The sequence below is a fragment of the Echiichthys vipera genome, assembly GCF_963691815.1.
Source record: "Echiichthys vipera genome assembly, chromosome: 16".
Classification (NCBI taxonomy): Eukaryota; Metazoa; Chordata; class Actinopteri; order Perciformes; family Trachinidae; genus Echiichthys; species Echiichthys vipera.
In genome coordinates this window covers 22,585,734-22,707,629 of record NC_139841.1, presented here as the reverse complement: position 1 = coordinate 22,707,629, position 121,896 = coordinate 22,585,734, and the positions used below count along the sequence as shown (strand labels likewise).

Below are 121,896 nucleotides of genomic sequence, written 5' to 3'. Positions count from 1 at the left end.
ATATCTGTACATCTCAGTTGTTAGTCTCATAGGTGAAAAACTGTATTGTTAAATTGCTTTCTCTTACAAACAAAGGAACTAAAAAATCCCCAAAAAATATTTCTTATGATCAAGTTCACCCAAATTAAAGCACCTCTGCTGTATTTTCTCTCTTTCACCCAGCTGCAAGCTGACAAAGACCAATCCAGATTAATATCTTAGGGTAGCCTGTGATGGATATTGTTCTCTTTATTAATATAAATAACACACATTCATACCCTCACTGTCACGAGCTTTCTTTCTCACGCACATGGTTACTTAGTTTAACCCTAAACACACACACACACACACACACACACACACACACACACACACACACACACACACACACACACACACACACACACACACACACACACACACAATCAATCCTCCCTCTCTCTCTCTCTCCCTCTCTCCCTCTCTCTCCCTCCATCAGTCCCATTGCCGTGCAGCCACCACTCAGTGCCGGGCTGAAGCTGAAGGAGCGCTGTGGGCTCCACAGTTCAGGATCTCTGGAGCCGGGGAAAACTGCTCAGCATTGTCCGCTCAGGTTGACAACTGCAGCAGCAGCAGCAGCAGCACCACCACCGCCTCTACAGCCTGCGCGCATGGAGATACCACCAACCCCGACACCATGCACCTCTAAAAGCTCCAGCAGCACCGTCTTTTGTCTCGTCTGAGAGAGGAAAGTCTGCAAGATCACTTTCCCTTGCTCCGCTGAGGTGGACTGAGCGTTTTAAAGGATCTTTTTTTCCTCCTCTTCTTTTTCAGCCAAACCGTTTCTCCTTTTTTTCCCCTTCCGCCTCTCGCAGTCTAGCATTTTTTTTTTCCACTTTTCTTTTTTCCCAGGACAAAAGGCGCTGCTGTTTCCACGAGTCTACCTGCTCGTCCAGCACCCATGAATTCAGATAAAAATGTGTACCTCGGCAGAGACAAAGGCATCATGCGGAAGAGAGCCTTGCTGCTTCGGAAAGGTTGCAGCTTCGAGATTACCAGGTAGGTCCTGTTGGGGTTTTTTTTTATTTTTGAAGGGGGACGCTTTTTGTGTGGGACAAGAGGGCGATCAAAAACGACCAGACCACCCCACAGAAACTGCAATCTCCCACATAGAAGTGGCACACAATGGGTGTCTTTCACCTTGGTGGTTTGGGGATTGAGCCGGGATCTGCCGTGTGTATGTGCGCGCATAGATGAGGAGCCCCCCAAAACCTAGAATGTAAATAGTGTAGCCAAGTCATAGAACCGCCTCTGTGGCTAAAATCACATCTTAATGTCTTTCGTCCATCTCATTTTTTCCCTCTCATCACCGTGCGCTCACGTTTCCTGTCATACTGGTTGGGAGCGTTACGCACGGATACATTTTGTCCGCACCTGACTCTGCAATGTTGACAAAGCTGCTTAGTGGCAGGACGCCGCCAATCTTCTTTTCATAGGCAAAATCTGGTTTTGAACGGGCAGTGCAGTGCCTCGATGCTGTCCAATCATGCAGCATAGAGGGCTGAGGATATGCCGGTTTTAATTCCAACCACAGGAGATGATTTGGAGGACCGGGTCACCTGCTGTATAGTCTTATGAGGCACATCTGCACACCTGAGTTCACACACATCCTGAGGTGAGAAACAGAGGAAGGCAGGGGGTCTCACTGATAGATGGACCACATAATGTGCAGCTGATGTGACTTCTCAGCGTGGCACGGCTGGTTTTTGGCAAACCTCCTGGAGTCTGAGATATGTGGCCTTCTGTGCTCCAGCAGGATGACACCGGTTGTGTGTTCCCGAGCTCTTTGGATATCCTAACCTGCCCTTGCTCCCTCTCTTAAGTCATTTGTCAGTTTGTGTTGTGCTTTGGACCAGAAGATAGCAGTTATTTTTTTTAAAAAGGCTCTCACTTTTTATGATGTCACACCAGTTCCTTCCTCTTTGTGTTTGCACTCACAGACAGTACTCACTGTGCACAAGTCTTCCTAGCTGGGGATTGTTTATCAAGTACTTGTGATAGCAAGTGTGTTTAGAGCTTAACGATAGAGCTTAGAGGTATTTCATTTTCAACAGGCGATTATTTTCATTGTCGACTACACCGCCAGTGACTGTCCCAGTTAAACATTTGGTCTGTAAAACAAGTATAAACACATGCACTTAACATGTTCTTTGTAGTTTTTGAATGTTATACGTACATTGTAAATATTTGTGACAGTTTTAAGGTAAAACTTAACACGAGGTCAGACCATTTTAACTGTGTGTGTGTGTGTGTGTGTGTGTGTGTGTGTGTGTGTGTGTGTGTGTGTGTGTGTGTGTGTGTGTGTGTGTGTGTGTGTGTGTGTGTGTGTGTGTGTGTGTGTGTGTGTGTGTGTGTGTGTGTGTGTGTGTGTGTGTGTGTGTGTGTGTGTGTGTGTGTGTGTGTGTGTGTGTGTGTGTGTGTGTGTTGTCAATGATAATCAAAATAGTTGATAACATTATCTTGATTACATTGTCTATAGATTATTGTTCTGGTCACATCACAGCCCTTACTTCCACCTCCACTCTCATTTCCTGCTATTTCAGACCTGTGGAGGTGTACATGAATTGCAAATTTACCCATGAGTCTCGCTTCATTGCCCGTTATAGCTGATAACTCTCTGTATGTATGTGTGTGATGGTGAGACTTGCTCTGTCGGAGATCTTTCAAAAAAGAGACATGCACTGTATTCTGGGTGCATGTGGGGGTGGGATTTGGCCAGCTTTGTGCCAAGCATTTACTTTCAAATTACACATCTCTTCTAATTAGCTTGATTTATCCTGTGTTGTGAAGGGGGGCTTGTTCCTTGTCTGTATGCTGTGGACCCAGAGCCACAGTGGAAGTCTTCCTGGCAGACTGTCTCTAAGACACTAGCAGTTTAACAGCCAATCAATCAGAGCCGAGCCTGAAGTGCTACTGCATGGGGAAATAGATTCTCCGCTATACTGAGGGGATATGGAAGACACTCAAGTAAAGGGCTGCTGAGAACTCTGTGTATAATCCATTGTGCTGCAGAGATGCATGACCAAGCAGACCCAATACATTTAGACAGTAGACACAGTGTGTTAGAAACGCGCTTTCACATGCTCACACACACACGCACACACACACACACACACACACACACACACACACACACACACACACACACACACACACACACACACACACACACACACACACACACACACACACACACACACACACACACACACACATTGACTGAAGTGTTTGCCTGCGGACGTATGTCATGAGGATTTTTTATCCAGACGTTGATCTGCCCTTTTTTTTCCTCCTCCAGGCTACAGACACGAATCGGTGTGAGACAATAGTTTTCTCAGATCCTTTACATGAGTAAAAGTACCAATACAACAATGTGAAAATGTCAAAAGTATTTTGTGGTAGTGTCTAAAGTAGTTCCCAACCTAGGGGTCGGCCCCTCCAAAGGGACACAATCAATTAAATACTGGATGATTTGACCTCTCTGGGCCTCAATTATTTCACTGAACTGTTCCTAGGGGAAGTGTCTCTTTGATTTAACAATACGCCCCAACTTTTCTTAAGAGGTCACAAGCCAAAAAGGTCAGGAACCACTGCTTCTGAAAGTGTTCATCTGAAAACGGACTACTTAATACAGCTGTCAGATGAATGTAGTGGATTCAAAAGTACAATCCTTCCTTCTGAAATGTGGTGGTGTGTGTATGCATCACATTATGTAACGGATCCAAATACCAGATTATGTTAAATCTTAGCGAGTAATTAATAGTGTTAATTTCTTGTGATCTGTGCTAATCTCCACGCATTAATCTGCTTTGGGATAAACAACACGTCACATCACATTATTATTTCTGACTGCGTTTTGGACACGGCTTCGTAGTGACTAAGCCTTATCTAACCAAGTCAGTGGACTGCCAGTTGGCAGATTTTCTCAGTGACAGCAGGTAGCTGCAATGTTGCAGGTGAAAGCAGAGAAGCTGAATGGACTACTGGAAGCAATTGTTTGGTCATTTTTCTCTGCTATGCTGGTTGCAGATGGTTAATGTATCTGGGTATGTGCAGTTGGTTACATGGACTTAACGGGGTGCTCCACTGATTTTACACATCAAAGTCTGTTCGCAGGAGTCCTGCTGCATACTGTATGTGGAAATAGTTGTGTAATGACTTTTATGGCTCCAGAGGGAGCTGCACGATATATCCTAAATCACATCAGGAGTGTGGAGTTAAGACTTCCAGTATTTCCATAGGGCTGTGGTATCACAACTATAATATATATAGAAAGAAAATCCAGCTACAGTGCCGTTAAAGTCATTCCCCAGCTGCAATGACGGCGCAGAGAGCATATGCAGAAGAACCGGATCAGATCAGAGCATGCAGGGCTTTTTCAGGAGGGAGGGCTAAAGAAACAGGCGCTAAAATGTAAGCGATCAGTCAGAGGGTGAATACAGGTAGATGGACATCTTCAGAAAGTATGACACAAAATATATAATGTAAAAAATATAACATTTTCTAGTAAAAAACCCAAATAAAAGTATGACCCTGAAAAATATGGGACCTTGTCACGTGTGTGCATAAAACCAGCGCACATAACTTTGGAACCGTTCTTTGCCCTTGAGTCCACAGCTTGGCAGGAGAGTCTGCAAGTCCTCCAGGAAAAACAAAGGCTTACCTATTTTTAGTGTCTTTCTTTCATTCATTTTCATTACAATAGTAGCACATCAACTCCGCCTGGCTGTCACTGTGCTCTCAGCTCTGGTCTGTCTCAAACCTCTTCCAGGCAACCTTGGCTAACTGTGTGTGAATGAGATTAGGCTACACGGTGACACTTGAAGGAGCCAAGAAATCACTGGCTCGGCTCTGACCACGAACTGGCAGAACGCACATAACTCAAGGAGACGATGCCAGAGACACAAAGGGAAAGACAGTGAACGGGCAGTAAATCATGCCACAAACCTCCAAACATACGAAACACTGACCGCCGGAGGAAGACGTTATCGGATGAAGCCAGTATCAAAAATCAGAAAAGTCAGTGTTTTCTAATGAGTTCAATGGCAACATCAGCAAATACTGATGCGGTGGAAACTAACCTCATTGCGTAGAGTCTTTGCTTGCCAATCCATAACAGAACATTTGTAGTTCATTTAAGGAAAGGCATGCGTTGGCAGGGAACAGAGAAGCCCATTTATCATCGGGCTAACACAGGGCAATGTGTGATTAGAACATGTTACTATAGTTTAATTTTGTAACGCAGACCTAACAAATACACTGAGATAAGGAGCTTGTTCACTGTGTACGCAGGAGAGATTAGGTGTGACGGCCTGTGAAGTGTGTGCTGTTCATTAATCAATCCAGCCCCTCCTTGTTTTTACCGTCCATGCACGCCTCCATTAACAAAAAGCCTCTCATAAAGCAGCGATAACTTCACCCTGCAACTGCAGCCGCATTAACGGACCAAAAATAGATCCCCGGTGGGCTGCAGCCGCCGAAACTTTGACAGACTCTTTCACTCATCCTCCTCTTTCTTTGAGTGTCTCACTTCAGAGGTCATGTGAGTGCATTTGCTTTGAAATGCTTATCAGTCTCTTCATTTACCTCCTCTCAACGCCAGAACTCAAAATGTTTTGTTACTACAGTTGCTAGGGGATTTGCCGTAGCTTGACGTCTTGTCAGATTGGCACAAGACTGGAGCCAGATGTGAAGTGCTGCATTCAGGTGCTTTGTAAAGAAATGGGCGAAGGAGGGGAAAAAAAGAGAAGGAAATATGTATTAGGGTTTGCCCTCTTGCAGTTTCCTGAAGCTTTTACACTTGGCTTCAAAGCAGCATGGGAATGAAGAACATGTGTTTTGAATGTCCGACATGTTTTCTATGTTTTTAGATCTAAGAATGTACTAATATGAGCTAGACCATATTGACATGCTCTCTTTACACACAGAGGGAGTGTTTGTGGTAGGCTGGGCTGCTGGGGTCTCCCTCTGCATTACAGTCTGTCATAAAGCACCCAACGGGGAGGTGAATTGATGGACTTTGTGACATTTTTGCTGACTCCTATGCTTTGCCTACTGTGAAGCCATTTAGCTCTCACACACACTCTAAACGCAGATAACACACACTGATTTTTACCCTCATAGTTTGCATGCGTATTTGCATTAGACAAGAGATTAAAGAAGCAGTGTAGACGGTTTAATTTGACGTCTGAAAGCTAATAGTGATATACGATTATCTTTTAATATTAGCAGGTCAACATCATGTATCTGTGCCTTCAAAAACCCTTTCAAATCACATTAATGATGTGACAACTCTGGTTTTTGTTTCATTTAATATTACTTTTTGGCACTTAAGGTAGACAGTAAAAGAACAGATAGGGGATGACGTGCAGCAGAAGGCCATGGGTCAGATTTGAACCCTGGGCCGCTGCTGTATGGTTTGGTTAGGTGTAGGCACAAAAAGTACTTGTTTAGGTTTAGGGAGAGACTGGGCTTGGTTAAAAGAAACCAATGTTGACTGTCAGCAGGAAATGGTAAACAAACAGCGGCTAAATGGAAAAATATGTCGGTTTTTGGGGACATTGCTGATGCTGTTGTTTCTATTCTACCCATCCACCCTGGACTCTAGTGACGTCTTTAAATTACTTGTTTTGTCGAACAAACACTCCCAAATCCAAAAATATTAACTTAAAAATCACAGAGGTGTAAGAAAAGCAGGAAATACCATTTTTGACTAAATGGAACCTGTATATTCTTGTCATTTTTGCCTTAAAAATGACTTCATTGTGTAGGATTTAGTGGCATCTAGCACTTACGTTGCAGTTTGCAACTGACTGAAACTTCTCCCGTGAGCCAAGTGTGTCGGAGAACTACAGTAGCTGATGTTAACACACGAATGGACCTATATAGAGCCACTATTTGGTTTGTCCATTTTTTGGGCTTCTGCAGAAACATGGAGGTGCAACATGGACTCCATAGATGACCCACTCCATCTGTATATATACATTTCTCATTTTAAGGTAACCAAATTCTTATTTTCACATGATTATACACAAAAGAAAACAAAGTTATTAATAGCTTGACCGCCAATGGTTGGGTTGGAGATTCGGGTGTGTTATGCTAGTGGTGGCTAACGTGGCCTCGAGCTGCTAGCCTCAAGCACAGATGAGGAGCAGGCCACAGAGGTCTGGTTAACTCAAACTTTTAGTCTTCATCCCCAGCTGATGCTGATATCCCTTTATCAGATTTCCCACAGCTCTCTCTGGAGCCACAGAAAGATTTATACAGCGTATTTTCACATATGCAGCAGATAGTATTCCCCCAGACCTATAAACTGACTTTGATGTAAACGTTTCAGCTCTTAAAAAAAATAAGATGTTGCTTCCAGGAGTTATTTTTGCATGTACAGTGTACAGTGTGGAGCAATATTGTATCAACTTGTCTGATTTCCATAGAAGGTTGTAGTCTGGGAAATTGAGTGTCTTTCTGCTCTGTTCAGCCGTACAGTCAGACCCTCAGTGAGGTCTGATAAACACTGGACTGTAATCACTCCCATATGTGGCTGCATAGCTCAGCACAACCCGGCGCAGTTCAGCCATGCGCACAAGGCAGCACACCGGGGCTCATTTAGACAGAAAAATAGATTCAAATTACTGGAAGAAAAAAAAAAATACACAAAAAAAGGAAAGAAAAATCCCTCGCTTGATTACAGCCCCATGTAAACTTCTACTCTTCAACTGGAACATCTGCTTCCATTTAGGGCTTTAAGACGCATACCTACACATTAAAATGCACTGTGCGCTGCTCCGGGAAAGGTTGGCGGCTGGAAAAACATTTCCCATTATAGTTGGCTGGAGTAAGCCCAGCGTTGAGCGAGTTGTACTTAAAGCAAGGTAATGGAGGAGAAGCGGCCAGCGAGAGCACAAGCCACAAGCCACTTGTATATGAGAGCCATATTCTGGGCTCAAAGTTGTTTAAACATCTTTTTTTTCTTCTTTACCACGGTCACTGTTAAGGATGCCGCAAAATGAGAGTGGAGGTGTGTTGAGGTATGAAAGATCAAAGGAAGACTGCAGGCCGCTTCACACCAGCCCACTGCCCCTGTCATAACCCTAAAAAAGAGCGATCCGGGAGAGACGAAGGAGGAAGTGCAGCCTGTGAAGGGTTACTGTTGTACATTTTTACCCTGCGGTTTTTAAGGGAGGCGAGCCAAAACCTCCCTTTGGTTAGAGAGCGAGCAACAGAAAGAAAGGGGGAGAGAATGAAAGAGATGGAAGTGCAGATTGGAAGTATGTGTCTATTTTCAGCAGAGGTTGTAAAGATGTGGCTCAAATGAAGTCGTGGAAGTGTGGACATTCTTTACACACACGACACACGGGGACTTCCCCCAACTGTACGCCTCTTTGTAATAGTATAGGGATTATATTGCACGTCCCTCTTTCTTCTGAGCCACTCTGAAATAAGAAAGTCCGAGCTGACTTTTCCATCTGAGCTTTTACGTTGTTGTTTTTTTTTCTTAAACTCAAAAACCAGTGTGATGTTAAAGGCACAGGTGCACGTTTGTGTGAAATGTATGATCATGCATAAATAAATGCATCTTCCAATGAATAGTAAGTGACAGGCCTCCCTTAACCCTCAACTGCACTCTGTTCCAGCAAGGCAAAGGTCTTTAGGACCCTCACACCCTCGCATTTATAGGTAATTTAAGTCAAACTGTAATATCTCATGATGTGATTAATCAAACAGGGAGATGAAGTGGGTATAATGTTGATTTGGGGACGGGATCAATATAACTTAGAGAAACAAGCATAATGACAACGCTGACATGCCGATGTTTAGCAGTTATGATTGAATTGAAAGCTTTATTCGTCACCTGTTAATCATGTTCAAAATCATAGTTGGCAACAAACAGCTGAGTGGAATGTCAGCAGTTTTGCAGGAATTTGGTCATAAACCTAAACTATTTACATAATTTTGTAATGTGGCTGGTGCTGGATGAGAGTTTAAGGATCAACAAAGGCACTACAACTCATCCTCTGGGGACCATGAACGTCTGAACAAAAATGTGTTGAGATATTTCAGCCGGGACCACTTGACATTGCCATCCCCCGAGCTGCTATGCTGCTAAAACGTACTAGCATAGACTTATTGTAGCTGTGATTTTCAAGTTCAAGGTCTCAATGAGGGAGATGCATAATAAAAATGATAAAATGTAAAATGATTTTACAGAGGCAGTTATGTAGGTTTCACCGGTCTAGAGCCAACCAACAATAACCACACCTACATGATCCTTAAAGAACAAAATATATATCAAGCCAAGAATGATTCATATTTGCCATTTAATATAATAAGCAGCTTTTTGTGAAGGTTTGAAGTAAGGAACAGGAAAGAATAACATGGAGCCATAGTACATTATATTTCATCTGCAAAGGAAAACAATGTAAATGACATTTCTGTTTCACCATCAATAGAAAATAAAAGACTGATGTTTTTTAATATACTGAATGTTTTCAAAATGACATATGTTACTTATTTCCCCCCCCAAAAAAACTGAAATGTATGCAGGAGGAAGGGATTTAAACTATAGGTATGTGATTTAAATTATAAATAATATATATTGTTTGGATAAACTCACAAGTCATACACAATGCATGCATTGTTTTCCTCATTTAATTGTGATAAAAATGTTTCACCACAAGAGGGCAGACTCTCCCTGTAAAAGCAGTGATGTTACTCTCTGTGCTGGAGGGTCAGTGGTTGTAAAGATGTCATTTGAGCAAAAGCATTCACACTTTAGATCTTTGTGATTGAGGTTTGTGATTCCGCACAACTCTGAGAAAATGAAGCTGAAGAGCTGCAGAGAAAAAAAGAGTCAAATTGTGAGTTGTTTGTAAGCAGTGGAAACCTTCATACTTTTCCACCAGGAGGAGTGAGTGCGTTAGGAAGCAGTGACATTTATGTGGAGAGCAGGTGGACTCAAGTAGCTTCAGATGAGGGTTTGATTCAGACAGAGACAACAAAGACACTGTGTTCATTTGCGTTCTCTTACAATGGAAATTGTTGTTATTGCCAACAATACTAATGCATTTTACCCCTTAATTTATTCAGGACAAAAGTTCATTGTCACTGTCCAGAAAACTGCACAAAATCACTCTCTCTCTCTCACACACACACACACACACACACACACACACAACCGCACACACACACACACAACCGCACACACACACACACACACACACACACACACACACACACGTAGCCAAAGGCCGAAGGGCATAGTGGTGTCCCGAGGCGTTCTGATCGTTACAGACAAAAGGTTAATTCACCTGATCGCATTTAATGAGAGTGCCATCATCAATCGCCGCAGCCTGACGCGGTGACATTTCCCAGAAGCCACATGGTGACCCGCTGGCATTTGGGACGCACTGGAAACAAAGAGGCCAAGGTCTGAATCCAAATCATCTCCACGTGTACGTATGAATGTGTCCGTGCATGTGCTCATGTGTGTAAATGACTGCCATTAGAGAATGTGTGTCAAAGGAGCACTGCTCCCTGAAATGTACATCCAGAGGTTTAAAGCATAAGAGTACCCAGATCCTTTACTTAAGTAAAGGTGATGTAAAAATACGTTATTATAGGCCTGCGACTGCCACTTATTTTCATTCATTTATTCAGATTTGTTCTTTTTTTTTCATGCGACCAACAGTCCACGACTTAAATATATTCAGTTAACTTGTATATGATTAAGAAAAGCATCAAATCCTCACATTTGAGAAGATGATTTTTTAACATTTTTGCTTGATAAGTAACAAAAGTGATTAATCCGTTGCTCGATTGATCAACTAATCATTGCAGCACTACTCCATTGCAACTCCTCCATCTAGACTCCAGCTTAAGTCACAATTTAGAAGTATTAACAGCACAATACTTCTACTACAAGGTGAAGTTTTAAATACTTTATACAGCTGGAATGGAAGATGATACCCGCCAAATAAAAAACATAATACATACTTACAGACAATTTATTAAAAAAAAGAAAAAAGTCAGTTCAAAATAAAGAAAGAATTAATGCAAAATAGATACCTTTAAAAATGAATGAAAAATAAATAGGAAAGGGGGATTGAAACAAAACAAACTAATTATGGATGCTTATAGTTACTTTTTTTATTTTTTTTGCACATTTACTGACCCATATATTTAATATTTGAGGCATGCATTTAGTTTTGTTCTCATTTTGGATTTTGGCAGGTTCGGTCCTCCATAATCAGGCAGTCCAGCCCAGTGCCCAATCTATAAACTTAAGGGGTTGTGAGAAGATAAATGAGGGTTGGAGAGAGGGAAAAGAAAGTTGGGCTACGCACATTCGCAGACTTTTATGGGGGTTTCTTTGTTGTGAAAAAAGTGGATGATTTGGCCTTCAAATAAAAAATAAAACCATCTGAAGAAAGTTTAAAAGGCAAATCCATTTTTGGTGAAACTAACAGCTCACGTATGAAGAAGTTGCAGCTGTTTTAATCTTTAACAATGCATTCTATTTTATAATCTCATTAAACACAAAGTCTTAATCTGAAAAGTAGCTAACTACCATGTACATGCAGTAGAATCAAACCTTTCCCTCTGAAATGTAGTGGAATAGAGTACGTCTGTCTACCGCTGCCTAGAACTCCACGGTCGGAGCTGAACGTCTCCTTGAACTCACTGTTTTGCTGCTTCTTCTGTTCCAGTGTGTGGTGCAGGTTGAATCATGTCATAATCAAATGAAGCCATTTACTACTTCCCCCTCCTGGTTACATATTATCCTGTGACCATCACCAATGAAGGGTAACATCATGGCGGGTCTATTGATTTGCATGTTGTATCTGGATGTGTGTTGAGGCTTGTAGCAGCGTGTCATACACTTTGCATTACTTTATCTGTGTTTTTACTCGTTTTCATACATTTGTTTAATATAATAATTCCCGATGGATTCAGTGGAATTCCGTGTCAGTAGCTGCACATCTAATCACATTGTACACTCTCTCACACACACACACACACAGTAACAGAAGCTTTGTTTATCCTACGCGTGGGAAAGGTGCCCTGGTCAGACATGGCTTACTTGGTGAGACTAAAGGGCCGGAGTGGCAGCTGTCCAGAGAGGAGGCGGTGTAGCTCCGATGGATTAGCACACTATTGAGTCCAGAGCTCCTGATCTGCATCGCACAGCTTCACAGGCTTCAACTCTTGAGGCTAACGTGCCAGTGCTTGTGCACACACACAAACACACACAGACACTTGCATTTGTGTATCTGCAACCCTACAACCCTTTCTGGCATGGACGCATGGATTGAACCCACGCACTATAATGCTTACACCTACATTTATAACCTTAGCTTTGAAGTTGCATTCGTCTGGGGAATGCAAAGCCTGGGATAGTCCATCACTGCTGGGTCCCACACACACACACACACACGCACATACACATGATTGAGGGTTACAGTTTATATTTCATTTTCTATCATATGCTGAAGCACTCAGTTGGGGTGCAGATTTCTTTTGAAACTAAATTCCTCTTATAGAGGGAGGTTGTGGTGGTGGACAGGTCCCACAACTCAGGTCTTTCAACTGGGGGACCAGTGTTTGTGTCCTGGCAGTGTTTAGGTCCCAGGAGTACTAAGCCAAACCATTTTCTCTGAGCCTAACCAAGTCATTTTGTTGCCTAACCATCACCTTTTGTTTCTTAAACTTAATCGTTGGGGTCCATTTCTGGTCGCCGTTTCACAGCGCTACATAGAATGTCACATTTCATAGGATATCATACGAACCTGTTGCTGAGAATAAGTGCCCCAGAAAGTTTTGAGAGCCAAAAACTTAATTTCCCACAATTGGGTGGACTTTTCTGCACCAATTATTGTGAAAATGGGAAAACACAGATGACAATTTAAAATCTAAAAATAATAATATGACTCAAAGCAACCTGTTATATCGTGAGGTTGTTCTCGAAATCTCAGAACAGTGACACTAATACTAGAAGTCTGCCTTTTAGTTATTATTCTTGCTCTGATTAGTGGATGTAGTAGAGTTTTTGACGTTTTTATTTCCTCTATCAAATTGAGCCTCAACATCGCTTCTTCAAACTGTTGCTGCCCTTACTTTCCATGACGCATTGTTATTTCTATGGCATTGTGGGTTAGAGGTTGTTCTAGCAGTTCTTCAAAATAAAAGCCCTCTGCTACTTTTATGTTTTATTTGGGAGGTACAAACGCACATGCTCTTTATATTGAATGGGCACATACGTATCCCCAGCTTTCCCCCCAGGATCTGCAATCATGAGTATATCCAAAGCACAAGGCTCACTTATTCAGCTAATGGAAAGTTGCTTTTGAGGGTGTGTGAACCCTTTAGGTTGATGTTAACAGCACTCAATGTCATATAGACATAATGCAAAGTATGGTAACACCTACTTTAGTGTGAGTGCAAATGGCACGCTCTTTAAAGCGAAAGGCGACTTCCTGTTTGGAGCATTTAGTCATGAATATTGCTGAAACAATGGTTCCAGCTTCAACAGAATAAAGATGTTCCTCTTTTTGTAACGATAAATCAGAATGTTTGTTTCTTGACCGCCAATTGTCAGATAGCTGCGCACAATTTTAACGTAACTGAGACCCACTCTTAAAAACCTCACTCCATAGTGCTAGTGGCTGGCTATATATTCCACAGGGTCCATTTATATGTTAAAACAGCTTTGATAGGCTTTTGTGGGATTATTGAGCTTTACACCTTCCACAGTCTACTTTATTGTTTTCCTATTCTTACCAGTATGCCAGTCTTCAGTGTCCAATTCTCAGTCTGGTAATGCCAACTGTATCTTACCTCTCATGCTTTGAACCGTTAATCAGATAAAACAAGCTATTTCAAGATTTTACCTTGACCTCTCGGAAATAGTGATGGCCGGATATAGAAACATTTTTTTTCAAGCAAACATGCCAAAAATTCACTCCACTTTCTCATATTATATTTTATTATTATTAGCCTTCAATGGTAGCAAAAATCAAATACCTTTGTGCTTCAGAGTGTTTGTGGAATTCAAAAAAAGCTATTTTAAGACCATGGGCGTCAGAGTAACGCTGGTGACAAGTATTTACTGACCTTTTAAGGACGATTAATCAAAGAAAATCAGGTTCATCAATAGTTACTGTAGTTTCAGCCTTATACATGATATAACTTAACAGTCAATGTGCCTTAGATCAGTGGAGATAAAGGATAAAAACACAAATACATCTTGCCTTGTTTTCTACTGTGAGGAGGCAGTGGATTATATTCATCACCTGGAGCAGACCGCTGCCACATTATATCTCTCTCATGGCAGCTTTGTTATGCAGTCAGGATGATACTATAGCTCCTGGGCCACATTAACAGACTGCTCTTTGAACAGGAAGTCTTCCCCTTCTGACTTCCCTTGTTACAGACCGGCTTCACAGGCGACCGTTAAATACCAGACGCCCTTCTGCAAAGGCCATGTGGGCAGCGTGTGTGTCAAAGTTGGACAGTAGGGTTGCGTTTATGCAACATGTATGAATGTCTTTGTATGGGCATGTGTGATCGTCCCCGGGGCTCTAATTAGAGGCGGGGGTGTTCAGGTGTCTCAGGATGATTGTTTGTAACTCGATCCTGACGTGAGAAAACGAGGGCTTTATTTACAGAGGTGTCTTTTGAAAAGTATTTCTTCTTCGTCTTCAGGCTGCTGCGAGTTTCAGCTGCATTTCAACATAAGCTATTCTTAAAAGCATTCACATTCACAGAGAGCAAATCCAATGTGTGTTGGTAGCCTTTAGGTGTTTTCCTGTGGCGTGTCGTGCCACAGAGGGGGGTTTCTACTGATTAAAAATTGATGAGCAGCTGAGTGCTGTGTAGCCTGAGCTGAGCATTCCTGCACTCTTTCATGGTGTGTGTGTGTGTGTGTGTGTGTGTGTGTGTGTGTGTGTGTGTGTGTGTGTGTGTGTGTGTGTGTGTGTGTGTGTGTGTGTGTGTGTGTGTGTGTGTGTGTGTGTGTGTGTGTGTGTGTGTGTGTGTGTGTGTGTGTGTGTGTGTGTGTGTGTGTGTGTGTGTGTGTGTGTGTGTGTGTGTGTGTGTGTGTGTGTGTGTGGCGCGCGGCGCGCTGTGGCTGGGCCATTGTGGAGGTATCAGATTTACCTAAGCTCACATTTCACCTGCTATTCTGTGTGTGTGTGCAGAGAAATTAAAAAAAATAAAGGCTGTTTTGACATGTTGTTGCCACATTCCTGTTTTATTTCTGTCCTCCCTCTCACACGTTCAATATTTTCTTTACTCATGTCTTCCATCCTTTTATTCCACTGACAAGTGACAAGTATTTTGCTCAGCCTGTAGCATTACTCTGAGTGTTAAAAATCGTACCCCTAATGCTCTCTTTGGGGACGCTGAGCTTAGCAAAACACACTTAGCCTACCATTGTTTCCTAAAACAGCTGTAAATGACAGTTTGTAATAACAATGTATCAAATGGCAAGGTGAGAATAATGTGACAGTGTGAAAGAATGCACTTGTAATAGCAAACCTACAGAGAGACTTAACAGAGCCTTATAGCGGTTTTCAGCTCATTGTTTAGCCGTCCGTCAGCTTTTCTGCTTCGGTTCTGTCTCAGCACTCTCATAGTGTCACCTTCTGCCAAAAAAACCTCACAACCGAGTGTACTGTATCTGCTCAGCACCAAACAGCAGACAGACACTGTAGGGACTAACTGGTGAACACAGAGGAGCAATTAGCAGCTAAAGAGCCAGATAGGATCCCTCAGGACTTGGTAGAGACCAAGAAAGATATATATATAGCAGAAGAGTTTACAATGGACAAATTATGTAACAGAGACCCTGTTTCTAAATAACCTTAAATCTAGTTTGGTCTGTCTATACTGCAATTCCATTCAATGATACCAACATATCCGTTCTAAACTAACATCAGCTGATATGTTAGTCTAGCTCCGGTTTATGGCAAATTATTGAGTTTTAAGGCGGCCAAAAGAAAAGAAAAGACAACATTTAAAGTAAAGTTTGTTCATTTATTATTTTTACACGTAGGAGTATTTAGGTTTGTTGAGCTCCAGACAACAGGAAGTCAGGCCGATGACAATAAAACACAAGAGTGGATGTTTGTTGTGGCACGCCATCACTAAGTTCCTCAAAACGCGTCAGTGCAATAGACGCCAGTCTCGCATGTCTCCAGGACCGACCACATTGAGTGTTAAATGGGGGGAGGCAGAAAAGAGCATTTTGAAGAGGTAAAAAGAGAGGCAAGAAGTGAGGAGAGGGAGAGAAGGGAGGCTGAATGAATGAATGACTGACCTCATCATTGCCAGGACCGACTGTTGACTGGGATTATGGGCAGACCCAGAGAGCACATTAGAGTGATCGATTTGGGCGGATCTGAGAAACACAAAGATCGCAGGTTGCCAAGTTGTGACTGGAACTGGAACCAAAATCAGTTTATTACCAACTTGTTAACATTTACAACTGCCAACTTGACGGATTAAAACCTTTTTTTTTTATTAATGACACACTGACATTTATAACTTTAGACTCATTAGGAAGTGTGATCCATGATTTATTGATGAATTACCAACATTTGTAACTGCATAAACACTCATTAGGGCCTGCCACAAAGAAGATTGTTCACAACCTGGCAACCCAAATGTGCTTCTTAATGACTTTTAACTGCTCTATTTGCTCACAATAAATAAAACCATTAGTTACAACGTATGCTTTATAAATTGTGACTTTTTAGCAAGTAGTACCACAAAAATATTGATTATTTTATGCTTTATCATAAATAAATGGACATTGTAGGGTGCAAAGCTGCTACATTCCCCGCCTTTGTTTGCTCCTAATTGACCAGGAAACCGATTTGAGATGCGTGTTTTGAATTCCCTTCACATTTTCTCCGGGTGCTCACACCGGATGATGCGATGCGAACCTGCTGCAGCCTCAGCTGCATACTGACTTTGCGCTCCGGGATATTGCAGCCTAAATGTAGAGAAGCTTCACGTAATTGACGGTGATGTAACAGCAACTCAAAGAAGGAAGGGGGGAAAACCCCGATAAGAATAATCTGCTCTGAATGGAGCCCTTTGCTCTGCAGAGCCTCCAGCAATAAACTGTGGTGGATTGAAATGCACCACTGATATGAGAGAGAGGGGAGGGGGGGGGGGGGGGGGGCAGAGGGACAGAGACAGAAACAGAGAAAGAGAGAGAGAAAGAGAGAGAGAGAGAGAGAGAGAGAGAGAGAGAACACAGTAAACACAGCTCCTGTGGCAGAGCCGTTCCGCTTCATCATCATGCTGTGACCAGTTGCGCACAGAGACCGAGAGCCAAAAAGAGTCAGACCACCAGCCGGGTTTTGATCAGCTGTTGTCGGAGTTTGCCCCGCAGTGATGTTCCTGTGCTCTTAACGAGAGGAGAGACACACACGGAGAGGGAGAGAGAGAAAGAGAGACGCCGGTTTGTTGTTGTTGTTGCTGCCTTGTCCGCTGGACTGACATCGCATGGGGACATGAACAGTGTGGATCCAGCCTCTAACAAACTGTTGACTTTCACTCAGCGGTAAAAAAAAACAAAAACATATATTCTACTCTTAGCTGTGTTTCTGCATGCCACCTCTCATCTGTTGCATGCATAGCTCACTGTCGTCGCTCTGTCATAATCCTGCAGCACTGCCTTATTGTATTATGCAGCCCGAGCAAATGAGACAAAGCTGAAGCCACCTGCTCCGGTGTGCGAACCTGTATGTCGGTGCGTAAAGTGCGCTCTTGGATCGGCTAATGATGGTTACAAGAATCGACTGTTCTGGGTCGAGTTTTGGTTTTAGTTTAGTGATGTATGAAGCCAATCATTTATTGATCTTTTTTTCCGTTTACCCTGGGATGGCTGGCAAACTGAGAGCCACGGAATCCACAAGTCTTCAGTCTGGAAGTATTGACGCTCCTCAGCAGACTCTTTGAGCCACAGCAGCTTGAACCACAGCGCAGCTTTATGTGCAGCTTTGTCCCCAGTTTTATGAATTATAAACTGAGTCAGTTGATTTGTGCTAATATTATGTTGCTTATTAATGAATTAATATGCCCCCACCCATTTTTAGAGTAGATATTTCAGTACGTGCATGGAAAACTATGAATTATGCATTACATGCTTTTCAGTTCAAGGTAGGGTGGAGGTGTATGCAGCCAGCGACAGAATAATGTATGGCAGGCACCTGGCTTAAAGTGTGCAGCTGAGTTCAGACATCCTCCAAGGTTACTCCTATAGTAGCTCATTTCCAGCCTCTTAGAGTGATCGGAAAATGATATGCTCCAGCTATTTACCAGCGAGAGACTGGGGCTCTAGTGACACTTGGAACAGAGAGAGATCATATAGTCAACATAAAGCTATCATGGCACTGACGCCTCCTGTTCATGCTGCACCAATTGTGCGGAGAGGGAGAAGAAAAGAGCCACAGATGTCCTGAAATTTCCATGCAATGCTCAAATCACTTCCTATTATATCTTCATATCACATTGCTGTTTAGGCATGAATTGGCTTTTTCGTCTCTTTTCCGCGTGAGAATCCTCTGCATCTTTGTCAAGCTCGTCCTTATATTTCTAGTTTCTAGACGTCACTTTAGCAAAAATGGCTTTGTGACTTGGTTTACTACGAATAATAAAGGCACAAAGAGTTTGATTGGTTAGTATTCATTTGCATTTGTAACTTTGTTTTTAGATGAATTAACAATCAACCCTTGGTGCATGGATTAGATTCATTTGAATTAGATGGAAATGGTTTAAATCCCAAAATGATTTACCACATTGCACCTTATTGTTATTGCACATGGAAGAAAACAGACTACACACCAGTTCTATTATTCAACGTTTTATCCTCACATTTCTGCAGTGATCCCAAGGAAATGCAGTAGAAAACTGAATTGAATTATTTACATTGTCACATGTATCTGCCAGATGTGGGTGCATGAATGAGATGGAAAAGCTCCTGAATGTTTGATACATTCTGAATGTTGGACCGTTTTTACTCATTTCATTGCCACAAAAGTCTTTGGTATTATTTCTGCGCCTGTTGGTCTTTTGGTGTATTTGGCTTTTCTTTCCAACACAATCTCCAACAGAGCCACTTTATGGATGGATTTAAGAGTTCAAAAAGTCCATACCGTTTTTAAAATAACTGATAAAAGGATTGGCTTTTTTCCTTCTTTTTTGCTCGACCAGCAGCAGAAGGTTTAGTATGATGGACGGCAGTGTGATTTAAACTTCACATTTCACTGTACTGTACGGCGCTTTCGGTGGCGACTGTCCATTGTCTTGTGAAAGAAACCACAATTTGTGCCCTTTCCCGTACTCCATTACTGAGGGCAGCAGCTGAGTAATGAATATCCATTTTACCTCCTTTCTTTTTCAGAGGTATTTATCTTTGGTCCAAGCTTCCAACGTCATTTTTACTTGGCTAACAGCCATTAAGCTGCTGGAAAGTGACTGAACCGTTGTGGTGCAGAGTTCAACTTATGATGTCTAAACATATGGGCAGCCGTGAATTCAGGATAATGGTTTCAACTGTGTTATATCTCAAATGCATGTTAAGCAGCACGTCAGGAGTGTAAGGGAAAAGGACAGGCCTATAATCAATCACTCTTTTATATCACAAGACCAAGAGTCCATGCTGGCGGCTTGTACTTACAATAAGGCACAATTTGAACTCAATGCTAATGCCAGTATGCTAACATGCTCACAATGACAATACTAACGGGCCGCAATCATAAACCAACCCAAATAATGTATTTGCATAAATGAAAGGTTACCAGGGATCTACATTTTTTTATTACAATTTATCAAATGGGTACCATGGATTTCTGTATCAAATTTTATGGCAATCCATTTAACAGTGGTTGAGATATTTCAGTTTGGACTAAAGCGTTGGGCCGACCAGCCAAGCCTAGTGCGCCCACATAGTGGCCAAACGTGTAATTACAACTTCTGGGTTTGTCATGTGATGAAGTTGGGTCCCAAAATACATTTTCTCATAGACTTACACTGTGAAAGAGAGGTCTGTAAATCAGCAGATCTTTTTTTTTTTTTTTGGAATACATCAACTTCCCAGTACGAACACTTAAATAACCCTCATTTGGTCCAAAACTTTACAAACATTTAATAGCCGAGTCCTGGTATTTTCCTTCCTCCGTTCATATGAAGGAGCCCAAGACCGAGTGGTTGGGAGGCAGGGTTAAAGGAGGTGCACCTGCTCTATTGCCCCCACAGATACGGACGATCAGGGTAATTTTATACACCGAAGTCCAACTTTTTTGGGCTTTAATAGGAAGGAGTGGGAATCCGCCCCCAATGCTATATCCACTATCCAGTTCTCTTTAAACATCTGTGAGACTGACTGGCATCACCATCCTAGATAAAACGGTCATCAAACATGCTCTTAAGCTGTATTATTTTAGGGGAAAGTGAATAAAAACATTCATCCTGGACCAAACTTAATCGTGATTTGAAGTGATAACATGATCGGGACAAATTTTAATCTTTGCTATACTCGATAGAGCATTCACTGTAGGGGATCTTTTTTTGTTGTTGCATTATTCCCTCAAACATGCTGTGCTTGAAATCGTTATATTTTCTATCCAGTGTATTCCACTTTCAGAGCTCTGTTGACACGTACATGTTCCTCATCACACCTAAGGCACTTTACTTCCTCAGCTCGTTCCACCTCTTTAATAGGTGTCAGCACAGCTTTTTGGTCTGATAGAAACCACCTTGTGCACTAGCAGCTTTTAGTCCATGGGTTGCACCGCCTACATGTGTTAAAATAACCCTTTTTTAAAGCAAAAATTGGAAGCATTTCCCCAAGTACACAAGGAAGCATTCTCAATCTGGCACTTTTCCCTTTGGGCATTACACAGCCAAGCATTGTGGTTTTAAAAAGGTATCTTTGTGTGAAAGTGACTGCTTTGATGCATTTATTTACTCAAGCCAAACCAACTAACCGAGGTTAGGAAGCAAAACATCTCTTTTGAACCACAGCCACTAGAGACATGTTGATTGTACATGCAATTACAAAACAAAAAAACCCTGAATATCTGATGGCATCTGTCATTGTGCTTTTCAATTCAACACATAGAAATAGAATCAGTAGAAGCGGTACTCCCATTCAAATGAACACACTAACTTCCATACAGACTGAATCAATTCGACGACACACTATCAACAATCACGTCTGGCAGTTGATGTACACTGCAGACTTATGTAAAATCAGACAACTTGTTGAATTCTGTTGCTACCCGTAACTGTAATGTTTGAAGATATATAGTTAAACACAGCTGTCCGAACTATCAGATGTCATGCTGAGCTTATTTTATGCGCTGTGTTGCTTTGCGTCTTTGATGCGACATGTAAACTAGGTCTCCAACATAATTTGTGTGAAAGTGTTGGTTTTAATAAGATATGAAAGCATCAAACATGCATTTTAGAATGAAAGAGATGAGAGTAGATCCAGTTGTTCCCTGCCCCCTTTTGCTCAGCACTGTTTGATTGTATGTAAGGGACTCAGGGGTTTTCGGCCTAGAAGTTATTGTAAGCAGACATCGTGATTGGGTCTGTAGCCACTGAGGTGAGGTTCCCAGTTACGACTAAAAGAGCAGTGGAGTTATAATTTTATGAAGCATAGAGAGCTGAATTGAGACAAATTTAACAACTTGATGCTTCATCCACCCACATTGCTTTCGCCAGATGAGTGACAACTTTGTGCCGCTAAGCCAAGTTTTCTGTAACCAGTGTAGCATAACAGCATGGTGGAATCAGAGGCTGTATAAAAAATGGACGTAGCATACATGTCGGGGGTCCATTCTCTCAACTTTATCCAATTGTCCTCGCCTACGGGAGTCGCCATCTTGTCAGACCTTGACTCTGCCTCATTTTCTTACCAAAAAAGGACACTGATTTGACGTTGGAGGGATGGAGATATGTCCATCTCGCTGGCGTATACCTCCGAGACAAAGTGAAGGCCAGCGGCTAGCTGTCACTCAAGAGGTCGCGCCCCCTCATACACTTTAACCTCCAATAATATAAAAACTAGCCTGATACCAAAAAATTCAACCCCCTCTGCCGTGTCATGGAGATATGACCTAAACATACAGACTAAAGTGTTTTTCTGTACCAGGCCATAAAAAAGTTTAAGGCTATGAAAACGGCCTGTTTAACATGGGGGTCGATGAGAAATTGCTCTATTATGCAAACTGCGTGGACCCTAGTGGACACTCGGAGAACTGCAGTTTTTGGCTTTTCCGCACTGGATCAACCAGGGAGTCGCTGTGGTGGAGGCTTGAGTGGAATTAGCAAGCTAGCTGACTAACCTGCCGTCCGCTAGTTAGCTACCATCCACCATGCTTTCATGATACACTGGTTCCAGAAAATGAGCCAAACAGCATCTGGGTCTAATGGTCCCTCTGCCTCGCTCTCTGTCGCTCTCTTGAGCTATCTCCACTCTCCTCCCGGCAATCTAGCTGGGACACACTTTATGGCCCCCATTGATGTGTGTTGTCACCATATTAGTAACAACAATCTCCATTTTCTTTTGTACTCGTCAAATGATCACAGAAATCCTTTAAATGTCCTTTCTACTCATTCAATTTGAACGGTTCAGTCCTAACATAAAGTGATATTCCATATATACCTTCAGACATCACAAGAAGCCTGTATAGAGGTTCACTTGGAGAGGGAGGGGTTTTCATTAGGAAGGTGGGTGGGCTGGTATCGTTTAATCTTCCCACCACCAAGGTACAATTCTTTTCATGACCCCCACTCTGCAAAAGGTGAGAAGAAAAATTGGGAGCACATTAAGGTAAAAGCTGTGATGGAGCACGTGTTGTGGCGCTCCAGCAGACCCCTCGCTCCCCCGAATCACCAGTATGTAGAGGAAGAGAGTGAGTAAGGAAACAGTGATGGATACATCCTGTAGCGCGGATGCACTTTAAAATGCGTCCTTTTAGCTCGAGTGTGCATTATGTATTAACAGCCCCACTCTGCAGAGAGAGAAACCTGACCAGAGACGGAAGAGTTAGGGGGAGATATAAGAGGAGTGGGGGATGTGGTCCAGGGAGACAGATGAAGCAGAAAGCTTGCAGGTCACATCACCACTCAGACGATCATGAAGAAATATATAAACACAAGGCATGCAGAATGCCTCCCACCATGTGCACACACGGTAGGAGGTGCAATCAGTTTTTTGAGGTGAAGCATGGCTAGAGCTCAGGTGGTATAATGAGTACAGACAATCTTTTTAGATGGAGGTTAATGCATTTTAGGGTGGCAGCGAAATAAAATATACATATAGCAAGAAGAAATAGTCCTTCCCAAATTGATAGATTGTTGTGTGTTGTGGTGTATGCATATGTAGTTTATGCATGCACGTTTTTAGGACAAACTCTTAGCTGTGCTGGCTTTTGGTCTGGAGGCAGAATATAGACGTTTGTCTCATGGTGCGTGAAGACGTTGCATATTTGATTTCCATGTTCATGATCAATTTAGTATTGCACTAATGGTTCAAACAATAAGAACTTAAATGTAAAGGTTCCATATTATGCTCAGGTTCATACTGGTAATTTAGTTTTCTACTAAAATATGTTTACATGTTTATGTTAAAAAAAACTATTCTATTTTTTCTCATACTGTCTGTTCTGTCTGAATATACCTGTAACCACACTCTGTTAGAAACGCTCCATTTTAGCACCTGTCTCTTAAAGCAGCAGTGCTTCGAGCTTACTACTAATGTAGCATGCTAACATGGGCACAGTGGGTATTTTAATATGTTGATATTAGCAGGTATATAGACTACAGTGTTCCTCATCTTAATTTAGCATGCTAGCATGCTAACATTTACTAAATTTCACAGTGAGGCTGATGGCGTGGGGTCACGGTCTTCCTTAAATTTACTACAGAACGTCTCAGGTATAGTGGCTTTCATGCGGTCGCATACTTCGAAGTAATCCGAAAACTCCCATATTACAGTAAAATACATTTGTATATCTGATGTTTGTGTGCGTTACTTTTTGTATTCAATGTATTAGCGATTGTATCTGTGTGCGCATGTGGCTACTGGACCAGCAGTCATCTCTCGTAGCCAGTCTCCATCTATCACTGGGGCTTAATTCAATCAGGACCAACGGCTCAATCAGAACTGGGGTTGGCTGCCGCTCCCAGGCCAGTCACCATGCCACCAGCAGCCCAACCATACCGACAAAGACTCAGACAGGAGGAAGGGAAAGAAAGAAACAGGGGAGAGAGGGAAAGAAGTAAAGAATGTAGGGTGAACAAAGAATCCACTAACAAGAAGACATAGTGATATTTAGATAAAAAAGCAGATACTGCAATTGCTACAGTTTATGTATGTTTGTGTTGTGTGATGGAGGACCAACAGGCCCTGTGTCTGACCATGTATTTGTGTTGCAGCTCTGCCTCGGAGGACTTGGGCTGCAGGCGTGGAGACTTCAGCAGGAAACACTATGGTTCGGTGGAGCTGGTGAGTCCCAATAACAATGCCCTCATCTGTTTGTTGCTTTCTTTGTGTCTCAACGTCAGTCTCCTCATCCTCTTTCCCCTCGTCCTCCTCGTTGATTCTTCTCCTCACGATTATCTCCCCTCCCTTCCTGCCTCTCTTTCTCTGTCTCTCTCTCTCTTTTCTCTCTCTCTCTCTCTGTTATTGCCTTCCCTTATTTTCTGTTGGCATGGAGGGACAGAAGGGAACTGATGAGTCATGATGTACTGGGTGTGGTCCAGCGATGTGCTTTGCCAGCGTGGATCACAATGGGTGCTCCACTCACAGTGATGCAGGACTCTGCTGCCTGCTCAGCCTCCAAAGTTAATTTGTTTGTTTTGATGCTGTTGTTATAAAGCTGCAGCACAGTGTGTGTGTCTTTGTGGTTGATTACCAAGCTGTTGAGTCATTGTTGTTTTGGGGGAGTGTGTGTGTGTGTGAGTCTAGTCTGTGCATCCCGATAGCCCAGAGGGACAGGAAGTCCTAGGGTTTCACACTGCAATCGTACTTCCTACCAGAGACATATTGTGGGTTTGTCCATGAGTGCCGCGCTCCACGTGTGCGACAGATTAGTGTTGAGGAGAAACCACATGCTGCCAATCAGCACTAGCAGACTGACACTGCACACGATGCTGCTGTGTGTGGGACTGCGTATGTGAGAAAAGAGAAAGAGAGAGAGCCGTATCCAAACACTATGTTGAGTGTGAGCCAGGATGAGTTCACTGATAGCCTCTGTACTCATCAAAGTGTGCCCCTCACACATTAGTGAGTGACACCTGTTCCTCTTCCTCCACACATGTGCTGTGTGACTTCTTCATCTGTGTCACCTCAGCTCCATTTAGAATAGGGATGTCAGTATTAACAATTGTGAATCAGGATAGATACATATTTTAGTGTCCAGAAGGAGTCTGTTTTTAAGATGTGACTCTTCCTAAGTGATAACAGGCTGTATGGTATGGTATGTTTTAGAGATGCACCGATCTGATACCCGGATCGGATATTGGCTCCGATATTGACTGAATGAGCTGGATGAATGAGGCCGATCCAGCATTCCGATCCAGTAATTTCTTTATTTATTACAATTATAGCGATCTAGTCACTTCAGTTCTATGTTTGCAACACTGGTTAAGGTTTTCTATTACATTTTGAAATATCTGTTTGCAGCGCACTTTACATGGAAGTATTATTTATTTATTTTTGCAGCTAATGTACATTTTGTTATTTGTTAATAAATAATATCAAGTACATTTATATCTGTGTTAATGTGTTACCTTTTTTTTAACAAGGCTAAATGTTTATGTCAAGCCTGATGCCTTCACTCACATCGAAAGGTATACGCTTGATTCATTCAGCAGTAGTATCGGATCGGTATCGGGTATCGGGTATCGGGTATCGGCCGATATGCTCAGCCCAGGTATTGGTATCATATTGGATCGGAAAAAACTGGATCGGTGCATCTTTATGTTTGACAGAAGAGTAAGTGGATAACAGAAAATGAATAGCAAGGCTTGATAGACCCAGGTTGATCTTCAGAAATAACTTCAGAGATGATTAGCACATGACGCCAAGCTTAGCTTGGTTTTAAAAGTTAGCTTTGGTCCTTGTCCTGCAGTGAAATTAAAGGGATACTTTACCGATGTTAGTCCAGGTCTGTGTCATGGCAATGTTGGCATTGTGTTCAGAGGAACGGTGTTTGGCCTGTCTCTCAGTGGTGGAAGTTCCTGAGCAGCGTAGGTATGCCGAAATCTGCAGAATGACGCGGAACACAGACCTTGATTTCGATGGGTAAAACATCTCTTTATGTCCCTTTTTTTCTGATGGAATGAGAAATATAAGTGTGTGTGTGTGTGTGTGTGTGTGTGTGTGTGTGTGTGTGTGTGTGTGTGTGTGTGTGTGTGTGTGTGTGTGTGTGTGTGTGTGTGTGTGTGTGTGTGTGTGTGTGTGTGTGTGTGTGTGTGTGTGTGTGTGTGTGTGTGTGTGTGTGTGTGTGTGTGTGTGTGTGTGTGTGTGTGTGTGTGTGTGTGTGTGTGTGTGTGTGTGTGTGTGTGTGTGTGTGTGTGTGTGTGTGTGTGTGTGAGAACATACAAGGGGGAAGTGTGTTTGTCAGCTCTGGCTCTCACACTGTTTAAGGCTGTGTGTCTCCAGGGGAGGTTTGTGCAAAGGTCGGGAAAGAATCCGTGGAAATTCAGGTGCTGACGCCTTTTTGCCAACAAACGGCTCCTTGTGTTGAGTATTAAATCTGTGTCCTCACATCTGTGTGTCCAATGTGAAGTGGGCAACATATAAGCAACTGACATTTCCATAAAAATCATAAAGGTAATAAAATCAGCAAAGTGCGATCATTTAAATCTGCGTTTCTGATATCGTATAAGTGCTCGCAGGGTTAAGCTTTACTGTAATGTACAGTAGTCTTCATTGTCTTTAAAGTGGAATTAATAAGGTATTTTTGTTTTAATTACATATTTTGAGAGAGGACCTAATCCATACCTCTCTTCTCAGCCTAATTCACTTACCTTTACTGTTACTGAATGCTACACTTAGAGTACCTGTTAGCAAAAGTTCTATTTTCAATGAAAGCATCTCCCTTTCGATGTTCAGATGACACCTTAAACCAGCGCCATGGGCAGGATTTTAAAACTCTATTCCCCAACACAACCCTCCAAAGAAAAGTTTGACTACCTACTGCAAAAAGTAAATACATTTGGTTAAATGAATTAAAGTGGTTTGGTTAAATGTTTGAAAGCCTTCTCCACACTACCCAGATCTAATCCTGGTGGAGAAATATTAAGTCACATAATCATATTTTAACGGAATACTTTCTGTTTAGAGAATTTGACAAATGGAAAGATTGTTTTTAAAATTCACCATTCAATAATAATAGCAAAAATAAACTTTACTGATTGCACTTTACAATGAGAACAGATCAAAATTAAAGCACAGATGTTAAAATGAATGAAGTACATGGTGGTAAGTGCATTTGAGAAGAAACCTAAAAGAAGACACTGCCTCAGACAGCGCTACTTCCTCGGGCGTACATAACTTATAATTTATGTAAAACAAAAAAGAATATGCAATAAATATATGTTAAATATTGCATAATACATTAACTAAGTTACATTAAACATCCTAGTGTTTATCTACTTGTGTCTCCTGTTGACTGTAGATCACCTTCATGCAAGTTTGATCTAAAAATTAGTGTTACATCCCAAATTTGTCTCCACATGTTGCATGAACAATATAAGTTATATTTTTAAAGGCCAACAAACTATTTTGGTAACGTTAACAATATCCGTTAAGGTAAAAGTGCCTTTTCTTGCCTTACGGTAAAGTAAAGTTCCAGCACCTGCAGTATAAACCTCATTATTCCTTCTACAACTCACTCCACCATGTGTTGTCTTTTCGAGACACGACACTGACTCAAGTGTATTCCAGTGCTTTGTAGAACATGTTTTCAGATGTCTCAACACAAGTGGGAGACAGTTTTCAAAGCAGGGTCCCCCCTAATAAGAGAGACCAGCGTAAGCAGAGCCATGACTCTCCCTGTGTGTTTGTTTTATTTTCGGCATCTCTGTAGCAGCGGTCGCGGTTGACAATAAGAGCAGGTAGCCTGCCTCCACAGACACCGTCGTGGCGGTATGATTCACTCTGGTCCACACACACACACACACACACACACACACACACACACACACACACACACACACACACACACACACACACACACACACAGGATACATTTCAGCATTCCTATGAAGAGTTTGAGGGAGAAATTTGGTTCCAAGTGTGTTTAATGAATCGATTCTCTGATTCTAATTGGTCTTCACGTGAATGATCCGATATCAATTCATAAAAAGAAAAATCAATCTTTTGCCGGTATCATATGAAACAAGAAGACCTAAGGAATCCATTGGTACCATGTCATGGTAGCTCGTCAGGGAGGGGGCTAAATAACGCTCCAAAGTTAGACTAAATGTTTCAGAGGGAAAAACCGCCGTGGCCATTTTCAAAAGGGGCCCCTTGACTTCTGACCTCAAGATATCTGAATGTAAATGTCAGTTGTCACAAATGCAAAGTACAGCTGACACTGATGGGAATGCCATTAGTTTAGCCTAAACCAAAGTATAAGACGGACAGAGATTTTGACTTGATGAGGCTAGGGGGTTGATGTTTTTACAATTAGGTGCCATGTGTGTTTAGTACACAGTGTGTGCTAAATTTCATGGCAATCCATTGAATAGTTGTCAACATATTTCAGGCTGGAACAAAGTGGTGGAGTGACCGACCGAACGACAGACTGACTGCCAGCTTTAGAGCTCTTAGCAATGGATAAAATACATCCTGATCCAGAGACATGGAGGTAATACACTGCACTCGTCAGGAGCTCAGTGCGTGGTGGAATATTCATGTACCTACTGGTTCGCTACACAAGAAGATATTGAAACATAGGAGTTTGTTGGCTTAGTTATCCTGAATCAGGATATAACAAGTGCGGAGAATCAGTGGTGTCTGTGTGTGTGTGTGCACAATGATTGCCCATGGCAAATGCATTCTCACTTACTATAAATACTGTGTTTGGTTAAGGTGTAGTACGGCGCCTGTGTAGAGCGTGCAGGAGGCAGGCGTCTTCGTGTTAAACACCTTTCTTTACCCTGGGATGTTTGTTGTCCTCCGGTATGCCCACTTGCTCGCTGTGAATTCATTGGATAATAACCTGCTCTATTAACACATGGGCTCAAGTCGGACATTGCACAGGCGTTGTACTCAGGAGCTGGCAGGGTAAAGTCCGTTTGATGTCTCATCCAAATGATTTGGACGTTTGTGTTCTCACATACGGCCTTCCCAGGTAAAGACCAGGCAAGTTCAGAGTTGCAGTGCATGTGTAAAACGGACTTACGGTTCCAGTGTGCAGACACACACACACACACACACACACACCCACCCACCCACACACACACACTCTTCAAACAGTCATCCACACAAATGAGCAAACAACTACTCCATGATGGCATCTACGTTCATGGATGGAGACAAACACGGCGTACACAAAGGAAACTCCCACCCGTGTCTTGTCACTTCATTCACTGACAGCTCAAAGGTTCACTTTTAAAAGCTTAATTGTGCGTTGCGTGTTTAAGCTCAAACACTTTCTATCCTGACACAACAGCTTGGATAGCGTGGCGGTGTTTTTTTTTTCCACTGGTAAATTAAATTGTCTTCATTTGAGTCCCACAGACGAAGGCGGCGAGGGAAAGGCGAGAGGTGGGCGCTAACTGTCTCAGAATCTGTGTGTGTGTGTGTGCGTGTGCGTGTGTGTGTGTGTGTGTGTGTGTGTGTGTGTGTGTGTGTGTGTGTGTGTGTGTGTGTGTGTGTGTGTGTGTGTGTGTGTGTGTGTGTGTGTGTGTGTGTGTGTGTGTGTGTGTGTGTGTGTGTGTGTGTGTGTGTGTGTGTGTGTGTGTCACAAAGGGTTAGCTGTCAGTCTTACAGTGACTCTACCTAGTGAGGTGACGGCTCCACTCCCACCTGCCTACCAGTGTTACTGTCACTGCCTCCGAGGCTTTTGACTGCACTGTCACACTGAATTTGGGGTTTTTCTATGTGTGACTGCGTCAAACTCTGCTTACGGAGGAGGTCATGGTGGATGGTTGGGTCAAACACACTGCCGACTTTCACCCAGGAGATCACAGCTTGTGTCCCATGTGAAATAGAAACTTGTGTAGTTGAGATGAGGCGGTGGGTGCCCAACCACTGTATGCATGGTATGTATGGTCCCTAGTTCTTACTTTATTTTGTCACATAGACATTAAGGAGCTCAAAATTAATGTCCAGATGTGTGGACAAAATTCTGAACAAGAAAACACACTCTTCATGAGTGATAACTAGAGCCACGGAGGTTTACTCTTTACCTTGGTAGTAACCGTGGATGGTGCTCACTAGGAACACACACTTGCAAACTTAAGTGCAAAAGCTGCAGAGAATGAATGTTGTTGTTCTGTTTATAGTCTGTGAAGCTGATGATCACAGGGTTTCTGAGGGTTTTCTCGTATTGGTATCTATATTTGAAAGTAGTGAAGTCTTTTAATGAAGCTGCAGGGGCCTGTTGCAACTTATATCTGGAACCAGTGGTTGTCTTGGTTTGTTTTCTTCTATTTTTCCTTTTTATGACACTTTCTATCTCTGTTAGAAATTGTCCTGTTGTCAGCTACCCTTGCAAACTCTATCCAAGTTTCTAAATATAAAGTGATGCATGTAAGATTCTTTCAAAATAATTTGCATCCTTGAATATAATTGTAGTTTTAAAGTCATGCATTATCTCCACCCTTTGGTCTACACCATTAGGTCCAACTTGAAAAAAACTTTGTGGCTGCTTATCCAAACATCCAAAGATGGAGCTCTCTCTGTTTCTCCCTCTTGTCTCTCCATCTGTCCCTCCTCTTCCCATTTTCTCCGAAACATAACGTATAGTCTATTAAAGCAGCTGATGCATGGTGCTCTGTGATCCCAGGCTTCACTGCAGCATCTGCCTGCTCTTGAGGGCCCTTAAAGCTGCTGCACCTCACTAGCGTGACTCCTGGGGTGGGTGGGTGGCCCAGTGCCTTCAGTCCTAGTCATCAGATTAGATCGCGAGTGTTGTTGTCGTCTGAACAGGTAGATTATTGATGCGGTGCTTGTGTCAGCGTTAATGCTAAATAGCTGCAGTCATTTGCCACTAAAGACGTTTGTCTTTGATTTACAATTTTCACTGCTTATTTTCTCCTTCACAGGTAGTTGGTTGTTATTTCATGTCTATAGCAACATCATGCATTATACATTATTATTAGCATTGCAAGCGTCGAATTCACTAGAGGGCTTTTCCCATGCATTAAGTGCTATGATGACTTTATCTGAGCTCCTAGAAGTAACATGAAAACATTGATCCTAATGGTTATATTGTATGTTACTAGACTGAATTCATTCTCAAAAAGATAAGTCTTTTCATATTCTATATCTGTCTCAATAAAAAAAAAAAAAGACTCAAACCAACAATAACATGATAGAGCTAACAAAAATGGTCTGAGATAGCTTCTGTGCCAAACAGACTGTTGTCAGACTTCTGTGGAACAGATGAATCAGGCTTTGACTACACAGTTAATAATTGTTAGTCGGCTCAGTTCATTGTCCACTCAATCACGTCACAACTGTGTTGACACTTGAACAGTCATTTTGGGACGGATAGACGGAAGAATGGGAGAAAAATAAAGGCCGATAGCATTTTGTATTTATCCACCGCACCCAGTGATTTCAGATTGCCACATTTCACTTCCTTCTCTCGTGTTTTTACTCGCTCTGAGTCATTGGATGGCCACTGAGATGGTTACGTCCACAGCTATCATACTCTGCTTTCTTTCATTGCTCTCTTTAATGATTACTCTCCACCCTCTTATGTATGACCTTAAACAGCTACACAAAGACACACATACATTCACTTTCTGTCTGGCTTCACTGTGTCCTTACAGGCGCTAAGTGAAGCCCCGCCCTCCTTAGTTACCAACGCTTCCCAACGTTTACCACTCTGAATTCACTTTTCATTCATTCATTTTGAAAACATTCAGTCTTCATTTTCATATCGATGGAAGTCCACTAGTATCAATTTAGGCTCATTTTAGAGCTGAGGGGAGAACATTTCTCTTAGCTCCTCTTATCAGTAAAGTTGCTGTCAGCTTCCTAGCTTATTTTAAAAGACAGAGTGAAGAACAGAGATCACGCGAGCGAGCGGAGGCACAGTGCACAGCTGTGAAAGAGACAAGTAAAAGGTTATTTTCTGATTGTTTCATGGTGGTTATGTTCTAAAGCCCAAGTAAAGACCCACCATGCACTCAACAGATGATTTACCGTGGGGACCAACACTCTTAGTTTTTATTTTTATTATTATTTTCTTTTCTTTTATTGTTCTTTATTTCATTCATTACACCCAACATGCAGCAGGAAATGTCGCAGTGAGACAAAATGTTCGGATAAAACAGGTAGACACACTGAACCGCAGGCTGCAGAGTGTGTTTACCTGCAACCACCAGCAGCCCTTGGGCCTGACCAATCAACTTGCTCTTTCATACGTCAGCGGACTAATTTGCCTAATCTTCAAGGGTCTTGAGACTGCGGAGGAAAAGCAGATAACAGTGGGACGAATTAACCTTTTAGCTCCTTGAAAAGTTCTTCCCGGGATTAAAAGTCCCGGGAACTTTGGGTGGAAACGCAGCTCAACCCATTCCTTACATTTTGCTCTTGTTTTTTTGAATAGGTTAAAAAAAACAGAAAAAACAAAATTCCAAATGCTTGACAGGACTGCCGATGCCACGTTAGTCGTCTAGTCGTCAAGGAAGTAAAGCAGGAAAAAAGATCAGAAAACGCTTTCTAGATTTCTCTGGATACTTTCTTTATTCATTCCCTCTCATTTTCTGCCTCCTCTCTTCTTCTTCTTCTTCTTTTCTACCTCTATTCACCCCCCCCCCCTAATTTTCTCTCAACCCTCCCTTACATCTTCTCTCTGACTGTGCACCTGCCTCCCTGCATCCTCCCCCCTGCTTACTACTTCCCTTCTCTCCTCATCCTCTGCTCACTTCCTCTCCCCCTCAGCTGTCTACGCCTCTGTGTTTCCTGCCTTCCTGGAGGATTGTGTGAGTGTGCATGAACAGGCTCGCTGATGAGATCAATTATCTATCAGCAGTCACAAAAGTATTGATTTAATAGCCCCACACACACTCATACACACACACACATTGTGTCTCTTTCTGTGCTGCAGTGCTCCTTTGTCCCGTGGGCCTTGGGGAAATCAAAAGGCTCCCAGAGTACGCCGTGAGCTCGCTTCTGTTTGTGAAATGTTCAAGTCAGGCTCTAAAATGAGAGCTGTTTAAGTGTGTGTATAAGAGAGAGAGGGTCTGTGTGTGTGTCGATGTGTGTGTGTGTGTGTGTGTGTGTGTGTGCATGCATCTCTTCTGCGTCTATAAAGCTGGAAAGCCTCGTCCCTCTCCCATGGGATTACGCATCATGGAGACTTCTATTATTCTTTAATCATTTGGCTTTTTGTTGTCATTACACATCGTTCTTTTCCTCTCTTCCCCGGCGACCTCATCCTTCATCCTGTCCCCCTCTCTCTCTATATGTTTGATGCTGTCGTTCTCTTTTTTCTCTCTGCCCTACCCCTCTACAGTTGCTCCCTGGCAGTGCAGAGGTGTTTTATGGGTTGTTTGCTAAAGCGTAGGAGCATAACGGGCTGCCCCTTTGTCCCTGTTTCCTCTTCCCTGCCACCCCTCAGCCCACGGGGGAGAAACGCGGGAGTGCAGCTTTTTCTTTCTTTGCCACTCTTCTGTTGCATGATTTAAAAGCAGTGGCTGTGTGATGCATGCATGTGTTGTGTGCAAGCCTAGACACACACACACACACACACACATACAGACTCCCGAGAGCACTTAACGGCTCCTTTCTCCTGCTATTTTTCATTCTTTCATCCAAAATCAGCAAGAAAGCCTATTCACACACAGCAGCACAAACACTTACCTAAACCAACATTTAATACAGAATGTCACATATTATTTCCTGTTTGACACACACACACACACACACACACACACACACACACACACACACACACACACACACACACATACACTATGAAGGCGGTGTATTGCTCTGTCTGTATGCTGTATTGGTTTCCCCTCTATTATCCTGCGATTGGATTGCAGGAGGCGAAAGAAATTGAGGGAGATAGAGGCCTGTATAGCTTCGCCATTTACTTTCCATTTTTCCGCAGATCTTAACGGAAAGCTCTTTTACTCACACATTAACACTGCCACGATTCTCCGCACCAGGAAGGAAATTCAGAAATGTGTTTGTTTTCAGGCTTATTAATAAGCATATGAAAGGAGAGAAGGCAGTATTTCCTGTAGCCTCTTTGAAGACACAGCCAGTTATTACACAGAAACCTCTGTCGTTTATCAGAGCTTCACACCTGCAGTAAAAATGCTCGGGAGGATTGTATTATATCAGGATAAACCATGGGGAGAAATGCAGCCAGTGCTTTACTTGTGTGGGTGGGTCAAATCAATGGCATATTTATAGGAATGTTTTTAAGATATAAAAAAACACCTTTTAACGCTTTTCGATAGATGACATTTTGCTATAAATCAGAATTTTTGCAAGTTACACAGTATAATCATATCATCTAATAAGATTTCCCTGAGAGACGATTAATAATTGTAATGCGTTGAAACGATTAGTCGATTAATAATTAAGTCAATCGATTTATCAATGTGGCAACTATTTTAACAACCAATGAATTGTGCCAACTATTCGCTGGTTCGGGCTTTTTACTTGTGAAGATTTGCTGCATTTCTTTGTCTTATGTGATAGCAAAATAAATATATTTAGGTTTTGAACTGTTGGTCGTATAAAACAAGCCATTCGTTAAGCAAACTGTGACTTCCATTATTCACTACACTCACAGTAGACCAACCGATAAGTGGAGTTAAGAACTGGCAGATGAACTGATAATGGAAATAATCGTTATTTGCAGCGTTACCTTGTTTAGTAAGATAAAACAATATATTTTATATTTTTTTTGAGTTGGCCGTTCACAAGTGAAACATTGAAGTTTAAATATCTAAGTTAATGAATTACTCGCAGAAAGCCTGGGAGACGAGGAAGAAAGGCAGTTTGCTTTATTCACTGCATTTATTCCCTTTCTGCTCATAAATATGTGTTATTTGAAAGTAGTATAAAGTCTTGTGGGCAAGGCAAGGCAACTTTATTTGTATAGCACTTTTCATACACAAGGCAGACTCAAAGTGCTTCACAGCACAACATGTCATGAATTCAAATGCATCACAGAAAGACAAAGAGAATAAAAACACAGACAATAATAAAAACAGTGTGGACGTTAAAAGTGCAAGGATTGAGCAGAAAGCTAAAGTGAACATAAAAGTTTTCAGTCTAGTTTTAAAAGTGGTCAGAGTGGGTGAAAGTCTCACATCTTCAGGAAGTTGATTCCAGCTGTTTGTTGCATAATGACTGAAACAAGCAAGCATGAACAATAAAGTCAGCCTGACAGTTATTAATGATTTTTTTCAGAATGTAAAGCTCTTGCCTTTCAGCTTCACAGGAATGTTTTAAATGGACCCTCTCTCCCTCCTTTTCTCTCTCTCTCTCTCTCTCTTTCCACGATAAGTGCTGAGTCTCATCACTTCCCCTCGTTATTGTACCGTCTGACATGATCTGAAGAGCCGCTGCTTAGTGTTGTACAGGTTGTCTCAGCCAATCGCAATATGGTTTTAGACCCTTAGAGCAGGAAGACTTCACTTTTAACAAGTTTCATCTAAGAGTACGTTTACGTGCGCATTAGTGTCCCGGTTTTGATCACGTTCATGAGAAACCTGCTTATTTATATCCCTGCCTGCATGATCATAAGAGGATCCAGTTTTTTGATCGTCTGCCTGCAGGTGTGCCTTTGATTCCCGAACATCTTAGCCAGTCATTCCTGTGCCGACCGAGTTGATAATGAACACAGTCTGTACGGCACGTAGCTTCCCCATCTCATCGCTGGATATCAAACAATATAATAATAATAATTGTTGCTGTTTTCAGCCTCTTACATATAAAGATATCCTGCTTTTGAAAAGTTGGTTGAACAAAAGAAACATGATGATGGACCCACTGTGGGACTGAACTAACTGCAGCTTTCTATTTTTTTAGACTAAACTATTAATCAGGGCAACAGTCTGCAGATCAATCGATAATATTCCTAAGTTGCAGGCAGCCCTAGTTGTATTGTGTCTGTGTGTACTTCTTAGAGGTCAGTTACACTAAGAGGTACATTTAGCAGCTTTCCATGTGCAGTCCTTCTATCTGAGGAACTTCCTTTTCATCCTCCTCTTTCTTGAATCCTCCAGACCATTTCAGGCCATCTTGGCATTCCCCAGTGTGTCCAGAGATACACAGCCAACTGTTTTTTAATACATTTTCGTGTCAGCCAGGCAGAGACCTCTATCGGCGAGGGGAGAAAAAAATAGAGCCCGGCAGTCAAGGCGGTCAAAGAGCAGAGGGCAAAGATGCAGAGAAGAGAGACAGGAGGAGAAACTCTGTGGTCCGTTGCCTGGCAACAAAACATCGTTCAGTGTGATGGTGTTGGGGGGGTGGGTGGGGGGGGGGGGTGTATAAAAAGGAAACAGGACGTAATGGGGAATTGATCGAATGGGGTTTATTTCCTTTACAGCGACATGTTTTCACTGACTGAATGAAATATGTTAAATATAGTTTACTAAAATGTTGAATATGTTTAGGATTGTAGTGGCAGTGCACTACAATATGATTAAATGGTCTATTTTTTATTTAAGTGGTCTATTTTCTTTTTAATACATATATTTATATAATAAAAACAATATATTACAACAATATTATTATTATATGTAGGACTATATATCATTTTTATATATTTAATATATGTCTAGTAATTTTTAGTAGGTTAAGGAAGTGCATTCACATTAACACAAAGCTTATCTCAATTCTTTTAATCTAATTTATTTGTATTTTATATTATTTATATATATATATATAATATGTATTTATTTATAATATTTATAGTTTCGAAAATCCACTGTTAAAGACATTTTAAAGTTCAATAAATGCATGTTACCGAAGTCAATGTGTTAAATAATCGTGATGTCAGTACTGACCAAAAATATTGTGATTATGATTTTTGCCAGAATCAAACAGCCTTACTCCCTGCAGGAACACCCAGTGTGCGAACAGTATTTCCTGCAATGAGGAGCCATTTCTTTAAGTTGTACGTACTTACAGAGGACACATTCTGTTCTCTCTGTTCCACTATCATTAACTGTCCAGTTCACTCTCATAATGTCTGCCCTAGTAGAGAGAGGTGAGTCAGCAGGAGAGATAATTGGAGCCATAAGTAGAGGGGGGCAGATGCGAGAAAGAGAAGAAAAGAACCCGCGTAAAAAACTGTTTTTCAGGGAGTTGAAGGAATAATTTCAAAGACTTGAATAAGGATTGATGGTTGAATAAGTTTGGATACGGTGGTAACCTAAACAGGAAGAGACTGCTGAGGACAGTAGTGTGTGTAGGACTCACAATGCAGTTGTCACATGGAGGTGATGTGTCCACCATGGTTCTTCTTTTTCGTGTGTGATGATAGGCAGCTCCGATGTATTTATGACCTGCTTATTATTACTGTCTGCCGCAACTCATGGTTTGTCACAGGTCTAATTTTAACCATGTCTCCCTCTCTCTCTCTCTCTCTGTCTCCCTCTCAGCTAATTTCCAGTGACGCAGATGGGGCCATACAGAGGGCAGGACGCTTCAGGGTGGAGAATGGCTCGTCAGATGAGGTCTATACAGTATAATACACTTTTGTGCACACACTTCCCACCCTTCCACTCATCTCTGCTTATCAAACACACACGAGAGTTAGGTGACTTGTTACTCTCGGCAAGGATGATTCTAGTTCCTGTGTTGGGAAGTTGTTCTTCCAACTTTGGTGTGTTTACGAGCTTTAAGTTGTAATGTGGAAACAACATGTACACTAGGAGGAAGACGCGTTGCATTTTATTGCTCAGAGCAATTAAACAACACGTTGATAGGTGTATCCAGTATTTACCTAACTTGTTATCACGGTTAATGCTAATAAATAACTTTTCTAACTACTCTTAATCACTCTAGGTGGGCAGCAGCTTGAAGTTACAACCTAATACCATATTACTAATGATATGTGAGCAAAAATGAATATGCACAATGTGAATTAATAAAAAGTTTCTTACCATCAACCCAGTGTTAACTTTCGTCCGGCACATTTCTGTACAATATGATATCAACTTGGCAAGTCGTGCTCCAAAATTTTCAAAGTTGTTGTCCAGACTTCATTCACAGCAATTTTGGGAACTAGTTGGGAACTAATTTTTTCAGATTCCGACACCACATGAGTGCAGTAACATTGAGGTAACATTCATGTGTACTATCACTGACTGAAAGACACTTAACTAGTATTTTATATTGGTAAATGCACCAATATAGGTGTCTGCCCCAGTGCTTGTATTAGAAGAATTAACCTTTTTTGGAATAATGCTGGGAACTCATCTTGTCCCAGATGCCTCTGTGTACAAAAAGTCTTTCCACCACCCACCTTCTTCTCCAGCCAGATTCCTGTCTCCCCTTGCTTAAAGTCATATCACCAGATTAGAGAAGAATTTATTTTCATGGGTCTTCTGCTTAACAACCTCAGTGTGTCTTACACAGTGCTCTTTCAAAGGTTCCAGCATCTTTGTAGCTGCATTTTTTGGAAACTGACAGTGCAACAGTGTATGTCCATTGTTGTCTCCTGTCCTAATGCGATTCACTGCCTTGCTTTTGCCTCACATCGTAGTATGGATTATTTCCATCATGATAAAACAATAACTGCAAAAGAGCTACTGTAGCCGACTGTGCCCAGGCTCCGGCTGTATCTGATTTCCTGACCTGAGTATTTTAATCATTACTGCTGCATTGTGCATCCAGGGGGATGACTGCTGTGACTCAAGCTGTGATTATAATGTGGTTTTTTTTGTGTGTGTGTGTGTTACAACAGACTTTGGACTACACACCAGGAACCTGGAGGAGAACTGATGTCCATCTGGAGAATCCAGAGTACCACACCAGATGGTTCTTTAAATACTTCCTGGGAAAAGGTCAGTGTTTCTCTGCTGTGTGTTGTGTTTTTTTGTTGTAACACACTTTCACACATGGAGTAAGTGTAAGATAGAGAGAAATGCATTGGGTGGGGGTAAGCCTATGAACTGCAGAAATAAAACATCCTCTGAATTTCTTCCCCGGTGGTCCACAGGACGTTTCTTATCTTATGAAGTCAGCCTTGTCCTCACGCTGCACCGCTCTTCATTCAAGGCCAAAACGTGTTAGCATCCAGCCATATCCCCACTGAGAGTCTCAACCACACTCTAATCCCATTCACTGTCTAGAGAAGAAGCCCATAGAGAGCATACAGTCTCACCACCACCAGACAGTGCTTGCCACCAACAGATAACGCAATTAAGATCGAAGCGCTGGCTTCTGAAATGAAGCCAGGCTTGCAGGAGCCATTCACAAGAGTGGCCTCTGATTGTTAAAAATGAAAGAAATAGTCACCTGCTCCCTCACCTTTCTGACCCTCACCATCACTAACAACTTGCCTGTTCTCGGTCTCGTTGTGTATGCGGCACAGGAACTTGTGCAACAAAAGATCATTTTTCGTGTTTCATCCCCGTGACTCGAATCCGGAGGAATGCCTTCATCTTAAAAGGTTGAGATAAAAGACAGAGCACGAGATGGATGGGGATAATTGTGTAATGGAAAGTTGAGCAGCAAGCAAATGCTTTTTCTCCTCTATAGCCACGGTCTAATCATGGTACGGGCATGGGCACTTTTAAAATGAGCCATGTCTCCAGAAGGTTGGCTCGACCCGTTTGGACTGCAGCCGAGCCATCTGTTTCTCACAGCCTGAGCAGATCTGCCTGCGTCGTACAACACAACACAGTATGAACTCTAAGCCAATTATTCTAACACGAGCACTTCCTGTCTAATGAAGCATCCAACACACGTAGTTTCAATTTCTTGATGATTAGGTGAAGAATTGCAAAACAGTGTGACCTTATTTGTTTTGTTGTCTTGCATTAGGTTTGAAGACATTTCCTGATTAATGCAGTGCTCTTTCTTTTCACACAAAGCCAAGCTCAAGCTGTCTTAACTAATAAGTATACATTTTGCAACCTAACCTTGCAAAAAGTCGTTGCTCACCTGAAGCAAAAAAACATGATTGTTGGAGAATAAAGAGAGCTAAAAGCCAAATAGGGAAATCAAATAAAATTGTGGAATAAAGAAAACATTAGAGGAGGACAAAGAAGAGGACTACAATGCAGGCAGAGATCCTGCAGCTAATTGGGTTTAGAGGTCTGCTCTGCATTGTTTCTGGAGATGTTACCTTGTCAACCGAAGAAGCAGAGGCATGAATGCGTGCCTCTGTGGAGATCTTTGTCTGCACCCATGTCACACACAGAGATAACTGGCGATGGGCGGCGTGGGGGTTGGAGGGGGATGAATACGCAGGGAGGAGGATCCAAACGCAGATAAAGATGGGCCGAGACAGCCAGGGGATAATAGGGAGTGTTGAATACCTAAATGTTTTGGTGATAGAGGGAACGAGAAAAAATATTCTACCAAAACAAATTGAACTAAAACATCAGTTTTCCAGTCACTCTTTGTGTCTGTATATACACTCTTATACACCACTTTATTAGGCATATCTGGTGCTTAATAAAGTGTCAGTGTGGTCTTCTGCTGCTGTTACCTATCTGTTAGAAAGTAGGTTGTGTTGTGCGTTCACAGATGCTCTCCTGCATTCCTCTGTTGGAGCCAGTGGATCTTTGTTACTGTTGCCTTTCTATCAGCTTGAACCAGTCCGGCCATTCTCATCTGACTATTTGCATCAACAAGGCATTTGCGCCCTCAGAACTGCCACTTTATATTATATATTATAATAAAATATTATATTTTCTCTTTTTCTGACCATTCTCTGTAAACCCTAGAGATGGTTGTGCGTGAAAATCCCAGTAGATCAGCAGCTTCTGAAATACTCACACCAGCCCGTCTGGCACCAACAACTATGCCACCTTCAAAGTCACTTAAATCACCTTTTTTCCCGTTCTGATGCTCGGTTTGAAGTGCAGCAGATCGTCTTGACCATGTCTACATGCCTAAATGCATGTGGTTGCTGCCATGTGATTGGCTGCTTAGAAATTTGCGTTAACGAGCAGGTGGACAGGTGCACCTAATAAAGTGGCCGGTGAGTGTATAACTGTATCTGTATATTGTCTCCCTCAGTCCACCAGAACTACGTGGGCACAGATGCAGAGAAGAATCCCTTCTACCTGTCAGTCGTCCTCTCAGACCAGAACAACCAGCGGGTTCCTCAGTACAGAGCCATCCTCTGGAGAAAGACGGTGAGTTACCATCTGCACACCTCACAGCAGCAGTAACAGGTACTCATATCCTTGACATAAATCCCAATGCAACAATCTAAAAATACTCCAATACAAGTAATAGTCCTGAGTTTTTGACATCTAGTAGCGATGTGAAACAAGTTTTTTTTTATGAGCGGGTCCCTGTTTTGTTTATCGTGCACACATGCAAAAAGGCAGGTTAGAAGAAGACTGCTAGCCAGTAAATAATTATTATAAAATAAATGATCAATGTATGAGTTTAGCATTTTTTTTGTCAAGTTTAAATCTTTGTCAATCCACTATGCAGTAAGGCTAAGCATACTCGCAGGGAAAACTCCAGATATATCCAGTAACGTTAGCTCACGAGTGTGTGTGGCCATGACGTTGTACATTTTGGGTGTAAACTATGAAACCACACATCCTCCACAATGGTGAAAGACTGCTCATCTAATGCAATGAGGTCCATCATGTTGTTAGTAATCCCTTGAGCATTAGGAGAATGTTCTCCTTCTTAGATACAGCGGTTATGAGGGGTTTTTGCTGGTGGCGGTTTATGTCGCGGATCTTTCGACATGGTGTAACACTCTCAGACGGCCAACATTTTCTTTTGTCTGTGCAAAACACGCATGCACGCGACAACCTTTGACCTCTTATGTCATATGTCATGCCAGCATCGTGTCGTCAGTGGTTTCTTCTATGATGGCAGACAGTTAGACACCAACCGCAAAAACAACAACAACACATCGACCACTGCCATCGGTGAATGCCTTAATTGCAGATATGCTGAATGCAGTCGATACAGATGTTCTGCATCCTTAGTTTGTTTTCAAGAAAGCTCCACAGAGCACCTTTTAAATACAAGTTCAGTACTCATTTTACCTAATCTAAATGAAACCATCAGATAAATGAATTGGGGAAATCTCTCAGATAAATGTAGCAGAGTGGCTGTGATAGCACTGTGGTCACTTTAACTCTGTGTTTTCATCCAGTGTGGCACTGTTGCACTTTGTTGATTGATGATTGATGATTGTTAATTGTTGTCCCGTGTCACTCATGTTGTTGTGTATTCCATCTCTTTTAATTATTAGCTCTTTGTCATCGCGTGTGTCATTATTAATGTTTTTGCTGCTGACTGTGCTGCAAATTGCCCTCTAGGGACAATAAAGATCTCTTAACTCTGGACTTGACTTGAGTAGGAAGTACAATATTTCCCTCTGAAATGGGGTGGAGTAGAATTATAATGTAGCATAAACATGGAAATACTCTAGCAAAGTACCTTATTACTGCACTTTATGTAATTAGTTGCTTTCTAGCACCCATTGCCTCACAGGAGCTACTTCAAACAGAAGGGAAGGTCCTGAAACTGTTGAAGAATACACTTTTCATTTTCTAAGTGAGTGCACAGTTGTAGGCGGTCCTTTTTCTGTGTATGTAGATATGCGACGACTCAAAACAGCATCCTAAGGGACCACGCTACTCCCCTTTTGAGTCACAGTGTGTGTAGGTGTGTGTGTGTGTGTGAGAGATACATGTTGATTATTGTGTGTTTGTGGTGGGGTGACTCAGCTTCATGACCAAGATAGCTTGGATTTAATTTTGGCCTCCAGCCTCATCTGGAACCTGATTAGGGCGGTGCACCTGATCACATCGATTTGTCTTGTTTCTGTCAGACTCTAACTGGTACAGGAGGATGTTGTTGTTGAACAGAACAGCTTTGTTTTGGCTTGAACTGCTCTGGTATAATGTGGTCCTCTGCAATTATTCTATGACTGATTGAAGAAGATGCTGTGCACTTCTTTAGGGGGTAATGTTGAGTTTGCAGGATGTTCTATTATAAATGTGCAACAGGTGAGAGCATGTGACTCCTCAGATAAAAGAGTTTGTAATCTCCGAGCCGTGTCTTTTATGTTCTTTCAGGGCACCCTGAAAATCAGCCTCCCCTACAGCCCGACCAAAACACTATCAGTCAAGTCCATCCTAAGGTGAGAAGTGGAGCCTGGAGCGCTACAAGCACAATCCATTCACTCTGAGAATTAATATTGTTGGTTATCTCATGCTGTATACCACCATACCTGTGTATAGCCGGAACAATTGCTGCAACTCTTTAATAGGCAGCAAGATATATAATAATATTTGCTCGGTGAAGCTGTGTATTGAGGCGGGACCCCTGATAACTGCATACCCTTCTTATAATAATTATCACTTTTAACATGGTAATTAATAATCCATAACTTCCTCTTTTTTTTAACTGGGCACCATGGCACACAGCAGTTTGTCACTAATGTTTGTAATATTGTACATTTACAGGATTACACCACCAAAGGTTGTGCATATGCAATTGTGGGGTAGGAAGTATATGAAGAGCTCTTTTCCAAAATGAGATAAAAGCCAAATTTAAAAAATGAGTTTGAGCCACTTTGCTGTATACAGAACCTGTTCACTGTTTCATCAATGTTTCATGCCAAATTGCTATATTTCCTTGTTTAAAATGGTCTACAAGATGCAGTTCCTTTCCAAACCGCGACAAGCGCCAAACCTATTTTTAGCCTAAATGCGATACGTCCTCTCGACCACTCAGAATTCAGTGAACGTTCTATGCGATCCAACATGGCGGCGCTCTGAAGCGGGCAGGTTTTTTGTTTTGTCAGGGCCAGTTTGTAATTTCCAACTACTACTGTAATGGTAGGACTGTAGCTGTAAGAACTGATATCTGGTTAGCAGATGTCTCAAACGGCATACATGCGCATGCCACCGCCGGTGCCAGCATCCTCAAACCTGTCAATGACATCATCAGGCAGACTATGATAACCTTTATTCATGAATAATAAACAGAATCAATGACAGCTCCATATGGATAACAACTCCCTATTATCTCACGCGCATGACTATCTCATGACCACGCATTAACTATCTCGTGACCACGCATTAACTATCTCGTTGCCAGGCATTAACTATCTTGTGACCAATCATTAACTATCTCGTGGCTACGCATTAACTATCTCGTGGCCACGCATTAACTATCTCGTGGCCACGCATTAACTATCTTGTGACCACGCATTAACTATCTCGTGACCACGCATTAACTATCTCTTGAGCACGCATTAACTATCTCGTGGCCACGCATTAACTATCTCGTGGCCACGCATTAACTATCTCGTGGCCACGCATTAACTATCTCGTGACCACGCATTAACTATCTCGTGGCCACGCATTAACTATCTTGTGGTCACGCATTTAATGTCTCGAGACCACGCACTAACTATCTGGCATTCTTTTTTTTTCCCAATGTCACCAGGGGGGCTCCGTATACTCACATTTGAGGAGCTGGGGCGGGTTAATGTTTATTCCCCTAATGTTACTTTTTACCCCACAATCATATAAATATAGGCCCAACTACCCAATCTGGCAACACATATATTCCACTGAAGTTTCCAGTTCCTGATTTCGTGAGTGACAGGTAACAGGATACAACAAGATGCATGAAACAGAAGATGGAGATTATAAAATCCTCAGACTCGGCGCCGTCATCACTCAATCTCTGAATGAGGATAAATGGTACAAGCAGGATGAGAAATCCCCTGTATCAGGTCTCGCTCATTTTTCTCCGTAGCCCTTTGGGCTATTTGTCTTCCATCGATCCTAAATACCCCTTTCTCTGTTTTTTCATTACTACTTCCTCCGCTCCTCCCTTTCATCCTCCTCGTCCTCCCTTTTCCCTTACTCCCAGTGCAATGAACATGGACAGGTTTGAGAAAGGCCCCAGGGAGATCCTCAACCCGGAGATTCAGAAGGTAAGATTCAGGGGAGCGGCCAGCTCTTAATGAAATGAAACACTGATCCATTTCATGCCAGGCCTGATCAGCAGCCTCTAAATTGTATAATATCCCCAGGCTGGTCAGTGTCAATAACATATATATTTTCTTTCCTCAGGATCTGCTGGTGTTGGAGGAACAGGAGGTATGGCATTATACAGTACAGCTAAGCTGCATTGATTGGTTTTGGTTTTATGAAAGTACTTATTTTATGCCCTTTTGTTTGGTTGCCTTTTGTTCAGCTCACCTTCACATACAACATACCATAACAGATACCCACTTCTTTGATTCTGTATTGATTCTTATCTGGTAAAAGTCACTGTCATACTGTTAAAAACCATCTTAGATGTTGTCTTAAGCATGCAGAAAAAAAATATTTAATATATCTCCAACTACAGTTGTATTTTATCCATTTTCATATTCTCCTTATGAAATGAATGTTATTAATACTGTCTTCATGTTAGGTAAATTTTTTCAAAACTTAGCACTTCTTAATACCTTTGTGTATCTTTTGCACCATATATCTTACAATAGCAGCAATGCATGTCAATAGAAAATAATATGAAATGAACGCATTTTAATGATTTCATCATTTTAACCCGACTATAATTTTCTAGGGCTCTGTCAACTTTAAATTTGGCGTCCTGTTTGCCAAAGACGGACAGCTCACAGATGATGAGATGTTTAGCAATGGTAAATCCCTCAGACTTTTTTTCAGTGTCCAAACCTACTAAAGGAATAGACATTTTGGGAAACACGATTTTTTTTTTGCCACGAATTAGATGAGATGATTGATACCATTTTCATATCTGAAACTGGAGACAGCAGTTTGTTAGTTTAGCATCAAGCAACTAATCTGGTTCTCAAAGTAACAAAATCTGCCAACCAGCACCTTTAAAACTCACTAATTAACATCTCGTATGTTTACTGCGCACAGCCAAGAAATAGTCCACCAGTAACCAGCCAACTTGCTGTTATTACACATTTTTTATATAGATTGAACAAGCAATATATATAATGTGTTAATTAGTGATCTTAAGAGCTTTTGCCTTTACTTTCCGGCAGAGCTGAATCAGCTGTTTTCCCTTTGAATTACTGAGCGGCTGCTGGTGTTAGCTTCATATTCATCTTCTCATCTAACTCACGGCAAGAAAGCAAATAAGTTTCCCAAAATGTCCAACTATCCCTGTGTCAAAAACACGACGCTCTGCAATAGAAGATATCCGCTCAGCCAAAAGTCCTGTGTTTGTTTCAGAGATGGGGAGTGAGAGCTTTGACAAGTTTCTCAATCTGCTGGGTGATTCCATTACGCTGCAGGGATGGGCAGGTTACCGCGGAGGGTTAGACACCAAGAGTAAGACATCCGCTGAATGTCATTATATTAACATACATTTAAAGTGGGATACATGTCCTCTGAACAGGTCAATGATCTTTGTCTTCTGTTTCCGTCTCCTTTCGCCCGCAGATGACACTACAGGAATTAAGTCCATCTATACAGTGTATCAGGGCCATGAACTCATGTTCCATGTGTCCACCATGTTACCCTACTCTAAAGAGAACAAACAGCAGGTGGGTGTCTGCATGGGTCTTTTGTCCTGTTATATACTTTTTTATTTTTAGCCACACTACAGGAGTCACAGTGTCGGTCCACCACTGTTGCCCAGAAGGAAATATGTCAGCTGCGTTGACACGAAATCAGGTTCAGACGTTCATGATCCCCAGAGGATGAATGCATGTGTGATTCACTAACTTTTCCTCTAGCGCCTCAATGAAGTTTGTGGTTTTGGGTAAAAGTCTCAACAACTATCAGATGTAATTCCATGAAGTTAGAATGAGATGTTTGTGTTCCTCTGAGGATTGAGCTTAAAATCATAATTTGTCCAGTACTTTGGTTTCTGATTAAATAGAGAGGCGAGTATAGTCTCTCCCCTTCCGCTGGACCCCATGGGACCTTACTTTGGAAAAGATATGTATGGGAGTGAACAGGGAGACAAAAATCGTCTTTGGATTACGAATTGTGCCGTGAATTATACATAAGATGTTTGTCCATTTCAAAGCTAATTTTGCATGTCAAGAAAGTCGTGCTGACTTTCCTTTAGCTCGAAGCACCGTCGCGCCTGTGTACAGCTCATTGACTGTATTCTATGGTACAGCTTCACTGACGTGGCCACAGACTTTTCTTTAATGTTGGATCCAAAAAAGAAGACAACGTAGAAGAAGAACTGATGGATATTTTTCTCTCACTCTGCTCTTGTTTTCCTGTCACCTTCTTTTTCTTTCCCCCCTTTTCTGTATCCCTTTGGTTGCGCTTACACGGGTATCAGAGAAATCGCAAAAACTCCAACTGCACAACGGTCATAGTTCTTCATCTGTCTGTCATTTAGCAGAGAAAAGACCCTACTTTAACCGTGCGCTGAAAGGTAGCCAGTACAATGGCAGCCAACTTGTCTGTGCTCTCTATTGAAAGAAAAGGACATTGAATTACCTTGTTGTTGAATTGTGCTAAACAAAGAAACTTGCCTTGCCTTTACTGCACAGCTCCACTCTGTAATTCTGAGTATGATTTAAAAAAGGCTGCTGCTTAGCAGATCAGACACATAATTGGATTTCTCCCTAAGATAAAAAAGACATTCTGTCTCAGTCACAAGGAACAATCTGTGCTCATAGTGCATGTGCGTGTGTGTGGGTGCTGATCTGTTGCTTGTGTCTCATCTACCTGAGAGACAAAAACTGTTATGAAACTGTATTTCACACCTGAGCACAGAGTCGCTCTTCTGTGAAAAATCAGTTCAGCTTAATTGGTGAAGTTGTAGTGTTAAAAAAACACAGAAAAAACACAAAAATGCCTCCTTTTTCGTGATCTCCAGAACTAAACAAGAAACATCAGGGTTTTTCTTACCTTTTCTTCAGTATCAAAGTAATTCAGTGATAGTGGTCTGTACATTTGACAAAATGAATGCATCAGGTGCACAGAACCAGGAGTCCAAAAGAATGCTAATTTTGCATTGTGTCTGCTGGATGTGTACGCAAATGGACAGTTGTGTGCTAACGTGTTCATTGTAACAACTTTTCTAAGGTTATTTTATATAAATTATGTGTGTAAAGCTTGATTCTCTGTCCCTAAGTGACCATAAAATCAATTAATCCAGCTTTAAAGACAATTCCTGTCTCACATGAATCTACTGAAGTTAAGTTGCTAGATTTTTTAGTTCTTAGTTTGTTTTTTTTTCCCTCATCTTGTGTCCCTTATGTCTGTTTTTTTCTGGCAGGTGGAGAGAAAGAGACACATTGGAAATGACATTGTTACCATAGTATTCCAGGAAGGGGATGACGCATCGTCGTCCTTCAAACCGTCTATGATCCGATCGCACTTCACTCGTATCCTTCACGCGGACAATGAATGCCAGAGAGATGAATTGGTAATCAGTGACATGTCCAGGAGAGCTTCTGCTATTCAACAGATATCACATCAGTCCCGTAACACTCAAGATATAAGGAATGCTATTGTGTCTCCTAAGCAATCAGTGTTTCCTTGACTTCACTGCCAGATATTTTTGCATTAGTTAGGTATAATAGCCAGAATGACAGTTACAGGTGAGTGTTTTAGTGGTTTGCGGTGTTCCAATCCAGACTGTGTTACTCCTGCTTTTAAATTCCTCCAATTCGTATTGCTAGGTGCTCTTGTGTGTTTCTGTGGTTAAAATGAGTAGTTGACTTTACTGTGTGTCGTTCTATACATCCATATTAAATGTGAGAGAGATGTTACATATCTGCTCTTTGCCACAGGTTGAAGATATTCTCAGAGGAGAGTGTCCCATTGTTTGGACCCCCTCTCCCATCTCCGCCTGTATTTACTGATCATCAAGAATTCAGGGACTTTTTATTAGTCAAATGTAAGAAAATAAAACTAAGAGTTAGTTGTATAAAGTGCATCAGTATATGCCCAATAAATGCATCATCCTTATGTCCTGTTTTATCTATCTGATCGTGCTTCTTTCATCTCCTGCAGTAATCAATGGAGAGAAAGCCACACTGGAGACGCCAACGTTTGCCCAGAAGCGCCAGCGGACCCTCGACATGTTGATCCGCTCGCTCTACCAAGACCTCATGCCTGACCTGCACAAGGTACAGCTGCACTGCACCGCTAGTGTCTTGTTTATCCTTGGATGGACGTACATTTTTGTCCATCCAAGTAGTCTCCTCTGTCTCCTCCTTGTCACTTCACTGGCAGTGACTGAAGCCACTGCTGAGTTGTGCTCTGCTGTGTTCCACTGCAGCCCTCGGTGTGTCTCTGCGTACTGCACCACACCGACTGGATACTACTGCAATGCTGACTTTCTCAGCAGGGCTCTCCCTCTCCTCACATCACTTTTGTTCTTATTTCACTTGTTTTTTTCTTCTACCCTCCTCTCACTGTTGCTCCTAACACGACTTAGTACTCACTGCGTCTCACTGCTGCTGTTCTCACCATCTGCCAGGGTCAGTCTCTAAGACCCCTTTCTGCTTTTCTTTTCCCCCTGTGTGTGTGTGTGTGTGTGTGTGTGTGTGTGTGTGTGTGTGTGTGTGTGTGTGTGTGTGTGTGTGTGTGTGTGTGTGTGTGTGTGTGTGTGTGCGTGTGTGCGTGTGCGTGTGCGTGTGCGTGTGCGCGTGTGCGTGTGCGTGTGTGTATGTGTGTGTGTGTGTGTGTGTGTGTGTGTGTGTTGGTCCACATTTAGGTTCCTTTTTCTCCCCAGAACATGTTAAACCGGCGGTCCTTCAGCGACGTGCTGCCCGAGTCTCCAAAGTCGGCACGCAAGAAGGAGGAGGCACGGCAGGCTGAATTTGTCAGAATAGGGCAGGTAAGGAAGTAAAATACAAACACACACACACGGTATTAAAGTATTAGGTAGAAACACCCGCTTGTACACACACATGGAAACCAGGAGGCACACCCAGACAGATAGGCACACACAAAGACAAATGTAAGGACGGATGAAGACAAACTTTATTAATCCCTGAGGGTGAATTCTCTGTTATTTTTAAACATTACACACATAGGCTTAAAATACACACACACAAGAACAAACAGGAGCTGTAATACACATGCTTTCATGGTGAGGTGTCCGCTATGCCCATGAGGTGAATTGGCACCTCTCCAGCTAGATGTCCACACTCCGTTATTGGTCGGTACGGGGACTTAAACCGGCAACCAGCAGTCCCTACAGACTGAGCTACTGCTGCTGATTATTGGTATCATTGAGAATAATATCAGCAACAAACATTTAGCTATTATGTGTAATTTTGATGTTTATTTACCTCAACTACAAAAGGTAACATGCATTTATTCGAAGCAGGCTTGTATTAGAGGAAGCCATTTATTTCTGATCGCCTCTGTTTGATAATTATAATTGGTCATATTTTAGGATGAAGCTTCCTTTTGATTTGCTCCCATGTTTCCCTTTCAAAGTTACTGCATTACGCTGTTACAAACTCAATACTTTCTGTGCGCATTTGGTATTAAAACGACTTTAGAATACGTCAGAAAAACAAGGGGTTGAAAATATCCTGATTAAATTTGATTTATTAAATTGAAGTGCTGGAAATATACATTATGCGTAGTTGGCATGCACATAATATGACAGCCACTGGGAGTTTCTTCGTCCTTCTTTGTTCCCCAGCCTCTTTTGTGTCGACCACACCTCCAGCTATTATTCAAAACCCAGCCTTTATTCAAGGAAATACGATATGTTTTTATTTTTTGCAGTTTGTCATCATTAGATTTAGGGTAGGGTCAGTGTTGGGGGACAAAATCTTCATTGGGCATTCTTAAGTTCATGTAATGCTTTATCAGTCTAAGATAGATCAAATGGATTACAATCTCTTTTTGTTTTTAACCCTTATAGACAATTATCTACCAGCACCAGTGCATATTTCAATTTTGACACAATGATGAGACAAACAGAGAAACTTCGGTGGTAACAGAAGCCACACACATCTTTAAAAACCTAGCCTCTCTCATTTGTGAGGAAGATCTGTGACTCTCTTCTACAATAAAGCCGTTTAAGAGCTGTAATTCCAGACAGACAGCAGAGTGAACTGGACACCTACTTTCAGGAGGGTCAGGGTGAAATTATATACTGTAGGAACAAGTCTCTGAGCTACAGTTCTGCAGTCATTAAGGGGCTGATGTAATCATCATTACACCTCTGCTCTGGGTGCTGATGTAACTATAATAATAGAGGAGTAGAGTCTGAAAAACATAAAAAAGAACAGACAAGTGTGTAAAGAACTGTCCATGGTGCTGAACCTAGCTGACCTGTGGCTTCACGGAGATCGTTTGTGTCCGTTCTTTTTGTGGGATATTAGATAACTGAAGCCTGTTGTGCTAAAAACCCAAGAAGGTCGGGTTTTTAGGTTTCAATCTACATTGAAAACAAACACTTAGGAGGAATTTTCCATCGCAGCCAAACACTGAGTGCTTAGACGCAATTAGATTAGCAAAGTCTGTACCCTTTGTGAATTAGTTCATTAAGATACATGTTTATGCTTCCAAAGCAATCCTGTCTCTCTTGTTTCCTTTGTTTGTTATCTTCATTTGCTTGTTTCTCTTGGCGTTACTGTTTGTGTTTTCTACCTTGTTTCTCTCGCCCCTGTCGCTCTCTGCTCACAAACACAAAGCCGGGGCATCGACACATTGTGCTGTAAAGCGTGAAAACAAGGGAAGGTAGACGTGTCGCGTCATTGATTATGCCGTTTTGTAGAGACAAGGCGTTTGTCCTCAACTAAACTGACGCTCTCAATGTGTTATGCACATTATACACAATGATTTCATGTTGTCACGTATTCCTGATAGGTCAGACCATGTCATTTCATATGGATATTTTCTCACTGATGGCAAAGCACACTGCACGGCCAAGGCATTGTTCTGTTGGTCGGTATGGATTTCATTATCTCCAGATTGCCTCTTTATGCAGATATGGAAATAGAGATGCTTGACTGTGGAGCTTGAATTGGGAATTGCCAGGCTGATTAGATTGTTATATTCTCTTTTAAATTACAAGCAGCTACACCTTTTATTTAATGTATTATGACCCTTTTTTTTTTTTTTTTTTTTACTTTTGCTCGGATCCTTTCCACCTCTGTGAGCTGTTGTCACAATTCTCAGTGGCTAAATACACATGGAAAAAAGGAACAAACAATGGCAGGCATATGCATGATTCACATGCAGCACACACATCTTTGTCCCATGCAGGCTCCTTGATTTGACCAGTCCTTCTTGTGACCAGTTACATTAGGTTTTGGTTTAAAATGCGTGCAACCTAAAACCAGATTAAGTACACCTACTCAATCATTTTACAACAGCTTTGAGGTACTACTTCATTTTAGGCTATTATATACTTCTACTTCACTACGTTTGTGTCAGATTCAAATGTTACATTCAAAAAACATATGAGAAGCGTGTAAAATACACTGCATTGATGAAGATTAAATCAGTGCTTCCTATTGTGTGTAGTTGGGGCTCCTTGTTTCGTTTTAGAGGCCCATGAGTTGTCAGCAGTGATTTCTCCTCTAAACCTCTCAGATGGTTTCATTTAAATAACTCTTAAGGCCCAAAGTGATAAACTCATCCAATATTTCATCACAGTTATGTAGCAGAATTTAGTTTTTTCTTCTTTCCTACCTCGTCGATCATCTCAGGACCCCTCAGATTTATCATTTATCATCCATCTCAACTAGCAACACCAGTCAAATGCTGCTTAACCGTTGTTGCATCAGCGGTAACACTAATAATACTATATGTAATGAAAAGAACATTTTGCTGATATTTGCTGTAATTTCAACTGAAGAACCAATTGTACTGAATTTGGAATGCTTTTACTTTTTGTACGGGAGAGTTTTATGTGTGGGATCAATTAACTTTATCTTTTCTTATCTTAGTGGTGTGTCCTTCCAGCAGTGCAAGCCCAAGCTTTGCATACTGAACTGACCAATGTCTCTATTGTTGTGTCATATCTAATGCCAATTAATCTTTTAGGCACTCAAGTTGAAGACCATAGTGAGAGGAGATGCTCCAACTAGCCTTGTTACCACCGGCCTGTGCAGAAAAGAGGTGAGAGCACGTCTTTGAGACAAGTTACCGCATAAGATCTTCATCTCATTCAATCCAAAAACTCTATTTCCCTTTTAAACAATTGAAAAATATCTGATTCTTTATCTGGAATTCCAATCTGCGTGTCTCTGTGTACATCTACATGTATATTTTTTTTACGTACATGTATGCCGCAGCCATGGGAGTCCCAGTCCTTCTGCAGCACTTTTCCCTACGAGATCGTGTGCGCTGACTCCTGGGGTCAGTCTCTGCTGGCTGCCACCGAAGCGTCCGGGGTCATGCTTCTGGATGGTGAGGTCATCCCTAATCGATATATCTCCCTATGTCCTCTAAAATAAAGCCACCCATCCATATCCATTCAATACTGCGCTCAGCAGAATGCCAAGGCCAACAGCTAACATGATGATGATAATGATGTTGTCCACGTTTCAGGCCCTGATCCAGTTTTGTCCAATGCTGGTGAGTGACACGCAACCTAGTCGACCTGTTTCTTGCTCAGAGGATTTTTATTTTTTTCTTTTGTTTTATACAGATATTCTCACCTCAGTTATGACATACTGGTCAGACTTTACCAGTCTTTTTATTGTGATGTATTCCTCGTGTTTCAGAGACGCAGGCTGTGCCCCCGGTGCAGGTGTTTGACAAAACCATGGTGGTGAAGCAGGTGCACGTTCTCGAGCCTCAGGACCTGCTCATCACCAGGGCTGACAAAGGTACACCCCCCCCCCCGCAGCACATCAGAGTCTGCTTCCCCCTGGAAGCATCTTTTGTCATCCCCTCATTCATTCGTCACTGCAGCAGTATTTTTAGTTCATCCTTTTTTGTCATTATTCCCATTCCTCTCCCTTACTCCATCTCCATCATCTCTCTCTGTGTTGTCGAGTACATACTTACCCTTTCCACCTCCGTTGCCACAGTGAACACATTGATCTCTGGCTGTGATCTAAGGAAAGCTGACCTATAGAGAACCAATCCCCGTCGAGGTTGTGTGTGCATGTATATAAGAGTGTGTGTCTGTTTGTCCTGCAGGATTGACTGTGAGAGAGGAGGGGGCTGTAAAGGACTACAAGATACACAGAAAGACAGAAAAAATTAAACCTACAGACCTACAAGCATATAAAAACACAAATAGTATATATAAGAAGTCTCTGTGTACTAGCAAACAGCTGTAGGATTCCTCTAATGTTTACTTTAACCAGAGGAGCATGTCATTAATTACCTTGCCGATGATTAGCTAACCCTAATATTGACAAATAGGGTTGACTCGGTTTTGATAGTGATTATGTGATGGCAGCGCAAACATTTGTCACGACGGTGCGTGGGCTTTGATTAAGCTTCTGAGAGAGCACGAGTCTTAAGAAGCCTCCGAGTAATCCTCCTGCAGTACAACACCATTGTCTGGCCGTGGGAGGATGCTAAAAGAGAGATGGCAAATTAAGAGTAACCTTCATGTGAAACAGAAGTGGCTTTTGTTTTGTTTCCAGGGAAGGACGCTAGGCTCTATGTGTACAGACTCAGCTTGCTCAAGAGAGGCCTGGAGGAGAAGCAGCTCGTCAGAAGCAAGTGTGACAGCCGGGAAAACAAACTGGAGAAAACTAAAGGTACGTCACCGTATAAGACGCGCGCGAATAAACATACTGTACACTACAAAATGGGAAAAATATACTGTAATCCAGAAAAATACAAACGGATTCTTAAACATTTTCTGCTTTGCTGCAGTTATTTTTCCTGCTCACACTGGCCATTAAGAGATCCCCTCCTAATCCACTGAGACATGTCAGCCTAAAGCAAGATAATGTGACCTTTTATGAATGTCCTTTTGGCACTGCAAACAGACAACCTTTGACCCGCTGCTGGTACCATGCCAGCTGTCTGCGCTGGATGCATTGATCCGTGGGTTGATGCCAGGGAACACCACCTAAAGCACAGCACATGTCCAATGTACTGTCTATCGCTCTATCTCTAACCCCCACACCCTCCCCCTCCTCCTCTTTGTCCCAGGCTGTCATTTGTACTGCATCAACACCCACCACGGCTCAGAGCTGAGGATAGTAGCAGCCATCAGGAACAAACTCCTCCTCATCACCAGGAAACATCCACGTTTTGAAGGCTTCAGCGCCGTCGCCCCTGGAGCAGACTCACCAGTGGAGGAGTTTCAGTACATACGGGTACAACAAACGCTACATGACTGAATAAGAATAGAAAATATATAGAAAAGGAGTCTAGTTGAAGTAGAGTGAATGAATAAAAGGGATGAACGGATGTTAATTTCCTTTTTTTAAAGATTTTTTCTCATAAAATAAAGAAGATATTGGATTTCCCAAATGTTTCTTTCTTCACATAGTTATATAACTTAAAGCTGGGGTTTTCTGAGGCGAGAGAACTGCAGATGTTCTGAAAACAACTGGAAGTTAGTAACTTGTTTTTGGCCCGCTTTCCAACCCATTCAACAACTGGAGCTGTCGCAGAGGCTGTGACGCACATGATGGCAATTAAATAAACTAGCCTAATTGCCCCAATTTGTGTCAAACGTTTTACTGCATTCAGAGTCAAGATAATGTCATGTCAAGTCTGCGTGCAAAGACGTGAAAAACATAATTTTACATTCAGTGGGACATAAACTTTCTGAGGATATCATTATCTCCAATGTCCATAGCAAAAAAAGTCCAATAAACCAGCTTAGAAATCAGAAAAATTATGCTCCTTATAAGCCCAAACTTGGCTTAGAATCATGACATTTTAATGTTTTCTATCATATCAAAGTCATCCAGTGAGAGATGTTTGTACATCCATGCAAACATGCAAAAAGGAACTTGTGTCAACTTGCCAAAAAAGAGCATTATTCTCTACCAAATACATGTAAGACAAAGAAAATAACAGTGTATTTATAAGAGAGAAAAAGAGACAAAACAGAGCATTACTAAAACATACTTGCATAAATAAAACCCCTGTCCTAAAGCTTCAAATTATTATGAACAGACAAATTTCTGTCAAAGTATTAAAATAAATCGTGGTTGTCGTGTACCATCCGCCCTCTAGGAGATCTGCCTGTGTGACCCGCCGGTGGTGATGGCGCTGGTGGACGGGCCGACGGGAGAAAACGACAATATGATCTGTGTGGCCTATAAACATCAGTTTGACCTGATCAATGAGAGCACTGGCGATGCCTACAGGCTACATCATGTAGACGCCAACAGGGTGAGGCGCATGTGCACGTACACTACATACACACACTAATGGTTTTCTGAACTGGGACCTTCACTTGGCCCAGTCAGTCTCTGTATTTACCTGCTGATTAACAGGCTGCTTTGATGAATCACCATGTTGTCATTCACAGCCACCAGCTGGGCGCTGAATGAGTAGGCTGGAGGATGAACAGCTGTTATAATAAACCGTTTTATTCTGCTTTAACTGTTTCTCCTTTGAAAGACTAAACAAAATCACTAACAAACGAATAGAAATATGTATTTTATATTACCTGAATGATTACCCAGTCCCTTGAGGGTATGTGATCTAGCATTATTTGTCAAAAAGAGTCTCTCATTCAGTACCTGACCTTTGGATCTTGTTGAAATGATTCCACTAAACTGACTCGTCTCTGCCTCCAGGTAAATTTTGTAGCAGCCATTGATGTGTATGAAGACGGGGAGGCGGGTCTGCTGCTGTGTTACAACTGTGAGTCTTCCTTTGAATTCTGAATATTTCAGGTGTTGTTTGATTGAGGTTTATGTTGTCAAAGCTGGGGCACCTCTGCACCTTTAAAGTAAAACAAATGGCTCCAGAATATTAGGACTTTATTCAGAGATGGATTTTGAAAATGCAGCCACCTACTTTAGCTTTTGCTTGCTTTTTTTAATATCAGGATATCAGAACAAATAGCTTTCATATTTCTAAGAAACAAACACTAAACCGACTAAACTAAATCATTTAATTTGATTAATTTAAAGTTGAACCTGCTCCCTGTGTGTCTCTGACAGATATTTGCTCCTATAAGAAAGTTTGTCCGTTTAACGGCTCCACACCGATGATCCAGTCCAACACCTCCGATTTCCACTTCAGCTGGAACCAGATGCCCAATGCCATTGGTAGGTTACCACGGCAACAATGCTAGGGCCCCACCCAGCCCATGCTGCTGGACTGGCCGGAGCTTGCCTTCGCCGTGGAAACACCATATGTAGCCACGAGCATCCAATTGGCCAGAATGATTGTTAATATGTTTCTGGTGATGAAAGGCAAACACAATTGGTTCTAAACCTGTAACCCTGACCCAGTTGATAACAACATGCTGCTGCCCTCCTTTCTCTCTCTCTCTCACACACACACACACACACACACACACACACACACACACTGAAACAACCAATAATAAAACAAGACAAGTTTAAAACAAATTTACTGAAATATATTGGATATCAATATTTTTATTTTAAACATGGACTTAATGAATATGTGTAAAGTGAGCGGTGAATCATCACCCAAATCCGTAGCTCCTCCTCTCAGCTCTACTTTCTCAAACTAGTGAGTGTGACACACTTCACGGCCCCATTGACGTGTGTTGTCACCGTAGCAACTATCAACAATCGCCATTTTCTCTTGAACTAGTCAAATGACCATGGCAAGCAATTCAGTGTCTGTTCTACTCTTTCTATTTCCACCTCTTTTAACTCTGGTCCTCCTGTCAAGTTATCGCCGGTTTGTTTGATTGTTTGTTTGTTTGTTTGTTTGTTTGTTTGTTTGTTGGGGTTTTAAAGAATCTTATTTTACTTATTAACTAGCGTCCAGAGCCCCTAAGAGAAATGCTCAGCCTGATTCTCATCTATCATGTTTCTGCATATATCATCAGCTAATGATGTCTTCTTAAAACGCCATTCTGAGTGAAACTATTAAATGTCTGGTAATATTGTGGGGCAGTTGAGCAGATTTATTCTCCCTGATGCCCCCTGTTGATCATTTGGTGCTGGTTTTATCATGTACTCATGTTGTCGTTGCAGTTTGTGCTTTTCCCTACATCCTGGCGTTCACGACGGACTCCATTGAGATCCGACTGGTGGTCAATGGCAACCTTGTGTATACAGCGGTGGTCCCAGAGCTACAGTTGGCTGCTTCACGGGTCAGTTTGATTGACAGCTAATACAATATCATGCTTTTGTCAACAATGTACACTTCCACTTTGTAAAGCATTTGTTTTATTTATATTTCATTGTTTTAAACATGCAAGGTTGGTTATAAGGTTGTAGAAATGCATTATGGGTGCTTTGTGTTATCATAGCAAGAGCCCTGTTAGTTCGGGAGTGTTTTGAGTGTCAGAAGGCCTCGATCTGCGTTTTAGAAGTCTCAGCTCCCTCACTTCAGTCAATCTTTATTACCCTGGTGGGATGGGTAGGCTGACAATCTGCATGGTTACAAATCAATAACAAACTCATAATTCATACATATAGATCATTTTAAAAAGACCACAATGCACCTGGCATAAAACAAATACTATTTCCTTCTCTATCCTCATTCGATTTCATTGTTTTTTCCATGTTTCACCTTCTAACTCTATCCTTTCTGTCCCTTTTTCCTCTTACTTTTTCCCGCCGTATCCGTATTGACCTTATTTTCTCCCTTCGTCCTTCTGTTTTTTTTTACCCACAGTCGGACATCTATTTCGTTTCGTCTGCTCCGGTGAGCTCAGCCTCCAACTGCAGTTCGAGAGACACCAGTTCCCAGAGTTCCCCGCAGACGCCCACCGGCTACGAGATGCCCGTGTTCCCTTCGCCGCTCGGAGATGGTAAGCCCCGCACAGCGAGAAAAAAAAGCACCAGAGGATGTTGATAGTAGTAGCTACGGTATTGGAGGTTTTTAAATGTCAACGTTGCCTGCAGACCTGTTTGACTTTGGATGCTGCCGTGTTAGCCTGAAGCTCGAGATCCATTTACATAAACTTGTCTCAGCAGAATGGTTCATTGAAGCCGCTATCTTGCTCCTCCAGAGTTCTTACTTTCTCGCAGTTGAATCATGTGTCATTTTCTAGGGCAAGATTCTTAATAGCATTCATTTCCCCATTATTACCTCATCCTCTCTCGCTGTACTATACTGACATAATTTAGTGTTATGACACAATGTCCTGATTGCTGGTGCTACTCAGTGACACAGGGAACTATCCAGATCTTCACAGTCTCCTTTCCATAGCTTCTTCTTTTTACTGTAACTTATACAACCCTGCTGAGAGTTTTAAATATTTTAGCCCATAACCTACAAAACTGGTTAATTTTACATTACAGATGCCCGTTTTCCACAGATTTAAGATAAATCTCCAGCATTGCAGAATTTGCTTCCATTTATTTCAGTACAATATGAAAATTACCTTGCCGCTACTTTAAAGCCCCCTGGTTTCTAAGTATGTTTATAGGTATTTCCCTATAACACTAAATGTTCAGTGATAATCAAGCAAGAATCAAAGTTATAAAAGCATCCATCCTCATGTGAAAACACCCGCGGAAAGTTTGTGTTGATGCAGAGTAAGAAGCCGATTGATAAAGTGTTTTTTTTTTTTAGGCTTTCGAACACAAGAAAGGTAATTAATTACAGTGAAGAGTTCATGCCTTTGTTTTATTGTCACTGTTTCATTCCTGGATAATTTTTGAAAGCTTAACCTGCTGGTGGGTTGAAGGACCCTCTGACATCCAAGAGTTTATTGCTCATAAGCAGGACAATGTGAAATTTCTCTTGCACATTGAAAGAATAAGGCTGGTGTTCCAGAAATCCCATTAAAAGACCAAAACCAAGAAGTTTTCTAAGTCTCATCTTTGAATACGTTCCAACTTATACTCTCTGTGACATTAAGCCCCAACCTCATTTGTACCAAAGAATGAGACGCACATATAGTTTGATTTTTTTTTTTCCTGAAACAGCTGGACACGATCGTTTTTACTGAAGATTTTCTCAAATAGTAATAAATAGTGCATTTATTGGGGACTATTATATGATACATAGTTTGTGCTTTAGTGAGCATTTACAGCAGCAGAGTTGGGGGATTGGCTGAAAATAAACCTTAGTCATCTTCATGGTCATTTGTGTGTTTGTAATAGTTTGGACAACAATAGAGCTTTATGGCACAGAGAAATAAACTATATCAGGGTTTGGTTATACAGGGAATACATCAATTTATTGTGGGTTTTGGTCTTTTCATTGGATTTTTTAATAGAATAGAATAAAAATATAGAATATAACCATAGTTATTCTTTAAAGGATCAACAACTTTGAGATTTTGGAGCATCCACAAACACACCAATTTCCAAAACATCCATATAACCTAACTCTAATGTAATGATAACATGACATTGAAAAAAATCAAGGCAACACAATGTCTACTCTGATCGGTTCTCTTGCAAATTGATTTTTTAGTACAATAGAGCTAAATGTATGGAGAGACCTATGTTTGCAAGTTTAATTAAGACGAGGGGTTTAATCTAGAAATGAATGATATGGAACATAGCAGGCAGACATGGAAATGTCATTTGTAATTAAAGGGCTGAAGAGCATCGCTGTGATCCTTTCAATACTTACAAACCACAAATTACAAAAACGGGAACGGACTAATCACCCACATACCTCCCACCATCACAACCATTCAAGGCTCACAGTAAGTGTCCTCATAGGCAGAGAATGCTTTCAAGGAAGAGGATCAATACGAGCCCCTCCCTCGCACTTTCACTCCCTTCCTCCATCTTTTATTGTGTATTTGACCATTCAGAGCCTCCCCTCCCCCCACGTCTGACCTCTTCCAGATTGATACAACTGTCTCAAGATGGGGCATTTGTGTGTAAGGACATGCATTACCATTTTTTTGTATAATGACACACTGGTTTGTCATTCAGCATAAGCACCACAGACGATGGTAGATCATGGCAATGTCAACTTCTCATTAGACGTTGGCTGCTAAAAGGGACGCAGAGTCATCCTCAGATGCATCCATGTAGTTGTGATGGGTGCAGGGAAGGACGAGGCTTGAGGAAACAATTATTAAAATGTCCTGTTTGTGTGCAAAATCAAGGCAGTCCGTCTCTGCTTTCCTGATGGGAGAGGGTATTTACAGGTCCCAATTAGGTTTGATTGTCGCTGCTGCTTTATGCTTTTAGGCTGGTTCAGGTAATCATTTCTCTCAAATCGATTCCTTTCTTGTTCTTGTTGGTCATGCATATGATTGTGCATCGCTGGGAGTCGAGCATCTAAAATAGAACCTACTGTGTGTGCGTGTGCCTATATGTATGTTTCTGTGTGTGTTCAGTTTGTGTAACCCTCTTCTTCATCCCTGGTTCAGATTCTATACGGATCCCCTATGGTACCAAGCTTTCCCTGTACATGTCTAAGGATGCTGAAGGTACTGCAGGATTCTCCCACAACTCGTCCTCAGTTCATGAAAATAATTCTCATAATGCTGCCCCACTAACACGCACATGCTCCCAGAGTGTACCACCCTGTCTGCTCCAAGGCGGCATGTTGACTTGAACGTTGGTTGAATGTTAAGTGAACATTATGTCTTCCCCACCCCCCACCCCCACCCCCCTTTCTGTTTTAACTAATTAAAGCATTAGTGCGAGGGGAGAGTGAGAGTGGGGAAAAGGTGAAAAAGTGAGGCAGCGGAGATAACGTCGATCAAGGAGGGTTTTAAAATTACAGGGGGGAGTGAGGAGGGGGAGATGCAGAAAAGGTATGCATGAGTGCGGGAGAGAAGGGAGGGGTTGTGTACAAGCAGGAGGTTGGGAGAGAAGGAGGGAGAAAAGGGAAAGAGGGAAGGAGAAGACACATCTGCCGCAGCATGATTTACAGATTGCACTGTCGCCATGGAGACTTTTGTCAGCCCTCTCTTCGATCCAAAGTGGTAGTCCAAACAGCGGTGCCACAATCGGGGAGGGGGGGGGTGAATTCTGGAGATGGGGGAGAGAGAGAGGTGGAAGGGGTGCTGACAAAAATCCAATCCTCTAACTGCCTGTGCGCCTGCCGTATCTGCTCCTTGGGGAGGGTTTTATCTGATGTAATCGCATCAGTAATGTGAACAAGATGCTGTTACTGATGCTAGTAGCCACCTCCCTGCACTGGCTTAAACACACGCCAAAGACCTGCAGCAAAACATTTCTCTGCAGTGGAGAATTCAACTTCAATTAGTGCTTAAGACACCGCCCCCCCCACCCGATATTTATATTGAGTTCATTTGCCGGTGTGATGCAGTGTGACACTTCCCCTGGTCCAGAAACGCATGTGGAATATATCGGACTCTGTGATTATATATTCTAAATAACTGCATGCTTTCCCCCGCATTGTTGCCATTTTTTGCTGTATGACAGCCCAGGTACAGGAGAGAGGAGCTGTAACAACACTAACACAGTGTACCTGTCAGACATTAGCAGTGAACCTCTATTTTTCTCTGTGGCTCTTTACTCACCTCTCACCCGCTGACATTTCGCATGAGACAGTCCTCCTTGTGCGGCGTACCACATTGATTCCGTCTCATCCATGTTACTACCAGTCTACCTTCAATGGAGCAGAGTGTGGCTGCTGAACTGCGATACTGCGCCCTGATGGCACAATTGGGCACTGCAGACTGCCATTTTTTTTTTAAAAACTCCAAACATCCATTTAATGTGTCCCAAACAGACTTTAAGCATTTATAGTCTCTACTGAATAATAGATGGTCTGCTATAAACGGCTGCAACTGAACAGTTATATCACATTAGCCCTCTGTAGTAAGGATGATTTATTTGAAGATCACATGCTGTTTCAGTAAATAAGACTATTAATCAATTTAGAGTGACTTCATTTGAATATGGAAGTTTGGATCTATTCCATCAGCTCGTCAACCTCCAGACTCAAAGTCACAAAAAGGTAATTTTGCATATTTTAGTTTTTAGATTGATTTGTCGCAGCCGTTGTTTACCATTAATTTAACTGTGCTATGACAAATGGACTTGCAGAGGCTTGAAACTTGCTTGAGGTTAGTTATCCATCTCAATAAACACTTTTATTTTTGTGTTATGCTGCTGGAATCACTTTCTGTTTTGAAAAACCTTCTTTAATGGTGCATTCAAGGACTCTTTTTAAAACATGCAATTACCAGTTCCCTTTTCAACAACATCTACGTATGTTTGCTTGCCGTTTGTGTTGTGAGTTTGATTTTCCATCAATACAGCACATGAGTACAATGCCACATGTTAGAGGTTCCTTGGATGCACTACCAAGAGAGTTTCAGATAAATAGTTTTTACATTTTGGGAAATATACTGTACTTATACCCATTATTACCAGGGATTACATGAGAAGGTTCTTACCACTCTTGTTTCTGGATGATAAATAGGCTATGAAGATATTCAAGAGGGTAGTTAGCTTAGCTTAGCTTAGCATGAAGCAAGAAACAGCTCTTCCCAGTTGGTCCCCGTCATGTTTTAGCATTAGCTACATTAAAGTCACAGAGGTAAGCAACTGGTTTCTGAGAGAGAAATAGTAACTACTCCCAACTGCATTACCATGCAACAGTAATGTAATGGCAAATAAAATGACAAAATCTTCAGTGGCTGCGTGGAAAGTCTAAAAAGATATGGTATGCTTTAAATTAGAATGCATGTCTGTAGCTAATGAGCTAAAACATGCAAAAACGCTGTAGTGCTTCAGGCCATTTCTCATTAATTGCCACACATTCGTCACCTTTTATATGTGTCTCTTTTCCAACACTTTATTCCCGTCTTTGCTCTTTTTATCTCTTGTTTCATGCCTTCTCTTTTCACCTGCCTTCTTTCTGACGTTACCTGCTGCTCTCTCCTTTTTCCATCCTTCTCTTCCTCTGGGCTTCTTCCTCCCAGGTGAACCACCATGTAAGCACATGTTCAAGATCCCTCTGTGTAACCTGGTGGGCCGCAGCATCGAAAGGCCTCTCAAGTCCCCTCTGGTCAACAAGGTGCTGACGACGCCAGCCCCCGCCATGGTGCCACCAACTCCCCTCATCTCCGCCACACACTCGCTATCCCTATCCCGCATGGAGATCAAGGAGATAGCCACCCGCACACGGAAGGAGCTGCTCGGTAAACACTAAAAAATCAGATTTACTTTATGTTATTGGATTAATCACAGCGTTAAAGCAATAGTTTGACATTTGGGGAAATGTGCTTAGTAGCTTTCTTGCTGAGAGTTTTTTTGTCTCATTTCTGTACGCTATGAAGTTACAGCTAGTAGGATTTTAGTTTAGCTTAGCATAAAGACTGGAATCAGGGGGGAAAGCTAGCCTGGCTCTGTCTAAAGGTAACAAAATGTACCTTTCAGCATCTCTAAAGCTCATCAATTAACATGTTATATCCTATATACCATTTCTTCGCCAAGAAAAAGTAAAACTGCTAGTTGTTATTTTTATGTCTTGTGTTTTGGGGATTAAACAAACATATAATGTGTTTATTATTGTGTTTTATACGTGCTATTAAGTGGGTTTTGGTACCTTCTGAAAGTGCCAGGCTAGCTATTTCTAACAGAGACTCAATGCTAAGCTAACCAGCTGCTATCTGTAGCCTTAAACTGAAGAGACTACTAACTCGGAAAGAAATCAAATAATCATATTTACCATAACGTCAAACTATTCCTTCAATTAACTGTCTTTTTCTGTTACCTCCTACTAACAAAGGCTTGACAGAGGAACCAAGTGGAAAGTCAGACAGCGGAACCGTTAAACAGAGGAAGATGAGCAAGAAGAACACAGAGGAAGACCCCAAAGCACGAGCACTGACGTCAACAAACAGTGACAGGTGACAGATTCAGCAGCAGCAAACACTTTACATTTAACAGCTTCATAATGTAAAACGAGCCCCAGTCATACATTTCTGTACGCAAACAGGTTAGCCTCAGAGTCTGTTGAAACGGACCTGGACGTCCAGCTGCATTGCTCGTCCAGTTCGGAGGCCGAGCCAGAGAAGGTGGTGCTGCGAGCGGAGAGCCCGCCTCTCGCCAGCGCGTTCGCCCTCTCCACATCCTTCGAAGAAGATGTCCTGGACCTAAAGTGAAGACAATCCCGCCGTTCACTCCTCCGCTCACCCACTCCTGCACTGTCACCATTATTTTATTGTTTCGGTTGGTTTTGCTTTTAATTTGTTGTTTGTTTGATTCATTTTTCTCGTTTTCCTTTTTTCTCGTTTGTATCCCCGTATCTTGCTATCTCCCCTTTCATCGGACAAGATGGGTACAGTGGGATCTAGAAGACGTGTCTGTGTGCGTCTGTTTTTCGCGAGGGGTCCCTCAGCCACTGTGTGTTGGGTGTTTGTGTTGCGCCGCGGCAAATTACCCGAAGAGGGGGCGAGGTTGAATAAAATGCCGTGGTTTATTCAGAGTTCTGCAACAGCCTTGAGATAGCGTTAACGGTTTGATCCCAAACCACAAACTGAATGTAAATCTGCGCACCGAGGCACGAAAAACATCTCCGCGTTCACAATGCCCTCTGAAGTTGCTAGTGCTTATTACGTGTTGTATATTATGTGATTATTTCAGATCCACTCTCAAATGTTGTATGATATGCATATGTATGTGTACATCTGTTTATACATGAGAATGCATACACAGTGACGGACGTGTATGTCTGTCATGCCTGTGGTGCATATTTATAGATATATTATAAAAATCCATTTTATTCCCATATTTAGTAAAAATAGGATGTTTTATCTCTGCACATATTAGTCCTTATTCTTCTCCTTCTTCACGGTATACAGGTAGACAGGGCTGGAGGCAAAGTCTCACACAAGTGCCATTTCCCAGCATTCTCCACTGAACCACACCCCTAACAGCCACCGTACTCTGGTGTCTGACAGTAGCAGCCATGATTGTAGTCCACATTAGATTACCACGGTGTCTCACAACTCCATTAGGTTTGGATAAATTCACTGACTGAGGGCACTCTCTCAAAGCCACCTGACCTTTTACCCCCTAAGATTGAGACGCCTTTAAATCTGCATGACCTGCCTTTGCTACATGTATTGTGACTTCTGCGCCAAAAAAACAAATCTTCTTTGGAAACCTTGAGGTCTGCGACATCATACCAAACATAGCAGCATAAAGCAAACCACAACCTGAGACGACAGAAGAACTGCGGATGTTTCACTAGACTGTCGTGTGTGATGAGATATGAACATTTTTACAAAAACTTAAATTAAAATACAGTATATTGTCATGAACCGAAATGATGAAAATGCAAAGCTAAAACTCTTGATTACTAACTACACTAGAGTTAAGTGTGAAAATCTTAAAATTTTGGAAGGAATGCATTGTGAAGTGGTCCCAGTTAATTGAAACACTAACGTAGAAAGAAAGAAAGATATGTTGTTTGTATTGAACAGTAACCCGTTTCAGATACACATAACAGTCTAAAATTAGATGACTCTTTAGGAAAACGCTGCCTTCACCCGACAAGATTTACACCAAGAGTAAATCAAAACTAAAGGAAAGCATAAAAAATATGGAAACAATATAAAATAAATAACCCTATTGGGGATTCCTGTCCTGCTGGTTTTTATTTCAGGTGTCCAGTAAAACTCAGATTTACAGCTTGGACACCTGGTGCGAGGATTCAGCTATGAATTATGGGCCAATTCAGTGACACTCCAATTTCCTTTTATTCCCACCCTATCCCGTGTGTTCATTACAAAAACAGCTATACATGTCTTGAAAGCCAACACACCTAGACGTAGTTTTATTTACCGATCAATTAACTTGGAGTTTTTTGTTTTTTTTGCCCGACCCCGACAGCACTTCTTGGCAGTCATAACTAAATGTTAGTTGGCTGTCCTTCATTCAAAACCTTGTTCCTGTTCGTCCCTGACATTTTGACTTTCATGATTATTATGTAAATTTGAAACCAATCCTGTTTCAAAGTCTTAATGGGTTGAACTCAGACGGGTACTCCAGTGGTTCAGTATTGCATTTCCATAAAGTTAGAGGACTCAGAAGACATGTGTCTGAATCCCAAGCAGAAAGTCTCTAGATCTGCAGAAAACATAGTGCAACTTTTATCAACAACATCTTTCAACCCAGGAACTTCCTTCAAACTTTGAAATGTTCAGCTAATTGGGGACATTTTCAGAATTTAGTGTCTGTATCTTTCATACGTTCTAAAATATTTCGCGTATTTAGTTCCTGTGAGTCAGTGTGAAAGCTGAATATCTGAGCAATGAACACTAGACAGTCAGTAAATCCAAGAGAGTGAGATGTAAGGATGCACTGGTACATAGTGTAAGGCAGGTGTCTCAAACTAATCCAGTAAAGGGCCTCTGTGGCTGCAGGTTTTTATTCCAACCAAGCAAGAACACACCTGATCCAACACATCCAGCTGTGTGAAGGCGATTCAGTTGGTCGAATAAGTCAAGTCAGGTGTGTTCTTGCTCGGTTGGAATGAAAACCTGCAGCCACAGCGGCCCTTTACTGGATCAACCAACTGGGAGCGGTGGTTCCGACTATGCTTATGTAGGTATGAGAGCGCCTCTATGTGGTGGTTTCACAACACAGCAGCCTTCAGATCTTGCATGAGTCTCCTCTTTTCCCCTTAACGCCTTCCGTCTGTTCTCCTGCCTGTCTCAGTGTGAACCCCTCCGACACTATAACACAACTCAGAAAAACTAAAAAGGGAAGAGGAAGAGGAAGAAGGGGGGTGGGGGGGTTTACAAAGGTACTCTACTTTAGTGTGTATTACTCTGGATGAGTGTGGGTGGGTGACTGGGGGATGCCTGGCAGTTAGTTTGTGACACTGCTTCTCCCACTTATGGTGATCTTATTCCTCCTGTATTTCTGTCAAGTACTCTTTGTTCCTACCTCCCCTTGGCATTTTCACTGTTTTTTAATTTTGTTTTTTTTTGTTTTAATTCTATATTTACCGTTTAGACTGTTGCTGAACCTCTCTGTGATATCAAAATGGAAGAAAAATAACAAAAAAAACACCAAGTGTCTTAAAATATTGTATCGCCATCGTTTTTAATGCCAAGTACTACTTGTAAATGTTTGTGTATCAAATGTGGCCTCAAATGAAACTGAACTATATTATTAATATTAATATGATTATTATTTGAGCAATTATTTTAAACAAGTGCTGTAGACCACTGCTGTGAAAGTAGTCGATTCTGTTCATTGATATGTAATAAATATTTATGAAATTTCAACAGCTTTTTCGTAGTTTATTGTTGTTGTTTCTATTTTTACTAATCAGGAAATGTTTAACACTGTAGGACTACCAAGAGAGTTGTTAATTAGTCTTGGAATATTTTGTTCCCTACACTCGACAGGAGTCAAAAGGAACAGAGTTGCGTTTTAGGTGTGAGCAGCTCCTGCAGGCTGGTGTTTTGAACAAATGTGAAACAGGTGCAAACGGGCACCAAAGGGAGTCTGTGGTGGGAAACAACTGCATTGTTGCTTGACTGCAATCTTAGCTCTGTAGTGACAGCTAGTGTTTGTGTAGGTGTGTGTGTTAACCAAGTCCAGTTGCTTTTGACTGAAATTGCTTTGAGGATCATTTGAATATAGATAAAACTATCTTAACAGGCATTAATGTGAAAATCTTCTTATCACTTTAAGTAGCCTGAATACTTCTTCCAACCCCGTTGATTATAACTGAATGTGGCCACAAGGTGGGGATAGGTAATGTTGCGAGGCACTTTGATGAAATCACTCCGCACAACTGCTCGCTCTCTCTTTATTGAAGGCGTGCCTATACCCACTGAACAATACACCATCCCAGCCAAAATAAACGGATCTCTAGACAGAGAACAGCCACAGGCAACGAAAACAGAGCTTTTGTAAGAGTCATCAAATGATCTGGCGTGAAAAAAACAGAAAAGGGAGAAAGTAACATTTTTATGTAGTCATACATTTCCGGTTACTCAACACATATAATCGGTGTGTGTGTGTGTGTGTGTGTGTGTGTGTGTGTGTGTGTGTGTGTGTGTGTGTGTGTGTGTGTGTGTGTGTGTGTGTGTGTGTGTGTGTGTGTGTGTGTGTGTGTGTGTGTGTGTGTGTGTGTGTGTGTGTGTGTGTGTGTGTGTGTGTGTGTGTGTGTGTGTGTGTGTGCCTCAGGCCCTGCAGCTCATTTACCTGGTGAGTTAATCAGCTGGAAAAGAGGAAAATTAAACATAAAGGAAGGAGGCCTTTCCTTTTACCCTGAAGGTATAGACAGGTTGAGACTACCCCACCGCTGACTCATACAGGAAACACCCCCGTGTCCCTGACATGTCATTAGCTTTATGTTTCACCAAGATCATATGTATGCCTACTGCTTATTCACTCAAAGCAAAGGATTAGGCTTTTGCCCTCCTCCCAAGTTCTCACGGTTTGTTATTTTTCTTTAGTCTGGAATAAAAACTCCATAATCATGAACCATGAAAGCTCTATAATTTCAAGTTTAGTCATCACTGGAAATGGGATTACTGGGAATACGCCATCTCATGGCTGGGAAATTATCGCTTGGAGCCAAAAGCGTCACACAGAAAAAAACAAAGACTGTAAAATAACAAAACAGAAAACTTCTCTCATAGTGTAACAGGTGATCTGAGCAGGTTGACATGCAGACCACACATGCTGTAATCATGTTCCGAGCATAACTGGGCACTTTGCACTACCTATATGGCTTCCCAGCACCCTCCAGGCCCCTCAGGATACAACAGTGAACACAGCACAGCCAAAAGTCTTACATAATAAGCGGAGGAATGCTGGAGCTCTGCCGCGGACTTCTGGATCATCTCACATTCTAGCACAAACACACAGAGAAAGCGGGGCCCGGTCCCCTTAACCACAGAACACACTGAACGCCCAGGCGAGGTCAACACAATGAACCATAACTACTAAAAAAACAATTCAATTACCGAATAAACACAGACTTGGTTTCATGTGTCCATTGTTTTATTGCTTACAAAAATGCATACAGGGGTTCAGAAGCATCACAGTATTCGTTAAATTGAACAATAAATTATTATTATTATTATTATTATTATTACCATACATTAAAAATAGAATCGCCTCTTAATAGGTTTTCACAGATAAAATCCTTTCACCATTTTCGTTCTCTGCAGGTTGTTGTGAGATTTATGTTCAGTCCAAACTCAGGAATTTCTTTCTCCTTCCTTAAAACAGACAATTTTCGCTCACACAGTAAAAGCATCAAACTGTATTTCACTGAGTGGTGTTAACTCTTACAACACATCATAAGTCATCAGGTCAGGATCCATTATGCTTTCGCTGAACATAGTACGCAGACAAATGTTAACACAGGAAACAGCTGAAACCACGGATACTACAGTGGTCGGTGTTGTGTGTAAACATTAAAGGGGGGAGGGATGAACGTACAGGTCAGCGCTGGAAAACACTCCAGGGTAGCTAAAACACAAATATCTACAACCGTTGTTTGGGAGTTTTAGATTCCATCAGGTCATTTCAACAAAACCTGGTTAAAAAGAAAAAAAGGAACAACCTTCATATGCATTTTAAATAGTACAGTACAAGATGTCAACTTCAAAAAAACTTTTAAGACATTATCACATTTCAGACTTGTAAATAAAACAATAAAGAATACGGACAAGTCTCACAAAGCCCAGCTGTGGTGTAATCTCACACCTTACATTCCCTCGCACTCTCACTGACATTCTTGTCTTTTATGATTTCCCTCCCGGGAGGCCTCTCTCCGGTATCCTCCTCCTGTTTTCCTACACAGGTCACAAGTCGTAACTGCCGTCTTTCCAGCCAGAACAGCACTATAGTTGAGTCCCTTGTTTTTGGGCATTCAGGCGTACGCTGCGACTGCAGTTAGGATCTGCAGGGCCATAGAGACACAAGGTATCTGTGCAGCGGTGTAGGCAAGAGAGCGGGTCGGGGCTGGCAGGGCGAACAGGTAGGCGATGCTGTGCAGAACACGAGCCATGAAGAAGACCAGGAAGTGAAGGCGGGCCACAGCCAGTGAGGGTCCAGTCATGGAGTAGATGGCACCCAGGAAGAGGAAGGGGAAGATGTTCTCCATGTCGTTATTATGAGCTCTACAGGAGAGAAAAGGCAGTTTTAGCCACACATGTTTACAGTATGCTCTCTCTCTCTCACACATCTGTTTGCAATATCCTGTAATGTCGTGATTCACCTGTGACGCAGTGAAGTGAGGACATAGTATAAAGTATTCTTCACTAATGTACTTCAGTGAATCTGGATTATGTGGTTGTTTCTTCTGCAATTTCCCCGGAAATTGTTCATCTTGAGGTGGGGGGGATCCCTGCTCAACTAACATTGTGGTTTCTGTAATTTCTCACTAAGTCCCGAATGGACAAGACCTGCTTTCCTCACTTGCATCACACAGTGAATAGAATAGAATATACTTTCATGGACTCTCTCTCTGTCTCTAACTTTCTCCTTTTCTGCAGCCCAGTCAGATTTCTCATCAGCCACATTATTTTCCCACTTCCTCTCCACCCACTTGGATCAACTTTAACATTATTCTAGGTAACCTGCCCTGTGGACAGTTCTCGCAATAACAGGACATAAAAAAAGATGATAGGCTTGCAGAAACACATCATGTTGTAGCAACGTGCAATCAGAAATAATAATAACCAAGCCAGATTTTTTTGAAATAATGGGCCTATTAGGATTTGTCTGGAACTGTCTACGCATAGTTTGAGGTGTTAACATACAGGAGAAAAAATATTGTTAGAAAAGCATGTGCTTGTCTTTACTGCTGTCACGGATCATTTTCTGACAAGTTAAAACAAAGCAGTGACTTTACTACAGGCTGCCAGCTCCAGCTGAAAATCACATGATCTCACTGAAGAGTTGCCTCTAAATGGAAAAATCCCAATGGAAAAAAGTTTACTGCAAAATCCAAATGTTCTATTGTGTCTATTAGACCTGTTAACCTAACATAACCTACATTAACGAACAGATGCAAGTACTGTACTTAAGTTCAAATTGGAGGTACTTTACATTTGTTTTGTACTTCTTCAAACTTCAGCCGCAGATCGGCTTTTTACTTACTTAGTTATAGTTACTTTAAATATTTGGATTTTGGGTATGGTTAGTGTATAACATACATGCATATTAAAGAGGAACTCACAAACAGCATATAAAATACTTAAAATAAGTAACTAACAGTTAAGTACTGCACTTAAGTACAAATTGGAGGTGCTTGTACTTTTCTTGGGTATTTTCATTTATGGTACATCTACTCAACTACATTTCAGAGCAAACATTGTACTTTCTACTCCACGACAGTTATTTGATAACTTTAGTTACTTTGTGGATTTAGATTAATCATACAAAATATAATGAATAAATACAATTATGAAGGGGTACTATAGATTAAGATAATTCATTTCCCTAGCTGCAACACTGAAGTGATGTTCTTGATGATGAAGTGATTGATGAATCAAGGGCCATTCAGCATAATGAGTCATTTTACCTTTGGTACGCCTACTTTTAGTATGTTTTGACTTTTTTACTTTGACTTAAGTCAGATTTTGAATGCATGACTTGTATTTGTGATTGTGTGTGTTTGTGTTTGTATCTGAGTTGGCCTACTCCTTGCACCACTGGTAAGTAAACAAAAAAATCTACTTCAATGCATCAGTACACACACTAGTGTATGTGAGTACTTTACACTTTTAGGGATAGTTTGCTGACAAACTTTTACTTAAGTAACTTTTACTTATACGCCAAAATGAAGTAGAAACTGATCTGAAGCTAAATAAGTGGGCACATGTCTCCAAATGCACAGCATGTCGTGACAGTGTCAGACGTTCTGTTATCTCTTACCTCCGGCATCTTTCCACATATGGATCCTCTCTGTGATACTGTAAACCTCCGTGTCTCAGCGCGTCCTCGGGGTTGGCAAAAGCCTTTAAGAATGAAAAAAAAGTATTTGCATCAGTGAAAGTTTGCACGGGGCTGAAATGACGTTGTTTTTTCCGCTTTTGATCCTTCCTTTCTAATTCATAGCCACTCACCTTCTTGCGCAGCCTCACTTGTCCCGTTATTATCGCAATAATGTACATTTTCATCACCAGAAGCACACCGTAGAAAACAAAACAGGAGAAAACTTCATTTCTTATCATGAATGCCATCTTTTTTTGGAGGGTTTCAGTTATCCAAACTGAGCTGGGTTCAAGTGGAAGAAGAGCTCTGTGCGTGCGTAAAGCAGCTGGATAAAGTGAGAGTGAGGCCGGCGGGGGGAGCCTTTATGTACCGTCGCTGCTTCCTCCACCCACACACCCAAGTGATGATGTGCTGATGACAGGCAGACGGAAAGTTTCATTCATAATTCTGTGAATCCCAAAAAAAAAAGGTTCCCCGAGGCTATAGTTAAAAAGATCACAGGCAGTGGAAGAAGTAGATTACCATACTGTACTGTAGCCAATAAGTAGACTATTATGAATTAGAGTATTAAGAAGGGTGGTTTTTCTTAACAATATATCGTTAAAAAAATAATTAACAACAACACACAATTATAATAATATAATAGTATAATATAGCGTTAAAAAAACACACACACACAATTAGCATAAAACAAATTATTATTGTCTTTGTTGTAACAAAATCATTTTGTGTGTGTAGGCTACTTATTTGGGTGTTTTATCATATATATATATATATATATATATATATATATATATATATATATATATATATATAAATCAGTAAATTTACTTAAACCTGAGGTAGGCACTTTCTTTTTAACACTGCTGGGCAAATAAATACATAATAATCTTTTATCATTTTGTAATTCAAGGTTTCTAGACTTCTGTTCAACCCTTTTTCATTTTTATTTATATTTTATAACTTTATATGGAACATTGATTCATTCATTCATCTTCAACCGCTTGTCCCTGTCATAAATAAAGATAAATACAATGACAAACTCATAGTAGCTAGGAGATCTATTCTTGGCTCTGATTTCAGGTTGTAAAAAATCTATTCCATGACGGGAGATTTTGGCCAATCACAGGTCATTTCAGAGAGACAGAGCTTTCCCATTGGCTCAGGACAGTCGGGGAGGGAGAGCTGCTTTTGTGCTTTTCACCGGTGCAGACAGATGTCCGTCCTCCACAGAGCTGGGTCTGTCTGACGTTCCTGTCTGTTATAGGGAAGGTTTTCGTTGCCACCGTACTCTACGGGGGAATTGTTGGGTCTATGTAAATCATAAATAAGTCATAGAGTGTGGTCTATACCTACTCTGTAAAGTGTCCTGAGATAACTTTTGTTATGATTTGTCACTATAAATAAAATTGAATTGAATTACAACAATAAAAGTGTGTACAAACTATGCAGCTCTCTCTCTCTTCTTTAACGTGTGTGTTTGTGGCTGCAGAGAATGTGGAGTGTTGTCTGCCTTGGGGATGTTTTAATGGCTGATGTTAATTCTGTGTCAGGTTACTTCATTTATGAGGCTTAATAATGCTTGTTAAATCCTCCATGGTGTCCAAAGTTTGTATTAATTATGGGTCAGTTTTGTCTCTTTTCCAGTTGATTCTGGTGGTTGTGTGACTGATAACTTAATTTGTATGCTCTGACTGCAAAGTGTCTTTTACTTGAGCAAAATCTTCTAGAAGCCTACTCTTTCAATGCCTGTTGTTATGTAAACAACATTGTACTGCTGTAGGTGGTGCACGTGGAACCATACAGCCTATTGGTGGAACATAACAACAAAACTTTATCATATTAAAAACTCTTTCCTGTGTAAAATCATACACATTCAGCATCAGAATTATAGTGAAGTAGATGTAGAAAGTGACCTAATGCTGGAGTAAAACACTCACTTGTATTTTGAACCAATTTTAAATACTTTATTCCTTAAGAATATATCATTTTAGAAAATCAGACAGGTGTACAATCTGAAAAGTAACAAGTACATTTAGCTGCCAAACAAATGTAGCAGAGTTAAAAAAGTACAATATTTCCTTCTGAAATGTATTGGAGTTGAAGAATAAAGTAGCATAACATGGAAATACACTTGAGTACAAGTAGTCTACCCTCAACATTACAGTAGAGTAGCACTCACCACATGGGTCTCCTGGTAAAGACAGGGACATCAAGTGAAACATTAATTAGCCTGTGATTTGACTCAGAGTCGGACTGTTTGACTTTGTGAGCCAGCATGTCTTTGCTTTTGCGTCTTGTGGTGGTCATGCTCAGAGAAGGATTTTCTGTAAGACTGCTGGCAAAATATGGGTTTAGTGGTCGGTTGCAAAACAAGGAAAATTTCCATTAAGATTTTAGAATGAAGTGGCACCATGCTCTGGTGCTCTGGTTGCTCAACGCTGTACTCTGTCATCGTTTTACGTGGTACAGTATGATGAAAACATTTAATGAGTAACAGCAGTGGTGTAAAGTAACTAAGTAAATGAGGTATTTGTATTTTACTGTGTGTTTCTGTTTTATGTTACTCTATACTTCTACCCCACTACATTACAGAGAAGAGTGTACTTCTTAGTCCAAATTACACAGATTGCGATGTAGATTAAGATATTACATACAAAACATATAATCATGTATAATATGATGTAATACACCGGTCTTGGTACTGAACTTTGATACTTTTAGGCACCGACTGAATTGCCTCCAATTAATGAAAAATGCCTTGTCATTCAATACCAAATACTAGTAATGGAGTATTTTAATACCATGACGTAAAGGATCTGAGTACTTGTTCCACCACTGGATGACAGAATATCAGGGTAACAAAATATGCAACAATGATATTAAATAGCAATCTGATAAAGAGGAAAATATAAAAACAAACATCACACATCCTATTTCTCTTCAACTCCCATCATCATGTTTAATGCGAATACACCACACCTCCTGTGTATTTTATCCTGTTTATTTACATCCTGGTATCACACCAGTGTTAGCCATCGGTGCCCTGTGTCTGCCAGTCCAAGGTGAGAGAGCTGCCTGAGCTGCTGTCATCACAGCAGTCCTCAGCGTCAGAGAAGGAGGACATGTAGTGGAGGCCGGTCACTCTGTGGTAGCCTCCCTGGAGCATCTGTGGGTAGGTGGCGAGCTCCATGGCCCTGCGGCCGGCCCTGCTCACCCTCACAGTCCACATGTCAACCAGCTGGGAACACATGGCACAGCCCATTGTGTGTGTGTGTGTGTGTGTGTGTGTGTGTGTGTGTGTGTGTGTGTGTGTGTGTGTGTGTGTGTGTGTGTGTGTGTGTGTGTGTGTGTGTGTGTGTGTGTGTGTGTGTGTGTGTGTGTGTGTGTGTGTGTGTGTGTGTGTGTGTGTGTGTGTGTGTGTGTGTGTGTGTGTGTGTCAGGAGACAGATTATACAGTCACTCTACACACAGGCGTCAATATGCGTACTCATCCTCACTAATTCCCCTGCTTTTTAATATATTTTGCAGCTGAGAAATACATTATTTGTAATATGTTTACATAAACTTGGATCTAATATTTTGACCTAAATTTAACAATCCAGTGTATGTATATACTGTAAGTAGTTTCATACATTGTAAAAACATGACCACATATTTACTAACTAGTTCACAGCTGAATATAAGAACAAGGGGAGATATATGGTCGTTCTATTTTGTGAACATTGGCAGTATATTAACACGTTTATCAAAAAATATGCTGCATGTTTCTCTGGAATGTGTGTATCTGGGTTTTCTACTATAAAACAATTGCAAAGATCAGAAAATAAATAAATAGACAAGCATGGAAAGGGAAAAAAAGGAGTGCAGCTTCTGATGGAGTTGTCTCCTGGTTTCAGCAACCGAAAAAAACAACAACCAGTCTCACATTGAGCCCAGCCTGCAGGGCCCGACAAAGGTTACCTTGAGTTGAAAGTTCACAGTGTCGTATTATCTCAAGGTGTTCTCCATCTCCATGAGTAGCCAGACATGTACATGTAAATATTTACAGTGGCTGCAGAGCGAGGCTTCTTTCAGGATTTCTTTCTGGTGACTCGCTCCTCTGACGATACTGCGGCACTTTGATTTTTTTGCTCTATAGCCGAGTGCAGGATCACCACAGGGCCTGCTCATGCTTTGATAAATGAAGTGATTTCTGTGTCGTGTTAGTCCTCCTCTCTTCAGTTTTATGAGGCGTGGCTGTATTTGACAAAAAGAAATGGTTGGAGGTTAGTTAGCAACAGATCATTACAGACATTACACTGTCACTTTTCAAGACGAGCTAAAGGACGAAACGTTACCCCAAGCTGATGATAACAGTACAGATGTAAACAGAGAAAAATGCACAAAAGAAAGGAAAAGGATGAACATGTAATAATAAAACAAGTAAGATAGATATAAGACAACAACAGTAAAACATTAAAACATTTTAAAACATGAATACAATAAAAAAAAAGGAATGGTTATTAGAATAAATCATAACCACACATTTTAATGAAACAGCAGACTGAAGAGGTTACTTTGACTTTATCGTTCATCTTCTTTCAATGGCATCTTATCCTGATGGAACCATATATTGAGATATAATCATAGACAATTACGTCATCTAAATTGATAATAACATGCACATGCTAACTCAAAATTCTCAGTAAATCTGATGTGAAATATTTTGAGGGTTTATTTTGTAATACATTTCTTAATAAAATGAAAAAATACTCAATATTCACACAGGCCTATACAAAAATAGGCTTTGCTTTGTGGTTATTTCATGAAGACTTTATAATGAATTTCCAGAGAATATGTATAATATTTATATATCCTTATTGAGATGTGAAATTATCTATATCTGGAAAGAAGATTTTCAGGTCAGAGTAGAAAAACTATAAGCGGTCCCACTCAAAATGTTTGTCCCGCACTTTGAAACAACTAAAAAGCTTTGTGCTAGAATATAATCAAAAACTAAAAATAATTTTCAAAACAACAATAATGCAAGGACTTAAAAATAAGCACTGAGTCTAAGAGTCTTCAAGCAAACATCCAGGAGTGCTGTGAGCACAGCAGAAGAGGGGTAACGGGTGCATACTCTGAGGTAAAGTGGGGGAACCACTCAAGTGTTCATAATCTGTGATATTAAAAATGTATGTACAATAAGAATCCAGTTTCTGACAGCTGTAGCAACAAACAGAGATCACTTCCACTTTAGCAAAAAATACATCACACTTGTGCTTCCATGTGACAAACAACTATGTGTACTTTATACAATTAGTCAACATATTCAAAACAGTTACAGAACACCAAGAGAATCCATGCAGCTGATTGTATCCGTCCACACTGGGACAGATATTTCCATGCATAATTGGTCATTACTGCACTCCATTAATGCAGATCTCAACCTGCCCTCCTAAGTCTATCATCTGACCTTCATCATGCAAAGCTGGCTGGTGCACAGAGAGCAATTAGCAAGAGTGTAAATTACATTAATGATGAAGATGGATGGGTGGATGGAAGTGGTCTGCTCGCCACACCCATCCCATCCCGGTGAATGGGCACAACCCTCTCTGTCCTGGATATTGTGATCTGCTGACTCTATATGAAATGGCCTGTACAACGGCCGCAATGGGGTGCTTAATAATTCATCGGTGTCAAGAAATGCATCCCTCACATCGTACTAATAAGTGTCCCAGCCTCGATGACACACACGCAGTGTAGGAAACATGCCAGTGTTTTAGGGAATGTGATGGATGCTGCAGCTCCTCTAAGCCAGTTTTTGTTTTGTTTTTCTCTCTTACCTGAACAGTACGTCGGCTCTCCTGTCTTCAAGGATGCTCTCAGGACGTGCCTCCAATCCTCTCATCAGTCTGGTGTGTTTTTCCTCTCTGTCTGCCTCTGTCTGGACTGGATACAGCTCAGCATACGTGTGGGACTTGAGATGACATCACAGTTGCTCAGCTGAGAGTTGCTCCCTCTTTCTCAAATCAGAGCAGGTAAACCCTGTTACTCTCTTACGTTAAACGATATTTTCTCAGTAGACAACACAAGTTCCAAAAAGCAGTAAAGGAAGTGTATTGCCCTCCATCTTTACCTCTTTATCAAAGCTTTACTTTGGTGGTGTAGTAGGGATGAAACCCAAACGGATATAATGCAACGTCAGTGATAGTATCATATCACATGGATATACGGTAAGCAGTAAATCGCTGTTAATAATAAAAAATATTATTATATAAAGTATGCTTTGATTCATTGGTATTGGATTGCTACTCTGTATCGATACGCAAGCTCAGGTACCGGCATCTGTATTTAATTCAAGAAACTGAATTGAATATGAGTATCAGAAAGGAAAATCTCTTATTTATCTGGACTTTTTTTTTTATTTATGTATCTATTTCAAAGAAGTAGCATTGCACCATTTAAGAGTCACATCAAGTTGGAGGTTTGAGAAGACAGAGTTTTAAACGATTGGTTTAAGTCTTTGCAGCAGAGGATGAGATATCCTGTTATTTTCTATATTGCAATCAATCATACATGTTTCACAGGCTGAGAATAAACTAAACATTGCACATTAAGAACAAAAACACAAATCAAAGACAAGGCCATTTTAATCATTTAACCCGTCATGAGTTATTACATCAGTTATACAGACATTAAGACATCCTATTGAATTGAGGTCAACCTCTTAAGTCCCATTTTATCAGAGCATCACCATTATCATGACCACAACAGCCGTACACTGTAAAATGTAGTGAAAACATGAGTCAGGGAGATCGTGTTGTGCTGTCTCCAGGCTGTCGTGATATTACCGATGAACTCTGGCCGACCACAGCAACGCTCGTATTTCTCTGCTAAATGGAAATCTCACACGCATAGCTACGTGCTGTAACGCAGGCGAACAAGCTCACGGTTGGGGATAATTAAGTAATTACCACTTGATGCTTCTTAACGCTGCAATTTAATGAGCTGCACTGCCTCCAGGCGTTACTGTCAGCTGTTCAGACTGCTCTGTGTTTGACAGCTGTCCAGTGACTCTTTGATGACAAAATTGCACAAAGATTTGTCTTTTTATCCATTGCACGTACTCCCCCAAAATGTATCTCAACATTATATACAGACACAAACACACACTCACACACGCACACACACACACACGCACACGCACACGCGCAAACACACACACACTCACACACACGCACACACGCACACACGCGCACACACACACACACACACACACACACACACTCAATATCATCTCTGGTAGATACAGACAGGACACGTGTAAAAAAGAAAAATACTACAAAACAATTTTCTTAAGACAAATGGACAAATCTGTGTCCTTTCTTATTAAAATTGGTGAATTGCTCTTTGGACACATTAACAAACAAAACAGGGAGACATGGATCACTATAGGCCATGTTCTGGAATAAGTTAAGAGACAGAGGTGACGTTTGACGTTTGACGTGTAAATGCTGGAAAAATTCAAGTGAAATTAATAACATTAAAGATGGCTGACTTCCATATTGTATTGTTTTGATCCCGGGCTGTTTAGGGGGGTATGGGGACTCTGGGCTTCAACAGCAGATCAATCTTCAGTGACCTATTCCATATCCTCATCTGAGAGGGCGGGAAGTTATGTAGTTAGGGGGTTCAATGCTCACAACTGTTAGCTTTGAACTTAAAGCAGCTTCATTTAATGATCCTTTAATAAGAATTATGAAAGAACAATGTTTAGGTCACAAGAAAGGTCAATTACACTCAACATTCTTGTCATTTTGTGTTTCCCACGGGTTGCTCACTCTACAATGCTCTGCTTTAACTGCTTAAAATATGTCGGCGGACTTCGCCTTTGCAGATCTGTACAGTAAAAAAAAAAAAGGCAAGCGTGTGATTTATCTACAATGAGATAGAGGAGGATGTGGATCATTTAGCTAAGCTTGAACTGACTCTCTGCCATTTCTTAAAGATTTCTGCCCCGGCACTTTAATCAAGCGTTCATTTTGCTGCAAAGGAAATATCTACACAATATTATGCAACGTTAATATGGATATTTTAGATTAAACCTTAGTTACAGTGATCAATTATCCATAAAAAATAATCCTTTGAGCAACTCTGCATATTGGCTTTGACCTGTCTTAAATGTTGTTGGTAAATTGCACAACACTCTTACTTAGCGGTCTGATCTGTTATCGAAATATATAAAAAAAAGATCAGATTTTTTCAACGCAGGTGTTGCTGTTAAGGGAATCATTACTTCCTCTGTGAGTGGAGGTATTCAAACCTCACGACAGAGTATAATTTGAGTAAACAAGCCATGGCGTCTCAATTACCGAAGGGGGAAAAAAGCATTTTGCAAAAAGCATATAGCTCATAGTGTGACATCCCTACCACAGGGTACAGCTTAATTTTTCTGATGACCAAACATGCACAATTAAAATGGTATGTTGTCATTGAGCACTGAAATGGTGATCATAAAGGACCTTACTGTTTGTGTCTGAGTTTGTGTATGTTGTGCTAATTGTTTGTGATGTGTCAAATGATTTCTTTAGATCTCTGTGATTACTTGGTGAAAACACTGTCCCCTTTGGTTTAAACAGGTGCTGAATTATTGGTCATTGCAGATTAATCTCTTCTAAAGAACTGAAATGTCGTTATTCACACAGTTATGCTCCAGAAGAATTGCAAACGTACTACGTGAGCTATAATCAGGACAGCCAGTTACAATATTTAGTTGCACTGCTATTGCACCAGACATGTACTCCCCTCTCCGTACTTAACTCCTGCACTCTTACCATATATGACTGAAATGAATTTGTCCTTTCAGAAATAAGCAATTTTTCTAATCTGTTTGAAACTATAGCCATGTATCCATATACCTATTTATGGATAGTGCTGTACAGGAGTGACGCAATATTGTTTTGAGCACAGAAAAGATGTCAACGTGGACATCCTGTCAGTGAAATGTCCTTACAGGTCCAGATAAATCAGTAGCAGTTCCATGCTTTTATTTTATTTCTTTTAAATACACCCTGAAAATGGTCTTTTGGAACACATGCATGTTTCGTGGTGTGACACAAACCTGCTGTGGTATTTTCTTAACGTTTGTTAATCTGATCGTCTCGCTGGCTTCCATTCCTGAGGACTCAGTTATACTGTGTGTTTAAGGTTGTAGGTGCAAGAATACGATTCATGTAATATCTCTCACCTGATGTCTGAACGTGTTGCTATGAAACTAGTAAAACGGGCAAACAACAGAAAGCTTGGTAACGTCTCTTGGTTGTTGCTTCAGTCCTCAAACCAAACATCACCCTGTAGTTGTGATCTCCTCCTCAGCGGACTGGTTCACGACACCAGCGGCTGTCTGTCAAGTGTTTAGCAGTATCGGACACCTAGTCACTACAGCAGCCACTTAAACACCATAGCTACCAAAAACAGCTCCAGAGATGTGACACGACATCTTATTTTTTTACACCTTAACATCAAGGATCAGAGTTATCCAATAAATAAACTATGTGATATTTAAGTATCGTTTCACCCTCTGCTTCAGAATAATGCGTTGCTACATTTACAAAGTGCTCACGACGACGCTTCTTCACCAAGGTGCAAATTCCTCAGCTTCCTGCGAAGGCAGGAGTGGAAAGGGGAATCAGAAGACCTGAGGAAAATGGAAAAACAAGTTTAGAACAAATGAACACGTAATGGGCCCTTAACTCAAACCGTCAGATCAAATTAACAGACGTTTTTTGTGCCGCCTGTATTCTTGGCCACGTGTGCGGCTATCTTACTCTCTGCTGACCAGAAGGAATTTATGAGCTCATGTGGTTGACAGAAGCAAAGTGAGTGGAAAGCCTGACTGCGAGCAAAGAGTTACACATTACCCAAAAGTATATTTAAACATTTGATTGTGCTCAGGGGAACATGAGGTCTTATGGGGGATTATAGTGTATCTCAGTAAGTTTAATTCCAACCTCTTTTTATCTCAAAGTGCTCTGGTTTCTGCCTCGATCTTCCTCTCTCCATGAATGCTGTCAGGGTCGGTCGGGGCCACGGTTTGTCTCACTGCGATCTCAGGGCCTCCGCCATAAATACCTAACAAATACTGCCACGTCTCCTCTGAGATCTGGCCATAGTCTGCACCTGAGAGAGAAAGTTTATTAACTTATGTGTTTTTTACTCAGTTCCACCTTTAGCAGCAGTGCTGAGGTTTACCTTGCTTGAGTTGTATGTGCCCTCCTTTCATAACACCAATTTTACTGTTGTCGATGGGACCAGGTGGCTCTGAGAAAACAAATCATAAAAACCCTTTGTAAAGTCAGAAAGAACAGAGAAACTTAAATGCACTACTGTGTTTGTCTTCCTGCAGGGTCATACCGTTGTCTTTGCCCTTCACAAAGCTCTCCCACTCCCTGAACCACTGCATGCTGATGCACAGGATCACCATCGGAGCCTCTTCAGCCTGGAACTCTTTGTTCAGCTACAGACAAGAGAAAACTGCTCCTTTAACACGATACACGAAGACACATGTACACACAGGTAAAAACCTCACAGAATACAAGCTTTTACCTTGATGAAGGTGTCTATTTCCATCTTTCTGCGTTTAGCCAGAGCTTCAATCTCCACCTGGCAGATGGCACACATATACAGGTGGTTCACTGCTGGGCCGCCTCCAAAACTGAAAACGTTTAGCAAAAAGGCACTTAAAAGATTACAGATAAAATAGATCAACTTGTTTACTTTGACGGATGCCAATTCCTTGCAAATTTAAATGGAAACATGTTGCATATTCACCTGTTGTAAAGGTACTCCCAAACATTCTGGGGAACAATCACAACCAGGTCGTCTATGTAGTGGTATTTATTAGGAGGGATCCCTGTACAGAGATAAGATATGTTTAGGTTAAAGGAAAAATACTGTAAGAAATCCAACAACTATGGGAGATTTTTTCTTCTCCTCCAACACTAAATCACAACCGTCACCTCTGCTGTCCCCTGGAACAACGATGACCTGTAACTAAAACCATGTGTTTCCAATTATGGCATGTGAACTAGCCTACCATCATAAAAACTAAAAGAAACACCCAGTTTAACAAGAACAACAACGGATTTTTGAGCTGAATTGTCTCCAGAGGCTAGAAATCTTTATGGTTCCACACACCTCCGTGTTGACAGAGAAATGTGTGGTTGCTGATGGGGCCTGGTTCGGCGAACGTGTTGAACTTGTTCAGCCATTCTCTGGAGATGTAAAACTGCAGCAGGCTGGGTTCCTTCATATTGGCCAGAGCCACCACCTTCTGTCTCTCTCTCACAGACTCCTCACTACTTTTCCTGCGTGAGTCAAGGAAAGAAAGTGGGTAACAAATACATTCTGTACAAATGTTTGACATTACGGGGCCTTCAGATGCTTACCTATAGAACAGCACATAGGCCTCTGCATTCTGCACCACCGTCTCATGGACCTCTGTGACATACTGGTCATCAAACTCATACCACTGTCCATTGATGACATTCTGACAGTAAGCTATGTAGTGTCCACCTGCAGCACCAGAAAAAAGGGGTGAGAGAATCAAAGTGTTGAGTAGATTAGACAGAGAACAGGAAATACCTTTGATGGTTCTCTGAAACATGTAAGCCAAGTTGAAATAACATTTGCATTGCCCTTATCTGCAGGAAATGGTGTTATCTCATACTTCCTGCAGTGCCGTGGTGACAAATGACGGACAGCAGATCGTAAGTGGTGACTTGGGATGGACTCTCTTTAGCCAGGAAAGGCCGCATGTCGAGGCCCTCCAATGGGAAAGATACGTGGCTGCTGATCTTGAACGAATACATGACCTCGTGCCTGAAGCGTTTCAGGTGAATGCACAGAATCTACACAGAAAAACAACACTTAGTGTCAACCACAAGCTAAACTACAGTTGTTAACTGCAGCGAGAAGGAGATCGGATTAAAAAAAATTAAAGAGTGTACCTCTGGAAGTCTAAGTACTTTGCAATATTTGACACCATTTCTCAACCTGTAGAAAACAAAATACTGTGTAAAAAAATCCAAATGAAAATACCCTTTGTTAAATAGTCCACCTGGATTTATGATACATACTCACTTTTTACATCTCTCACAGCTGTACATGTTGTCCCCTGTGAAAAGAATGAATGCAGATGTTAGTTCTGATAAGTTAGATTATAGTACAATAGCACAGTGATGTATTGCTTACCTTTGAGTTCATCTGCAGCAAAGAAGGCAGCGAGGCAGTCCTCCAGGGTCACCATGGGCCCCCAAAACCAAGTGGGGATGCATGAGACTACAAACCTGTTCATAAGCAAAATGCAAACAGACATAATTATTATAGCAACAGAGCATCTTTTAAGACGTCTCCTCACGGCAATCATACTGACAAGACTGAGCTTCATGTGGGTCTGCAACTTTTGATGCAATAATTAAATGACCCTAAATGCAATGCTGCCTGGAGCGATATTAGCTCCTGAAAGGATCTTTGCCGGCAAGTTCAAAGGGCCTAAATACACCTGGGGGCAGATGCTTAAACCATGTGTAGCAGCACTCTAGGCGCATTTCCATTAGGGTAAAATGTGGCCGCTCGGAAAGTTTCAGGCCACTCCCTCTCAAATGACCATTTACTCTCCACGTTTCCATTACAAAAAAAGGCCCCAGAGGCATTGCCGAGGATCCGGAGGTGACGTAGCACTCTGAATGGGTTCTCTCAGGGGAGAAAAACGGCCCTGCTCTCCCACAGGGTAAAAAAATACACAGGTACACACAATAGACATACAAATTAGGGGCGTTTCTGCGAGATAGACTCGCCTCATTCCGGTTATTCGACCCTAATGGAAACCTTCTGGTCATCTTTCATAACAGGGTAGCGTGGAGAGGATATGTGTTGTCTTACACGGAGGCAGCAGGATGGGCCTGATGGTCATTGTTAGGTTGGAACATGCACTTGACAACAGCTCATTTCTGGAAACCTCTAGATTTACCAAAGGACGTCACAAGCACTGTCATGATGATGAAGCTTTTGAAATCTGAAAACTGCTGGAAGATGAGCAGCCAAGCACGCCAAGGCCTGCCACTGCAGCTCTAGCCCGATGTGCAGGGTGATAAATACAGGTAACATATTCCAGGTATGCGCAAAGTCAGTTAGTAAAGGAAGTAATTCTACTTTTATACTGAAAAAAGCTGCAGGAAACCCACTGCTTTGCTGACATAGGCAATAACTACACTACTGTTAAAACCCTCTGCAGTCATTAAAAATGTAACATCACTCATGTTGGGTCCTCTGGTGGCTCAGCACTCAACTTGTACTGGAGCACTGGGTCAAGAGTTCCAGAGACGTAAAAATAGAGTTTGCACACTAGATAACACTGCCAGGAACATACATTACCATCACATGTAGGTGATTAAATGAATCTATGTTCATGAGCGTTATCTAGTACACAGACTCTATTATTATACCCATGTTCTTCTGTCCAGCACCGGGTATTTATTGTCGTGCTTTTGTAAACCTCAAGCATTTCAGAGTCCTACTCAGTCTACATAATCTCCTCCAGCACATCAGTTCTAGTGACTGGAAATAAACACCAAGCGATCGAGGGGCTGATTGTCATTATATATTCAAAAGATGGGGATTTATCCTTTCAGGGAATCAGCTGTGATATCACTCTACTATCTAGGAATAGCAACGCGCTAGCCGGCAGCTCATTGACCTCCACACAAGTCAAGAGGAACATCCTTCCAAATCATCAAGTGCTGCAAAACACAACAAGGACACACGCAGTGCCTTGGTAGATCCAGCAGAGCCCTAAGACACCTACATGCCCTCGCCTGCATCAACTCTGGCAGCTTTTCTGGGAAGCCTTGATGTGGTTTTACGAGAAAACGTGGAGCTTCATAAGAATTAATTGAGCTTGACTCTAAAAAACAACACCTCTTGATTCCACTTGCCTTCTTTCTCTGTAAGAAAACCCCCTCACAGCGTGTTATGCATATCTCAATTTACATCTAAACACAAACTCAAAATCAAACCTTTAACCGGAAACATGCCTCCTATAATAGTTTTAGATGACCTCAGCATGTCAGTGTGAAATCAGATACCAGATAGTTTAGATTCGACTGAATTCATGGATTCCTCATCTCCTATAACAGTTTAACTAACCGGCGTATGGAGTCCATGATGTAGGAGATCCAGCCCTGCGAGCCATAAGTGTCAGGACACACGCCCGTCTTCACTGGAAGGTTCTGATGTATGGAAGAGTGGAGCTTGGCCAAGTCCTCTTTGCCAGGAATAGGGAGAGACAAGTCCTGGAAGGTTTCCACTGTAGTAGAGACCTGTCCCACATTCAGAGCATCGGTTTACACAGCATACCTCCATCAGAGAGAGCTTTCAACAATATGTTTATATAATATAAATAAATCAAAGCTTATCTAAACAAATCAGTTTGTGGTGGATGGGCTATTTTTAGATTTAAAGAAATCATTTAACAGTGTCAGTGTTATCAGTGTTTTCCAAAAAAAGTCAAATAAGCCTATCTGAAGGATATAAATAACCAAATAATCTGAGCAAATGGAGGTTTAAAATGGGTATTTTTGGAAGATTTTCATACATTTTATTCATTATAATCCTAAAAAATACTGAAATTACACAAATACATTTCATCTACATTTCACAAATAAATAAATAGACACTCAAGTGTATACTGTATGCTGTGGTTTCAGTCTAAAGATGTACTTCCCCCTGGTGTTTAAACCCATGTAGCGCAGCTCACCCTGTCACAGGTCAAACACTGGACCAGACTGAGGATGGAGCCATCGAATATGTCAGAGATCACACTGCGATAGTGGGACTGTTTCTTCTTCCTGGCACTGAGCAGCAGCTGAGCTGAAAGATTCATGACAGGGAGGAGGATATTAGAGGACACACTAAACATTGTTGATGTAGTTTGACTTGGACTAACAATGGCACTGTAATCAGTGCCACCTGCAGTGGATGAGGGAGAAGGGGACAGAAGACCACCACTGCCAGCTGCAGTGACACCAAAAATAGAATAAAATTCACCCATATGTTGCTGGAGATTCTGAAATTGAAGGAAGGGTTGATTAAAAACAACAACATTGCGATGTTTTTCCTGATAGACTGCAAATCTCAAGGTGAAAAAAGAGGCCTGCTGTATATACAGGACTTTTGAAACCCTCTCTGATTTCATCAACTCATACAAAATCAAAATGCACCTCACGTTTGGTGCCTTGACTTCTTAATTCATGGCTCTCTAACAAGTCTCTCATGGCCCCCAATGTTAACAACTCTCATATGGCGCTGTAGTGCAAATGTACATGTCCAAGGGCAAAGTTTAAATAACTCGAACTCCCCAGGAGTCAGTAGAAATGAGTGTCTTAAATGAGCAGATTGTATCTATTGAGCTCTGGGTCGTTTTCTTACCTTTTTTGAAGGAGTACGCAGGTCCTGCAGAGCGGAGGGGGCTGGAGCGAGGTGGACTGGAGGACAGTTTTGGATGCATCTCCTGCAGGGTTCGCACAGGACTGCAGGGAGTGGACTGGGGCTGGGCCATTGACGCTTCATTGTCTGGCTCTATTAAAACAGTATGTTTGCATGGATGAACAAAATTGAATTCACATTAGGAATATAAAACTGAAAAATCCACTTCCATAATGCTGCTGGCCTGATACCTGAGGTGTTGCTGCTCTGGCTTTGCCCCTGCCCAGTATCGGTTAACTGGTTGTTCTCCTGGGTCTGAACTTCAGTGTTTGTGGTTGGGGTTAACTCCTCTTCCTCTCCCCTCTCAGGAACGCCCTCCTCAGCTGCTGTATCCACATCCGCGTCCTCATCCATCTCTTGCGAGCCCCCGCGGAGGGGCGAGCCAGACACCCTCCTCTCCTTCAGCCTCTCCTTCTCCGAGATAACCCCGCCGGGACTGACGCCAACTATCGGCACCGCCGGCGACCTGACCCCGTCACACTCATCCTGCAGGAGCAGCTCGCCGTCACACGCTCCTCCACCCTCCCCGCGGTCACTGCTGGAGCCAGAGTCGCAGGACAGAAAGTCATCCTCGGAGGGGGAGCGTTCTCCGTCTCTTATCTCCTCACCATCACTTCCCTCGCTGCTCATGCTGCACTCGGTCAGAGGCTCCTTCAGCTCTTCGTGTAGCTGGTCCATCAAACAGCGCAGGAACTCCTGCGTGTCCTGTTGCCGAAAACACATTGCATTGGTTTAAAACGAGGACGCACGAGTGTGGTTACATAAACACAGGCAGGAGTTTTGCAGAGAAGTTGATTGACTATTGAAAAACAAGAAGATGGACAGAGGAATGTGTACGCAACAAGAAAACGTTTTTCATATTGGTAAGAAGTGGTACAAATCGAACCTATCCATACAGACAGGTAAAACTCATTATTATCCAAAAACACTTTTCCAAGGCAATCATAATCAAACAAAATCGGGTTTTGATTGGATTTCCAAGACATGCTCTCAGCCTGAATCAAACATGAAAACATTTTGAGACTGGATTACTTAGATAAGTCAGAGTCTTACAAAGAATCAACCAATCTCTAGATCTGATACGAGTTGTTTATGTGCTTGTTGTATTTCAAGAAATAATTCAGTTTTTCTTTCTTCCCCAGAATCAGACAAAGTCACAGAAGTTTGAAGGTATGTTCAAAGTTTAGCCTGTCTTAGCTCAGGTACCAGATGTCTATTGGATCAAGCAGCCTCTCTAAAGTTAAAGGAGTAATTGGACTTTTTTATTTGCTTTCTGGCTATGAGTTAGATGAGAAGATGGATGCCACCCTTCAGACACGCTGTGCGCAAAATATAAAGCTACAGTCAGGAGACGGTTATCTTAGCTTAGCATAAAAGCTGGAAACAGTTGGAAACAGCTAGCCTGACTCTGTCCAGACGTAACAATATCCTCCTGCTAGAACATTTAATGCACACCAATTAACACCTTATTTCTTGTTTATTTAATTTGTAAAAAAAAATGAATAAATCACAAGTTGTGGCTATATGTGACCCCTGCTGTGCTGTGCTAAGCTAAGCTAACTGGTTAGCCGGTACACAGTAAGTTCACAGTTTATCAATTTCAAGTCGCTAAATGTCATGATTACCAAATAAATGGGATTATATCCATCCTCTCGTACAGTTACACTCCACTGTTTTGTACAGAGAGAAACAAAGCACTGCACCTCTGACTCTGTCTGGTTCTGGGCGGTTGAAGAAAACTACAGAAATTCTCCCAAAACTGAAGTTGACGTAAACAACTCAAGTCAAGCCATTGGTAATTAAAAACATAATGCCAGAAATATCAAGTCATTTTGAGGTAATGTGTGAGGGAATACACAGTGGGACAATACTGTATCAAGCTGAGTGATGCCAGGTGTAGTTACCTGCTGGGTGCTTGCCCCTACCTGCTGAGCGTAACCACGAAACATGGGGTTTACTAGTTTGATGCCATGAGACAGACTGGTAGGCACGACATAGCTGGGCCTGGGAGGGTAGCCGCCATGAGAGTAAGGTTAATATACTGTAAATGATTCATTAGTACACAATAGTCTCGTACAGCCGCATTCTGTCACTTGTATGTGTTTAATACCGTTTTTTATGCCAGAGTTCTGAGATGAGTTTCTGGTAGCTCTTACAGAGAGCGGGCTTCTTATCGGTCCGGACCAAGCCATTGCAGTCCAGGAAGAACTGAGTGAGAGGAGGACTGGTGAGGGAAGAGAGGAAATAATGACACCGACACGACTGTTGAACTTGAGAAAAAAAGGGAAAACAAACAGAGGTGAAAGAGACATCTCTTAGTAATGGGAGGAAGTGTCCTCACCAGTTGGATAGGGCTTGAAGAGCCGCATTCATGTAGCAGGAGTTACCAATATTTTTCATCCCTGTCAAGCCTATAAAAAGGAAACAAGAGTCGTATTAAGGGGGGTTTAATTCCCAGAGGATGCAAAAGTGTACAAATAAAGACATTTTGATATAAACTCATATTTGTAGAATGGAGAGGATACCACAAGGGCTAATTTTCAATGCTAGTCTGGTTTAAAACTGGTATAGTAGCTATTTTTAGGATTAAAAGTTATACATCTATTTAACTCTATCTAATGGGTTTTCTCCGGGTTCTGCGGTTTCCTCCCACAGTCAAAAGACGTGCACTTGTTAGGTTCATTGATGACTCTAAAATTGCCCGTAGGTGTGAGTTGTTGATGTCTATGTTCGTCTCTATGTGTCCTGTGATAGTCCAGGGTGTACCCCTCCTCACACCCGATGTCAGCTGGGATCGGCTCCAGCCCCCCGCGACCCCGACAGGGACAAGCGGTTGAAGATGAATGAATGAATGAATAATAAATATGGCAGCTACTGTATATGAGCTAATGGCACTAAGAAAAATCCAACAATTTGCTTTTTAATTTAGATTTTTGTCTGATTAACAACTTAACTGCCTCAAACTTGTGACATTAAAATGCACTGTTTAGGAGAAGTAATGTTAACAGTAGACTTGTACCTCTGGGTTTAAGCTCATCCTCCTCTGACTCTGAACCTTCTTCTTCTGCCACAGCAATTGGTACTGCCTTGAGTGGGTGGCCTACTGGCTGAGGAGATGCTTCCTGGGAAAAAAAGATTAAAAGATACTTTAAATATGAAGGTGAGTAAGGCACAGGTTGTGAGTTTGAAACAGCCCCACCGGGACCTTTTCCCATTTAAATCAGAGACAGCTGAAGGAGGCGAAGTCACACCTGCTCTGTGGGTCTACAGTGGTGGGGAGCAGCAGCAGCAGCAGCAGCAGCAGGCACAGGTACAGGCACCAGCGCAGGCCTGTGCTCCAAAAACACTTCCCGCTCACACACATAACACCAGATCCTGAACGTCGTCAGGTTCACGGTCAGGTTGTGCTTCTTGGCCTGAAGGAAACACAATCGTTCACATTGTTTTCCTCTCATAACCAACCACCGAGGAGTTGAACCGTGTAAATGTGTGTTTTGTGAGGGTTTTACCTGTGCGTGCAGGGTGCTGTGATCAGAGAAGGACTCTCCACAACCAACATATGGGCAGTCGCTCTACAGAACAAAGACAGGCTTCTTTTTAGCGTGCGGGAACATTACATCACAATATCTTCCGGTTTATCTACAATGGATGCAAAATAGTGGATCTAATGCCGATATCGAAGTATAGTAATATATATATATATATATATATTATATATTATTTTCCCCCCACACATAATTGCAGGGATCATCAAGCCTCTTCTGTGGTGGAATTAAGATATTATTAAACATACTCTTACTGTGTTTGTCCACCGGCAAATGCAGACATAAAATACAAATCTTAAAATTATGAAATATTAATTAGTTGTTAAAAATAAGAAAAATACTTAAACTTGCATTATGTAAAAAAAGGCATATTAACAGTATGTATGACAATTGCTTTTAAACAAAACAAGTAAGATGCATCCTACTCTAAATGTGTCACGTCACGCTGTGCACGTAATCCTTACACTGTCGGGCATTTAATCTGATTTAATCAAGGAAGCATAGGTCTATTGTTTAATGGTCCTGTTATCCAATATCCCATAGTTAAGTTTAAAGTCAGTATCGGCTGATACCGAGCTTGCCGATATTATCGTGCATCCCTATCTACTGTATCTGAATCAGCTTGATCTATAAATTAATTTCATGCTGGAATGTCAAATGTCAATCAGAGTATTAAATAATAGCTGTGATCAGACCTATTGTGTGCTTGATTGCCTGCCTGAGTTTGACAGCTACTGCATTTATGCCCTAAAAAATGATAGTTATTACGCATTCACCCGGCCACCTTATCTGTAATACAGTGGTAGTTACGCTCGCAGTAGTCATCACTTATGTGCCAAGGTCCACAAGCTAAAACATTAATTATCCTTGAAAGGACAACCACAATAAAGGGCTTTTTAAAGGACCTTACCTGCAGACAGGCCCACAGGTTTGGGCCCCCTGCTCCGCAAGACTGGCAAGTTCCCTGCAACATATTACAAATGCACCGTTTATTCCAACTCATGGTTTTTATTACAGTGGTACGGAGATGCTGGAACAATCTTCCAATACCAGAAAATGAATGAAACCTCACCTTGGATTTCTGCAGGAGGTCCTCCTTGGTCACCTCTCCTATGGAGTCCAGGTGAGGACAGGTATCTTGTTCCTCCATAGCTACTCTCTCTCTTCAGGGGGACCTCTGCTAATTTGACAGGGCAGTGATAAGAAAAGCTGTAGTGGTTCAGATGTTGTAGCTGAAGCTAACTGTATCATCTCAACACTAAAACACGACCTGCATCAGTAGAAATCCCACGAGCCTCTCCTCTGACTGATAACAGGACCCATCAAATGTTAGACCATCTTTTCACAATAACACCACACACAATCTAACAACTGAGAGGCCTTGTGAGAGATGATGTCCTGGCTGCAGCACTGACAGCGGCTGTTTATGAATGACTCGTATTTACCAACAGAAGCAGCTGCCACGATGATAACAGCGGATTTTTATTCCTCCTGGAAACGATCCATGGACGGGCGACAGTGTGTTAGCTGTTAGATGTCGAGGAGCAGAGCCGAGAGACGCGACACCCCGGCCCACCATCCCCAAACAACTCACTCACCCACCCCCTCCCATCCACGGAACGGCACGGCACGGCACGGTAGCACGCAGAGCTGGAGGAGACGTAGACCGGACGAATCCAGCCCACAACGATTAAACATTACACTCTGATTTTATCTTGTTAGTTATATTAAATATATATATATATATTTTCTACGCGCAATTTAATAGAAACTGCCATTTAAATAGATTTTTATTTTACAGTTAAAATTCCTGTATACGGAAGTGACGTATTATTGTGCGTCGGTGAAATGGTCCCCCCGAGAATATGTAATAAATAATGAATAAATAAATAAATGCTGAAATACATGAATACATATTAAATGCATCCAGGTAGATTATCAACAAAATGAAAGAAGTTTTAATATTAATAAATTAATAAGTTTAAATTATTTTTTCTTTTCTTTAAAAAAAAATCCGTGTTATTAAAACTTCGTATGCATTAAAAATATGTAAAAAAAAACAAAAAACAACATAATACATCACTTATTTAAATGTAGATGTAAAAAGAAATATTAAAACATTTACAAAAACACACAAGTGGAAAAAGCAAAAAACAAAACAAAAATATCATCAAACATACCACCAGTCAGCAAAGAATGGGAAATAAATAAACTGCAAACATGAAATATGGAGCACAATATAACAGTTTTAATGCCTTTTTTGTGTTTGAAGAAGTAAAAAGGTGTCTTTATATATTCATTATTCTTTGTTAGTATATAATATATAATGTTAATTTATGACACCATTCATTTTTTAACACATTAAAGCGAGGTTTTACTTTGGCAAAGTTACATTTATGAATGTAAAAGCTTTGCAAAGAATTATGAGATTGAAAATAGAAACAATTACATCGCGGCTGTTCCAATGAGAATGACATACACCTTGTATGGGGGAAAATTGACTATTGAAATAAAATATTTGTGAATTAAATACTTCCTCGAGACAATTATATATTATATATATTACCAATATATTATAATTTGGTTATTATACATGTAATAATTCAATCTTATTATTAGTACATAAAACGTAATGTGCGTTAGTGTGTATGTCTGTGTATCTCACAAGAGCAATGGAAATTAAATTGAATTAAAGATATTAAAGTGGGAGCACATATTTATAGTTTTGATAGCTTTCTTGTTATAAGCACAGGATATTGACTTGAATTAACCTCCAGTTCTTTCACGAAAACACAACAAATGTGTTTTACTTTGGCAAATTTAAACTTGTGGATGTAAAACTTTGCAAGAATTAAAATTAGATTATTTTTTTTTTAAAAAGGGGACATTTTGCAAGAGAACAGAAATTCAGAAATTCAGATATTATCTAAAATTAATCTATAAATATCTTGCCACAGTTTACGGGAAATAAAAAATATCACGACTGTCCAATTGAGTATGACGTACAAAGCCAGCTGTGTATTGTAACACTGATCCTGAGTCAGAATCCTAATTGTTATAATGCAAAAACCTGGATCAGAGTATCTGTGAGATCTGACTCCAGATCTGTGCGTAAAGAGGCCACGTAATCACGGCGCAAGCCTCGCGGTATTTACGCTACCCAGAATGCCTCGGTCTTCCTTTCTGCCTGAACCGACATGGTGGGTGCATAGCTGTTGTTTCTCCGGAATAACTTTAGCTGTTTAATCTGTCTGCATCCTTTTATTAATGCGTGTTCTTGAATTGTAAAATTTACCAATGACTTCTTTGACGCCTGTCCGTTTATATAATGTCGATATTGCGCGTTGATGTGTTGTTATTTTTGGGGTAAAACTTGGATAAGTCGCGCCTAATGTAGCCGGTACGGGTAGCACCGTGACTCCCTTTCAGAAGCTAAAGCTAACGTGAACATGCTTGACTTCTATCACATTACTGAACTACCAACACTTCACTCATATTATTAATTTAATTGTGTGACTAATGAAAGTCTGTAGGGACATTTCAAGCTGGTATAATTTATGGGTACACAAGTGTATCCGGGTGCTGTACCCGGTAATGTTAGCATATGGGCCCGAGCCTCGCTGTTTACACTACACTTAGCTACCATAGCTTAAGTCTAATTAGTTTACGTATTAGTGACTTCAGTAGCTTGGTAGTTCAATATTGTGTGAATGACTTAAACTATAAGGCTGAAGTTAACGGCGCTAAGCTGCAGCATCGTCTTGAAGCGAGTTCGTTGGGCATGCAATGCTAACAGTGTAGACTGAGCAACATGGGCAGTCAGCGAGCTTTATTCACTGTACTGCGTTTGAGCTTTATACAAAGTGTTTTATGCATTCGTGGCTTTTACATTCAGTGGGGCTTTAGACTGTAATTATGCACAAATCTATGACTGAGGCTGCACTTAAGTTATATACGCTGAAGCCTATTCATGCTGCTTTTCCAATCTGGATAAGTTAAAGTAGATGCCACTCTGTAAACCCTGTCAGGTTGTGCTGAATATCTAATGTTTGTTGTGCTTTATCGATGTGAGTCCCTCGTTAAATCTCATCTAACTTGGCCTGAATGCAGTGATGTTTTGAATTTCTTCAACTGAAACATGCCTTGATGCTTTATGAGCTTTTTAACCCTGAGCATTGGCCAAAAACCTACAAGGATTTATCACAGACAAGGAAATCATTAATGCATCTTAACACTTGTTTTTTGTTTTTCTCGACAGCCTAAGGGAAAGAAGGCTAAGGGGAAGAAGGTGGCACCTGCCCCTTCTGTGGCCAAGAAACATGAGGCCAAAAAAGTAGTCAACCCCCTGTTCGAGAAGAGGCCAAAGAACTTTGGCATTGGTAAGAACCCTTAGGTTTCATTTCGGACAACGGGGACTGTTACAGTGCAGATGATGTTAAGAATATTTGCTATCTTAACAACACTGAAGACAACTTTTTATCACCAAGATCGCTGATGCACTTCAAATGCTAAGAATGACTTCTCCCAGTTTGATATCAGATACTGAAACACCTTTTGTGTTTTCCCACAGGCCAGGATATTCAGCCCAAGCGTGATTTGACACGCTTTGTGAAATGGCCTCGTTATGTCCGCCTTCAGAGGCAGCGCTCCATCCTCTACAAGCGTCTGAAGGTTCCCCCGGCAATCAACCAGTTCACCCAGGCTCTGGACCGCCAGACCGGTAAGTTGCACCTTAGTGAGAAAATCTGTATTTCAAGGCTTTTTGGGTCCTTATTGGTACCGTTGTGGTTTTGCAAATGATGTGAACGAATATTTGCTATCTGAACACCCTTGCTGACAATCCACCAAGATCACTGATGCAGTTACTTGAGATGTTGAATAAAACATGCATATTAGCCACTGTTGGGTGGTTGATTTAAATTTGTAACGTAATCTATGTTCCTTTTCAGCTACACAGCTGTTCAAGCTGGCCCACAAGTACAGGCCAGAGACGAAGCAGGAGAAGAAACAGAGGCTGCTGGCCCGCGCTGAGCAGAAGGCCGCTGGAAAGGGAGATACCCCTACCAAGAGGCCCCCTGTCCTCCGTGCAGGTAAGGTGCAAAGAACAGAGTAACTTAACAGCTGTAGAAAATGTAATTGATGGGCAACATATTAGTATAACCTGTTTACAAATCTACATAAATATGAAAAGCCCATTTTATTGAGGTTTATTATGTGGTTAGACCCATCTAGTGAAGTCTTATCTAACCTGGCCTGGGTGCAGTGATGTTTTGAATTTCTTCACCTGAAACATACCGTGATGGTTTTTGAGCTTTTTAACCCTGAGCACTGGCCAACAATATAAACATATTTTCAGGGGCAGTATTTTTACTGGCTAAGAGATAATTTCCATTTCCTCTTCTCTACAGGTGTGAACACTGTCACCTCTCTGGTGGAGAGCAAGAAGGCTCAGCTGGTCATCATCGCCCACGATGTGGATCCAATTGAGGTACGCTTGTCATACATTCATCACAGTTGAGTCTAAAAAAGTGGTTACTGTCAATGATGTATGAATTTCTTCACCTGAATCCTTTATGTGGATCAAAACTTCCGAGCTTTTTAACCCTGAGCAGAGACCACAAACGTTTATTGGGTCATTACAGATCTGTCAGATTTCAACACAATTGTTAAATTGATCTCCCGTTTCCCCTGCTTTTCCAGCTTGTTGTCTTCCTGCCAGCTCTGTGCCGCAAGATGGGCGTCCCATACTGCATCGTCAAGGGCAAGGCTAGACTGGGCAGACTGGTGCACAGAAAGACGTGCACTTCAGTTGCCTTCACACAGACAAACCCGTAAGTATGCAGAATTAAAATGCTGTGTTGAAAATCAAATGTCTTTAGTCATTTATCAAAGTTCATTTATTGGTGTGATCTATCTTGTGAAGTCTTAGTTAACTTGGCCTTAATGCAATGATGACTTGAATTTCTTCAACTGAAACACCTTGATGCTTTTTGAGCTTTTTAACCCTGAGCATTGGCCAAAAAAATGACTCCAGTTCACATCCTGAACATTATCCTTCTGTAAAGTCAACAGTCATTCAATTGGTAATCTCGTGGCTCCAGCTCTAAATTACGTCAGCGCTTTATTAACTAGCCGTGTTCTCTCCTAGTGAGGATAAAGGTGCACTTGCCAAGCTTGTGGAAGCCATCAAGACCAACTACAACGACAGATATGAAGAGGTGAGCATTTATTTGATTGAACTAAAGTATCTCCACAAGTCAAATTGCATGTTAATATCAAAGAAGAAATTGCACCATGATAAAACGTTTGCAAAAATTGTTTTCCAGATCCGTCGTCACTGGGGAGGTGGTATCATGGGCCCCAAATCCACAGCCCGCATCACTAAGCTGGAGAAGGCAAAGGCCAAGGAACTGGCAACCAAGCTTGGTTAAATTGTTTGGAATAAAAAATGTATGTCCTAAAAAGAGACTGCTTGAGATTGTTTTGTTTTTTTTCCAATCAATTTAGCCTTCTAGTTAAATCAACGCAGCATTTATTCTTCTGACAGCTGGGGTTGAGAAGTAAATATTACAATATTAGTGTGGGGTGTACGTGGTTTCCTAGGCAGCAGGTGATGGAATTGGTGAGACTAAAGGGATCTGGTCAGTTGAGCTAATGATGGGGTTATTTTAGGCACTGTATTTCATATTTAGAACATTATTGTAGCAAACAACTTTTTTTCTATGTAAAGAAAGTGGTGTAATTTGTGCAGTTGGCTGAAAAAAAAAATCTGTTTTAGTGAGAAGGCAATCTCAGGCTGCTTTCATTGAGTACAGCACCTAATTTTTTTAAGGTTGGGAATTGAGTGGTTACAGGAGAGGTTTTGACAAAGTAACTGCCTTAAAGTGCAGATGGTTTAAGTCTAAACCATTTAACCAGAGCTGGTAAACAATGTACATTCAGACTAGTTCGATTTCTATTGATATTGGGCCTCCTGCATCTAAAAAACCATTTGCTCACAAGCTGTCACAGCGACTAATCCTTGTTCACTTAAAAAACCAAAAACAAACTCTACAATACTGCAGAACATATTGTATTACCCTTATGTCCCCATTGGTTTATAGAACAGTTGGCAAAATAAAACCAAAGAATGCAAGAGCTTAATTTATATTTATTCTCAAACATGTTTCAGGAGAATAATCCACAACTATTTACATTTAGTCAGTGAATATATACAGCAGCATAAATCTATCAAAGTATTCATGTGCAACCCAAGTTCACTGCCTTTAATCACATCACAGCTTAATCTTCTTGATGAACTTTGCGTACCACATGTAGGAGGTGGCTGCACACAAACCATACCTTAAGGGGAAAAAAGAAAACGCAGTTAATGTATCTGGGTTTTCTACAGAGAAACAGCATCCAGTCAGCTTTGAAACGGGCTGTTTTTCCTCCACTTACCATGTAACTACGTACTGCATGTGTTCGTTCCTCAGTGTGACTCTGGTCTGTCCACCTATTGGTCCGCCAGGAATTGTGCTCCCTGCATGATAGAAGGCACTTTCATTCACCACAATTCAGTTTACTTATACAAGCGGGTTTAACCATTATTTTCTGCACACAGTTGTATGTTTAATGTGAGCATCCTGAAATGTGTAGTTGGTGAAAACAAACCAAAGTCTGCATCAATGAAGATGGGCTCAGCTCCGGTGACCGTGCCCATGGTCTCCAGGTCGCGGTAATGCCAGTGGTTTCTCTGCACATCATTGTTCGGTACAAAGGGTTTGCGTGTCTCTGTCAGCCTAACTACCCCAACCACCTCCACTTCACCCTCCACCTGCACAAAATCATTATTACATTGTGTCAGATAAGACTGAAAAGACGGCAAAGGATTCAAATGTAAGAAGTGGATCAGTTACACTCAAGTTAATGAACCGTGTTTGCAGTGTCATCCACAGGAATGATGAGTTAAAGGGAAACTCCACAAAGTTTACAGCTTTTAGGGAGTGTTTGTGGCTTCAGTGGGAGCTGCACAAACGCTGATGTAGGGCCTCAGGGGATGTGAAGTGAGGCCCGCTCCTCATCTCTGCCTGAGGCTATGTAAGTCACTACACAACCAAACTGATCTAGATGTATTGTGGGTAATGTAGGCAATCGGCTTTGATCGCCATCGCAGCCGGGGAATGACTGCGACAGCCCTGTAGCAGCACTTTCCACCTATATATAGTTCAGTTGTAACATCACAACCGTAAAGAAGTTGTTTTGATATTTTCAGAGTATTTACATAGCATCTAGGCCCGCTTTATAATAATAATAATTAAAATAAACATGGAAATCTTGCTTTTTAGAAAATGGGACCTTTTGATCACATCTCAAGGCAGACAATCCTACAGAAGTGCAATGTTAAATTGGTGGAATCTTGTACTCACCTGTCCCTTCATCCTGGTCTCTGGTTTTATCTTCTGCTTTGGGACGTATCCTCTGTTCACCAGGATTGTGATGCTGCAGGAGAACATAGCGCAGATCAGCTAGTGTTGGATGGAAGATGTCTATGCAGCCAATAGTTTAACTACAGGGTAAACCCAGTGCATCAGTGTTTGATCTGTTGTCTTACCCGAGGTCGGTACAGTGGAATGGAGTGATGACATTTGCGCCGGTCTCTCCACTTGAAGACAGCCTGCCGGCCTCCCTGGCCTCTTTCTCTGGGTCGACCGGTGAGCGGGGCAGAATGTACAGCTCCTGTGAGTGGTCGTACTGTCCGCGCACTTTCACCCTTCTGTACTCTAGGCTCTTCAGCTCATGAGGACTAAGGTCCAGGGAGACAAATGACAAGCAAACACAAATGAACCGTGTCCTGCTATGCGACCTGCCGTTCAATCCTAAAAGTGTGTGAATAATTGTAAAGTGCTTACTCAAGAGGAAGAGGGATGGGTTCTGCAGTAGTGAGTCTGTTCAGCTCATTAATCAGCTGAATCTTCCACTGACGCCGTTTCATCTTCATAGAAAAAAAAGTATATGAGTCCATCCAACAACAACAACAACAAACAAAAGATAAATCACTAGTTTTTTCTAAAGAGGTGATAACGCAAAGCAAACAAGATGTACCTGCCATGTACCAAGGCCAAAGGTGGTGGCAGGGATGAGCAGCAGGAACCATTTAAAGAAAGAGTCTTCTCCTTTCTCTGCTCCGGCTGCTGTGGAGCTCGACTGTCGCCCAAAGGTGAAGAACTTACCTGGAAATACACAATACACAGGACATTTACACACCAAAATGACATTTTAGATACTGGAGTTTTATTTTCCTCTGAGCTGTTTTTATTTAATTTCTTTCATAAAAAGGCTTACACCAAGATGTTTTATTGTAAAACCTGATGCTTTTATGACTTGTCCGTGTTATTTTGCTGTACTTTGTAGCAAGCGTTAACTACTTGGAACAGCATCTGCTTCCCTAATGGCCCCCGAGAGCAGACCGAAGTATTATGAAACATTTTTGTACGAGTTCTTATATATAATCCCATTTAAGGCTCACAGCTGGGTGAATCAAACACGAGCTGTCACTGAATACAATTTTTAACTTTGGGTTTTTTCAACTCTTGCAGTGTTTGATGTTTGTCCCAGGATTTTCTTGAAAATCAGCTGTGACACAAAGAAAGAAGTGCTTTATCGACACGGTGGTGTGGTGGTCTGCACTTTTGCCTCACAACAAGAGAGTTCCTGGGGCCCTTCTGTGTGAAGTTTGCATGTTCTCCCCGTGTCTGCGTGGGTTTTCTCCAGGTTCTGCTGTTTCCTCCCACAATCCAAAGACATGCACGTGTTAGGTTAATTCATGACTCTAAATTGCCCGTAGGCAATGTCTGTCTTTGTCTGTCTCTATGTGCCCTGCAATAGACTGGTGTCCTGTCCAGGGTGTACCCCGCCTCACGCCTGATATCAGCTGGGATCGGCTCCAGCCCCCCCGTGACCCCGACAGGGACAAGCGGTGTAAGATGAATATATATATATTTATATATATATAAATATTACAAAGTATTGCTTCCCATAACTTTCACAAATCTACAATTTGACCATGAAAATCTAATTACATTGTTAAATACCATACATGAACATTTTCTAATGACGAAACCTTTAATTGCCGATTTCTTGAAAAGAATTCTAAGTTTACAAGCAACTATTGAATCTTCTGTTTACAAAATAGTGCACAATTAACAAATAACGTATTCATTTATCTGTCTAATTCAAAAATCCACCTGATAGTTCTTCATTTAATCTGTCATTGACTATGTGCTTTAAAAACAACAACCCTATATTGATTTATGTGTATTTTTGAGCTTTTCAAAAGAGCTATCATCATTGTGTTTCATTACCTTCTGCACGTTTGAATGGTGTCAGTCTGGGCAGGAGGAGAGCCCTCTTGATGTAAATGACATGCGTCTGCAACCACAGCAAATATGTCAGAAATGTGACATTCACAACAACACACAGCGAAGTGACGGATGTAGAAACACAAGTAATGTACCTGTCTTTTAAGTGTCGTTAGCACCCTGGTTGAATAAGCCAGCGCTGATTTTAAAGAAGCCATTCTCAAGTCAAAACATCAACGAAAAGCTGGATGAGACAACCGACTACATAACACCCACAGTGTACCAGCTACATAACCGCTCAGGAGGGGGGACTTCTTCTGGTGTTACTACTTCCGGTTTGCCGAAGCTCCGCCCACGTGTGTTGTGGACCCACGTGTGTGCAGAAGTGTGTTGCTATTTTCTGTCAGTACGCTCGCTCCTGTCTGTCTGTAATGTGTTCGTTTTAGCTGCATTCACAGGTGACGGCTCGGTTTCATAGTGAAACATGGATCTCGCGTCTAAGGACTCGTACATTCAAAAGCTCGCGAGCAAAGTGTTTTCTCCACGAGACCACCAGGAGCCGAAGAAGAGACCGTTCGGTAACGTTGGCTCGCTGTCTTTACCTTATTACGCTCACTTCTGGATGCGTGTTTTAAAAGTGTGTGTGTTTAATGTTTGTGCAAAATACTCAAACTCAATGTGTAATTACATGTGGTTCGCCAAAGGAGGCGCTACACGGTTTAAAAAGCAGCTTTTCCTGATACAGTGAAGACGAATATGAGAAATGGGCAAGAGTTATCAATCTACAAACAATAACAGATCAACATAACATGTGGGTCACTGCAAAAATAGCACATAATCATCTCCAGCTCCTGAAATGTGAGAATTAGCTGCTTTCCTCTGGTTGTATTTGGTAGATTAAATATACCAGTATTAGGTCAGTTTGATATTCAACATTCATTTGATATTCAGAATTTAAAAATCTGTTATACATGTAAACCATTTTATTGAATTATGTCAAAACACTTGTGCAACATAAAGACTAATATCCCTCGTGTATCACAAGGCTTGTTTTTGAATAAATATATTTTATTTGTGACTTTTTTTATGACTTTTATTCTAAACTTAAATCTATTATGCTTCCTTATCTTTTCACCTGCGGATGTCAAACCACTTTTGCAATGTAAGGAGCCTAGGTCAGAAGATAAGGAAGCATAATAGATTTAAGTTTAGAAAAAAGTTATATATGATTCAAAAACAAGCCTTGTAATAAATAACGAATATGTTCATGTTACACAAGTGGTTTGACATAATTCGATCGAATGGTTTGAATGCATAATAATTTTTTATTCGGCTATTTTCATTATTTTCTGACATTTTATAGGTGAAACAGTTGATTGGTTAATCTTGTGCTACAAACAGTAATTTGTCGACCAATCAGTTAATGGATCGACAGAAACATCAGCAACTATAATTTATGTATTTTTAATGCACAAAATGCTGAAGATTTCCAGCTTTTCTGTGTTTTCTGTAAGATTAAATTGAATTTGGGGTTCTGTTCTCCCATTCTGTTACCTGTAATAACACGTGCAGGATCACGACAGTTCACTTGACATTAATGTTCTCATGTGGAATATATAATGTGATCATTAATACATGTTTTTGTCTGTGTGCAGCTTATTACAAGGGTAAAACTGACACTGGTCCTCCAAAGAAGAAGAAAAAGTGTAAAAAGAAGCATTTTAAAGAAAAGGGCACAGATGAGAAGACACCTCCTCCCAAATCCCAACAAAAGTCTTCTCCCTCTGCATCAGCAAAGAAAGCGAAACTGAACGGCTCCCAAGCTCCGAGCATAAAGGGACCTAAAACACAGGCACCGAAAGGTACAGTTAGCATATATTAAGCAGTCTGATCCTGTTATTAGAAACTGTTCTTTTCCTACAGTCACATCTTTTCTTTTTCTTAAAGGAGGGAACGTAGAGTCCAGCTTCTCCACGGTAGACGTTCTACGTAAGAGACTCCATGAAAAGATTGAAGAGTCCAGAGGGCAGGTATGCCGTTTTTAAAGATGAACAAAAGAAAACACAGATGTATTGAGGCAGTGTATCCAACATTATGATGTGCACGTTCCTGTTTTTGTTTATTTCTAACATAGTTTGTATTTTACTGTAGACTCACTGACATGGTACGCTAATCTTTCATCAGGGAGCCCCAAAGAACGCAGCATCAGAGGCAGTCCAGGCAAAGCGAGCCAAGCGAAAGCTGGAACGGGAGCGCAAGAAGAGGAAGAGGAAAGAGTTTCGGGCAAAGAAACTGGCTGAAGAAAGTGGCCAGGAACACCAGCCAGAGATAAAACAGGAAGTAGAAGAGCCCGCCCCAGCCGCGAGCAAAAGAAACGAGACTGCAATCGTCTTCAACAAGGTGGAGACGGTGGAGGAGGGATACGTAGACAAGATGCTGAAAAAGAAAAAGAAGAAGGAGAGCATGAAGGGCCAGATAACGCCACTGACGGGGAAGAACTACAAGCAGCTGCTCGGCCGCGTGGAGGCTCGCAAGGCAAAGCTGGAGGAGCTGAGGGAGAAAGACGAGGGGAAGGCCCGCGAGATGGAGAAGAAGATGAAGTGGACCAACATGCTTTACAAAGCGGAGGGCATCAAGATCAAAGACGACGAGGACATGCTTCGCTCCTCGTTGAAGAGGAAGGAGAAGAGGCGTACGCAGAAGAAGAAGAACTGGAACGAGCGCAGCGAGACGGTCGTAGGGAAGATGCAGAAACGTCAAGACAAGAGACGAAGGAACCTCCAGAGAAGCAAGCACGCCAAGACAGAGAAGAAGAAGGACAGGGCGCGGAAGAAAGGCAGAGTGCTGCCCGAGGACTTGAAAAAAGCATCAGTTTAGAGGAAGAGTGTGTTGTGTGGTGTTTTATGACAAGACAACCGTGTTAAAATCCGTCTCTTTTTAATGACAGTACGACTTATTTACATGATATGAAAGCGCTACTTGGCATGTCGTACCTTCTTTCCTGTTAAGGAGTAATACGATGTGCGTTATGGTTAATAAATTGTCATGCTTCATTATGATGAATATAAATGGAGATACGTTGTTTTATTTATTTATTTATTTATTTGAGCAAATATCAAACCTGTTGGTGTCTCTTTAAAAGTATAGCTATCACACTCATGTCTATTGGAGCTGACATACAGCCAGCATCTGGTTAGCTCATTTAGCTTAGCATTAAGACTGGGAACACGGCTGGTCCGGCTCTAATGTCATAAAACACTAATTAACATAAGCTTATTTATAACGTCAAAGTATATCATGTAAACAAATAACGTCCCTTTCTCTTTACCCAGTGCCAGCCTACAGTAGCTGCAACCCCGCAATGCTGGCCGCTATTGACCGGTATAATGTAAACAAAACGTGACAAAAAAGTCATTGTAAAACCCGTTAAAAAATAAAATAAAATAAAATAAATGAATAATTAATATAATAAATATTTATTCAGACTACATATATATATATATATATATATATATATATTTTGTTAGGGAACAGCAAAACTTTTATTCTGTACCCCTCAAAACGCCCCATGGATGTTTTTTTTTAAAATATCGCTTTTAATGAGGATTCTACATATTCAGCCTTTAATAATCAGATATTCAAGGACAACATCTAGATTTTCATATAATAAATATATATATGTATGAGTTTAAAAGTAAAGGAGATTCCAAATATGTCTAAAACCGTTTGGATATTTCACAATAATAATACAAATAAAAACAATAATGATAATAAAAAACAATAATAATAATACAAATAAAACAATAACAATAATACCAATAGTAATAATGATAATAATAATATAAATTAAAACAATCATAATAATACGAATAAAACAATAATAAAGACAATAATACCACCAATAATAATAATGATAATTATAATAATAACAATAATAATAATAATAAAAACAATAATAATAATAATAATAAATACTCATAGCACTGGAGTTGAATCCTCGTGACCAGCTTCCGCCTCGCCCCGCCCATTCAGGAAGTAAATGCAAACAAGGAGGTTGAAGGGGAGGTGCGACTGTCTGACTGCTCCGGTGTGTGCGAGTAAGTAACTTTCCTTTAAACACATAACCCCAGGGGGTTTGCAGGTGCAAGAAACACATTTAGAAATATTTGAGCGATGGCAATAATCAGGAGGCTTGTCACTAATATGACAATTCCTCACAGTTCAGTTAGAAACGTTAATACTAAGGTTGGTACCGCTGCACTAAGCTGAAGGGACATAAAGCGACGGTGAGTGGCGTATTCACAAACGTGATTTTATTTCAGGTCACCATGGCACGGAGACTTCATGCGCGCAGGACGGACGGGGTTGATAAAAATGTTTGGTAAGTGAGAATATACGAGGACAGAGAACAGACTGTAGGTTAACTTTTGCTTTCGATGTTGCATACATGATCAGTCCCTGCACAGATTGATTCCCGTTGTGTCCCGTGACTGGTGAAGCTGGGTCTTAATGATTAACACAGTGATGCGTCAATGCGTAACACAACGCACTGGCTCTCCTCTGATGCTCTGCAGAACAATCACAGTGGACACCTCTCATCTTATTATGCACCTGTGTCTTATCCTCTGCCCAGGTCAAAGGGATCACTATAAGCGGATGATTATTAACCTATAATTAATAATGCTTTATTTATCGTTCTTTATTTCTCATACAGCTGATCATGGAATTAACGTTTTTGTATTTTGTATTACATATAAAGGGAATTTTACTGAATTTTACTGACTTTTTCAAAATAGACGAAGAAGAATTACTTTATTTATCCCGGAACCGGGAAATTTAATTTTTTTCACTCTTATTATTAATCATGTAACACACAGGCCCGAAATACACACACATGCACAGACAGGACCTATGTACATGCAATTAAGGAGAGATGTCAGAGCGAGGGGGCTGCCAGTGACCGGCGCCCCGAGCAGTTGGGGGTTCGGTGCCTTGCTCAACAGCATCTCGGCAGTGCCCAGGAGATGAACTGGAACCTCTCCAGCCACCAGTCCAAGCTCCATACATGGTCCACACAGGGACTTGAACCAGCAACCCTACGGTTCCCGGCCAAGTCACCTATGAACTGAGCTACTACCGCCCCAAAATACTGTACAGTACAGCTGTTTCAAATGACTGTACACATTTAATTGCCACTCTGTATTATTCAAATACAGTAAATATAGTGTAATGTAGTTCAAATTATAATCAGGCACAGTATTGTGTCTTTACATTACAGTGCATTTCTGTATTTTTTTAAACAGGCCTGAAAATAAACTGTAGGCTATAAATGCCGAAAACAAACTGATCTTAGTAAAAATAATAATAATAACGTGCTTTATGGGAGTAAAGTAAAAACATACAAAATAAAATACCACAGTGTATTTTTCCCCCACATGGGGTCAGCACTGTCGCCTCACAATAAGAGGGTTCCCGCTTCGGATCCCGGCTGATTATATTCCCCTTAATTTGTATTTTATATGATTATGTGAAAAACCAGATTGATTGATTTATTGAAATTGCCAATCACAGCACATGATTTCTGGTCATATACTTGTGGTTGTTTAATTCTATAGTTTGGATAATTTAGGTTTGCAGCACTGCCGTGTCTTAACTGTTTTGCACCAACAGGGTTGAATTCACACAGCTGGCGGCAGACTACAAAGCAGTGAACCTTGGACAAGGATTTCCTGATTTCTCCCCTCCCAAGTTCGTCCAGGAGGCTTTTTGTAAAGCTGTGAGTGGAGGACCTGAAATGCACCAGTATACCCGAGCTTTTGTAAGTGCAAATACACGTTTGGGAACACGTTTGTATTTTTCTTAACATCTGTATTTGTATTATTAGGACAAATCGTTGCAGGACAAACGGAGAGATTCCCCTTATGTTTACATGTCATTTCTTCCCTCAGGGCCACCCTCCTCTTGTAAAAAGTCTGGCTAAATTATTCAGTCCGATTGTGGGACATGAGATTGATCCATTTGAAGACGTCCTGGTCACAGTCGGAGCTTACCAGGCTCTCTTCTGTGCGTTTCAAGCTCTGATTGATGAAGGGGATGAGGTAGGAAATTCAGCTCAAATCAAAATGTTGTACAGTTCAGCAATAATTAGGAAAGCATCAAAGCTAGAAACAGCAAATACATATAAAAGTGCATAAATGTGAATAAATTGTGTGTCTTTCAGGTCATAATTGTTGAACCGTTCTTTGACTGCTACCAGCCGATGGTGAAGATGGTTGGAGGAAAGGCCGTTTATGTTCCTCTGAGGCCCGTGAGTTGTTTACACGTTGAATAATTACAGAGCATCGGCAACAACCTTAAGCGTTGTGTACTTGCAGTATATCATTCTTTATTTTCTTTCGTTGCATTGAAGAAAGTTGAGGGCAGCACCGTCCTGTCAAGTGGAGACTGGGTTCTTTCTGCCGAGGAGCTGGCCAGTAAATTCACTCCACGCACAAAAGCCATTGTTATCAACACTCCCAACAACCCACTGGGCAAGGTAGGACATTTACCAATGTAGTGTCTCTTTTTAAAGCCTTCTGAATAACGTTCCTGCACACTAACACTGTGTCTTTTACAGGTTTATAAGACTGAAGAGCTCCAAATGATTGCTGATCTGTGCATCAAACACGACGCGCTGTGCATCAGTGATGAGGTGTACGAGTGGCTGACTTATGATGGAAACAAGCACGTAAAGATAGGTGAGGTACTGCCACAGTTCAACAGAAAGCACACAAAGTGTAAAGCTGCATTATTGATTCATATATTTATTATTTGAATGTATTGACAGCCAGCCTTCCTGGCATGTGGGAAAGAACCATCACCATTGGCAGTGGTGGAAAGACCTTCAGTGCCACTGGATGGAAGGTATAGCACAGATGTTCTGAGTTGTGTGTGAGGCGTCAGTATTTTGCCAAAAAATACACTTAATATATTTTATTAAATGTGTCCATTTAAATTCTAGGGGGTGTCCACTACATATTTTATGCAACCATGGACAGTTGGGATATAAACTGCAGTGGAAAGCAGTAATGATATGTTCTTCTTTTTCTTTTTTTAGGTTGGCTGGGTCATCAGCTCTGGACATATCATCAAACACATGAAAACCATCCATCAGAACTCAGTTTACCATTGTCCTACAGCTGCTCAGGTAAACTCATAATTTCTCTTAGATGCATACTGTAACAACATGTGTCTACCTTGTGCTTTTTCTTTTGCTTAATCAGATTTTGTGCTGTAATAAATCTACATACTGCGTGTCATAGTTGTCTTTTCAACTTAAGCCACACCGCTGAAACTTATTTTTTTATCCAGTTATGCTCTTTCCATCCACTCCTGTCGTCAACAGGAGGCAATAGCTCGTGGATTTGAGAGAGAATATGAGGTATTTGGGACTCCGGAGAGTTACTTCCAGCAGCTTCCTGCGATGCTGCACCAGAAGAGGAAGAAGCTGGCCTTGTGTCTGGAGAGCGTTGGTTTGCAGCCCATCATGCCAGAGGGAGGATATTATATGATCACAGACATCTCCTCCGTCAGTGAGTGAAGAACAAACACCTGCATCCAACATTGCGTGATATATCTTGGGCCCCAAATCTTCAGACATTACTAAAGTTATTTCTTCACTTTCGTGATTGACAGAGGTGGACTTCAGTGAGCAGAGCAGCAAGGATGAACCCAAAGACTTCAGATTTGTGAAGTGGCTGACTAAAGAGAAGGTACAGCATGTCGTTTTATTGCACCTGCTAAGGGACTCACTACCAGAACAATGACAAGACAGACTTTTTGATAACCTTGTGTAGCATGGGATCATGGGAGTCGTTGTCTTTATTGTCAACCACCATTGCCAGTGAAAATCTATCTGATGTGACACAGTCAGTAATAATGTTCAGGGACAATGCATTAAAGTTTTGAAGCCTCTGAATATCTCATTTGTCCAGGTCACCGTTATCCCCAAAGTAATTTCAGTCAAAAGCAAATGGACTTGGTTATTTGTAATTAGTTTGGTTTAGTCCCGTTTATTATCATGCCGTTCTAATGAAATAGCTGCAGTGTTTCACATAGAATCAGATTCTGTTTGTGGTGGTAGCTGACAGGCTCTTGATTGTGTCTTCTTTTCTGCAGGGTTTAGCAACAATCCCCGTTTCTGCATTCTACGGCCCTGAGCACAGCAAGGAGTTTGACAAATATATACGATTCTGTTTCGTCAAGGTAAATTCAACCCTCAGTAACCGAAATCAATTTGATCCTTCTCCTTCCTCGCTCTTTGACTCACGATCACTCTCTTTGTCTCAACAGGAGGACTCCACCCTTGATTCAGCAGAGGACATCTTGAGAAAGTGGAGTCAGGGACAATAAAATCGCCCACAATAACAAACAAGAGGCCGCATTCACACCAAATCAAGAATCGTGCCTAAAACACCCGTTCTCCCATTCATTTGAACGAGGGTAGAGAGTACAGGTTATTGTGGTGGGGGCCGCAGGCGAGGCTGAGAAAAAAAAACAAACATAATATGCTAGCACCACAGGGAATTCAGTGGAGACACAAATGGGCTGCTTGAGTGAACCTCCCACACCGCCGCACAACCCTTATCAGCGCAATGCCTGATTTGGTGTGAATGCAGCCTTAACCGTCCATCCTGATTTCTTCATGCTGTTGAAATCATCGTGGGTTTCCTCAGTTAAGTCATCAGTTAAAATGAGCCATATTCAGTGTTTACATCACTGTTGTATTTAAAGACAACGTCCACTTTCTTTTTGTCCAGACTCGGTTCACTCCGTCCAAATGTGAAAACACTCAGGCTTCGACAAAAATATCTGTTTGAATGTCCCTGTGGCATGTTGTTCAGCAAAATTTTGTTTTTCAATATTTAAATGATTTCTCATTAATTCTAGAAACTATTTATTTTAACTTAAGCTGGTGTGCAGACTTTTGTCTCCCTGGCAGTGAGAGTAATTAAACAAACAATGTCCTCATGCTTAGAAGAAATACAGTGGGATTTCACACATGACATAGTTTGAGCGGACTTTGTGACTTTCTTGACTGCAACAGTCAGCATTGTGTAAACTCATTTGGCACTTCATTCTCACAGGTGTTCATTTATCTTTAGGCTGAAAGTTGCACACAAGCTTAAAATGACGTTTTACTGTAGCATTTGTCACATTTAAACTGCAGACGTATCTGTCCTGAATCAAATAAAGAGATTTATAAAGCTTTTAATAAATACACAGTTTCTCTGTTTTAGTGTTTTTGTCTTCCCTGTTGTAGCCTGGCTATAGCTTAAGCTTTACTACAGTATTGGGGTGTCATACATTAACAGTATGAAACAGAAGAGAACAACAACCTATTAACAATTTAGATATGCAGTGGAGACGCATCCTATTTCCAGATCCATTTGAGACTTAAAGAGTAGTACTAGCTAGAAGGAGGCTTATGTGTTACTCATAAATGTTGTCAGCAGTGTGTTGACTGTTTCTGCTCTTATTATCTATGTGCACATTCAAATGAAGATCATCATATGTAGAAATGAAAACAAGAAGATGTAAAGGCAGAGATGTTAAAGGAAATGTAAGCTTTCTTTTTCCAACAAACGTGAGGAGGAACAACATCTAATTTGGCAGAAATAAGAAAGTTACAAAGACTCTAAATGACTTTCAAAAAATGATGTGTACCACTGTGTGATATTAAGATTTTAGAACTTGCAGGTGACTGCAAAACTGCTGCCATATAGCCTACAGGTGCAACAGGTTGAATGGTTGAGCAAAGGCGCATTTGTCAGAGTTCATTTAGAAACCATCAACAGGTGAGTACAGCAGCAGCACTGAGGAGACACTTTTGGCTAATTTTAAATGTGTTTTTATTTCATATATCCTTATCATGTCAAGATCATGTCACGCAGAACAGAGAGTGTGGGCAGAAGTATTTGGTAAGTAATATTGACAGGTGGACTTCTGACACCTGAGCTTCATGTTAGTTAATAGACACCACCAGTAAAGTTCAATCAGGCCGTCAGCAATCTGCTCCTTAATCGCCCTGCACATATGTCCTAAACTGTCCAGATTAGATTTGTATTGATTGTAATTACTGTATTGAATTGTTCTGTCATTTATTAAAAAAAAAACACTTTTAATGCAAATGAAGCATTGGCCTACTAATAACTGTGCAGTTAATAAGTCATTATTGAAGTATATGAACTTAAAATTCACAGGCCAATAAATACTTCTATGAAGTCCCAGTTATGTTTTGAGAAATAACATAAATTATTACCGTGTTTTTTTTCTTTTTTGTCCAAGAGCAGCTTCAGACTTTTACTTTGAAATGCGTACTGCCACCCGGAAGTAAATAGAACTCACGTGTCGGTGTGTGTAAAAATGTCTACCGGCGTTGCAGCAAAAAGACCCAAAGTTGTTCCCTCGCAGGTAGTTGTTACCGTATTGTTTGACATAAAAATCACATTGTAACATTTCTTTATATCACTAATAATGTTTGTCGATGTATACAGCCCGAGGAGAGGGTGGACTGGAAGAAACGGAAGTCAGAGAGTGAGTAAACAGCTAACGTTAGCTACATTTAGCTTCATGGGATGTTTTAGCATGTGTTTAGCCACTGCACGAGTATAATATGTATCACCGGGCTCACTGAGACAAGTGTCAAAGTTTGATACAGTTTGTCAAGTGTAGGTGTTTTAAACATGCATGTTAATATATATTTGTTATTATGCCTATAACCTTTGGTCCTTGTTGACTTCCTGTCAGCAGATGTCTTTCACATTCACTGCAACAGGAAATAAACTAGGACACATTTAGAATGTTTATGTTTACATCTTTGAAAATGTCTATGTAGCCCCTAATCTCAAATTTGCCTTAATTAAGAATATAAATCTATTACACAAAATCCTGTTTGTTTGTTTGTTTAACCTACGCAGGGGTCAGGTTCAACTCCTTCTAGGGCTGCAACTACTGATTACTTTCATCATCATGTTTGGGCTAATAGACATGTTTCACAGCAGACAGTGTGGCTTGTCATTGTAGGAAAACCACAGGTGTAATTGTTGGTATTAAAGTGAGCTAGTTCCAGGGTCTTGGTTTTGTGTATTCGGACTCTGTCATGACTTGGAATGGGTCCATAGTTAATTACATTTTTTACATATGTCTATATTGAAAAGGCCTGCTATTTCTTTAATTATTGGATTAATGGTTTGGTTTGTAAAATGTCAGCACGTTGAAAAATGTGAGACGTAATTTCCTGAAGACCAAGGTGACGCTTCCCCATAGCCTGTTTGTATAAACCCAAAGATATTCAGTTTACTTTAGAGAAAAAGCAGCAAATCCAGACAAACAAGAATTGTGTTCAGCTGAATTAAGTTCAGCTCTGTTACAAAAATGACTTAAAATTAGAGCTCACAAGTAAAAATCATGCTATAAACTAAGATGTAGAGCTGCAACGATTCATCGGCTAATCGACAGAAAAACAATATCAAACTAACCAACTTGTCGTAGTATTTTTTCATTCTGAAGTGACAGAAAATGCAGAGTCAAATATGATGATTTCCTTGTTTTCTCTGTTCTATATAAAATTAAGCTGAATATCTTTGGGTTTGGATGGACACCAACACAATAAATTGAGAATATCATTTTCAAAAATCATTCGATGGAGTCACAGGTAGATCCTTCCTATTTCTATTAAAGTTTCAAAAGCCAAAAAGGTTCAGAACCACTGCCATAGACCATCGATTTAGATATCCCCGGTCCGTCTACATATATCTTAATTATGACCGATGTCATTGATTCTTTTCTATAACAGGAAAAGAAGCTAAGAAGCAAACAAAAGAGGCCAAGCTGATCAAACAGTTGGAAAAGCAAAAAGAGCAAGATGAGGCAGAGAGAGCCAACCTTGCGAACCACAGCCAAAGTAAAAAAGGTAACCTGATTATAACTTCATGCGTTACTGTTCTCCCTTCTGCCTGTGAATAGTGCTGTAATGTGCTATCTGTACATGTGTCTCTTAGGTCGGGCTTACACAGTGAGTGTGGCTCTGCCAGGTTCTGTCCTGGATAACGCTCAGTCCACTGAACTCCGTACGTACCTGGCAGGACAGATCGCCCGAGCCTGTGTCGTGTTTTGTGTCGATGAGATCGTCGTGTTTGATGAACATGGGGAAGATGTCAAGTAAGTCAACTAAAAAGGTATTCATTTGTTGGTAAACACTCTAAATCACCAGAGAGCAGAAAAAATATTGAGCTTGCTCTGTGTCAAACAGGAGCGTTGAAGGAGAATTTACAGGCGTTGGGAAGAAAGGGCACGCTTGTATTCAACTCGCCAGGATACTTCAGTACCTAGAATGTCCACAGTAAGTAGTGTGCGTTATGATCAGATCCCCAGTATCGGCTGTCATCAGACTTTGATTACGTATTTTCTTTTCCACCAGGTATTTGCGCAAGTGGTTTTTCCCAAAGCATAAAGATTTACAGTATGCAGGTAAACGTTTAAATTTACTTTTCATACAATACAATTTACAGCAGGGGTGTTCAGGGTCTGACACTGTGCCCCCTCCCCTCCCAAACACAGAAGAACTGGCAAATTGGTACTGTAAAAAATATGCCGAATGAACTATTAGCAGTTCCTGTTTGAAATGTACCCATGGATGCACAGATGACTATCTCTGTATCACTTTGGTACTGAAGAAAGCTTAAAACTGCCATGATTCTTAAATTCTGGATTTAAAAGGAGTGTTTTTCGTGCAATTTGTTTACAAATGTATGCTTATTTATTAGCAAATGTTGAAAAAAAATATTTATCAGGAAGTGTAAGCCACACCGGATCTCAAATTGTGTGTATTGTGTGTCTGTGTGTTCAGATTTAACTGAGTTATGACCCAGCACTAAAAGGTTTAAATTACATTAACCGCCCCTGTGAGCTGTTCATCACAGCCACTGCTGCAGCTTCAACTGGTGATGCTGTCTGTGTGTGTGTGTGCGCCAAACTACAGTACTATTCTGGTGTAATGTATATCAATTCAGCCATCTTTGCTGCTTTTCCAGTAACTTCCTGGAGTTGTATTGAAGCAGATGGTTTAATCCACAAGACAAAAACAAAACTGAAATGTTCCATCATCTCGCCGCAGCTGTCGTATGCAAAAACAACCTGTTATTTCTGCTTTCTCCTACACAAGAGTCATAAAAGACTAGTGTTTCTGCGGCGAATCCTTACGTACTTTCATCAGGTGCCATCTGATTTTCTGAACACTGAGAGATTGTATTACCAGCTATAAATAGGCCCTTAAATTAAGGACACATTTCCTTTAGTTATTGGTCTTTTTGTCTGCTAGGTTTGCTCAACCCTTTGGATAGTCCTCACCACATGAGGATGGATGATGAATCAGAGTACCGGGAAGGATTAGTCCTCGACAGGCCGAGCAAACAAGGAAAAGGCTCTTTGGTCAACTGCGGAATGAGAAAGGTAAGCATGTCCTAACAGGGGTTACTGTATTCATCTCATGTGAACACTATGATCAAACGTATTATAAGGGTGCAACCAACTATTTAATTCTCACAAAAATATCTAGTTTTCTCTAGATTCCCTTCATAATACAAAATGGCGGGAAATAGTGAAAAATGCACATTTCCATTTCCTAGAGCCCAAGGCAATGTCTGCAAATGTCTTGTTTTGGCCAACCAACTGTCCACAACCCACATATATTCACATTACTATCATAGAAGACAAAGAATATTAACAAATGAAAGGCTGGGATCAGTGAATTTTGCCCTCTTTGTTTAAAAAATGACCCAACCAATACATAAAATATCAAATTCTTGCTTGTTGTTGTTCTGTCATAGACTGAACTGTGTCCATCTGCTCCCACAGGATGTTCGGATTGATAAACAGCTGCAGTCTGGGCTTCGAGTCACAGTAAAACTCAATAAGACACAGAACCAAGGTCAGGAGACTGTTTCCTTTATGTATTATCTCTGAGGAAAGTTCTCAGGGTTCTGCACATCAGTTCAGTCAATGTGTCCCTCTCATTTGTCCTTCATCCACAGAGAGCAAACTATGTAAAGGTGTGGTGGTGCCTCCTCACCTGCCCAGGACTGAGGGAGGTCTCTACTGGGGTTACAGTGTTCGCCTGGCATCTTGCCTCAGTAGGTTTCCAATGCTTCTGATGCACTCAAATACATGCTCCTGATACATTTGTAACAGGAGTCAAACCCCCTGCTGTGACTGCTTTATCCTTATTGCTGTTGGTTTGTTAATGCAGGTGCCGTTTTCACTGAAAGTCCACATGAAGAAGGATACGATCTGACTGTCGGCACATCAGAGAGAGGCAGCGACATCGACCAAACAACACTGTCACCATTCAAGTAGGTTCAGAGCCAATAAGATGGGACCATGAGGTTGGGTTTTTACTGGAATATCTCAAGAACTATTTGATGGATTGCCATGCAATTTGGTACGCCCATTCATCTCCCCCTCCAGATGAATTAGATTTAAATTGAATGGTTGTCCCTTAATTTTTAGGGAAGGCACATGGTCCATGTAACACAGATGCTTCCAGCTTCTGGAATGGAAAACTCAAACTGAACATGTCTGTATGCGTTGGCATGTTTATGATGTTGTCACTTCTTCATTCAGACACAAATCACTTTCTCTGTTTTCTTTTTTACATGTTCCTCCAAAGACGACACGTTTGTTTATTACTGTGGTCATGGAAACACTTTGATTAGCTCTATGTCTCCCCCTTGAGGGCTAGCGTGTTGCCTCCACCGGTGTGTTAGAGTGCACGTTCAGTATGTCCACCTGGGATGCTCTTTTGTGCCAGGAGGGCCAGGCGTTTTCGTTTGCGTACTTGCATGGACTGTGTTTCTGCCCACTCACTTTAGCACCATCACTACTTTAGTTTATGACCAAATACCTGCAAAAATAATGACATGACTTTGTGTACAGCTTTGTCTACGTGCAGCCTCCCAGAGCTGCTAGCATGGCTTGTTTATGATTTGGTGTTATTTATTAAAATTGACTTTTTCCCCACTTTTAGGCATCTTTTGGTTGTTTTCGGAGGTCTTCAGGGATTGGAAGCGAGTGTAGATACAGACCAAAACCTGGAAGTGACTGACCCAAGTGTTTTATTTGACCTTTACCTCAACACATGCCCCAGTCAGGGCAGCAGGACCATTCGCACAGAGGTGAGGACTTATTATATACGAACTATTTTCTAAAATCATTGAACTTTGTGTAACAAGATACATTTACACTCTTTATATAAGCAATTTCCTTACAGTCTGCCATCAAACCACTTGGCTGTTGTGCTCACCAGTGTGTTGAATGGTTTTTCCTATTTTCTCTTCAACAGGAGGCCATCTTAGTTTCCATGGCGGGGCTGAGACCGAAGATTACCGCTGCCTTTTCAGATGTTTCCAATGGTTCATTAAAGAATTAGTGATGGGAAGTGAACAAAGACATGATGGCACATGTTTCAACAACTAACCGGTGTTCTTTGTAGCTTTGCTTAGCTTCAAAACAGCTATCAACTAAAACATCACATCAGTGAAAAGTGTGTTATTTAGTCTTCATTCTGTATGTCTTTGTTTATAAAGGGCTCAGCAAATTGTACATAATTAAATACAAATACCATCCACAGACTTGATCTGACTTGTGTTTTTCAAAGCATATAATATGAAAGTCAAACATGCCTGCTTTAATACAAGACGACAGGCCTTTCCATTGTATTAGCATTGATTTTTCCATCAACCAGACAAGGAAGCCTGGGACAAATTCAATTTTAATGGCTGGTTTATGTGAGGAGCGCATTATTCTTCTGAGTTAGTTGTGAGACGACTTTGTTTTGGTGGATGGGTTTGATGCATGATCGTTTCTCAGATTATTCGTTACACACAGCGAAAAAGGAATGAAGTCTGAAACGACAGTCCTGTAATAAATAATATCTTCATGAAAGTTATAATATTCCGTTTTAGTTTGAACTATTTTCAAGGTGGTGACTCAGCCTGTTTATCTCTGAGCATGTAGATTATGGTGCTATTGAAATGTGTTTAGTTTTATTCACGGTTGTTTCTAATCCTTAGTCTGTCATCATTACTTCCACAAAAGAGGTAATGCTTTGGGTTCAGTTTGTTTTTTAGCAGAATTACGGAAAAAGTACTGGCCCAATTTTCATGACCTTTGGGATAGTGTTATTGTAGTAGTATAGTGATATTGGGAGTGTGTAGCATGGGCCAAGGAAGAACTTCATCTGAATCACAGGATACATACATAGGGCATTTGTGCCACATGCATGTGGTGTCTGAATAACGAAGAAAGGTTTTGACTGGGAACATTAATACTACATGTCTGCATTAACATTGCTAGATAGGACATGGCCTTGGTGAAGGTCTGTATACTTCGAGTGAACCTTCTAGTTGATTATAAATTGCGTGGGCAACATCTTAAGTTCACAGTTCAACACTTTACCATTTAAATTTAAGTAATGTTTCTATTTCAGAGTAAATGGACTTGTACTGATATAGCGCCTTTGTAGTCGTCTAACTCAAGACGCTTTCACACATTCACGCTGATGGCAGTGGACATCTACATACCATCTAATCTAATCATTCAAACCACATTTACACAGTGCAGCACGAGGAGCAATTTGGGGTTCAGCATCTTGCCCAAGAACACTTTCACATGGGGACCGGGGGAGGTGGGGATCCAACCGCCGATCTCTCGAATGGAGGAGAACGCACTCATACACGGAGCCACAGCCGCCCCAGAGTAATATTTCTATTTTAATGTCGGTAAAATAGCACAACAGTCGATGTGGTCCATATTTCTTTTCTTTATATTCATTATTGATCAATGGTTTCAAAGTAAACGATACAAGTTTCTGATCACAAGTAATCAAACACATTGCCCACCTCTCCTGACAAAATGTTTACAGATGAATTACTTGCAAAAGGCAACATAGTTCAAGAATCTGCAACTTTCTCTTCCTCACTTTCAGTTTTTAACATTTTTATTTGACTTTTAATTGAATCGTGCGGTCTTAAGAGCAATATACTGGTACATAAAACGACCACCATGATGCATTCTGTGGACTATTTGCATGCACTGGAATGCCACCGAGGTAAAAAGGTTTAAGTTCATGATGCGTGAGTTTTAGGTTTAAAGTCTAATCTTTATGAAAACATTCAAATCAACATCTAGTGTAGCAAAAAATTACAGCGAAGTACTAATAGCTTCAAATGGATTGAACTCATTCACAGTATGCTTTAGTATGTGGCGATCGGATAACTAGAATAAATGTAATGCCACATAATACCAACAATCTGTATGTAATCATTATTAGTATTGTTATTACAAACGTGAATAACTGATGCACAAACATTGGTGCAACTGTTTGTCACTGTTGAATCGACAAAGGGTACCTCTAGCACCACGTATTAAGCTGGCTTTTGTTTACTGATTTAAACCCATATTTGCTAATAATTATACTTTGTAATCTATTTTTAAATCAAAACGTATGTAGAAATGTTTGTTATTCAAGCTAAGATCATGAAAAAGGATTGTTTTGGTAATAGTTGAGGAGCTGATACTGTTACTCGCTGCATCAGAGGGCTCCGGGTTACATGAATTAGCAGTCCGCTGAAACCGACGGCACTTACTTACGAGTGTTAATTTAGAGTATAATCTCTGCATGACAGCTAATGGAGGGCTAAAACTGTGTTTTATAGGCCACTTAAAGTGAGATTCCGTCGTAAAATCATCCCATGGTCTTTTTCGACACGTGCACACATTAAATAAGCCATCGAGACAGTTATTTTAATGTTTGAACTATTAATGGAGAAATCCCGGAGAGTCGACACTAACAGCCGGACGTGGCTAAAACTGATTAACTCGGGGCAGTACGGTGAAGGCATTAAAATGGCTTTTTTTAACCACTAATACTGCACAAAGTATCACACAGTCCCCACACATTAAACAAAGCACCAACAATGTAGTTGGCAAACCCAGAGTTTATTAAAAGAGTGGTTTTACCGACTGGCCCTGGTACCAGCACCTCTCGTAGTAAAGTCCATTCAAGTCGATTAGCGTATGCATCCAAAAGGAAGGAGCCCATTGATGCTTCGTTTTATGTGTAGGGACTCTTCTCATGCTACTGCAGAGGTTTGGTGTTATTTTGAGCAGTATTGGTGGTTAAAAATGCTGTTCTAATGCCTTCACCGTACTGCCCCGACCTAATCAGTGTTCTGACTTGTCCATACAAGAAAAAAAACTTTCTTCGATGTGTCATGAAAGCTGGGTCATGACCAAAAGAACGAGGTCGCGGGTACGAGCGGCTGAATGGGTACTCTCAGGAGGGTGGCTGGAGTCTCCCTTAGAGATAGGGTGAGACGTTCAGCCATCCATGAGGAACTCGGAGTAGAGCCGCTGCTCCTTTGTGTTGAAAGGAGCCAGTTGAGGTGGTTCGGGCATCTAGTAAGGATGCCCCCTGGGCGCCTCCCTAGGGAGGTGTTCCAGGCACGTCCAGCTGGGAGGAGGCCTCAGGGAAGACCCAGGACTAGGTGGAGAGATTATATCTCCACACTGGCCTGGGAACGCCTCGGGATCCCCCAGTTAGAGCTGGTTAATGTGGCCCGGGAAAGGGAAGTTTGGGGTCCCCTGCTAAAGCTGCTGCCCCTGCAACCCAACCCCGGATAAGAGGCTGAAGATGAGATGAAGTGTCGAAAAAAAACATTGGATGATTTTACACCGGAATTTCACTCTAATCATATCTAATGAAGATGCCTGCTTATATAAGTGCATTTTCAATACATAATATATAACAAAAATATTATAAACGTAAAAATTCATCTTTAAATCCATTTTCTTTTCTATTTACAAAAACACCTGTTTGATGTCCACCTGTTTGGTGTGTGTATGTTAAATACACAACACAGTACTCCCTCTCCAAACTGAGATGCTGACCTCTTCTCCTCAGTCATTTGGTCCACCATAGTTTAGTCCAAAAGCTTTTTCATCCATGTGGCGATTCCTGATAACGGCGGTTATTCATCATGTGGCTCTTTGAAGGCTCATTTTGGGCAAGTCAGCCTGTTGCGCTCATTCGGATCCCCTGTGCGTGCGGATATATCTCTTTGTGATTGTCACAAAAGTCTA

The 121,896-nt window shown here is 41.2% G+C and overlaps 9 protein-coding genes across 13 annotated transcripts in view; 5 read left to right on the top strand and 4 right to left on the bottom strand.

The window, feature by feature from the left end:
* The first annotated feature begins 583 nt into the window (after positions 1-583).
* Positions 584-68,483, top strand: garnl3 (GTPase activating Rap/RanGAP domain like 3). 4 transcript variants are annotated; one of them, XM_083929809.1, is made up of 31 exons: positions 584-1,017; positions 24,475-24,544; positions 37,858-37,932; positions 39,165-39,264; positions 41,450-41,568; positions 43,486-43,550; positions 45,296-45,359; positions 45,499-45,525; positions 45,998-46,073; positions 46,636-46,734; positions 46,846-46,949; positions 48,650-48,758; positions 48,929-48,974; positions 49,167-49,273; positions 49,390-49,505; positions 50,114-50,218; positions 53,395-53,469; positions 53,646-53,760; positions 53,902-53,928; positions 54,078-54,182; positions 54,954-55,070; positions 55,471-55,637; positions 56,509-56,667; positions 57,078-57,144; positions 57,447-57,554; positions 58,461-58,579; positions 59,107-59,242; positions 61,775-61,834; positions 64,307-64,525; positions 65,116-65,236; positions 65,326-68,483. In XM_083929809.1, the coding sequence occupies exons 1-31, from the start codon at positions 920-922 to the stop codon at positions 65,489-65,491; spliced, it is 3,141 nt and encodes a 1,046-aa protein (XP_083785935.1). In that variant the 5' UTR covers positions 584-919; the 3' UTR covers positions 65,492-68,483. The 4 variants fall into 4 exon arrangements, with proteins under 4 accessions (XP_083785935.1, XP_083785934.1, XP_083785937.1 ...); XM_083929808.1 differs by having other exon boundaries at positions 50,096-50,218; XM_083929811.1 differs by lacking the exon at positions 61,775-61,834.
* A 1,905-nt stretch (positions 68,484-70,388) lies between these two features.
* On the bottom strand, positions 70,389-73,611 carry ptges (prostaglandin E synthase). Its single transcript, XM_083929446.1, has 3 exons — positions 73,436-73,611; positions 73,245-73,327; positions 70,389-71,485 (listed from the first exon to the last, which is right to left on the bottom strand). The coding sequence occupies exons 1-3, from the start codon at positions 73,550-73,552 to the stop codon at positions 71,236-71,238; spliced, it is 450 nt and encodes a 149-aa protein (XP_083785572.1). The 5' UTR covers positions 73,553-73,611; the 3' UTR covers positions 70,389-71,235.
* Positions 73,612-80,833: 7,222 nt separating this feature from the next.
* On the bottom strand, positions 80,834-93,952 carry usp20 (ubiquitin specific peptidase 20). Its single transcript, XM_083929569.1, has 25 exons — positions 93,823-93,952; positions 93,450-93,557; positions 93,288-93,341; positions 92,342-92,404; positions 92,084-92,248; positions 91,852-91,954; positions 91,174-91,243; positions 90,943-91,056; positions 90,737-90,836; positions 89,024-89,537; positions 88,776-88,925; positions 88,105-88,217; positions 87,495-87,667; positions 85,542-85,636; positions 85,431-85,464; positions 85,298-85,343; positions 85,018-85,198; positions 84,737-84,863; positions 84,486-84,655; positions 84,120-84,201; positions 83,895-84,003; positions 83,703-83,805; positions 83,541-83,609; positions 83,300-83,468; positions 80,834-82,986 (listed from the first exon to the last, which is right to left on the bottom strand). Exons 2-24 carry the CDS (start codon positions 93,525-93,527, stop codon positions 83,311-83,313), a joined length of 2,871 nt encoding a protein of 956 aa, XP_083785695.1. The 5' UTR covers positions 93,528-93,557; positions 93,823-93,952; the 3' UTR covers positions 80,834-82,986; positions 83,300-83,310.
* A 1,591-nt stretch (positions 93,953-95,543) lies between these two features.
* rpl7a (ribosomal protein L7a) lies at positions 95,544-98,843 on the top strand. The gene is made up of 8 exons (XM_083929568.1): positions 95,544-95,577; positions 96,636-96,756; positions 96,948-97,097; positions 97,327-97,467; positions 97,786-97,865; positions 98,078-98,208; positions 98,526-98,595; positions 98,704-98,843. Exons 1-8 carry the CDS (start codon positions 95,575-95,577, stop codon positions 98,806-98,808), a joined length of 801 nt encoding a protein of 266 aa, XP_083785694.1. The 5' UTR covers positions 95,544-95,574; the 3' UTR covers positions 98,809-98,843.
* A 703-nt stretch (positions 98,844-99,546) lies between these two features.
* On the bottom strand, positions 99,547-103,012 carry surf1 (SURF1 cytochrome c oxidase assembly factor). The gene is made up of 9 exons (XM_083930464.1): positions 102,873-103,012; positions 102,721-102,787; positions 101,462-101,589; positions 101,269-101,351; positions 100,971-101,162; positions 100,786-100,858; positions 100,031-100,193; positions 99,818-99,899; positions 99,547-99,718 (listed from the first exon to the last, which is right to left on the bottom strand). Exons 1-9 carry the CDS (start codon positions 102,933-102,935, stop codon positions 99,652-99,654), a joined length of 918 nt encoding a protein of 305 aa, XP_083786590.1. The 5' UTR covers positions 102,936-103,012; the 3' UTR covers positions 99,547-99,651.
* Positions 103,013-103,088: 76 nt separating this feature from the next.
* surf6 (surfeit 6) lies at positions 103,089-105,741 on the top strand. Its single transcript, XM_083930360.1, has 4 exons — positions 103,089-103,295; positions 104,373-104,579; positions 104,665-104,747; positions 104,902-105,741. Exons 1-4 carry the CDS (start codon positions 103,202-103,204, stop codon positions 105,592-105,594), a joined length of 1,077 nt encoding a protein of 358 aa, XP_083786486.1. The 5' UTR covers positions 103,089-103,201; the 3' UTR covers positions 105,595-105,741.
* A 1,028-nt stretch (positions 105,742-106,769) lies between these two features.
* On the top strand, positions 106,770-111,907 carry kyat1 (kynurenine aminotransferase 1). Of its 2 annotated transcripts, XM_083930243.1 has the most exons (13): positions 106,770-106,814; positions 107,040-107,098; positions 108,388-108,535; positions 108,666-108,815; positions 108,938-109,024; positions 109,127-109,252; positions 109,334-109,454; positions 109,544-109,620; positions 109,814-109,903; positions 110,102-110,288; positions 110,392-110,468; positions 110,875-110,961; positions 111,049-111,907. In XM_083930243.1, exons 2-13 carry the CDS (start codon positions 107,046-107,048, stop codon positions 111,106-111,108), a joined length of 1,263 nt encoding a protein of 420 aa, XP_083786369.1. In that variant the 5' UTR covers positions 106,770-106,814; positions 107,040-107,045; the 3' UTR covers positions 111,109-111,907. The 2 variants fall into 2 exon arrangements, with proteins under 2 accessions (XP_083786369.1, XP_083786370.1); XM_083930244.1 differs by lacking the exon at positions 106,770-106,814 and having other exon boundaries at positions 106,992-107,098.
* Positions 111,908-113,106: 1,199 nt separating this feature from the next.
* spout1 (SPOUT domain containing methyltransferase 1) lies at positions 113,107-118,189 on the top strand. Its single transcript, XM_083930245.1, has 12 exons — positions 113,107-113,169; positions 113,253-113,292; positions 114,554-114,670; positions 114,759-114,918; positions 115,010-115,099; positions 115,178-115,227; positions 116,078-116,208; positions 116,614-116,686; positions 116,790-116,888; positions 117,005-117,107; positions 117,782-117,929; positions 118,097-118,189. Exons 1-12 carry the CDS (start codon positions 113,122-113,124, stop codon positions 118,181-118,183), a joined length of 1,146 nt encoding a protein of 381 aa, XP_083786371.1. The 5' UTR covers positions 113,107-113,121; the 3' UTR covers positions 118,184-118,189.
* A 1,459-nt stretch (positions 118,190-119,648) lies between these two features.
* The window catches only part of st6galnac6 (ST6 (alpha-N-acetyl-neuraminyl-2,3-beta-galactosyl-1,3)-N-acetylgalactosaminide alpha-2,6-sialyltransferase 6), a 7,003-nt gene continuing 4,755 nt past the window's right edge, over positions 119,649-121,896 (bottom strand). The window contains exon 6 of the mRNA XM_083929332.1: positions 119,649-121,896. This exon is cut by the window's right edge and continues 190 nt beyond it. Coding sequence (XP_083785458.1) covers positions 121,894-121,896 — 3 coding nt within the window. The 3' untranslated portion in view covers positions 119,649-121,893.

Bases quoted from the DNA above. Each gene is read 5' to 3' on its own strand.
- garnl3 (XM_083929808.1), top strand. From the start codon at position 920: ATGAATTCAGATAAAAATGTGTACCTCGGCAGAGACAAAGGCATCATG. The intron at 46,950-48,649 runs GTGGGTGTCTGC...TTTTTCTGGCAG, and splicing joins CTAAAGAGAACAAACAGCAG to GTGGAGAGAAAGAGACACAT. The intron at 56,668-57,077 runs GTGAGGCGCATG...CTCTGCCTCCAG, and splicing joins ATCATGTAGACGCCAACAGG to GTAAATTTTGTAGCAGCCAT.
- ptges (XM_083929446.1), bottom strand. From the start codon at position 73,552: ATGGCATTCATGATAAGAAATGAAGTTTTCTCCTGTTTTGTTTTCTAC. The intron at 73,328-73,435 runs GTGAGTGGCTAT...TCATTCTTAAAG, and splicing joins AAGTGAGGCTGCGCAAGAAG to GCTTTTGCCAACCCCGAGGA. The intron at 71,486-73,244 runs GTAAGAGATAAC...TCTCTCCTGTAG, and splicing joins TATGTGGAAAGATGCCGGAG to AGCTCATAATAACGACATGG.
- usp20 (XM_083929569.1), bottom strand. From the start codon at position 93,527: ATGGAGGAACAAGATACCTGTCCTCACCTGGACTCCATAGGAGAGGTG. The intron at 84,656-84,736 runs GTAAGCATCTGA...TGACTCACGCAG, and splicing joins GCCTATGTGCTGTTCTATAG to GAAAAGTAGTGAGGAGTCTG. The intron at 83,469-83,540 runs GTAAACCTCAGC...TTTCTCTCTCAG, and splicing joins GCACATACAACTCAAGCAAG to GTGCAGACTATGGCCAGATC.
- rpl7a (XM_083929568.1), top strand. The intron at 97,468-97,785 runs GTAAGGTGCAAA...TCTTCTCTACAG, and splicing joins GCCCCCTGTCCTCCGTGCAG to GTGTGAACACTGTCACCTCT. The intron at 97,866-98,077 runs GTACGCTTGTCA...CTGCTTTTCCAG, and splicing joins ACGATGTGGATCCAATTGAG to CTTGTTGTCTTCCTGCCAGC.
- surf1 (XM_083930464.1), bottom strand. From the start codon at position 102,935: ATGGCTTCTTTAAAATCAGCGCTGGCTTATTCAACCAGGGTGCTAACG. The intron at 101,352-101,461 runs GTACATCTTGTT...TTTTCTATGAAG, and splicing joins TTGGCCTTGGTACATGGCAG to ATGAAACGGCGTCAGTGGAA. The intron at 100,194-100,785 runs GTGAGTACAAGA...GATTTTGTGCAG, and splicing joins AGACCAGGATGAAGGGACAG to GTGGAGGGTGAAGTGGAGGT.
- surf6 (XM_083930360.1), top strand. From the start codon at position 103,202: ATGGATCTCGCGTCTAAGGACTCGTACATTCAAAAGCTCGCGAGCAAA. The intron at 104,580-104,664 runs GTACAGTTAGCA...TTTTTCTTAAAG, and splicing joins TAAAACACAGGCACCGAAAG to GAGGGAACGTAGAGTCCAGC. The intron at 104,748-104,901 runs GTATGCCGTTTT...ATCTTTCATCAG, and splicing joins TTGAAGAGTCCAGAGGGCAG to GGAGCCCCAAAGAACGCAGC.
- kyat1 (XM_083930243.1), top strand. From the start codon at position 107,046: ATGGCACGGAGACTTCATGCGCGCAGGACGGACGGGGTTGATAAAAAT. The intron at 109,253-109,333 runs GTAGGACATTTA...TGTCTTTTACAG, and splicing joins CCAACAACCCACTGGGCAAG to GTTTATAAGACTGAAGAGCT. The intron at 110,962-111,048 runs GTAAATTCAACC...TTGTCTCAACAG, and splicing joins TACGATTCTGTTTCGTCAAG to GAGGACTCCACCCTTGATTC.
- spout1 (XM_083930245.1), top strand. From the start codon at position 113,122: ATGTCTACCGGCGTTGCAGCAAAAAGACCCAAAGTTGTTCCCTCGCAG. The intron at 113,170-113,252 runs GTAGTTGTTACC...CGATGTATACAG, and splicing joins CCAAAGTTGTTCCCTCGCAG to CCCGAGGAGAGGGTGGACTG. The intron at 115,228-116,077 runs GTAAACGTTTAA...TTTGTCTGCTAG, and splicing joins TAAAGATTTACAGTATGCAG to GTTTGCTCAACCCTTTGGAT.